Below are 124264 nucleotides of genomic sequence, written 5' to 3' on the forward strand. Positions count from 1 at the left end.
TGACCTAGACTAAAAGAAAATACTGATAAATGTTGATCATTGTGTGCTATTCACACATCCCCTCCATCCTACCTTGATTCCTAAAAATGTGTACTTTTGTTCTTTCTAGATGACGTGGACTCCACCTTGTCCTTTCAGTTTCTGCAGGAGCAGGGTCAAAGCATCCAGGTGCTGCAGTCCTCCCTTTGGCTGTATGTGCAGCCAATCAACAGCCCTCTCCCAGCAGGCCGTGTTTCTGCCCAGCTCTTCCTGTCAGGCACAGGCAGCAGCAACCGCACCCTACTGCTCCAGCGCAGCATTGATGTAGCACGAGGTGGCTGGCAGACATTCCCCATCACCAGCACGTTGCAGGCCTTCATGGACGGTGGGCAGCAGCATCTTCGCCTGGAAGCCTACTGTGAGAAAGAAGGCCAAAACCTGTGCAGCCATAGTGGTGCTGACTCCTCCCAGCAGCCCTACCTTGTGGCTCAGGTGCGTCTCCGAGAAGATGACCCCAAGCATACCCTAAGCAAGCGCTCACTGCGCTGTGGCGATGACGTAACTGTCTGCTGCAAAAAGGATTTCTACATTAAATTCCAGGACATCGAATGGCAGGACTGGATCATCGCACCTGAGGGCTACCACATGAACTACTGCATGGGACAGTGCCTGCAGCATCTCGCAGGCTCGCCGGGCATCGCCTCTTCTTTTCATGCCACAGTTTTCAGTCAGCTTAGGGCTAACGGCATTCACACAGCTGTCCCATCTTGTTGTGTGCCTATCCAAAGGAGGCCACTTTCCATGGTCTATTTCAACTCCCAGCACAGCATTGTAAAGACTGACGTCCCTGACATGATCGTGGAGTCCTGTGGATGCACGTAAACAGCAACGTGACGTTAGAATAAAGTTCACGTTACAGACAAATGCTTTTACTATGTAGGTTTCTAAGACACTGCTCTAATTTACAATACAGATTTATACACCCAGATACATTTTACATGAAGTTCTTCAGTTTATTGCAAATCATATAACCGCTATCAGTATAAGCACTACTAAAGCTAACACAATAATGTTCTGTTAGTTATCTGATTAAAAGGAACAGATTAAAGTGCTGAATTGAAAAAAAGAACAGCCAACACCACTGTTGCAATTATATGAGGCTCTTAGTCTTTTCACTGTACTGTTTGATTAGTTTTCGGCTCAGACCAATGCCCTGACCTCTGCCTGGTTTCCCAATGAGATTGGTAAATATTTAGTTATTGCTACATGTACAAATAAAGGTAGAAAAGATGGTAAATGGACATGTCTAACACGTCTGCCTGCCTGCCTGCTGCTGGATTTTAAAGTTCAGAGGCAGAAATACAGCAGATTACATCTGCATCTACAAGCAGATTACGAGTTTGCATCTACAAGCAAAGCCAAGCACAATGCATGTTTTATTAAAGTTCTCAAAGCTTTTTGTGTACTGTTGTAGTTATGTTGAGTGTGAATGTGTGTGTGTGTGTGTGTGTGTGTGTGTGTGTGTGTGGCTGTATATATGAGAGTCTTTTAGTTCAAGAATTTTAAGTTAAGTATTTGCCTTGGACTAGTTACTACTGTTTCTATGTTTTATTTTCGTGTCGGCACATTTTTAATTTATGCAAAACCTTCAATACAATCCAAAATGGAAAAGAGAACATAAAAAAAACTGGCAGCAAGTTTGGTTTTTCGATTGGTTTTCAAAGCACTTCCTCTGCTAAAACATATTGGCATGGAAAATGATTGTGCAAATTTTAAGGTAATGACATCAAAGTTTGCTTGATTTTCCATGTTTACAGTTCTGTGATTACACCATCAGGGTCACAAGAACAAAGTCTTTCTAATAACAGCATTTTCAAACATTCATGCAATCATTCATTTTACTAAACATGTTCTCCTGTTCGGGTAAGCATTTTATAATGCTTCTGGTTTTATAACTACATGCCTGGGCTGCATAAGATTTCTATAAAGAGATTTTTTGCTGGCAGTTATATAATTGTAATTTTTTTTTAATTAAGTCTGACTTGTGTTGTTGAGTGTTGTTTTGTCTTTCTATGACTGAGTGATGTTAATAAAATATGCAGTAACTTATGTTCAAATGCCCATACTGTAAGTTTTAATTTAATTTGTCTAATTTTGTAAAAAAAAAAAAGAAAAAAAGCTATTTTCTTAAACTGCTCTATTTTTAAATACTGTATGGAATACATTTTATTAAATGTTATTTTTTATTTAAAAAATAATAAATATTTTACCTGTTAAACAGTGTTTTATGTTTTTTTTTAATCCTCAATGCTTTGTGAATTAATTGCCAAAATATCATTTAACAATGTGGTGCATCAGATAAATCATTAATATATTTTTGCATAATATAAAAAAAGCACAAAATTTCCAATATCAAAATATATTTCTACATTTTTAATAGCCAAATGCTTATTTGGTATCTACATTTGACCTGTTATTGATTTTGGGGACTTAAAATCAATAATGTCTGAAAGGCAAAGAGCGTGTTTGCTTGGGCAAACACATAAATTGGTTTTATATGGAGAGTCTTTATTTGTCAAGTAAACATCATTTTTTTCTATCACATCTTAAACCCATATTTAGGTAGTGTAAACCTAAATATATAGAAACAAAAACACCAGTTTGAAGTTTTAAATCAGAAATAAGCATCGTTATTAGGAGGTGTAGTGCCAGTATATTAAACATATATAAATTATACACACATTTTGTTGTATCCCTTAGCATTGACCCTAAGCTGTACATTTTATTTACCATAAACTTTCCGTTTTATTAGATCAAAAATGCAGATATAAATAGTGGCAGGTTATGTTTTGTAAAATGCATAAACGTTAACTTTGATTATTTGTGATTTGCTAATTTGCTTGGCAGAAATGGTAGTGTAAAGGTAGCTCAAAGGTTTTGGTATTTGGTAAGAGGGGGAAAGAGAACCAACTAAGCCAGGTCGACTGCTTGGACATTGGTTTATGTCAGCAGTTATTCAATAGTTCATTCTGAATTAATTTTTAATTTATTGATTCAGCTCTTTATTTCCTTTTTTTTTTTTTACTGATTTAAAAAATACTTGCTAATTATTCTGAATTGCAAACATGCAGTGTTCATCTACAACAGTAAGCATGAATTTGTTCCCTTTTGTCTTGAAAAAAAAAAAAAACATCAGAATGCATTAGAATAGTTTTTACATCTAGAATGAAGAATACTAGAATGAAAAATACTAGAATGAAAAATACTAGAATGAAGAATGGCTTTATTTTATTTACTTATTTCACTGCGTCAGAACGAACCTCTTAAGAAAGTTTGGGCGGAAATATCAATAATCCCACTCAGAAACAAGATCCTTTTCACTAAGGTTCCTTTAGGGAACGCAAAGTTCTATTCTTAAAATCTCTATTGCAGTTTAATTTACAGCAAAAATAACTCTAACAGGACATAAAGGAGAACGAGACTGAAATTGTTTGTTGCACAGTTAGGATGTTAACTATGCTCTAACAAAACACAATTGTATGTTTTGAGTCAATTCATATTTATCACAAAGGAACGTGACAGTATGACAGTAATTAAAGATCACTGTCTAACAATTACTGGTTATGGACAGTAAAAGATTTGGCTGTAGATTATAAACTCATGAAAATACATTAGGAGAGCAACTAAAAGACCTTCCATACAAATCTAAAAATAAGGTGGTCCATGTAGGTTCTAGACTTTTGTCAATTAATTATATAACTATCATTTACATCCTCACCAACACAGCCCTCCATATTATCTATGTATAGGTGTTTCAAACACAGACATTGCTAACAGGTGATTAAAATTAATTATATACTATATTATCAGCTTTGTATTTTTGGTAGCAGATCAAGCTATAGCCTTTTCTGTTTTTGCATGACAATGCATGACGGAAGGTATATAAAGACATGGCTTAACAAGTATGATGTGGAGGAACTTCAGTGGCCCACCCAGACCTCAACAGCACTAAACAGCAAATAAATGAATGAATTGGAAGATTAATAGTAAGACAGGCCTGTTATAAAGCATCAATGCCTGATCTAACCAATAATCTTTTGCCTATGTGAAAAGCCTTCCCAGAAAAGTGGAGGCTATTATAACCATATAGACAGATCAACTCCACATAAATGCTTATGACTGTGAAATAAAATGACAAGCATATTCATGGTCTGGTGTCCACATACTTTAGCCCATATAGTATACTTTGTAGATTTGAAAGAGAATGTCTGTCAGGTGTGGACATTTTTAAGAGGCCAAAGATTGGGATTTAAAATGTTCCCTTACTATTTGTTTCTGTCTATACAGTTTAAAACCAAAAGTGAGTGAAGGTTTCATAAAGTCCCATTTCTAGTGGACTTAATACGTGGACCTCCTAATATAAGCAATACTACTGTGTTTATTACTGTAATTATAAGTGTCCTCAATAGGTCTCAAATGTCAGAACACCCTTGTTTCACATGTTGTCAAACCTCAAAAAATATGCAGTAACAGACATTTTAACTTGTTGGTGTAGAGTTCTATGATGCCATTTAACTCTGTGGCATGGCCACTCACCATCTTGTCAGTCATTACCATTGACTATAGCAGGTACTTTTTCTGTAACCAAATAAATAGAGGTAGTTTAAGAAACAATGAGTTTTTATCAATATTGTCAAGGAACCACCAAAAAAATGCTGCCATAATTTAGAAGCTGATGGAACATGGTTGACACAGTCTACAGTCAAGACACTTTTATAATGCCATGGGCTTAGAGGCTGTATAGGAAAAGAAACCCTGCTTTAAAACTGACACAATAAAGCATGAATAAAATGTCAGAGTTTGAGCCTCAGTTGTGCTACTGACCTGGCTGGGTGCTCTTCAGAAACAGTTGTCCATGTATGAGGTTAACTTGGTCGTATGTGGTTTCTCCTCACTGTCTGCATAGGGCTGGTGCAAGCAGCACAGACATTGTAACAGGGAATTGGATATGACAGTGTCTGGGAAGAAATAGTATAAAATGATAAAAGAAAATGCAAAAAATATATAAAAGCAAGGACTTCCTATGAGACCCCTGCAAAAATGTCACATGTTTCTGTTAGGGGGTCTGCGGCGTCTGATGGACTTACCACCCGTCCTCAGCGTCGCAGATCTTACAGAACAAAGAGCAGCGTGGCTTCTAATAGAGAAGCCCGCTGATTAGTGCGAACGACCGGCACCTGCGCGCTCACTATATAAGTGGGCGTTGCCCGTTTACCGGCGTCGCACCGTTTGTTCAGTAACCTGGTTTTTGGCTGCCTTGCACCAGCCTTTTTCTTTGTTAGTCTAGGGTGGTTCCCCTGGCACCGTACGGTGGTAGGGTGGTTAGGTCGAAAGGCCGAGGTAACTAGACCTAGTGTTTTTAGACTGGTGCGATTGCGTGCAGCCCCTGCGCTGCTGTTCCTTTGCCAGCGTCTCCTCTGTTTCAGCCGGTTAGCTCCCGGCTAATGCTAGCGCCGCAAGCTTCGCGCAGCAGCGCTTTGAGCCCTTGCTACGCCCCGGCTGTCCTGTAGCGCCATTGGCTCCCGGCTAAGCGAGCCGCGCTCTCCCTGGAGCGATCCGGGTTCGAAACCGGGCTTCGTCAGTTTCCTTTCATTTTTTACCGGCCGCTTCCCAGTCTCCCGCTGGTGACAGTGCCGCCCGGGCTCTTGGTAAGCCCGGCTCTTTATTTTCACGTTCCCTTTAAGCCTCGGTGGTTTGGTCCCGAGCTCGCCCCTCATAGGCGCTCGAGACTTATCCTCATTTAAGCCTCGCCGTAGCGAGCTGCGTACGTGTAATCTCCGCGAGTGAGCGACCAGGGTTCGCGACTCGCGTTTTTCCCGTTTTCGGGTTTTTACTTTCTCTGTTTCTTTTTCAGTTCGCCAAGACGTCGTCGGCTTCGTTCGGGGTTCCCGAATTGTTTTCTGTTCATTGGCGTTTGTAGTTTGTTTATTTCTGTTTATTAATTTGTGAATAAAAATCACTTTTAAGTTATTCTCTGCATCTTGGGTCCTCCCTCTCAGCACACTCATAACAGTACGGTGCGACCACCATGGACCCAGCAGAGACGCCACCCATGGCCGATGTCCTTCGACATCAGGGGGTCGCTTTGGGGAGGCACGAGATGGCCCTCACTGAACTGACGCAGCGGGTTGCCGACATCGCCCAGCTGCTGTCGAACCTGGTGGCCAGCCCGGTGCTCCCCCCCCCCCCCCCCGTTTCTTTACCTCCTCCAGCTCCCCCTGTAGGAGTGGAAACCTCCATTCCGCCCCCCGAGCGTTTTTCAGGGGAGGCTTCCTCCTACAGTGCTCCCTCACGTTCGAGCTTCAGCCGTCCCGCTTCCCCTCCGAGCGCTCTAAGGTGGCATTCATAATATCTTTGCTAACCGGTAAGGCCTTAGAATGGGCGACCGCTCTCTGGGAGCAGAACGCCCCCGAGTGCGCTTCCGAGGCTGCCTTCAGGGAGGCCCTGAAGGATACCTTCTTTCACCCCACCGAGGGAAGGGAGGCGGGTCCGCGACTCCTCGAACTGTCCCAGGGGGGACGCTCAGTTGCCGAATATGTCATCGAGTTCCGCACTCTGGCGGCTGAGTGCGGATGGGACGAGGGAGCATTAGTCGCCATTTTCCACCGCGGGCTAGGAGAAACAATTAAAGACGAGCTGGCTACTCGAGATCTTTCCACGTCTCTCAAAGCCTTCTATCTCCTAGCAACCTCAGTTGACACCCGACTCCGACAACGCGTCCGGGAGCGAGGGTCCCACCAACCCTTTTTCCGACCTCAAGGTCCGCCCCGGGCCGTTTCGGGAGATCAGGGCCCGGAGCCCATGCAACTTGGGTCAACCCGGGGGGGCGTTCAACATCCTTCCGACCCCTCCACGAGAGCTCGCCCTCGGTTAAACGAGTAGGCCGCTCTCGTGGCAGGGAGTCGAGGGCGTGCCACTCCGCCATCCCTGGGCAAGGCCTATTTCTCAGCGCATCGCTACGTTGGGAGTCCGGGTCCACCAATCTCAAAGTCTGTGTCGATTCAGGCGCGGTGGAAAACTTTATTGACCACAACCTGGTACACAGGTGGGGAATTGAGCTTCGGCCATTGCGGGTCCCCATTTCGGTTCACGCCGTGGACGACCGGGCGGTGGCCGGGAGTCCAATCACGCATCAAACGTGTCCTCTCACGATGCGTTTGGGGAGTCATGAGGAACGGGTCACCTTTTTAGTGACCCAGGTTCCCCAGCTCTTAGTGGTACTGGGGCACTCATGGCTTAAGAAGCACAACCCCCAGATCGACTGGCAATCCGGGTCAATCTTTGCGTGGGGTACGCGGTGCCAAGATGCTTGCCTGTTGCCAGCAAGCTTGTCATCGGCCCCAACAGCGTCCTTAGAGGCGGCCCCTGATTTGACCCGGGTGCCCCCTGTGTACCATGACCTACAGGAGGTATTTAGTAAGTCCCGGGCGCGGGACTTACCCCCACACAGACCTTTTGATTGCGCCATCAATTTGCTTCCTGGCACTTCTCCTCCTAGGGGGCGCCTCTTCTCCCTGTCGGGACCGGAGAGGATCGCCATGGAGGAGTATGTCAGGGGGGCGCTCGATCAGGGGTTCATCCAACCCTCGACCTCTCCAGCTGGGGCGGGATTCTTCTTTGTGGGAAAGAAGGATGGGACCCTGCGCCCCGTATCGATTATCGAGGTCTTAACGCTATAACGGTTAAGGATCGTTATCCGCTGCCGCTGATGGCCACAGCTTTTGAAGCTCTTCAGCGGGCTTCCATTTTTACGAAGCTGGATCTACGCAGCGCGTATAACTTGATCCGTATCCGGCGAGGGGATGAGTGGAAGACTGCGTTCATTACGCCCACGGGGCACTATGAATATCTAGTGATGCCCTTTGGGCTAATGAATGCCCCCGCGGTCTTCCAACGCTTTATCAATGAGGCCTTACGGGAGGCCCTTGACCGATACGTCTATGTCTACCTAGACGATATCCTGATCTTTAGCCGATCCATCGAAGAACATGTCAGGCATGTCCGTCGGGTTCTCCAGCTTTTGTTCGACCACCATTTGTTCGTCAAGCTGGAGAAATCCGTATTTCACGCCCCATCAATCTCCTTTTTGGGGTTTATAATTTCTCACGGCGCCCTGCAGATGGACCCGGCTAAAATTAAAGCAGTGGAGGATTGGCCAACTCCCAGTTCCGTACGCCAAGTGCAAAGATTTCTGGGCTTTGCAAACTTTTTTAGGCGGTTCATTCGGAACTTTAGCACGGTCGCCGCTCCTTTGACGGCCCTGACGGGCAAGGGCCCGTTCAAGTGGACGGTGCAGGCCCAACAAGCCTTTAACAGGCTTAAATCTCTCTTAACGACTGCTCCGGTCTTGCAGTTACCTGACCCCGAGGAAGCCTTCATAGTTGAAGTGGACGCCTCGGACGTCGGAGTAGGGGCAGTATTGTCCCAGAGAGTGGGCCCAGAGAAGAAGCTCCACCGCTGCGCCTTCTTCTCCCACCGTTTGACTCCTGCCGAGCGTAATTACCCAGTAGGAGACAAGGAGCTTTTGGCCATCAAGTTGGCACTTGACGAATGGCGACACTGGCTGGAGGGGGCTAAACATCCCTTCCTTGTTTGGACAGACCACAAAAACCTGTCGTTTATCCAACAAGCGAAGCGGATGAACTCTCGTCAGGCCCGCTGGTCTCTTTTTTTCAGTCGGTTCCACTTCACCCTGTCCTACAGGCCAGGGTCGAAGAACACTAAGCCGGATGCCTTGTCCAGGCAGTGGGACCTGACTAGACCCGAAGCGGAGCCCGCTCCCATTATTCCCCCTAGCCAAATAGCAGCCCCTATAACTTGGGGCATATTTAAGACTGTTCGGGACGCCCAAGCAGCTGAGCCCGACCCAGGTGGGGGTCCGCCTGACCGACTGTTCGTACCATCGACAGTTCGTCGTCAGGTGTTTGAGTGGGCTCACGCGTCCTCGTTTGCGGCACATCCAGGAGTCTCTAAGACCCTGATTCTACTGCGCCGAAAATTCTGGTGGCCGGAGATGGAGGGGCAGGTCAAGGACCTAGTCCGAACCTGCGCAGTCTGTGCTACTAACAAGAGCACAAGAGAGCGTCCTCGCGGGCTCCTCCATCCATTGCCAGTCCCTTTGAGACCGTGGTCCCACCTGGCACTGGACTTTGTCACAGGGTTGCCAAAATCCAGGGGATTTACGGTGGTACTGGTAATCGTAGACCGGTTCACCAAATCTTGCCTCTTCGTTCCGTTGCCCAAGCTCCCGTCTGCCATGGACACAGCACATGCTGTTCTGCAACATGTGGTGAGAGCACATGGGGTCCCGTCCGACATTGTCTCGGATCGGGGTCCGCAGTTCATCAGCCAGTGTTGGCGAGCCTTTTGCCAACTCCTGGGCGCGACGGCCAGCTTATCCTCGGGGTATCACCCCGAGTCCAACGGGCAATCGGAGCGGGTTATCCAAGACCTAGGCAAGATGCTTCGGTGCCTAACAGCAGGGAATCCAGCTACTTGGGCGGATAAATTATTGTGGGCTGAATTCGCCCACAATACCCTGCACCATGCCGCATTGGGAATGTCACCATTTGAGGCACAGTACGGCTATCCCCCTCCACTGTTTCCTGATCAGGAACAAGAGGTCGCGGTGCCGTCTGTGCAGCAACACGTCCGTCGCTGCCGCGCCGCCTGGCGGAAGGCAAGACAGGCCCTTTTGGCCTCTCAGCGCTCCATGAAGCGCAATGCCGACCGCAGGCGACAGCCGGCTCTGACGTTCCGGCCAGGCCAACGTGTCCTCTTATCGACGAGGGATCTCCCCGTCAAAGGTACCACACACAAGTTGGCACCGAGGTACATTGGCCCGTTCAAGGTAGTCAGACGGATCAACCCGGTGACATATAGGTTGGAGTTGCCTCCCAGGATGAGGGCACACCCAACCTTTCATGTCTCCCAACTGCGCCCGTTCGCGAGCGGGGGAGCTTTACCCCCCCCCACAACCTCCCGCCCCTCGTATCATCCAGGGTGCCCCTGCATTTACGGTCCGCCGCCTCCTGGATAGCAGGAAAGTGCAGGGTAGCACCCAATACCTGGTGGATTGGGAAGGTTACGGCCCCGAGGAACGTTCGTGGGTACCGGCTCAACAGATCCTGGACCCCAAACTGATCCGCGAGTTCCGTAGGAACCGGTCTGCGGGTCTTGGGACCTCGGGTGCTGTCCCTAGAGGGGGGGGTCCTGTTAGGGGGTCTGCGGCGTCTGATGGACTTACCACCCGTCCATTGCCCGTTTACCGGCGTCGCACCGTTTGTTCAGTAACCTGGTTTTTGGCTGCCTTGCACCAGCCTTTTTCTTTGTTAGTCTAGGGTGGTTCCCCTGGCACCGTACGGTGGTAGGGTGGTTAGGTCGAAAGGCCGAGGTAACTAGACCTAGTGTTTTTAGACTGGTGCGATTGCGTGCAGCCCCTGCGCTGCTGTTCCTTTGCCAGCGTCTCCTCTGTTTCAGCCGGTTAGCTCCCGGCTAATGCTAGCGCCGCAAGCTTCGCGCAGCAGCGCTTTGAGCCCTTGCTACGCCCCGGCTGTCCTGTAGCGCCATTGGCTCCCGGCTAAGCGAGCCGCGCTCTCCCCGGAGCGATCCGGGTTCGAAACCGGGCTTCGTCAGTTTCCTTTCATTTTTTACCGGCCGCTTCCCAGTCTCCCGCTGGTGACAGTGCCGCCCGGGCTCTTGGTAAGCCCGGCTCTTTATTTTCACGTTCCCTTTAAGCCTCGGTGGTTTGGTCCCGAGCTCGCCCCTCATAGGCGCTCGAGACTTATCCTCATTTAAGCCTCGCCGTAGCGAGCTGCGTACGTGTAATCTCCGCGAGTGAGCGACCAGGGTTCGCGACTCGCGTTTTTCCCGTTTTCGGGTTTTTACTTTCTCTGTTTCTTTTTCAGTTCGCCAAGACGTCGTCGGCTTCGTTCGGGGTTCCCGAATTGTTTTCTGTTCATTGGCGTTTGTAGTTTGTTTATTTCTGTTTATTAATTTGTGAATAAAAATCACTTTTAAGTTATTCTCTGCATCTTGGGTCCTCCCTCTCAGCACACTCATAACAGTTTCAGCAGCTTCTAATTAATGGCAGACCAGTTTCTGGTGGTTCTTTGATTGTATTCAGACAACTTTTTTTTCATAAAGTGATGCTTTTGATGGTCTTACTGAAAACATTGAACTTTTAATGGGCAAACTTAAACTAACCCTATTAAGATGGACACTATAGACTAATTGAAATTAGCCCAAGGTCAGGCCTTTAATAACCTTACACACAGTCAATTGGGCAGTCAAACAGGAGTTGGGATGACTACTAAAAACATTGATCTTTTTTAATAGATGCACTAAAACTAACCCTATTTAGATGGTCATTAGACTAATTGAAATTACAAGGCCAGGCCTTAAATAACCTTACACACAATGAAAATAATAATCTAAGATGCTGCATGTGTATTAAAACACACACATACACACAAAATAAACTTGTCTCAAATAAGATCTGCTTTTCAATAATTGTCATCACAGAAAAAAAAATTGTTGAAGAAAACACTGAAATCTCAAGACTGCTATGACATACCTATGTACAAGTGCATTGGTGTGGACATGGATGAATAAAAGTTCATTTGAAAGTGAGTGAATGTGTACTGAACCAGGAACTGTCTGCTTAATGTAATTAATGGAAAGACATTTGTGTTAGGAAGCCTAGTGATTTACTGATACACTGACACACTAACCCACAGACCCACTGAACAACCGTAATCACACACACATGGACAACCTTCAATCCTGTTAATCCTCACACTGTTATAAGAGTAAGATGCTCTGCCCTGAAATGTTTTGTTCATCTAAGCCTGAATTAAAAAAGTAGTTTAGAATGAATGAAAGAATCTTATATTGTGCTATTACCATCACAAAGATGTTGCATGAAAAAATTTTTATGAAAACTGTGCAATTTACCTAACAATTGTAAACAGTTATAGTTATGATAACGTGATCTAGGATCTTCTGAAGACAGTTACAAAGAGTCCAGCTAATACAACCACAAAATGATCTGACCTGCTATTAATACCTCAATAGTTATATTTATATAGATTCTGAACTCCTTGGTTCGAAACTTGGCATTGCCACCGGTCGGCTGGGTGCCATCTAGCGAGCATAATTGAACGTGCCTGCAGCAGACACGGTTCTGCTAGGGCGGGATGACCGGACTATGTGAGAGGGGTCTTCAAACGCTGTGTAAGGACCCTGATTAGTAGATAGAGAGGCGCCTGTGCAGAGTGCATAGTTGGAAAAGGTTTCCACTTAGGGCTGCGCGCGGGTCGGAGGAGGCGTAAGCAGCAATATACCAACCTCGACTACAATCAGGGATCCTCCAGCAGCGGACAGACAGATCAAGACAGATCGACTACACTCAATTGGGAGAAAATGCATAAATAAAATGGGAAAAAAGTTATATTTGCAAAATTACAATAAAACAGTATTTTCAAACAGTATTTTTTTTGATAATTAAGAACTTGTTATAATTATTATTAAAAATCTACTGTACACTCAGCGACAAACAGCTCTATACTTACACAACAGAACTTTAGCAATTAGGGAATTTGCAGATATGCACATTATCTATGTAAAGGCACTGCTCCCATACCAGCTTCAATGATGTTTAAATGCCAGCTAGATTAAAATGAGTGAGGTTGGCAAAAGATAAGAGCTTCAGAAGCCTGTGGCCTATGTATAAAATTATCCAGTCTTCTAAAGCATAATAGAAAACTATGTTAATGTGTGCAGGCCACATCTTGAAATGTAGTGAATAAAGAGGAGGACAGAGAATGTTGGACTGGAGCTCAGAGTGGCTCCCTTTTTGGGGTGGGCAGCAAACCCCCTTCTAATTTATTAATTTATTTAACCAAACCAAAATGTGTGAAGCGGTGGAAGAAGTGGGGAGAGGGATGATAGGTAAATATATGGGCAGTCAATTAGAGGTTAGAAGTTTCAGTTGGGTCCTTTTCTCCCAAACTTATTCAAAGTTATTCATAACATTTCTGTTATACAGGTCCTTCTCAAAAAATTAGCATATTGTGATAAAGTTCATTATTTTCCATAATGTAATGATAGAAATTAAACTTTCATATATTTTAGATTCATTGCACACCAACTGAAATATTTCAGGTCTTTTATTGTTTTAATACTGATGATTTTGGCATACAGCTCATGAAAACCCAAAATTCCTATCTCAAAAAATTAGCATATCATGAAAAGGTTCTCTAAACGAGCTATTAACCTAATCATCTGAATCAACTAATTAACTCTAAACACCTGCAAAAGATTCCTGAGGCTTTTAAAAACTCCCAGCCTGGTTCATTACTCAAAACTGCAATCATGGGTAAGACTGCCGACCTGACTGCTGTCCAGAAGGCCATCATTGACACCCTCAAGCAAGAGGGTAAGACACAGAAAGAAATTTCTGAACGAATAGGCTGTTCCCAGAGTGCTGTATCAAGGCACCTCAGTGGGAAGTCTGTGGGAAGGAAAAAGTGTGGCAGAAAACGCTGCACAACGAGAAGAGGTGACCGGACCCTGAGGAAGATTGTGGAGAAGGGCCGATTCCAGACCTTGGGGGACCTGCGGAAGCAGTGGACTGAGTCTGGAGTAGAAACATCCAGAGCCACCGCGCACAGGCGTGTGCAGGAAATGGGCTACAGGTGCCGCATTCCCCAGGTCAAGCCACTTTTGAACCAGAAACAGCGGCAGAAGCGCCTGACCTGGGCTACAGAGAAGCAGCACTGGACTGTTGCTCAGTGGTCCAAAGTACTGTTTTCGGAAATCAAGGTGCCAGAGTCTGGAGGAAGACTGGGGAGAAGGAAATGCCAAAATGCCTGAAGTCCAGTGTCAAGTACCCACAGTCAGTGATGGTCTGGGGTGCCATGTCAGCTGCTGGTGTTGGTCCACTGTGTTTTATCAAGGGCAGGGTCAATGCAGCTAGCTATCAGGAGATTTTGGAGCACTTCATGCTTCCATCTGCTGAAAAGCTTTATGGAGATGAAGATTTCATTTTTCAGCACGACCTGGCACCTGCTCACAGTGCCAAAACCACTGGTGAATGGTTTACTGACCATGGTATTACTGTGCTCAATTGGCCTGCCAACTCTCCTGACCTGAACCCCATAGAGAATCTGTGGGATATTGTGAAGAGAAAGTTGAGAGACACAAGACCCAACACTCTGGATGAGCTTAAGGCCGCTATCGAAGCATCCTGGGCCTCCATAACACCTCAGCAGTGCCACAGGCTGATTGCCTCCATGCCACGCCGCATTGAAGCAGTCATTTCTGCAAAAGGATTCCCGACCAAGTATTGAGTGCATAACTGAACATAATTATTTGAAGGTTGACTTTTTTTGTATTAAAAACACTTTTCTTTTATTGGTCGGATGAAATATGCTAATTTTTTGAGATTTCATGAGGTTTTCATGAGCTGTATGCCAAAATCATCAGTATTAAAACAATAAAAGACCTGAAATATTTCAGTTGGTGTGCAATGAATCTAAAATATATGAAAGTTTAATTTTTATCATTACATTATGGAAAATAATGAACTTTATCACAATATGCTAATTTTTTGAGAAGGACCTGTATTGGCAAAGACTGGGTGTCATAATAGCAAAGCTGCCATTTTTGTGCCAAGGTTATTAATGATTGAAATAAATAGACTTTAATTAAAGTATTGTTTACAACTCTCACCTATTTACTGCCTGCTAAAAATCTAACACAAATCTAACACAACAACACCTCTACCAATCCTCAACAGGTCACACTAGTAGACTACCCACAATGCACTTGAAAATCCTCTTCAAACAACACAGAAAGCCTTGTGTTGATCTCATTACTCAAGACCCAGTTACCTGATTTATCCAAACTGTTATATCAGGCTTGCTCTCAGTGACAGTTGTTTTGGAAGCCCAACAACTTTCCTTCATCTGCTCTCAATGCGGTGACTGCTACTGCCTGTCTAGCATACTGTGGAGCAAATATATAGAAGTATTCAACCTTTTTTTTTCATTTCATTAGATTGGCTGGGTGATCATTTTTAGGTTGTTATGGTTTTGCTTGTCCATTTTTAGTTTTTAAACATGATGATTATAGCTAGTCATTGAGAAATGTACACTAAATTACTGCTCTGCTAGAAGATAAAACAAGAGGAAAAAATAACATAAAGACCTTAGTAACTGGGCAAAGAGCTAAATTACTGTTATATCCAGTGAACAGTTCTATCTGCTCTCCTTGCCTTGGACCTATGGGGAAACCTGACCATTATCTTGTTGGACAACCCATTCAAATCATTATGGAGTTGGCCTTGCCATTGCAGCTAAAGCAGTGACTACTGTTTTCACTGTATTTTAGAAATATTTTAGTGTCCATAGGAATTTGTAGATATTTAAGCAAAGAAACATTTGTAGGAGCTAATATTAAAGCTATTATTACAAAATACATTAAACTCTGAAAGGCCTTTTAAACTTTTGTTTGTATTTAAGCTGACATAAAATGTCTCTGGGTTCCAGAGAACATATACGAGCTGGTAAAGCAATAAAAGTCAGATCCTGTGAGATCTGTGATGCTAATGTGATGCCCTGGACTGTAAAAGCACGACCAGGTTTAGTTGTTTATCCGTCTAAAACCATTGGGTTATATCATAAAAACATTCTGGAGTAGTGGCTCCACATGAAGCTGAACACCAATGAGATAAAAATGACAAGCAAAGACATAACTCTGGAGTAACAAGATCAACTCAACACTGCAAGTAAAGTAACCTGGCAAATGTTAGTGCTATTATACTTTGACTTACCAGTTGAAATGCAATGGCACTATATTGTACGGTGGCCGAGAAGTGCAAAACAAATTTACATTTCAGAAAACAAAATTACAAAAAAACTAAAACAAATTTACAACAAAAGCAAAAACAAATTTACAAGTGCTCGGGTACCCAGTGTTTGTAAATTTGTTTTGGCATATGTAAAAGTGTTTCAGCACTTGTAAATTTATTTTCGGCATATGTAATTTTGTTTTCTAAAATGTATATTTGTTTTGCACTTCCCGGCCGCACATTTCTGACGGAAAAGGCAGGGACAATAAACCGGAAGTGCGTGTTGCTTACCTGCTGTCAATCAAACTGTTTCTCAGCGATAAAGTGAACGGAGTTTGTGATGGTGACGATAAACAAGGTTTTGTCTAGTTTGTGGAAATCATTTTATCCAGTTGACCCGCTATTGTTTTTCTTGTGGAAAGTTTTGTGCAGATGTTTAGACGTGGCGTGTGCATCTCTATTTACCGTCCGCTCTTCTAAACATCTAAGGAATTCCCACAAGAACAACAAAAGCGAAATAATGAAAATAATTAACACAAAATGGACAAAACATTGTTTATTAGGGACGGAACATTTGATACCGAGGCTTTAAAGCTTGTTTCACTTTTGTAACACTGGACTCAGTGTATCGGAGCTTATATTAAAGCAGCATGTGCGGGACTGATGAAGCTTTGTGCTGAGTTTTATCTCACTCACTATATAAGAGACAATCAAACCAGGGTTACCCACCGTCCTGTAACATACACAATCCTTCTTTATCTGGAGACCAAACGCCGCGTTCAGTATTGAACTGATACAGGACGCTTTGTTCCATATTTTTATCAATGGGAGACTGAGGGAATTATATTAAGTAGTGTTCACTTTTATTCTTAGTAACGGTGTGTGTGCGCTGGTTATAGCAGCAGGGGGGGACCTTACACAGTCATGAGAACAAAGGTTTTATTTATGGTGTTTAAAATTTATTATTTTCATTCTTTATAATAAGTCAGAACCATATTTTAGGCAAAACAACGCACTCCTCCCACTGTGCTACACATACAGCGGTTTATTAAACAGGTTATGTCACGTTACTAAGAATAAAAGTGAACACTACTTAATATAATGAATTAAGCAGCAGTTTCCTTCTGTTTTATACACATCACACTGTCTCCCATTGATAAAAATACGGAACAAAGCGTCCTGTATCAGTTCAATACAGAACGCGGCGTTTAGTCTCCAGATAAAGCAGGATTCTGTATGTTACAGGACGGTGGGTAACCCTGGTTTGATTGTCTCTTATATAGTGAGTGAGATAAAACACAGCACAAAGCTTCATCAGTCCCGCACATGCTGAGTCCAGTGTTACAAAAGTGAAACAAGCTTCAACAAGCCTCGGTATCAAATGTTCCGTCCCTAATAAACAATGTTTTGTCCATTTTGTGTTAATTATTTTCATTATTTCGCTTTTGTTGTTCTTGTGGGAATTCCTTAGATGTTTAGAAGAGCGGACGGTAAATAGAGATGCACACGCCACGTCTAAACATCTGCACAAAACTTTCCACAAGAAAAACAATAGCGGGTCAACTGGATAAAATGATTTCCACAAACTAGACAAAACCTTGTTTATCGTCACCATCACAAACTCCGTTCACTTTATCGCTGAGAAACAGTTTGATTGACAGCAGGTAAGCAACACGCACTTCCGGTTTATTGTCCCTGCCTTTTCCGTCAGAAATGTGCGGCCGGGAAGTGCAAAACAAATATACATTTTAGAAAACAAAATTACATATGCCGAAAATAAATTTACAAGTGCTGAAACACTTTTACATATGCCAAAACAAATTTACAAACACTGGGTACCCAAGCACTTGTAAATTTGTTTTTGCTTTTGTTGTAAATTTGTTTTAGTTTTTTTGTAATTTTGTTTTCTGAAATGTAAATTTGTTTTGCACTTCTCGGCCACCGTAATATTGTCCGTTGTAATCACGATCTAAGATGCCAGTTACAGTTGTGCCATTCTGGAAGAAAGAACATATAAAATGGGTCAGTGCATTAAAAGCAGAAACAATGCAAAACTATTCAAGAAATAGTATTTGTGAGTGTAACCATAATTGACCAATAGGTGGAGCCAAAACACTTACTGCACATCAAAAACGATTTGGCACGTTGACCCATAATAACACTGATAAGAATTATGTAGAAATCAAATTTTAATAAATAAAAAAAACTCAATTGCAAGCCTGTATCACAATTGAAATGGACGGACAAAGGCTCTATCACAACTGAAAGGGTTGGATAAAACTATACGTCTGAATTGAATTCTGTGTCTCACAGTGCTAGCAAGTGTATAAAATAATTTATAAAAAAATAAATAAAATGCTTTCAGCTAGGTGGTCCTTTCCTGTTCCAGCAGGGCTTTGTCAAGTACACAAACAGAAAACTTTAAGGACATTGATGAGTTTGGTGTGTAACAACTCCAGTGGCTTGATTAGAGCCCTGACTTTTAAACACTTTTGGGATGAACTGGGATGTTAACTGAAAACTAGGCCTCACCATCCAACATTAGTGCCTGACCTCAGAAATACTCATTCCACAGATACACTCTAAAATCATGTGAAAAGCCTTATCAGAAGCATGAAACCTGTTGTAGACATATTGACGCCCATGGTTTTGAAAAGGAATGTTCAACAAACTCAGAGTGCATCTCTTAGTAAATCAGTGAAAGAAAGTAAATCAGTGTATATTTGAACTTACTGACTGAGGTCAAAGTTACTTATAGTTCAGAAGATGAACAGACGCTAACAGGCAGGTACTGGTGATTGAACTAGTGAGTACAGTGTAAGCTTGTCTCAGTAACACAGTTCCAGGAATTAATGTCACTGGCGTTAATCACTGTAAACCCTTGGCTTAAGCTTTCAACCACTCATATAATTTCCTGAGAAGGCCTAATTCTCTAAGGTTCAAGTTGATGGAAACTTACAGGTTGGCATTTGGACAGTGCTTTAGCTGCCGTGGGAAGAGCAAAATAGGTATTAACAGAAGGGGAAGTGTCAGGGTCCTCTAGGGCCAAGGACATATATTATTAGCCATCAGTTCTAATTTGATTTACAAATCTAAGCAAATAAATCTTTCATACCTGCATATTTAATTTGTGTTGGAATGTAAAGGGTAAAATTAAAAAAGCCATTTAAAATGGTCAAGCAATAAGAAATTAATGAGGGACCAGTTTTAAAGGACAATACAATTGACTGATTATGTTTGATATAAAATGAGGGATGTTAAAATGAGGGACGTTAAGTTATACTTTCATATCAGTTTCACAAATAAAAAAAAACTCTTGGCACAGCAGCGTCATTGGCATTTATAAAGTTCTATCTATTTAGGGTCTGGGGGGAGGAGCCTATCCCAGCTTTTCAATGGGCGCAAGGCATACAGTAACACCCTGGACCAGTCCATCGCAAGGCAGACACACATACATACACACACACACACATACACACACCCATTCACCTATAGGGCAATTCAGTGTCGTCAGTTAACCTGACTGCAAGTTTTTGGACTGTAGGAGGAAACCGGAGCTCCTGGAGGAAACCCACGCAGACACAGGAAGAGCATGCAAACTCCACACAGAAAGGACCCGGACGCGCCGCCTGGGGATCGAACCCAGGACCTTCTTGCTGTGAGGCGACAGTACTAGCCACTGAGCCACAGTGCCGCCCATTTATAAAGTTTTACAACTTCATTCTTAAAAAATAATTACTTTATTCTTAAAATATTACATCTTGATTCTCGAAGTATTAGTGGCCAAAAATGCCATCGTAGGACACATTTCACTAGGCTGTTTTTTTTTTCAGGATGGAAGGGGTGTCAGAGGGCCAGGGTTGAAGAATTTCGCTACTACAGCAGAGTGAAAGTATTAAACTACATTTGATTTATACAGTGAATATATCCACTTAAACAATCTTTTTTGACACTATAGTTAAAAAAAGCACATAAAAAATGATAAGGTTTTATTATAAGACATTGCCCCACACGAGTAGCAATCCTGGTAAAAATTAGCAGAAGTAAATCTACTAAACCATAGCAAACCTTGCATGTGGAAAGCTTATGTAACCACAAATTGCTCTGGTCCCAGGTACACCACAAAAGATTTCACAACATGCGCTCAGAATAAACATAAGCTCCAAAAACATCAAAAAATTCAAACACACCAACTTACACAAATTAAAACAATGGTCGAATAAACAAAAATAATACCTGTTTTCAATAATTCACTTGTCTTTTAAGGCGAAAAGGGATTCCTGGAACAACCAACAGGTTGGCAACAAAGTACTAATGTAATTAGTATGGGGTGTCTACATACTTGACCCTGATCAGGATTAGAATTTGATTTGTTATTAGGATTTCTTTAACACATAAGCCCAAACATATAAACATAAAATACATTAAGTTTGTAAAAGACACTGTGTGTTAAGAGAATTAAAATTTTTGAATTTTAAGAGGGTATATATACTGGATTTGTGTGATTTCTCTTTAAAATTAAAATTAACATTAAAATTCATGTGACTTTTCTTGTTGAAAAAAAATGTCTACCTGTTCTTTGTTTTTTAAAATAAGGTTATTTTCATTTTTATTTAGGTCCAGTCCTACAGTAGAAAGGATTATTTATCAAATTATTTATCAAATTATTTATCAAATTAATACAGCATGTCTTCAGTGTTCAGTGCATCAAAGAGTTTATGATGCGTTTCCTGAGCTCAGACTGTGTGGCACTGCCCTCTGCTGGCAAGAAAATATATTAACAACAGCAAACGAAAAAAAAAAACTTAAAATAACTTTCATTAATACATCAAAAGCTGTCAGCATCCTTGGCATAAGTGGATAAAAAGGTCATAAAATGAAAAGTATCATTGTCTTTAATAATCCCAATCTTGCACTTAAATGGTTTAAAAACGTTACCTGAATAAATGTAAATACAACTTTTACAACCAACACACAACACTTTCACAAGCACAATAATGTGATTAGATGTGATTAAAGCGAGTCAGTCCACCAAGTGGCATGTTTTGAAGGTTTAAGGGAACCAAAGTACCTGGAGAAAACTCACAGAAGCACGAGGAGAATATACCAAAGACCACATAGAGAATAAATAAAGAGGAAATGCCTTCTCGGGGATACATCAATCTATCGTCAATCTATCTAAACAGAGATGGGTATATAGACCACCACAGATCATTAAATGCTTCCTCACTCAAGGTGTGGCCTCTTCACCTTCTGATTGTTTTTGTGATATGGGAGACCAGAGTACCCAGAGAAAACGTATACTGTCAGTATGAACATGTCCAGTAACCATAGTCTAGAAACTAACTTCTAGCATCTAACCTCACAGAAAAAAAATTTAGAGGTCTTTTTAAAATGTTTCTTATTCCTTGAACAGATTTAAGGATAACAACAGTTCCTTTAGGATGATAAGAGTTTTACATGGCTCAGAACATGAATAGACACCAATAGACAGAACTGACAGATTCATTAACTATTGAGTGCAGTGGTAAATTTGTATCTGTAATTCTGCACACAAATTAACAATGCTTATATCATTAAAAAAATGCATGTATTGTAAGGTATGTTAAAAATAAATGTGAATTTTTCTACCTGTAACAGCAGATGCAGTGTGTATTTGTAGGTTCCGATATGCAGAATGACTTCCACCTTACCAGGCTGCTGAGTGGAACACAGAAGCTGGGAGAGAAGCAGTCTTTTATATTAGCCACTGTGTGTGGTATATCAGTAGCAGCTCTGAATCTTGAGCCAATGAGAAGAAAACATGTGCATGAGACCATCTGCAATGGAAAAACAAATCCGGTAAAAGATGGTGTGGATTTTGCAGAGCACAGAAGTTCTGTCCAGAGACTTGAGGCTCAGGCAACAGATGCACTCGTGCTTTATCTGAAAAACACATGCACAGAAATACACACCTTCACATGCACTCTCGCTGGCTGTAATACCTGGCTCTGGGCTTGAACCAGAACATGTACAGACAGAATACACCTTGTACAGGGTGCCATTCTATCACAGGGCATCACATACTCACTCACTCATCCAAATCTAAGAGCAGTTTGCATACCCAGCCACAATAATGGAATGTTTTGGGGATAAGGGTGCGTAGTATAATCCTGCTCGGACATACGGAGGAAAAACCTAATGGACATGTTGTACAAACCGTGCTTCCTGAAGCTAGAAGACACCTGCCAACACTACCTGCTGTGTAACCATGGCACACCTAAATAAATAAAAAAAAACATTTATTTATTTCTTATTAATTCATGTCAATAAACAGTTACACAATCATTTACTCGCTTACACCTAGCAGCAATTTAAAGTAGTCAGCCTATACTATATAGCCAAGAGTATGTGAACAGTAATAGGTGTTATTTAGAAACACCCTTTACAGCTTCACTCTTCTGGAAAGACTTTCCACAACATTTTGGAGTTTGTCTGCAGGAATTTTTTAGTCAAAGAACATTTATAAGGTCGAGCACTGATGTTGAACCAGAGGGCCTGGCTCACAGCTGACATTTCAGTGTATCTCTAAGGTGATCACTGGGATGAGATCTGGGTTGTTTTATTAAACCATGTCTTTAGGAATCTCACTTCACAGAGGCACAGGAAAATGCCAGAATAATTGATGTTATACACCTGTTTGCAATTGATATGGTTGAAATACCTGAAACTCAAAATTTGGATAGGTGTTATGTGCTACCAGTCTGGCCAGGTACCCAATATGCACAGCAGTTAATGTCAGAGAGAGTGAAGCTCATCCACTACTAGGTGGTTCAAAACAAGTGGTCTGTTATCACACAGGTGCCTGGGATGGGGAAGGGGGGGGGGGGGGGGGGGGGCAACTCAGTGGTGTAAGTGGCAAATAATTTGCAGTAGGGGATGGGAAATGAGTGGAAAATAAAGAAACATTGACATTGGTGGTGAACTAATACTTTTGGTGTTGCAGTGTAGGGATTAGTTCTAAGAACTGTGAGGTACCTGCCAGTGCTACCTGCATGGGTCAGCCTTTCACACTGCAAAAAATTATCATTGATAAATGTAAACATGTATAAATATTAAAACTCATATCTGGAGAATATTCTTGGAGTTTTGATAGACAGATGAAGAAGCCTTCGCCTTGTTACTGTTGTCATATGAATGGATTGGCCACGTTTGCCTTTGCTCTGGCTTACTGCAGCCACTGTACTAATCTGCAAAGCTCTCACTGAGCCTGGACAGACATCTGTGAATGGACACCTGTAATTTTTAGACTGTTTGTGAATCAGGCTGCACCTTGCTCATTCTTATTTACAGAACTAAGCACAGGTGGCCAGTGTCTTATCTCAGCCTGAATAAGTACAGCAAAACTTTGTCATAGAGTTAACTAGGAAACAGGTGGATTTCACTTGAAAGCCTATTTAAAGGTTTCTTTTAGGTATGTGGCATCTGTCTTTAGGGTGGTTAAAAGAAATCATTGCACAATGGTTCAGTAAAGCAGCACTGATATGCTCATATATAGCATGTGTTCATGTATTCACAGCTACAGATAGGTTATAAAAGTTGAACCATCTGTCTTCTGTTAAGTTGATGAACAACTTTAAGCTGCCAGAACAGCGTCAGCGTACATTGGCATCAGTTCTACAGTGCTCTGTCATTGTACTGGATAAATAAAAGTTCTTTTTATTAGTATTTTGATGATGACGTTTAACATATAGATTTAAAATTACCTGGTGGTCAACAGGGATGAAATTTGGTGACTGCATGTGATTTATTTAGTTCTCCCCACATGACCAAATTTGGTCTGTGGTTTGTGACCCTGCCATTATGGTAAAGACAGTTTTCATCAAAATAGAACATTTATTAACCAATTGATCAGTCAGAATAACTTTGATTTGTTTTACTTTGACCCTTCACTACAAGAATTGGACCAAATCTATGCCAGCAACGTTCCCCCTCACTGGAAAGAGCCATTTCACTGTCAAGTATTTAAGGGTGTGTTGTTCGTATGGTGTAATATATGAAACAGATAAACCATTACCTAGTGAAGGAGACTTTGTGACACAGATTGGCATTTGTGTCCCAATAATTAACCCTATTTTGTAGTATTTTCCTTGTAAATGTAATCAAAATTTGAAATCACCTAGGCCTGCATTTTCCATATGTCATAAAGCATAGAAATGATATATTACCTGCCTATCTGTATCATACAGTACACCTCTCTGAAAGCATTTGCACTTGTTGTTTCTCCGTTTATTTAACAATGCAACTGTGTGTGTAAGGAGTAGCATGATACAGTACCTTAAGTTAAATTTTCTCTAAAGGTCATAATCCACAAATGTTTGTTTGTTTGTTTATTAGGATTTTAATGTCATGTTTTACACTTTTGGTTACATTCATGACAAGAACGGTATTTACTCATTACAAAAGGTTCATCAGTTCACACAAGGTTATAACGAACACAGTCATGGACAATGTAGTATCTCCAATTTACCTCACTTGCATGTCTTTGGACTGTGGGAGAAAACAGGAGCACCCGGAGTAAACCCATGCAGACAAGGGGAGAACATGCAAACTCCACACAGAAAGGACCTGGAGCGCCCCACCTGGGGATCGAACCCAGGACCTCCTTGCTGTGAGGCGACAGTGCTACCCACTTAGCCACCGTGCTACCCATTCCACAAATGTCATGAGGGCATCTTGTTTAATTTAGAGAACTTGTAAAGACAGGTTAACAGTCTTAATACTAGTTATTAAGGTAGTCAGATGGGTCTGCAGTTGGCATATGGCTGTAGCATCTGCCTTTCCTCTGATTCACTTCGCTGAACACCTACCATACACACAAACACCTATCACACACACACATACACACACACACTACTTTCGACTAAAGGATTTAGGTGTTATCAGTAACCTCATGTCCTACCTGCAGTTTGACGTTCTGCTGTGATAAACTTCTAAAAAGAGATGTTATATTTAATGCTTGTAGATCTGGTGCAATTTCAGAACAGGTATGACAACATCTTTTGAATCATAGAGCTTTTAAATCTCTGTCTGAGCCTCTTTGACAGGGCAGCAAAGTATGAACTGTGTAGAAATCTGACAACCTTTGGGTTATTGTAAGCAGAAACGCCCAAGGTGGATACTTTTTAAATAATACACTTCCTACACACATACGTATTTCATTGCTTCATAAGAGAAGTACCTGTTAACAATAAAAAAAAGACAATATATTAATACAAATTATCTTAATATGAGATAATCAAGTAATGTTGAGAGCAGAATATACAGGCTGTTTAATAATGTGCTTGGTTATTGCTGTAGTGTAAAGATGCAAGTGAACAAACTGTCAACAAAACATCACAATCAAGCCATTAAATAAAAGCATACTTTTTTTTGGTATTATATACAAAACTAGCTGTATCAGGCTGCACATGGACCATGAAGAACACTACTTAGCGGGCAAGCTGGAGAGCTGTGTCTCAATCCACACACAAAATCCTATACAGTGTGCACAAAATAGTAGCCTGCCATTGGTCGAAATCTACTACTACTATTATTATTATTGTTGTTGCCTTTGTTTAAATGTGTGTCTAGGCTCTCTCTCTCTCTCACACACACACACACACACACTTGCGCGCACACGCACACTTGCGCGCACACGCACACACTCCTCTTCTCGCCACACACATCGACTCCGCGCACGCAGCCCACACTGCTCAAGTTCAACTAAAACATACCACTAGTTTAACTTCAACTGGAATATAAAGAAAAAGCCCAGCCTGGTTATATTACAAAATCAGTATTACCACAAAGTTTACTTTAGTCTTGGCTAAATTATGTCCATGAGAGAAAATGCTTTAATCTTAAACAGTTTAGGTACTTTATACAGTTAGGTGGCTGTTTAAAAAGGAATGTAGGTTCGTGTTGCTTGCTAACGCTAACCATTTTGCTGATACCAATATATACCAATTTATGTCATATTTATGTAAACATTTACACAATATTGAATAAATATCAATGGTTATACGAAAATCTGAAAATGTTATACAGTTTGTACAGATAAATTAAATTTCTCAATGAAATCGTTCTTACATGCAGGTGTTTAACCCACCGTTATCTTTCAATGTTTCAAAACAAAATGCTACAATGTCTTTTTTTTATTAAGACATTTCATACATGTTGTAATTAACAAATATTTTATAGCATTCAAAAATAACTGACATAAGAAAATTTAACAGAACAGTGTTGCAGAGAAAATATTAAGCTGCTTGTCAAACAAAAGTTATTTAACTTTATATTTATTTTGACTAACATTTACCTCAGTTTAGCCCTATTTGCTATGCTAGCTATTTAGCTAACTCTAATCTTCTGCTAACAAGTGTTCTTGTCTATAATACCCTTATAAGCATTGTCTAATAAATATAACAGTAAATAATTATTTAATTATTAAAATCTTCTTCTTTTCCTTGGCCTTTGTCCCGTTCGGTTGCGGGGTCAGCTCTTCGGCGGATCATGATCCGCGCATCGATTTGGCACAATTTTTACGCCGGATACCCTTCCTGACACAACCCTCCCTATTTTATCCGGGCTTGGGACCGGCACTACAATGCACTGGTTTGTGCATCTAGCGGCTAGGTGTCTATAGGACAATTCAGTGTTTCCAATTAGCCTGGTGGCATGTTTTTGGACTGTGGGAGGAAACCGGAGCACCCGGAGGAAACCCACGCGGACATGGGAAGAACATGCAAACTCCGCAGAGAAAGGACCCGGACCGCCCCACCTGGGGATCGAACCCAGGACCTTCTTGTTGTGAGGCGACAGTGCTACCCACTAAGTCACCGTGCCGCCCATTTAATTATTAAAATAATGATTAATAAATTATTAATAAATAATAAATTAATGCGAAAAATATTTAGTTTTTCTAATAATTGTTAGGCCTAAAGATATAATACACTCTGATTTTCCCATGTTTGTTGACATTATTTTTGTAGTGAATCCTCCTTATTTTATCCAGGCTTGGGATCGACACTGAACGCACCAACGGCTAGGCTGTTTGGCCACCATCATCCGACCAACATAAACATTCACGTCTGTGTAGACGCCCAACCGGCCGATAGCATCACTAAGATTCAAGCTGGATCACAGTAGTAGTGGGCTTTCCAAAATTACCAAAAATGCATAAATGATCTCTGTATTCATATCATACAAAGTAATATGTCAACTTCTAAAAATAAATGTGGCAGAATTAACAGGTCTAAGATTCATTAGAGAAACGGCCATCTATATGGATGCTAAATTTCACATGCCCTTTACCAAACAGTTTTCCTGCTTGAAACTGACACACTAGTGTAACTGGTCCAGTTCACGTTGCCTTTTTCACATAAATAATTTCAAATGAATGACAATTATATTAAGCTCTGTCATTATACAGAACTTTCTATTAGTACAATTAGTCAAACATGTTTGTTTGCCCTTTAAGTAAGATAATGACCTTTGACTGCTTTTAATAAAATGCTTTATAATCCCAGAGCTTTTAAAAGAAACACAGTATTTTTCACTTAAATCTTTTATAAAATGACTGCCAGAGAAAATTCCTTTAATGTGTGTATCACTATGTGCATCATTCAGGGGAAACTCAGCTCTCAAAGATCAGTGTAGCAGGATAACACAAAGGTGGTTGGTTTATTACTGAAAAGGCCAGTCCAGGGAATGCAAATGAGATGGATGTCTTTTCCAGTGACATATTGACGTCACTGGTTCAGAAATCTCCTGCTCACTTTTTCATAAACGGTTGGAATAATTTATATTATAATATACGTAGATTGGAAAACAACATGGCTTACAAATAAGGTAAGGGAAGTAACTCTAAGGATTCTGCAGAGATTTTAACCACTCAATAAAACTATTGCAAAATTTAGAAAAGATATAAATACTGAATGTTAATTTTGTCACAAATATGAAGAATTCCTTATTTACTTATTTTGGAACTGCACATTTTGTTCAGTCTTTTGGATTAACTTAATTTTATTAATAGGAAAACTAACACTTTTAAGGCATCATTTATATCTTTGACATTAATACATTGAAACTTACTGTGAAAATGTGAAGGCAAAAATTACCTTAACACTGCCTAGAACTTCTCTAACCCTTAATGTTTATAAAAATCATTCAGTTATATTATTTATAAATTCTTGTTTTTTTTATTTTTAGTTATATTTTATTTCTATTACCTTTTTTTTTACCTCAAGCAAGTTTTAGTTAATTTTTAGTATTTTGTTAAATCACATTTTCATTGTATATTTCATAATTCGGCTGTGAGTTGATGTAATTTTATGTAATATATATGTGTTCAATGAAGTTGTTAAAAAGGTTTTTCCATAAACAGTTCTGAAGAAATATAATGCATATTTTAAAAGTTCAAGAATAACAGCATTTTTCTTTTTAATTTTCCTTAAATGTGTGCCTTACAGTATTTTGAGAGCTCATGTTGCATGTTTTGGCTATTGTGTTTGTTTTCTTTTATTGTAAATGATGTATCCACTTATTGGTACTATTACTAAAGGCCTAGTGGTAGGCCTAATAAAGTAACATGAAGGCTATAAATGGACAGGAGGATTGTTCCGTTAGAATGATGCATGAAGTAGGGTGGTGGAGTAGTAAGTTACAGCCTCAGCAGTCGGGTTTCCTCGCCGTCTCTCTTTTTTCCTTAAAGAAAAACAGAAAGTGCACTTCCTGTATCGGGGTGGTCCTGAGTGCGTGTGTGCGTGTGCGCTGCAGAAGGGGAACAGGGGGGAGGACAGAGCGCTCTGAGATCAGCTCATACGCTCGGGCTGCCTCCAAAACTTTGGGCTCGCATGAGCCGGATCCCCAAAATGGAGCTCAGCTGTTCCGCAAAGTCCAAACTTTTTAAACTTTAGTGGAAACTTGTTGGAAGTGTGTTCTCCATGTGAATGAGGTGGAGACCTGCGCACCACAGTGAAGTCAAAACTTGGTTTTTGCGCGCTGAGACTCGCGTCTCCATCTGCATGTGTGTGTGTCCAGCAGGAGAAAGAGGGGCTTTATTGGAAATTCTCGAACCCCCGGTGGGACGCGCTCGGCTTTCAGCTTCTGCTCTGCATTCTCCTTTTTCTAGGGAGTTTTTGCTGGGATCAGTTTAAGGCCACACAAACAGATGAGGACAGCTCGAGCGTCTGAAAGGTAGGCTTCTGTCCCACGTTTACCTTGCTTGCTTGTGTTTTGGTATTGCACAATCTGCTCAGATGCACAGTTGTCACTATTTGCAGTTACTTGTTCTGACTTTAAAGGAGCTAATATGTGAAAAGGCTTGACCGATGTTTGAGTGGTGGGCTCAAGTATGTGCACTGGAGTGCTAATCGAGTGCAATGTTTGCGCATTGATTAGCAAACCAAACAGGTCTCTATATAACGTACACTGCTGAGAAGAATCACTTGTTGAGCATAAGAACATAAGCATACATACAAACACAGTAGAGTGTCCTTCAATAGGCCAAGGCAAGCAAAGATTGGCCTTTTACGCACTATTACACTGATTTGGTTGGTCATTTAACAGTAGTTAATAGCTAAGCACATGTATTTGAGATTTGCCTGTTTATTGTTTTTCAAAGGTCATTCTTCTATGTTTTTACATCAATGCACTATATTGCATTAACACAGTAGCACAAACATATTATATTCATTATGGAAGTGATGTACACAAAATAAAGTGAATGTACAGCCATATGTGCAAGTTTGGATATTTACTTTCAAAATTTTATTTTAAAACGTTTTTCCATCCTCTTTAAAAATCAAAACTGGTTATATAATCTTCTGCAAATGTTGGTGCATAATTTATATTTATTAACTACATTTTACATATAATAAAATTTGACCAGGTGTACCCAGATACACATAAGACTGTACCTACAAATAGTGGCGTAGGAATCAAAGGGGACAGAGACAAGGTTTACCCCTTTAATAAAATACATTCATCCTGTCTAAACTGATATCTTTACAATACTAAAATACATTAAATTATGACTTTGAATTGGAATTACATTTAGACAATTTACATTACTGACCAATAAGATAAACATATTATGCATTTCCAGTCTGTGTTTGGGATTTAGCTTGCTTTTCTAAAGAACAGACACGTACCTGAACATTTATATCTCTGTAATTCAATTTTTCAGTCAGAATGAATTAGTCATGTTTTTCAGCCAGTAATAAAAATGGTCTGATGGTGGTCTTCTGGGGTCAACTCAGGCGTTCAGATGTTCTCTGCACACTAATGCTATACAAATTCAAGCAAACTTAAAGGCTGGCGAATGCATATTCGTCAAACCATCTCTCTAGTTAAACAAGTCTTTAAATAAAAAGTTAAAATAAGAATAAGCTTTTTGTGGCAGACTTTACTGCAGAAAATCCTAAGAAACCTTCTTGTGTCTGGAGGTCACGGAATTCCTGTGTGGGTCGAGGGCCGCACCTCAGCAGCTGTTTCTCGTAACCTGAAATACTTTAGGGGCCAATATCTTTTCCAAATGTGTGTCACCCCAGCCAGGTCCAGGCAACACCTAAACAATTTGGTCATAATGAAGTATTACAAGGAAAGAGAAATTCAGAATACACAGTTTCCTGCAGATGAAGAATGCATAGTGTTCAAATGGTACTTCTTTGGTTTTTGTAGAGGCTAGGGTAGCTAACAACTTATAATTGTAAATGACTACCAGCAAGCATCATACTGTAGGCCAAAATGACATTGTGTGAAATGTAAGATAATATGGAATAGATGTGTTTTTTTTGACAGTGCAGTTATCTATAAATAAAAAAAAAAATAGTAAGAAGCAAAACATTGTAGTAACAATTTATTGACTTATTTTCTTAGATTTGAATATGTTTATTATTTAATAAAAATGTACTGCATAACAATGAATTTTGTCCAAACCAAATCACAAGTTGAAGTATTACACCATCCTGAGATACAATTATCATTAGCATCTAATGGTAGAAGTATTTCCTTTTTGGACTTTAAAGATGAAGTAAAGTTGTATGTTTGTTTACTATATTAATCATGACTTATTGTTTGGACATGAGTGTTATGTGAGTTGATATAAAAACATAAAGTCAATTTGAACTTTTAGATGTAAACATGACACACAGAGAGCGGTGGTGGAGAGGGATTTTGTAAGAGGGGGAGATCCGGAGTGCTGAATGTAAAAGCTTATGTAAGCTTTACTAATCTTCATAATTGCAGTGTAAAGAGCTCGGTCAAGCTTTTACTGTGGTTAGATCCCCTAAACATCTTAAACTCAACAACTTAACCCATTCAGGTCATAGATGACTTGTATTGTGTATTGCATAACCTGGGAATTTTCTACAAGCGCACAGAGATGATGCAGATGTGTGTTGCTTTAGTGGCAGGAGCCTTGATCTGGAAGTATTAGTTATACTTTATGTTTATATTATATAACTTCCTGTGTGAAATAAATATAAACTGTAGTGAGAGATACCATGTTTTACTGAATGGAATTTTATTTTCATCAACTGCTTTTCAATTGGTCAGGGTTGCAATGATCCACCAGAAAACACTAGGTGCTAGGCAGGAATGCCCAGAACAGGGTACCAATTCAACACAGGGCTTTGGCCATCCCCAGTCCTTACGCATAGCCAGTTATGTCTGTATAGATGGCCGGCCGGGCGAAAACACCCTTGGCCTACACCAAAGGTTTTTGACTGCACCTGTGACACATAAAGGTACAGTCAACAACTGTAAAATTTGGCACTATTAATAATATAAATTAATGCATGACTGATGTCTGTTGGCAACCACTGGCCCATATTTATACATTTATTTATTACATAACTTTCTTGCTGTCAAATTGGGTGCTTCTTGCACACTCTTAAAAACTGAAGCCCCCTGCCTGAATGGTTCCCTCACTGATACATCTCTTGTACCTGTAGTGTGATTTAACATAGGAAAGTAAAAATGCTAAGATACTTTTAGATAATTTCGTTTTCTGAGAGAGCATCATGTTCATATGTGTGGGCAAGCTTACACCCTCATTTAGGTTTCTGAGCATACTTGTTTACATCAGTTGTTCTAACAGCAAAAAACTCAGTTAATTGTTTTAAAATGTCAACTCAGTCTTTTCTTAAAATGTTGCCTACCTTAGGAATTGTTAGTTCTGCAATTTTTTTTCCAAAGTAAAGCCCAAAATATTTTTCTCCATAAGCTTTTGTCCATTGATTTCTGTTATCATTCCAGTAAATAATACTGTACTTTTATTGTTGCACATAGCTGAAATGAAACATTTTCTTTCAACGTCTTTAATGTTGTTAATTTATATTTCTATGTATAGATCTGTCAAACAGTCACAAACACATTCACACATTCCTTAGGCAGTGTCCTGCTTCAGGTTGACATGGTAGCTGAACTTGCCCCACGAGAGGTGAGAATGACACAGTGGGGTTTCTTCCTCTCCCCTTTTATTTATTATCTGTGTTTGATGGACCAGTGTTAGGGCCAAAAGGCTCTCGTTAGCATGCACCCACCCACCTGTACACACATGCTGTTGAACTTCCTTTAGAATTAGCCTATCAGACCTAAGTTCTTATCAGAGATGTGTCAAGAAGCTGGTGTATGTGTGTCACCTTTTGCTAACATGGAGGTGGAGAACTGTTATTACAAGCTTATTATGCTTAATAGAGCTCTTTAGTGTGTGTAAAACTAGGTGTGAGTTCATTATGTCAGTCAAATCACAAGTTGCCTTGAGTGATTAAATAACAGGAAATCTGATTTTCTTATAAATATGGACAGATAGATAGTTTGTGCACAATATAGACATACAGTTGATGTTTAATCTGTCTAATACATGCAGTTTATTTAAGTAGACCCTGCGTGAATGTTGATCACTACTTTTACAATTAGGTGGCAAGTGGTTAAGCTATATATGAAGTATAATTAATTAAAAAAGATGATTTGTGGTGTAATAAAGACACAAAATAGACCTACTGATACATTTTGATGATCAACACTAGCATGCTACCCAAAGCCTGTAATCTCTGTGGTGCTCAAATCCAGAGCCATATTAAGTATCAGAAAATATAAATGTACAGACAGATACACCAGCAAACTGACCATAAGGCAGCTTGTACCACTGTGAATATACCCAACAGTTTAATATCTTATCTTATGTTTTATATTTTAGTCATTAAATTTAAATTGTACCGCTGTACTTAATGTTAAAGTTTGATATGTAATAGATAATACATTTAATAGAACAAAGCATCCTACAATTCAGTTATTGTTATGGAAATTATTTATTCAAATTAGTGCACTTATATCTAGATGTGCGTTGTGCTATTATACAATCATTACAGAAAATTACCATGTGGTTAGGTTACACATGATATAAATAACCTGGTTACTGGACTAAAGCTTTTTAAACATTAAACATTTTTAAATCTATGAATGACCTCACTCAATTTTAAGATATCATAGCATGCTGATTAGGTCTGTATAATGAGATTACTGGCAAAACCTCAGAGATCATATTTTTAGTGTGTACATAAATGCACTCAAGTCAATGTTTTTTAAACTGAGGTACACATACCTTCAAGTGTAATCCCAGGAGTGATATGGGTACTGAAATTAAACATAAAATTTAAATTTCATTACCTCATTGAAAGTTTCACCACTTTTCACTGACAAGTTTCCTTTAGACACTTTACTTTTTCCAAACTTCCCAAATTTTAATGTGTGAGTGAATGGGTGAGTGTCTGTTGCCTTACTATAGATTCCCCCCATGTTGTGGGTGTATTTTTGGCCAGTGATTCTGTGGCACTGAACCTACGGCAGTCTTGATCAGAATAATGTGGTCATCAATGATGAATGAATGAATAGTAAATATAGAAGTATATAAGCAATATTTGCACACTAGAAGGGGAATGTCTTAGGGTATGGGAACTTAAAATCGCCAGGAATCAAGTGAGTCACTGAATAACACTGTTTTGCGATTGCACATTTGAGTATTAATAGCAGGAAATAGTAAGTGTATGTGGGTGGGATGCCCCTTACTGACTCTCAGTAATATGTGTGTATATATGTGTGTGTGTGTGTGTGTGTGTGTATGTGAGACGTAGTGGGCAGGCAGGCAGGCAGCAACAAGTGGCATGTTTTTTTCCACACAGGATTCCTTTTTCAGGCTGCGCAGCAAGATGCACTCGTCACGTGAGCCTTTCCTCTGCTTCAGTCCTCCACTCCTCCCCCAGTGTGGAGACCACCCTCAAAGGGAGCGAAGCCCCCAATCAGCCCCTTTCACACCCCGTGAACCTGAAACAATCAGAGTTTAATAGCAGCTGTCCATCCAAGCGCCAAAGAGAGAGAGAGACAGAAAGAGACGGAGCAAAAGACTCATACTAAATGTCCTCTCGCGCTTTTTTCTCTCTGTCTCATTATCCCCTACAAGACTTTTGTCTTTTATTCTGTGATGTGTTCTTTCTTCAAGAATAAGAAAAACAAGAGAAAGGACACGGCTGATCTTGGGCTTCTGTTATATTCTTTGCCTACATCAGTTTTTTTTATTTAATTTGTGGCTCTTTGTACATTTTTTTCTTCCTTTCTTCACTTCTGCACCTGTTTAAGTTATGTGTACCCTTTCATTGTTCTTGCTTAATGACTTTTGCAGGACTCTTTCTAGAGCTAAATTGAATTCACTATTGTAAAGCCACAGGTGTAGCAAGTATAAAATTTCAACATTAAATAGAGAGTGTTCTCAGAAACTTTCATGTGCATCTTAATGTTGATCTGATCATTGATTGTTAGGTCAGTGATTCAGGGCTACTCAGTGGAACTTAATGAATGGGGGAGGAGTTTAACAGCATTGCTAAGTAGTTGGTTTGACACAAAAGGGCAAAGGCATTAGATGTTTAGCCCCAGGATCATCACTTTAGACTTATCAGAACAATAAGAGCTACAGAAGGGGGCTGATTCTATAGTAGCAACCTGCACTAGTAGTTAGTCTTGTCTGGAGAGGTTATAGGGATATTTGTAAAATATCCCTTTAATATAATGAAAAACCGAAAGTTCCATTTTTGCTATTTTATAAAAAAAAAAATTCAAGCTGTTGTCTCATTATCTAACATGTTTCCAGTCAACTCTAGCCTGTACTAGTTTTTTCCCTACTCTGATCATTCTCTTTAAGTAGGGGTGCCTCCAAGGCAGCCCATGTGGTAGAAATTATTAATAATACTGTAGTTAATGAGATCCAGGTGCTAAAGCTAAAATGACCAGCATGTAGCATGATTTTTTTTTCGTAATTTATTTCCAACCTTTGCGGAGTCTGGTACACAGTTTAAATACAGCAATAAATTAAATTCAAAGTATTTAAAACTTGAATATTTAGAGGGTGCAGGGGAAGTTGAGTAGCCACTTCAATTATAGTGCACTCTAAATTAGGCTCGTGTTGCATGTTAAAACAGTTGGCTAATTGAGTTAAAGCATAGAATTGAGTGTTAACCAGAGTAGATTTTTTGGCTGGAGTGTACGCAAACAGCCACTGAAAGCACACAAGTGGGCTATAGACACACCATCACTATCAGTCTGGATCACTCTTTTTCTGTATTAGTTTCTGTACATAAGTCATGATGTCTTTTTCATCATCAACATCTAAACCAGTTTTGTAACTTACATATTTTGTCATTTTTTCCCTTGACCTGTGCTTTATTTTGCTGAAACAGAAGTATCTATTTAAAGCTAAAACAGTAGATAACATAAAAAAATTAAGCTTTCTAGAATCACTATCTGACAGGAGCCCTAGGAGCAGCACAACGTCCATTTATATATTACTGTATTCATAAGCATACATTTCATGCATGTCAGAGTTTAACAGTTTAGTTATATTGTTATATAATTTGGAGGTTGTTTTGCTGGTTACTGCATAACCTTCAAAAGAAAGACTGCTTACCTTTATGGATAGCATTATGTGATGGACACAGGTTTTTTCTGTGCAGATAGGTGTGGGTTGTATTTTTCACACATTACAAACCAATTGTAATTTCTATTTAATCAAACTATTTATTATTATTTACAAGCAAATCAATTTTTAAATAATAATATATTAACAAACCATATATTACTATTAACATAATAAGTCAAAATACTTTTTCCTCTTTTGGCTGCTCCCATATATAGGGGTCGCCAAAAAGGATTTGGTCCGCATACCAGACTTGGCACAGTTTTTATTCGGATGCCCTTACTGAGACAACTCTCCTTATTCTATCTGGGCTTGGGACTGGCACTGAGAGTGCCCTGACAAGTGTAGGCTGTTTTGGCCACCCCCCAGTTACTAGCTAGTCATGTGTATGCAGATGCCTGACCAGCTCAGCATCAGCATCACTGTGATTCAAATTATGGATCCCCACATCTTAGCAGTAGTGAACTAGCGTACTTTACCTCTGCACCACCCAAGCATCAATATAAAACTCTAAAAAACTGAAAATAAATAAATACAAAAAACAGAAGCAAAACATGCATTGTTAAAAATCGGCAAAAAATTTTGTGTATTTTCTTATTGTATTCTTCTTACTGCAAATGAGTCAATGAATGGAAGCTTTAGTTACTAACCAGCGCCAGACACTCAAATCCAGAGACCAACATCAAACAGTGCACAACACATATGCCAGAAATTACTGATACACACAAGGGCTCTCTTTTCCTCTTTGCATGTTCTGGGCTGTGTTCGTGTTTAATACTGTGTGTGTGGTGACTCAGTGATGTCCACCTCACTGGGAACCGAGGGGGAGTGGTGTTTATTATTTGCACTGGTTGTCACAGAGACTGTGGATTCTTGTGCTGTCATCAGTATAATTATACAGCTCCGATGTTTCTTTTTTCTTCACTTGGATTTTTAGCATTGGACAAATTGGATATAACAAAGGCACAACTTGACGGGGCGATATTTTCAAAACAATCCAGGGATTTCAAATATTTTCTACCAGGACTGTTATCCGCTAGATATGGACCAGTACTGAGAACGATATTTTCTCCTTAGTGTAGACATCTCTACTTCCTACTCAATGTGTTCCTTCTGTACACCAACCAAATGGCAGACACCAACCCAGAGGTGTGAGCACTGTTACATGCTTCCAACGAGACAACCACTCAACCACATATTTTTGAGGAGGACCCTTTCCGTTCAGCTTTCGGTTCCTGGCCATAAACAGCTGTAGCACAGACCTACCAGTTCCAGGCTGTAGGAGGAGTGCTGATTCCTCTATTCCATCAAAAATCCCTCCAAAGGAGGCAATCTTGTTGAAGAACTGTTCATTTTTTTAAAGTTGGTGGAATTTTCATCCTGTGAGGAGGCTTTATGTTTTCACTAACCTACTTGGTAAAGAGGAAGAAGATTGCCCTGCAGACACACAAGCCTCTAATATGTTTAGCCATTAATTTTAATTTGCTGTTCTGACTTGTCTTGTTGCTTATATTTGCCACCACCTCAGATGGCTTTACAGCCAATATTTTATACACAAGTACAAACAGACACAATGTTCAACCTGTAAATTCAATTGCCTACTTTGTTACTTCTTAGCTAAAATACTAGTTTGTGCAGCAAAGTTTTGTTTCATTATCAATTTTTTTCAGGATGGGTGGGAAAGATACAGAACAAGACAAGGAAGAGGTGAAGAGAGTGAGTGTGAGAGAAAGAGAACGAGAAGGAGAGAGAGCTGTATATTAAATCCACTGAGTCAGGCTCTCAGATTTATGCCCATGGGCTGCTGCTGCTTCTTGGGTGGGCTGGAGAAACAGTCTGAGCGAATCACAGACAGTGAGGGAGAGAGCTAGAGCTCTGCAGGCTTTCCTGTTAAACACATTTTAGTCGAAATCTTTTTCTGATTCTTTCTTTCTTCCCTTCTTTCATTTGTTCTCCTCAACTCTTTAATCATTTTATACAGCGTCATGCAACAGTTTAGAAACACCTGGTCAAAGCCCATATTTTATAAATGCCACATTTTAAAACAATGAGTGTCCAAACTTGAACAATTATTATAGCATACAATGATATTTCTTTGATTAGATTTTTTGTTTGGACATACCTAGTTGGACGTACCACATCTCTTTTGCCCAGATTGTTCGTTTCAATACCATACTGATATAGATTTACTTACCTTTTTTGTCAGGGGACAAAGTGTACCAAACATGGATGTGTGACCACACTAAAGACATTTTATTTAATTTCATTGTAGTTTGGCTACTCTAAATTGTTGGAATAATGCACAGACACTGTCCACGATGTGCTACTGGTGTGCTTTTCCAGGGTGTAACCTTGTGCCTTGCAATTCCAGAAGAACTCCAGACCCAGACTATGATTTTAGGCTAAAACATTTCATGTCAACCCTTGTTATGTTTCAATTGGATTCCTATGCTCTGTATATGCTTATTACACAGTGTATAGACATAATTGTAATCTTAAGCTTAGTGCACTGTATAGTATAACTATCACATACACAATACAGTATACAGTGAGAGTACATGTGTTTAACCACTTCTTTTTAGTTATTCAATATATTCCAGTCCTTTGACTTTGTCCGTATTAATAACATAATAACATATTAAGGTTTATAAGGTTTGGGATGTTAATATAAACCTTAATATCTTATAATGCTTTACCCTTTTCATATGTGTCCATGTGTTTGCATCTGAGATAGGGGAAAACAGTGCTAAAATCAAATCATGCATCATGAAAATGTTCATTTTTTTCCTCACTGTGCACCTTTTTTTGTAGTACTACCAATTTCTAGCCAGGCTTTAGGCTTTAGATCAGATAAGGCTGACTCTGTTATGAGCCCTTTCGTGCCAGCCTGTTTGTTTTACATGAGAAAGAAAAAAAAATCAGATCCCGCATCTCTCCTTTTCCTAGATTCTCCTACAAGATGGAGAATGTGTGGTCCTGGTAGCACTGTGAATGTAGGGGCAACTGTCAGCAGTGTGATTAACAGATCTGAGGTCTAAAAATTGTAGAGACCTCTTTTGATGCTAATATAAACACACAATGTACAACACGTAGATTAGCACAAAAATCTCACACCTTAAAACCTTGCTAAATGTCTTAGTGGAAAAATTAATGAAAGTACATTTACTTAGTGGCTTAAAAATATTTCTGTTCCATATAACAGTGGCAGTGGTAGCTCAATTGTAAGGGTACTGGATAATCAGAAAGTTGCTGGTTAACACCCCGCTAGGTTAGCCTTGTTGCTTAACCCTTGATTGCTTGGATTGTATTCAGTTACATTCAGTCATATTCAAACTTATATGCTATAACTATATAACGTTAGTTAAATAGATGGGGCATTAATTTGGAGTGGATTGCTGCTGTAACTTGACTGTCCATTAGATTTTGTAACATGACACTGATGCTGGACTAGCAGTCTGTGTTCCATGTCCTAGGCTGGGGTCAATGCCAGTGATTTGTGCAGGCTAACCATTCAATTCATTTGGCAAACCATTCCTTTTTGGACCTCGAATTGTGCACAGGGGCAATATAATGCTAAAACAGAAAACAGATTTACAAAAACTGTTTCCAGAACGTTTGAAGCAATTTGGAATTAAAATATAGCCGGTTATTGAACAATAGTTAGAGGCACAACCAGATGGGTTTGTCTAAATTCATCCTGTGTCTGGCTAAAGTTAAAGCAGTGTAAGATGTATTTGACTCTCATACATGCATTCAGAACTACAGAAAACAATACTTATATTTATTAATTATTAATTTTAAGTGTTTCTGTCTTTCTTACTTGCTATGCTGTCTTTACTGTCTGCACTTAGCCGTTTGTCTGCTTGCACTGTCTAGAGGTGTTATTGTAATAGCCATGCTATGAAACATCAAAGCTATTATTTAATTCACATGCGTAAATGAAAGACTAGGTCATGTCATGTAGGCAACTACTATTTGTAAATCTGAGCTGCATGTAATGTTTTCCATTGAATTACAATATTTCCTTAATTCTACAATAATTGTCATTAATTACTCAATGGCTGCTCTCCGTGTCCGATGTTCACACTCCAGTGATTCCAGCTCATGTTGGCATGAAAAGTGCTCACAATAACTGTATACTATATAACAAATGTATACATTACCAGAAGTAGCACCTTTGTTATAAGTTGGCAATTACAACTGCTGTTTGGGTTTGTACCTTAGTATGTTAAGTATGTACTTACTGAAACAAGCTCTTTTTGAAAATACTAAATTTGGATCAGTTTAAATGTGAAGACAAATAGTAAAGAAGAATCAATTTTCTGATTTTAGGGATTTAGTTTAGTGGATGTGTGTATAATGCACACACTCTCAAGCCAACAACAGTAATTTAAAGAAAGTCACCCTTTAGCACGCCTGTTTTTCTCTAGCTGTGTTAGTTTATCTTATCTTGTTTATAATGCAAATGTTTAGAGCTATTTGTAATGAAGTCTGATATATAAATAATCACCGTACATTTACTTTACTACCAAAACATAACTGTTACTTGATTGGACGTTGGCTGTTGTCAGTTGTGTACTTTAATGTAGTTGTTGGCGTCAAATGCATTACACTGCAATAAAGATATGGCCTCTGTTGCTGATGTCTCAATTAACCTAAAAAACTCAGTTCGTCATCTATGCTTAACATTCTAGGCTACAACAGTGACATTTAAGCATGGATTAATTACTCATAAGCAGGTATTTTAGAATGACTGAATAAGTTTAGGCTTGGTGAATTAATTGCTAATTAAAGATAATAACTTATGATTTGACTTCTGATTTACTATATTTAGTAGAGACTATATTTGTATCAAAAATATATTTTATAAGGAATGATTTGAAGTGGATCAATTTTAACTTACACATACAGCAAGTTTCTAAACACACACACACACACACACACACATTTTAAAACCGTAAGTGTGCTGTGGTGCTTGGCACGGTCGCAAATGTTTTCTCACCCGAGGGAGTGTGTGTCACCACGTCACACAGCTACTGGTCAGAGAGCAAGGCTTCCTTTTTAGTGCAACAGTGATAAATATCACCAGTCAATTGACATGCAGATGTGGAGAAAATGAAAGTGTAGGATCTGTCTGGCCACATTGTCTAGAAGAAAGAATAAACTCAGGAAATCAGGAGCTAGGTAAAAAAAAACACCATTACCTAAACCATATTAATTGCAATTCATTATAAGCATGTAGAAAATTCTGTACAGGTTTAGAAATTATTTTAAATCAGTTTGCAGTGATACTTTTAAAATAATTGGTGGGGTGGGGTTGTCTTACATCAGCACAAGACGAAGCAGCTTGCAGGGCAGAAAAAATAAGTTGCCACTAGATCTTATCATTAGAAAGACAGACTTCGATTCAGGCTTTGATTAAAAGTTTATAATAGTTCAGTGACCGAATGCATTAATAAAACCTACAGTATCCCATTGTTCAAGTGTTCTATCAAAGCAGCCTTGATTCTGATATCTTATGTATAATCTTTGTAAGATTTCAGCAATTACTCATAAGCTCTGAAGTTGTATTCCAAACCACACAGCGCACTAAATAGTACGTTAGACTTGTACATAACTAACCATTTCTATGGAGAGTTTACTGCAGTATTATGTAGTTATAGAGACAGCCTTAGTCCTTAGACCAAACTAAAAACTCTATTGCCTGTTAACATTGCTTGTTAGCATTGCCCATAACCCAATTGTACAGTTTAAAAATATAAAATATAAAAATATAATTAGCATTTTTTGGTCTTTAAAATAGTTGACTTAAATAATTATTTGAAATTAAAAGACGTGATGCTACCACCATGAAAATTAAGTTTATTTAAGATCTTTCCATACAAAGAAATGCTAATGAAAGATTACACATTTGCACATGTTACACATGTTAATTAATTACAAACATTTATTAGATATGTTTAATTTGAAATGTAATGTGAAATGCAAATTAATAAAACATAATAAGCACTACTAGATCTAGAAATTAGTTTAATTATCTACCTGTTAAAAATAGTCATGCATCTGTACAATCTTACTACTCGAAAACTAGCATTTAGCTCACTGCCAACCTGGACAACTGGATCACACTTAGATTATTGACTTGTGGAGACAGTTACTGATAGATAATGCATAATGTGGTAATCTGATAATTGGATTACTTCCAGTATTTGATTTACTAGATTACTGTTAGTAAATTCACTTTGGTAGGGCCTGTAACTGAGACTGGCCAAGTTGATCTGCCACTGAAGTATTCTGTTGCTTAGTGTTCCTGTAGAAACTTTAAGGTTTAGGCTGAGTGAGGTTTACATTCTGCCTAAACTACCTAACCAAACAGTGGCGCAGCCATCTATCACACTAGCCCGTCCAGGTGTCTACACAGACATAATTGGCTATGTCTAGTAGCCGAAGCCTTGTGATGAATTGGTGCCCTGTCCAGGGTATTTCTGTCTCTTGAGATTAGTGTTTCCTGGTCGAACAGAACCTACAGCGACCCTGACCAGGATAAAGTGGTTGATGGAAATGAAATGAAATTAAAAAACCTTAGTAATTATACTTAGAAAGCTGGCTGATTGTGTAACCATTTAGGAAAGGGGTCATGACTTTTTAATCACCAGTGTTTCTTTTTTTACTGGCATCCTCTATCCTGGCAAAAATCTGGAAACAATCTGATGTTTAAATATAGAAATCCACTGTTTCAAGCAAAGCGCTGTATTTTTGTCTCTCTGTGTATTTAAAACAAGGATTAGAGGAAATAAATCTTGATTGGGAAAGTGATGATTAGTTAAGTCAGCAGTGTCTCCATTCTCCTTCTTGTCAATGACAAATGCTGCATGGTCGGCACACTGCTTCAGCTGTTGTTGTTTCAGGTTCTGAGCTACTTCCCTTGAAGCAATTCGCCATGTTACACACATCCCCCTTTTCTTTCCCATCCTTTAGCCCCTTTCTCAACCTCATTTCCAATTGCCCCATTTACCCCCATTCGAAAACTTTGTCAGCAAAGTTCACGGGAGCCAGGTCCACCTGCCATCAGGGGGTTGGAGGGGTGGAGTGTGGGAGGTAGTGAGAGAAAGCTGGAGAGTGAGAAAGTGAGTGAGAGCTTAGTGAGGAGCTGTAGAACATCTTCAGTAGGCCTCACAGCAGAGGAATGAAAGGACGGAAGACAGAGAAAACATGCATCTACACTCGTTCTTTGATCTTGCGCTCTCTGTATGAGTGGTTTTGTATGGAGGTTTGAAGGCCCATGCTGAGACTGGCCCACTGATAGAGAACTGAAAGGAACATCACTACAGGCAAGTCCCGTGAATGTGAACTTCATCAATGTTCTATTCAGTATGTGATAGACGTGGAATGAAATGCATAGAAATATAGCTCTTAGCTATTAAGCTAGTATCAAATTAATTGTTAGATGTCGCTAGCTGGCTCAGGATTAAATAATTTTTTGAGTTCGGTCACCAGCCAAAGAATGGATCTGAAGTGTTAAATGTTATTTATGGAATCCACTGTAAAGATGAAAGTTTGTATACAGCCGTCATGGGGAAATCTGACCTGGGTGTGTAAGATAGCACTGTATACCATGAGTATAAATCCATTGTTCTGCTGAAAATCTTTCCCGGGCTGACAGAGAGGGAGGACAGTTTGTCCACACCTGGTTAAACAGTGAGTTGAGGGGTTTTGTGGCTCATCCCACAGCTCCACACTCTTACACACATACTTACAGAGGCTGCATTTATTCACTCACCTTTGCTCAGGTGGTGTAAACAACCACATGCAGTAATCCCAAAAGGCACTGAGGCACGCTCAAGAACTGTGAGGTCTGTATATCCTGGACAGATAGAGTATCAGTACTGGGGTGGATGCTGGCCTAAAAAAACTGGATCAGATTAAATTTTTCATCTGTCATGTTGCCATAGTTGAATCGTCGTCAGTGTGTTTACCAACACAACAAAGCTTATTCTGTTGAACACAGAATAGAATATCTTTACTGTGCTAAATTAAATTTAATTAAAACTTTAGGTATAGTAACATATATTATGATAAAAGTCTGCATACAGTACACTTTTGATACACTTGTGCAAACTGTAAACATTATGTGCAGCTGCGTCATATTCACAGGTGCATAGTGTGCAAGAGTAATTGTATTCTCAGTTTATTGGTATACAGTGGTATAGAGTAATCCAGCACCTTATTAGGTCCACCTATCTGGTGCATTTCTTCTTTTTATATTTCATTTGCATCAACTGATTTATTCTGGTCAGGTTTGCAGCAGGTCTGGTTCTACTGGGAAGGGAATACCCTGAACAGGGTGCCAAACCATGGCATTGTTTTAGACACCCCCTCCCCATTTCAACCCCTTTTTTCAGCCGTTGGCAATCATGTCTGTGTAGACACCTGGTCGGCTGATAGCACCGCTATCAGATTCAAACCCAGATGGGTTAGTGTAATAGACCACTGAGCCAACCGAGCACTATCTGGCACATACAGGGGTTGGACAAAATAACTGAAACACCTGTCATTTTAGTGTGGGAGGTTTCATGGCTAAATTGGACCAGTCTGGTGGCCAATCTTCATTAATTGCACATTGCACCAGTAAGAGCAGAGTGTGAAGGTTCAATTAGCAGGGTAAGAGCACAGTTTTGCTCAAAATATTGCAATGCACACAACATTATGGGTGACATACCAGAGTTCAAAAGAGGACAAATTGTTGGTGCACGTCTTGCTGGCGCATCTGTGACCAAGACAGCAAGTCTTTGTGATGTATCAAGAGCCACGGTATCCAGGGTAATGTCAGCATACCACCAAGAAGGACAAACCACATCCAACAGGATTAACTGTGGACGCAAGAGGAAGCTGTCTGAAAGGGATGTTCGGGTGCTAACCCGGATTGTATCCAAAAAACATAAAACCACGGCTGCCCAAATCACGGCAGAATTAAATGTGCACCTCAACTCTCCTGTTTCCACCAGAACTGTCCGTCGGGAGCTCCACAGGGTCAATATACACGGCCGGGCTGCTATAGCCAAACCTTTGGTCACTCGTGCCAATGCCAAACGTCGGTTTCAATGGTGCAAGGAGCGCAAATCTTGGGCTGTGGACAATGTGAAACATGTATTGTTCTCTGATGAGTCCACCTTTACTGTTTTCCCCACATCCGGGAGAGTTACGGTGTGGAGAAGCCCCAAAGAAGCGTACCACCCAGACTGTTGCATGCCCAGAGTGAAGCATGGGGGTGGATCAGTGATGGTTTGGGCTGCCATATCATGGCATTCCCTTGGCCCAATACTTGTGCTAGATGGGCGCGTCACTGCCAAGGACTACCGAACCATTCTGGAGGACCATGTGCATCCAATGGCGGTGCCGTGTATCAGGATGACAATGCACCAATACACACAGCAAGACTGGTGAAAGATTGGTTTGATGAACATGAAAGTGAAGTTGAACATCTCCCATGGCCTGCACAGTCACCAGATCTAAATATTATTGAGCCACTTTGGGGTGTTTTGGAGAAGCGAGTCAGGAAACGTTTTCCTCCACCAGCATCACGTAGTGACCTGGCCACTATCCTGCAAGAAGAATGGCTTAAAATCCCTCTGACCACTGTGCAGGACTTGTATATGTCATGTCCAAGACGAATTGACGCTGTATTGGCCGCAAAAGGAGGCCCTACACCATACTAATAAATTATTGTGGTCTAAAACCAGGTGTTTCAGTTATTTTGTCCAACCCCTGTACTTTTATTTGTTATTGTAAATACTACACCAACTATACTAATGAACTTTGTGGGTATACAGTTACTGACTGTAACTAATCTGTTGCAGTTTACATGTTGTCACCCCCCTGCGTCCCATTTTAATCAAAAATACAGACATAGGACCTCCACCGACCAGATGTCATATGGGTGATGGACCATTATCAGCACTGCAATGACACTAACATGACAATAACATGGTAGTGTGTGTTGATCTGGTACAAGTATATCAGGTACAGCAGTGTTAAGTTTGTAAATACTGTTTGAACTACTGAGTCTACTGATACTTTGTAATTGTACATCCATTCTGAATAAATTATTAAACTTAAGGATTAGTTTATCTGGAGGTGAATGCCACAAACTTTTAGATCCACTTAAAAACACCTGGCACAAAGCAGGAATACCCTGGAGAGTGTGCCAATCTATCGCAGGGCTTCAACCACCCCAAAATCTTTAGCTAGCATAATAGACCGCTGTACCACCCAAGCACATGATTAATAGTACAAATGTCAAAAAAAGAAAAGAAAGAGCTCCAGCTTGATCCCTTTGCCAGCAGGACATACAGGGCATTCCCGCGTCCATTTTTGCGATGAGCAGGTGTGAGGAACGATTGTGGTTTTACTGGCTCCCCACTGAGACACCTGTATAGTGACACTTAGTCCTGGAGACTGCAGAGTGGACTGTTATAAAGATTTTTTCATACACTAAGATGTTGAACACAAGCGTGGAAAAGTTTGTATGTTACACTTGGCTATAACTTTTAAATCTTACAGTATCACAGCAAAGCAACATACAGAGTAGAGAAAGGCACTGATAAATTTGACAAGCTGACATGCTGAAATCTTGAGATTGCGAGTTTAAATCTCAGTCCTGCTATTGGCCAGCTGGACACCTATGCATGGACATGACTGGCTAATGTCTGTCACAGAGACGATTGGCTAATGTCTCTAGATGGGAGGGCTGGAGGGATTCCTTATTACTGCTGCACTTACGGCCTCCACTGGCTTGTCAGCGGCACCTGCTCAGAGACAAGGGAATATGGAGAGCAGTACATGACTCTCTATATGCAATACTAATTTCTGTGTGAGGGGTTGGCAGCAGTGGAGGAGGGATATAACCTGGGTAATCGGATACATTTAGATTGAAAATAAATGACTAATAAAAATGTCAGCATGGTTGAAGTGTTAATTGACCCCACTGTCTAGTAGACTGAGTGGAATTTAGGACACAACACCTAATATGGGGCGTACCTCACCTCACCTGAATGCTGCATCAGCTGTTTCTCATTGCTTGCATGGCAACTAATCATTGGGTCACTTTTAACACATTGGTGCCTGAATGACTGATTAACGGCTGGGAAATCACACTAAATCGCTCACACTACACAAGCACTCATGATGATCACTAAATCAATTGGAGAATGAGGTTAGTGTAGCTTGACTAAGCTATAAGGGAAACTCCTGACCAAAGTTAAAAAATGTGGATATACGCACCAACACATTCCTGCAAGACTTTATGTTTGTGTCTAGGTTTGAGTTTTTGTTGTGGTGGATTGTAAGGCAGAAGAATTTCCTCAGGTGTTATGTCTGGTTTGGTAGATTATGCTACAAGCCATGGGTCATTTACCCACGTTGCTAAAATGATGGTTAGCTGCAGTTATTTACTGTTATTTGCTCATTTTGGGGGCCTGGCTTTCCTCAGTATGAGCAGTGAGTGTTTGTGGAGGTACTGAGGTGTGTGGCCAACCGCACACATACACACACACAGGGTGGAGTCTGGACAGAGTATTTTCCTTAAGCTTAATGCAGCTCAGCCCAAACCCAGGAGAAGCCTTGGGGCATAGATCCAAAGTCTGGATTCCACATACACAGACAGACAAATACTAAACGTGATCGCTCTCCGCGGCTATTAGACGCTGGTCAAGAAGACAGTTGTTTTAACCCCAGGGCTGAAGTAGGGAGGAGGAGGGGGAGATGGAGGGATAATTCACTGTCTCATCCCTCCATAAACAGAAAGAAGAGATAAAGAAAGAAAGATTGAGGCAGAGTGAAGGCGTTTAACAGTCTGAAGTGTGGTGGCTGGTTAGAAAGTGGGGGTCTGTACGTGGAAGCAGCGGATGCTGAAGAGCTCACACTAGAACTGCTGCCCCTCTGGCTTTGTACACACAAGGGCCTTTACATAACCCACATAAGCAATTACATTGTCTAGCAACCAGCCAGCCAGTCAGCTCCTAGGACTGTGTGCATGTGTGTGCATGGGGTAAGACAGGCTTAGACAGGCCCCCAGTCTGCCTGTTAAAATGCTAATGTCCCCTTTGGCTTTAGGATTTGATTCATTTAGGAGTTTCTGATCTCATGAGGAATCCTTTCTACTCTTTCTACATGGGGAATCCTTTCTCTCTCACTGTCTTTCGGACTCTAATCAAATCTAAAAAAGGCGGCAAATTTTCACATAAAATCCATTGTAGCTTAGATATTTATACACCTGTGGTGCCCATTTCACACCTAAATATGAGAAAGTTACTGGAATACCTTTGTATTGGTAATTAAACACATTAGAGATTGTTATTGCTATATAAACAAGTGTTTATTTTTTGCATTACTCTAATTTGCCATCATTTTGTTTGCATGTATTTTATCTTAACCTCTTATGTTTAAATCATTTGTTTTAAAAAGTGTCAATGCACCTTTCTCAGTAATGTACTCAGTAAACTACTAATCATACACATCGTTCTGGTAATTACTGGGAATTAACCAGGCTTCATCCCAGTTAATTGCTTTGTCGATTCACTCAGGATTAAGATGTGTTTACATCTAATTGTCTCAGTAAATTACCAGTAAATTCTCAGGTAAAATTTCAGGTCTGAAAGAGGCTTTAAATGTGATAGTCAAGCTGATGTTAGGTGTAGATTTAGGGTTGCTTAGATTACACATTAGGACTTTCCTAACCTTGGTGTGGTGAACCTTCATGGGGTTACCTGAGATGCAGATGGTTGGTAGCAGTTTGTAGAGACAGTTAATGTTAAGCTATAGGCAGATAAATGTCAGTTACAAAAAGTTTTTTTTTGCATTATATAATCTAAGATGCCTTCATTAATTTGGTTTTATTTGATCATGTATTTTGAATTATGCTACACTTTAATGTAATTCAACAACAAAAAAAAACTAGGTTGTTGTAGGGTGAATTGTGGTGTGTGACTAAAAAAAAGTCCTTAAAATAGGGTAATTGGTTAAAAAGTGTAAGAACCACTCCATTAATAAACTCAAGTTTTGTATTCCTTTTATCAATTATTTTGGTTTAAAATAGTTTAGATTTTATTTTATTTTATTTATTTTAATTTTAAAGATACCTTTGTTACCAATCAATACTCATCTGTACTGACATATTTTAGCAAAAGTCCAGTCAGCACATTCTAGATAATGTCACTACTTAAGCAACACAACGTTTAAACAATCACATCTTGGATGAAAATTCTTATTAGGAAATAATAAAAACAGCACTTAAACTTTCCATATGTAACAAAAAAAGCTAATCCTGATTAGCTGCCATGATAGCTATACAGTATGCTAATGTAAAAAACATGGCCCTGGATATTTGGCTCCATGATTTATTAATGTAATTTGAGACTGACATTAAAATCAGCCGTTTTTTTTCTGATACCAATAAAAGTATCAGTTAGGCTCCTGACAGCTTTCTTTTTTCCTGCACAAGATAGATTTTATTTTTGGCTAAAGCTTAGCTTCAAACAAAGGCATTTAAATTTCCTGGGAAATTCATTCAGTCTTAAACAGTTTTCTTACTAAGCAAAAACTCATGTAATGTTTTTATCAGGACATGCAGAAGGTTGTAATATTTCTTCCAGGTGCTATGTGCAGTTCTGCCAGAAAATCATAATTCAAAGCAAGTTTTCAAGTAAAAATAATCATTCTGACCCACATGAAATATCATTTATAATATTTTGTTAGTAACATTTAACACATTTTGGATTCTAGGACTAAAATAAGCAATCACATTAGTTACAGCCCTTCGACAGAAACAGAGACCCTGTGGCCGTAATTAAAACGCTCTCACTCTCTCACCTTCTCATGGTAATGACCTATTTAGCAGTGACCATACACACATACACACACTTCTCCCAGGGTGAAGAGGAAGCATTTATGGCACTAGTCTGCATTGTCCTCCAATACACAAAGAGAAGGTGTTGCAGCCTTGCCATTGTCATGGGTTTGTGACCAGGCATGGTGCAAAAGAGACACAGAGAGATAGATAGGGAAGGACGGGGAAGAAGGATTGGGCTTTGAAATTATGTGTGAAAGGAGAGGCTTGGTATTAGGGATCAGACCCAGGAAGGGGTCTGCTGCTTCCAGGGATCAAACCCCCACGGAGCCCCATCATCTGTCCGCGTTAAGGTGAATGCAGACCTTAGTCTCGGCCAAAGAGCTACTAATGAGCAGCTGTTCTGAACCAGCCCCCTGCTACACTCGACAATACCTTCACACACCTTCCAACCCCTGTCAAATGACCTTACTTTACCTAATCTACACACTGTGCTACAGTCCTAAGCTAATTACTAACCACATTAATCAAACTTTGACTCAACTTTTTACTTATTTTAATCCTTAAATAGATCACCATTTTATTTTTGCAGCATTTAGTAGATGCATTTGTATCATATATTATTGGCAAAGTTAATTAGTCGTGTTATAGCATCAATCATTATTCATACAATTCAGTGTTAGTAACAGCTTCACCCTGATCAGCCAGGGCACCAAACAATTATTAATTTACTTATTTATACTCAACAAATGGCAGTTTGGAGAAGCCAGTTCTCTTAAACCCATGTTGAAACAGCTACATTATGCAGAACTGTTCCTGAGGTTTGAATCCTGGTCACTGGGACCCTGGTGCTAGGTGCCTTGTACTACCCCTACACTGCCTGCATATTTCATATGTATATATACATACATATATTTCACATAGTGTGTATTAGCCATTAATCAATAATTTAATCATGTTTTTTATCAAAACAACAGTAAACAGCTTTGTTTCTGCATGTAAGGACTGCCTTTATAACATTATACAGTAGATATGTAATAAGGTCTGTTTCTTGTATGTTCACTTGGTTCACACATAATAAAAAAATTGATTTACTTAAACCTACTTAAAATCTAATACTAAAAAAATCCTAAACTAAGTAGTCTACTATTTTGTGTAAGTGTATTTAAAAGTGTTTAGGTACTACTTGTTTCTCATGCTAGATGTCTTTTTGAATGTGCTTGTACAAGTTTACAAGTGGGATTCACATATTGTAAGTGTGTACATGCACATATTTGCACAGGGTTATCCAGCTTGCACGAGGTGAACAGAAGTGGAACAACTGTCAACAGTGGAAGTCTATAAAAAAGGCTCATTCACAAGTCGAGAACAAACAGTCGTGGTTTACTTAGGATTTCCCAACAAACACTCGAGGAGAGGGGACACACGGCAGAGGATAGGAGACAGAGAGACACAAAGAGAGTAAAATGATGTAAGATCTCTTGGTTAACCTCTCACAGTAGTTTATAAGAGGCTGCTTTTGCCTCTGCTGGGGCCGCTGTGCTATGGTGCCATGTGATATCACTTAAACTAATTGTAAACTAAATGTCTTGTGCATGTATCAGGTTGATTGTGCAAGTGAGCATTGCCTTTGAGGAAAGTAAATAAAAGCAGATAGGGAATACAGATACAGATAGGGAATCTTACAGGGGCGTAACTAAAGGTATAGTTTAAAGAATTAAAACCTAAATAAGACTCAAAATCCAGAATTATCTTTACGGTACCTAATGTGCTGCTGTCTATTTCTGTGTACTTTCACAAGTGTACTTGATAATTTTGATTCACAAGTGTACTTGTGAAAGTAGGGGGAGTTGTTGGACATTAGGCTGTGTGAGCAGTAGCTGTAAACAATAGCAACAGCAACAACAGGATGATTTTTGGTTTGCCCCTTGAAAATTTTGATAGACCTATTAACGGTATCTCGCTTCACACTTGGCCCTGGTCAAGAAATGTAACACGGGTATTTATGTACATTAAAAACTTTTAATTGTAATATGGAAAAATTAAAAAATGCCTTTTATTGGGTTAAAAGGTTAAAGGCAGGTTTTTGTTTTTATAATCTAGCATGTAGTTGTTTTGGTGATTATAATTTGGCTATTATAATAGGCATTCTATCTCAGTAGGTAGTAGCTTTGTAGTGTAGTAGGTAGTAACTTAGGTAGGTCTTTGAGCTACAGTCGGAAGGTTGTGTGTTTGAAAGTTTGAGAGTTATGACAGCAAATTTGACGGTAAACACAATTACAAGTACAACAGATTGCTGAATGCTATTGATGATTGTTAGATTGTATCTGACTTTGTTAGGCTGTAATCAGAAAATAAAGAGTAGAGATTTTATTATTGGACAGGGATTTACAAGGTGGTTTGAAATGATGAAATAACAGTCAGAGAGAAAAACATCTTGTACAGTTAGGTAATAAAGGAGACTAAAGGGTTAAGTCAGTGAAGAAAGGTAGAAAGCACTAAGCAATTGTAAGAAAAGTAGGTGATTAAAATTCATCCCACAGATGGAACAAAAGAAAGAATGCAAGAGGAGGAAAGAATTTAGAAAAAGGATTGTACGGATTCCCCTAACTCATAGCCTTTGAGTCACAGCACAATCACGCCATGTCAGCGGAGCAGAGGAGGGAGACGAGGGCCCAGAATAGAGGGATAGAAAGAGAGGGAGAACATTTATTATTCTGGGGGCTTTCTCCGACGAGTAGCCCAGGCAGGCTGAACAGGAGGTCAACAATTGACTCAATTACAAGACAAACTTCCCAAGAGCTCACAGCAGACCTGCTTTCGCAGCCACAAGAGCTTTTCCTTTCTCTCTCCTCTCTCCTTTGCTCTCCGTCTTTCCTTTCTTTCTCCCCCTGCTCCTCATCGTAAATGTTTGAATGTTTGCCCCACCTCAGGTAGGAGAATGGGTGTAGTAGCCCCTTCAGCCACTCAAGGATTCTTCAACCCTTTTTCTGTATGAAATGTGGTGGTTAGCTGGAGAACGGAGGAACAAGAGAGAAAATAAGTGCAGGTTAGAAGGGTAGAAGGCGTTTCTTTGTGTCACTTTGTTTCTACTTTGCAATGAAATGAGAAGTAGCTGGTGACCTAAAGAGAAGGATCTAGTTCAAAAAGCTAAATCAGATCCACTTGTATGTTACCACGTGGCCCTAAAGCTCAAGCGGGTTAACAGCAGACAAAATCAGAACTAGTAGCAGATCTTACATGTCAGAAATATGTCTTTTATAGACATGAATGCATTTATAACAAGACTTGTTTTCAGTGAAAAGGATTTTATGTGAACGTTTTATGAATGTTTTTATTACACAGCATATAATCAGCAAGTGAAACATTGATTCTTTAAAAACATTACATGACACCATATGCTTAAGCTGACATGGATTCTACAAGCTTGTGCAAAATCTGATAATCCATGTTATCCGAGCATGATTTCACAATATCTCAAAGGGCATTGTGTGATTTTACTGAATACGTGGCTTTCTCTGTCTTTAAGAGCCCCCATTAATGCGTGATGGGGTTTAAGTCAGGTGAGTGTGGAGGAAAATCCATGACAGTCAGCTTTTTGATCTTCTTTGATCCTTAAGTAGTTGTTTAAAATTTTAATAAAAAACATTATTTTTAATTCAAGAATATTACAAACTAGCATTTTCACTAGTGATCTTATAGTGATCTTATACTTCCGTGACTTATACTTCTGGCTCCACAAGTCTGTCAGTTGGAAAACAGAACTATCTGAAGGTTATTAAATGCGGTTAATTTTTTTCTTGATGGTTGACGTTGCCTTCGTTTTTACTGATGCTGCATCCCAAATCACATGCTAGAGTACTATGTAGTATTTTAACATAGTTACATACAATAATACATACAATTTAGTACACATCTGCTGAATACCCTGTTGACTGAGCTAATACGTAGATGACTTTATCAGTTTGTCAAAATTCATTTATGGCCTTGCTTGAATTACAGGTATAAGTGTATGCTGTTAACATAAACACCTAACTGCTGGAAGTATCGATAGCAACATAGTTCTTTTACTAGTGTAACTGACACTGTTAGCATACTTACCAGCAGCAAACTATTAGTGAAGCAAAGTATCTTGTAATTGTAAAAAAAGACTAATATTTTTTGATCAATCACATGTCACTCATAGATTTGTTGTAATCATTGTCCTTTAATGAAGCAGCCTGCGAGTCATTTTACTGTTAAACGTTAGTTGTGAATAGTTTATGACTCCAAATTGCACATAAGTGCTTACTTCCTATGTGCTTTCTTAGATTTGATCAAAGGCTGATATGAGCTACATTTTAAACCACAAACTACCACCCTAAATAGTATGTACTAATTAGTACACCACCAAAGATGTGGTTACTATTTTGATGTGCTATTAAGTATGTTATTAGTTGTTTGGGACAAGCAGAAAAACAAAGCAGATCTGGTTAATAGTGGCTGATTAAAATCCAGACGGCTTTATCAGATTTCCAGAAATCGTGTGGAACTATATGTGTATGTAAACGCACTCAGTGTTGTTGTTTTTGAACGTTTGTTTTCTTAAATGTAACTTAAGTGGTATATTGTACAGATTACCACGCTAATTCAACAGAGACACAAATCATTACTTATATAAGCTGTACCAACCTAATGTTGTCACATATGTTATGAAGAACTTGGATTTGGTTTAGTAACTGGAGATTATCCAGATAAAGAGCAGTCAAACATCCAACAAGTCCTTACTCCTTCATTTAAAAATAGTACAATAACATCACATACTAAAATAATGTTAAGTACAACACTTTAACCCAAAGTTACTACATAGGTAATTTAGCCCACCCACTAAGTTTTGACAAGACAAGATGCCAACCATGTTGAAAAAAAGTAGTTGGAATGTTAGAGTAAAATCTGACACGGGTGAGTAATAGGACTGATTAAACATGATTTGAATTGCCAAATGTCTTAAACGCTGTTTTATGCTAGCATTATAAATCATGTGGAAAGTTGATTATGATGATGATGATGATGTGGAAAATAAAAGAAAGCATACCAGTGTGTTTTTTTTCCCATATTAATACTGCAGTGTGGATTTATGGAGCCTTAAAGCAGCAATTAAGAAACCAAGCAAATGTTGAACCACAGCTCTACTCTATAAGATCAATGTGGTTACTTAAATATAGAGCTTTCAAACCAGACCTTATTTCTTTTGTCTTTATCTGTGATGTTAGGGCGGGACTGCATGCCACACACAGTCAAACTTATAGTGCTTTCATACTCGAAATCCATAAAATTATCTGCATACCTTTACCTGTAATCTTTAAGCTCTGCATTATTCACAGTTGCAGCCTCAATACAGCATTTTACTCACATTCATGTGTATTTAAATGTTCTTTTACTCCAAATGTAAGTTATAAACATTTGTGTCCGTGTGGACATGATTGGCTAGTGTCCAGCTATTGGGAGGGGCAGTTGTCAGTGCACTTTCAGTGCTGGTTTTTAGAGATCAGAGAGTTGCGTCGGAAAGTGGAAAGTCTGGTATGCTGCCCAGATTTGTTATGGCAACCCTTGTATAGGGGGCAGCCAAAAGAAGAAAAACTATATTAACACTACTAGAAATTATTACATAAAAATGCAACATATTTCATAGTAATTTAGCTGGCAGAGATATGTATATACAGTGACAGTGTTTGCTATCCTGCAAGCAACCAACATAAGAAGGTTGATAAGATATGGCAGGTAGGCTAAAAAACTTCCAATATGTAACACCTAAGTGAATAGTATTTAACATTAAGGCTCTGATTTAAGACAGCCATGTAGGTGATTTCCTGTAAATGAAGTCATTGATACTAAAAGGATCCTGTAAATCTTGTCAGCAGATTGCCAAATCAACGACTTTGGGATATAAGGTTTTTTTTTTTTTTTTGTATGTTTAGGATGTAACTGATAGTTAAAAAGAACAACCTCTGAGGCATGATGTACCCAGCATTTAGCAAAACTATAAGAAAAGTGTGAGATGTATGATATTGACTAATATGAACTTTGTTCACTGGGAGAATTGAGGTTGCATCATAATAATTAGATTAATATGAAATTATTTTGATATACCCTTAGGAGGAGATACAAAACATTTTGCTTTACAAACACTGACAAGCCTCATTTATAAAGACTCTTATAAAGTTGTTATGAAGTGTTTTACACTGTTGCTTGTTGAGAGCCATTAAGCTAACAGATGAATTCTCTGAATGTGCTTATGAATGTGTGTGTAACGTGATCAGTGTGAATCTGTTGGCATGTTGTGTGCAAGTGAGTGTAGCTGGCTTAGCGTAGCAGCCGTGGAGGCCACACACGAGCACTGCATCAGTCTACTCGCTTAGCTTCAGCTACAGAGAGAAATGACTCATAACATCTTCATACTAATGTGAAGAGTTAAGTTGGTAGCTCTGAAAAAGTATTAATGCAGTAGACATGCTGTTACTGGTCTCGTTGTTTGGGAGAAAAATGTGGTGTTAAAAAGTCTTGTGTCTAAAGTGAAACAAAAAACTGGTCTGGAGGAAGGAAACTGCTGTAGAATGAGCAGGTTGTATGTGTAGTCCCTCTGGCAATTGCATTTATCTTTCACATCACAAAAAGGAAAAGCCTAAAACTGCTGATGACAGAAAGATGGTCTGCACCAAAGCACTCAAAAACTTCCTTTAGCAGGTAAAGCTTCTATAAATGAAAATAGTTAAAGGAAAGGAAGTGATGAAAGACTCTGACAGAGGGCACAGCAAGACAAAGTCTGTTTAATTAGATAAAGTAATGGTAATATATTGAAATGTTATGCAATGTTCAACATGTTGGTTACAAACAAAAAGGTAAACTGTGGTATATAGTGGAAAGCAATGCATGTAGTTCTAAGGCCACTTGTCATTTGCATTGGGCAGACCTTAAAATATGGCGACCGGAAGATTAACGGAAATGGTTTGTCATTAGGGTTCTTACATTACAGCAGTGGTTCTCAAACTTTTTCTGTCACGCCCCCCATTGGAAGATGAAAAATGTTCATGCCCCCCCAACAAAATGCTGACAAAAATAGGTCAAGTTTAACTTTGTTGAAATAGCTTCAAAGATCATGAATGTTCCTTTCACCTTTATTCCAGTCATTTCTGTTGTACTTTATCAAACCACTTTTTGACATATCACTAAACTGCTCCTTCAATCAGTCTGCTATTTCAAATATAAAAAAATTAAATAAATTTTGCAAACACTTTGCAAAAAAGATAAAGTTGAATCTGTGCCAAAAACGTGATTTGTGAGAGTTCAGGTCTCATCACTGTATTAGTGGCTGTTTTTCTTTTCATCCCTGTCAAAAACCTCTGTATCCACATCCGTATTTACCTTCAGTAAATCTAGACCAGGAGTGCCCACACTTTCATGGCTTGAGATCTACTGTTTCAGTCTACAGGTCATCACCATCTACTTTTTAAGGTTGGCCTCATCATTTTTAAAAAAAGCTTTGAAGCTTTTTAAATGCGCTTCAGTTCCTGTATTGATATTTAGCTTTACAGGGCAAGTGACTGAAAATTCACACTGACCTTATTCTGATTATTTGCTCTGAATGGTACCAGTCAGATTTATCTGGACAGGAGCTGCTGATGCTCAAGCAGTTTTTCAGGTGTTCATTAGTAAGGGTGGACTGATATTTACACTTCATCATTTTCATGTGGGAAAAGGTCAATTCACACAAGTAGGTTGATCCGAAAAAGCTGTCAAATATTTGGCAGTCAAATATGTGGAAGTTTCAAAATTGATGCTATCTAATTCTTTTAAATTTAGAAATTTAGTTTTTACAGGATCCAGTGAAATTTTCTATATTTGTAATTTAAGTGGCTTATTTCACCTAACTGCAGCGTTTCATATGAATGTCAGATAAACTGCAAATTAAACAAACAGTGGCCACATTTCATGTCAGTCTACGTTGACCTGTTTGAATGAGGCGCGATGTACCAGCGTGCACAGTGCGATCGACTGGTAGATTGCGATCGACATATTGGGCACCCCTGATCTAGACTTTGTCAGAATGAATACTTCTAACCTGAAAGCACGGTTTGTTCATTGTACACCGTGAAAAGATTCCAATGTTAAAACACTGGTTCCGCGCTTCATTTCTCCGCCTGTTAGACGCACCTCCCAATGTCATGCCTCTGTGCCCCCCAGGGGGGGCGCGCCCCACACTTTGAGAAACACTGCATTACAGTAAGCAATTAAGGGTTAAGGGCCTTGCTCAAGGGCCCAACAGCAGCAACCTGGCAGTGGTGGGGCTTGAACCAGCGACCATATGCTTTCTAGTCCAGTACTTTGACCACTATGCTACAGCTTGCCCAAAATTATTTCAAGATATAAACAAGACAACATGGCAAAAATATGTCATGGTGATAAGTGTTTAATTTATGTGATCATCCTAATTACAAACAATCTAAACTGATACAGCCATTTGTAATTGTAACAGTCATTTAATATATGTTATTGCAGTGTTATATTTTTGTAGGTGTAGAAATTATAAGCTTTCTTAGACAACTAATAACATACACACACATACATAAGCAACCAAATAGCCAGTCATGCTTAAGTTCAGTTCTAGATATTACAAAATAAACAAATCAAGAAGTGAGATTTGGAGATAGATTGTTTATTCGTCAGAGATGCAATTAGGTTTAAAAAATGTCAGTGATAAAATGCAGGTCGAGATAATGAACAGTTTCTATGGAACAATTAAAGAAACACTAGACTTAAAATGGAGGATTTCAGTAAGAAAGACTGTTGTTGTTCTGATAATTCCAAAGATTAAGACCAAACACACATTACCTACTGTACGTCAGCCTGCCTGTTACACTGAAACATGATCCCAGTCTGCGTCAGGGTTAGTGTGTGTGGTCTGTGTGGATGAGGACACTCAGCATGTACTGTTGCCATAAAACCCATCTGAAAATGTAAATCGTGGTTTTTCCGGTGTTACCTCCTCCAAAATAGTCATGCACTTGCTTTCTTCTTTTTGTTCCTCAAACTGTGTCTTATTCTTGTTCTCTAAACTGTTGTTCTCTGATCAACACATACCCTTCAGCTTTCTTGTAGTATTTATAGCGCATGTAATCGTACACAAAATATTTCACACATACACAGATACACACATACTGTTGGGCTACAGATTATTATTACAATTATTTCATATACCCAATCTTTGTGGGCAAATCCAGAGGTTATTACTGGGTTTCAATACTATTCTTGACTGTGTATGTGTTTCTGGGCTTGGCGGCTACAGCTGGATCCCAGCTGTGCATCTCAGCCTTTTGGTGGAGCTGTTTTCCACTCCTCCTCCTCCTCCTCATCTCTCCATTCCTCTCACCCTCCTTACTTCCTCTCTCCTACATGTTCAAAGAGATATGTGTGGGCTCATTTTGGTCACATAAAAAAACCTTGTACAGTAGGTTGAAAGATCTTAAAAGTAGATGGGGTATTTCTGCAACATTGCATAGAATTTTTTTATTCAGTTATGAAATAGTTGTAAATAAATATTTAAATACAGATTATATATTTTAGTGCAAGAGTCTGCATGACCTCTCAACAAAAATAATGTCAATTATAAATGTTAATTTGGTGTGATTTGTTGAACTGATGCTCTGTTTTTTTGTGGTTATGAGGTGAACTTCAACAACATTGAAAAGATTTGTTTACTTATTGAACCATAGTGGTTGCCAGTAGGCATGGGAGTCTGCTATGTTTTTGTCTGAGGAGAGCAGGGCTCTTAGTGATGACTACATTGTGACCGACGAGACGTCATGACAATGTAATGACAATTTCATTATATTCTATGGATAGTCCCATAGTATTTGTAAAAGTAAGAACACAAATTTTTTGGTCAACACTCATTTAAAGATTACATCTTCTTATCTGAATGTCAAATATATTCACTTTTAATTTACATGTCCCCTCATTGTCTTTATATCTCCATCTCGACTTTTACCGTCCTCTTATTAACATTTGGGTTTGATATTCACCGATCAGCCATAACAGAACATAACTCCAGAACTCACTGTCCATTTTATCAGCTCCACTTACCATATAGAAGCACTTTAAAGTTCTACAATTACTGACTGTAGTCCATCTGTTTCTCTACACACCTTTTTAGTCTGCTTTCACCCTGTTCTTCAATGGTCAGGACCCCCACAGGACCACCACAGAGCAGGTATTAGTTAGGTGGTGGATCATTTTCAGCACTGTAGTGACAATGACATGGTGGTGTTGGGTTAGTGTGTGTTGTGCTGGTATGAGTGGCTCAGACACAGCAGTGCAGATGTGTTACAAATCAGGTAGGTTTACAGCATGGTGCAATTAAACTCTCTGCAGTTACCTTACAATAGGGGGATATTCGATTATGGATGCAGAGCATAAACCACTCAATACAAATCTACACTTTACTGGTGCCCAAACCAAATATACCAAGTATCCATCCATCCATCCATCTATCTATCTCAACAATAGGGCAAGTGTACACTTGGAGTATACCAAGTGAACAGTACCTTACTGAATGCTTGATACTTATATGGGCATCTACAGGCTAGGCTTTTACATAAGTCTGTTCCAGTATACTAAAAAACAGAGCATCGTAAAATTAGGTAAATCATATGCTATGACTAATTACAGTGTATCACAAAAGTGAGTACACCCCTTACATTTCTGCAGATATTTAAGTATATCTTTTCATGGGACAACACTGACAAAATGACACTTTGACACAATGAAAAGTAGTCTGTGTGCAGCTTATATAATAGTGTAAATTTATTCTTCCCTCAAAATAACTCAATATACAGCCATTAATGTCTAAACCACCGGCAACAAAAGTGAGTACACCCCTAAGTGAAAGTTCCTGAAGTGTCAATATTTTGTGTGGCCACCATTATTTCCCAGAACTGCCTTAACTCTCCTGGGCATGGAGTTTACCAGAGCTTCACAGGTTGCCACTGGAATGCTTTTCCACTCCTCCATGACGACATCACGGAGCTGGCGGATATTCGAGACTTTGCGCTCCTCCACCTTCCTCTTGAGGATGCCCCAAAGATGTTCTATTGGGTTTAGGTCTGGAGACATGCTTGGCCAGTCCATCACCTTTACCCTCAGCCTCTTCAATAAAGCAGTGGTCGTCTTAGAGGTGTGTTTGGGGTCATTATCATGCTGGAACACTGCCCTGCGACCCAGTTTCCGGAGGGAGGGGATCATGCTCTGCTTCAGTATTTCACAGTACATATTGGAGTTCATGTGTCCCTCAATGAAATGTAACTCCCCAACACCTGCTGCACTCATGCAGCCCCAGACCATGGCATTCCCACCACCATGCTTGACTGTAGGCATGACACACTTATCTTTGTACTCCTCACCTGATTGCCGACAAACATGCTTGAGACCATCTGAACCAAACAAATTAATCTTGGTCTCATCAGACCATAGGACATGGTTCCAGTAATCCATGTCCTTTGTTGACATGTCTTCAGCAAACTGTTTGCGGGCTTTCTTGTGTAGAGACTTCAGAAGAGGCTTCCTTCTGGGGTGACAGCCATGCAGACCAATTTGATGTAGTGTGCGGCGTATGGTCTGAGCACTGACAGGCTGACCCCCCACCTTTTCAATCTCTGCAGCAATGCTGACAGCACTCCTGCGCCTATCTTTCAAAGACAGCAGTTGGATGTGACGCTGAGCACGTGCACTCAGCTTCTTTGAACGACCAACGTGAGGTCTGTTCTGAGTGGACCCTGCTCTTTTAAAACGCTGGATGATCTTGGCCACTGTGCTGCAGCTCAGTTTCAGGGTGTTGGCAATTTTCTTGTAGCCTTGGCCATCTTCACGTAGCGCAACAATTCGTCTTTTAAGATCCTCAGAGAGTTCTTTGCCATGAGGTGCCATGTTGGAACTTTCAGTGACCAGTATGAGAGAGTGTGAGAGCTGTACTACTAAATTGAACACACCTGCTCCCTATGCACACCTGAGACCTAGTAACACTAACGAGTCACATGACATTTTGGAGGGAAAATGACAAGCAGTGCTCAATTTGGACATTTAGGGGTGTAGTCTCTTAGGGGTGTACTCACTTTTGTTGCCGGTGGTTTAGACATTAATGGCTGTATGTTGAGTTATTTTGAGGGAAGAATAAATTTACACTGTTATATAAGCTGCACACAGACTACTTTTCATTGTGTCAAAGTGTCATTTTGTCAGTGTTGTCCCATGAAAAGATATACTTAAATATCTGCAGAAATGTGAGGGGTGTACTCACTTTTGTGATACACTGTATATGTTCACAGTCCAAAGGAATATTTTAGTACATATTTTAATCTCCTGCTATATGTCATACACTGCTTTAGGTTTTATTTGTTGTCCTTTAAAAAATTTATGTATAATTCAGCACTTGCATGTAGTGGGTAGGCAGGTACCATCAGAAAGAGAGAATGAAAGCTGTTAAAGAGAGGTGTGCTATGAGGGAAAGGGTGGAAAGAGAGGGAGGTAGACAGGAAACCACAGGTATGCACTGCACAGGGTGGGCAACTAAAAAGGAAAAAAGAGAGAGGGATGAAGGGTGTCTTGACTGAAAGAAAATCAAATATTCCCTGGCAACTGATGCTTGCCATCAAGTATTCCAGATAAACGTAAAGCATTTTTAATCTTTAAGTTTTTTTTCTTTATGATATTCACAACATTTCCCTTACTCTAACACACCGACAACACCTCTGAGTAGTCAGTCATCAGTCATAGTATGTGTACTAAAAAGATGAAGAAGATCCCCCTGCTGAAAGCAACCCAGTATTGAGGCTTGCTTCTGTTCCTAATAAACAAGTGTTTGTTTCACTAATTCACCCGAGTTTCCAAAATCCTTTGAAAGCTGAAAACTGAATTAGGTGAAATTTTGTGGTTAACATCAAAGGAACAGAGTACAATAGAGTTTTCATCTGTGTCAAGTTCACGTTGAGGTAATCGCTGCCACAGAAGAATTTGAATTGGGTGGAGGAAAGTGTCTGGGTTTGAGCTGAAGGAATGACTAAGGGAAGAGGATGAGTAGAGGTCATAAATACATAGGCAGAATCTTTAAACAAAGTTTATTGTGTAAAGTAAACATCGTGGTTGAAAAATTGGGGAGAGAAAAAAGGATTAAAGTTCAGTTCTTGCTATGGTTTGCTAAAACCCAAACTGGTCCTTTTCCCCTCTTTCTGTCTTACTCTCCCTCAGGAACAGCAAGCTACATTAGAGCTGCCATTATCCCTTCCAGCTCATAACAGCCAGAACACCCACCTCGACACAACTCCATAAGTATGGGAGGGAGGGAAAGAACGAGGGAGAAAGGGAGGGATTAGTGGGGGTTGGGATGAGAGAGTTTCCAAGACGAGCAACAAGTTAACAGGGGAGGAGGGGGTTCAGACAAGTATGTACGGCCTTACGACTTCTTTTAGAGTTTCTTCTGCCAGGGTGATGTGCAGTATATCTTCTGGGTCAGTTCCTACCTGTTAACATTATAGTCTTAGAGTGGGCATGATAAGTTGGGACAAAGGTTTAAGAAAACAAATAGGGATTATATAGGGATGAAAGACAACTAAGAACAAAGTTTAGGAGAGGTCTGACTTATTTATATAAATCTCGATATTCTGTTTAACGGGTAATGGAAAAAATAACTCTGGTCAGGAGACTATACTTATGGATGTCCAGTTATATATAAATTGTATATATGTATATAATCAGACTTAACATAAGCCATATTTTAATTGATAATGCAGCCGTGACCAAAATAGAATCTAATAAAATCTAATATTTGTATGAAAACATTTAGAATTAATTGAGTTGCTTTCTGGTCAAATTAATTTGCAATCCTGTTTAGCTCTATACAGGGTTAAGAGAAGTAAGCAAGTATAAGGGGAATATTGGAGGGGCACCTTTGTGAGCATTTGTTGTATAGCTATCTCTCTGTTGTTCAGAAGTATAGAAATATAGAAAAACTCTCCATAGCCATGTTTCCTCTAAGGTTCCAAAACCTTTTGAGAAATGAAAGGCTTCAAGGAGGGAACTCAACATTTTTGATGACTTCCTGTAGAGTTTTCATTTTACTACAAGAGATGTGATCATATATGCCTAAATCCAAACTGACACACAATTAAATATAAAATAAAATTACTAATACTTAAGGTATTTAGTTAGTGGTGGTCCAATCGTTCAATCTGCCTATCATTAAGCATCATCTATAATACATAGCCAGATCCGATCTTATATTTGGTTTATGTTTATCAAGTTTTAAAAGCCATATTTAAAACTAAACATCCAGAGCTTTTAAGTTTAAGCAACAACAACGGCATCCTCATCTGTTGTTGGGACTCCCAAAACTGCTGCTCTCTGAGAGTGAGAAATAACACTCCTATGTTTTCTGTTAATAAAAAGATACCAGGCAATCTCTGCCCAATGACACGGTATAACCAGCAGATAAAAAGAGGTATTGGCTGGCCTTATGTGTCTTTGAGGAAGCATTTGCTGGCCCTTAACCTTTCATTGTTGTAGCAGTTACAAGAGAGGGGATATTCTAACTGGAATGACAGTAACTGGAAATTGAGAAATGCAGGAGCTTCTCGATGAAATGACAGTTCATGATAGTTTTTTTACTGTAAGTTTATTGGAATGTTTTCTTTTTATTCATTCATTTCTAAAAAAACTCTTATACAGCACTAAGCCTTTACAGTAGGACAGGATATTGCTGCTTCTGCAAAAGCACACTTTGCGAACACAGACCAACTGGTAAGATTCCCTTAACATCTTAGCCAGAATACACATTTAAAAACCAACACCCACGCTTTAATTTTTTCCACTCTGCAGTCTAGCATCTTTCCCAGTGACAGACATATGCTTAATACCAAGTTTGTGATAATCGTTGTTTAGAATATAACCTGTTGAGATATGGATTGTACATCTGCACCCACGTTGTCACATATGTGGTGCTTTAACAGTTTAAGCGTGTAATCATCTGTTTTTTCCCTCACTATTGCTGGCACACACCTGCCAAACAGCACGCCTTCAGTCACAGACACATTAACACATGTTTCATCACATAAACACACACATATACACACTCACACTTTCTCTCAGTGATGTAAAGCCACTGCTTTTTGTGCTTATAAAGTAATCTCGGCTCTACCCCCTAGTAATTTGACAGGTGTGTGTGTGTATGTGTGTGTTTAAGTGTGTACTGCTACCATGCTTTGGATGTCCCAGTGGTATTTATCTTTTTTTCACACCAACAGATGCAATACGAGCTTTGATCTCCTATAAAAGATGATCTCTTATATTCCACTTATTAGCACTTTATTTTTCATATACTCTTTTATTTTATATAAATGCTTGTTTTAATTCATATTCAACCAAAGTTTAATATTAAGACTGAAGACAAATGTTACTTTGCTCAGATATTTCTAATAAAAAACGATTAAGTATTTGGGTGGCAAAGTGACAAGAAGGTCCTGGGTTTGATTCCCAGGTGGGGCAGTCTGGGTCCTTCTGTGTGGAGTTTGTATGTTCTCCCTGTGTCTGTGTGGGATTCCTCCAGGTGCTCCGGTTTTCTCATACAAGTCCAAAGATATGCAGTCATGTTCATTGGACCTTCAAAAATTGCCCTTAGTGTGAATGTGCGTTTACCTTGTGATGACTGTTGACCTGTCCGCATATTTAAGTTAATAAATACAATTATGCATGAGTACAACAACAACATTTTATTTAACAAGCGCCTTTCAGGACACCCAAGGTCACTTTACAATAAGACCATATAATAAAAACAAAATAATGTATAATAAAATTATAATAAAATACAACATCGACAATAAAAGAAAATATAGATAAAATAGAAAATGTAGATAAAATAAGGTAGATAAAAGTGAGAATAAAACTCAGCTATAGGCCAGCTGGAAAAAATGGGTTTTTAGGTGAGCCTTGAATACAGTGAATGATGTACAGGCACGCAACTCAAGTGGCAGACTATTCCACAACTTTGACCCAGCTACACTAAAAGCCCTGTCACCAACCGTGCACAGTTTACTGCTAGGAACTCTAAGCAAATGCTGCTCGGCCGAGCGCAAAGTGCGTACAGGAGAGTGGGTCTGGAGCAGACTACTTAAATACGATGGTGCAAAACCATACAAAGATTTAAACACCAAGATAATTACCTTGTACTGGATACGGTACTGAACAGGGAGCCAATGAAGATGTTCCAGAATAGGAGTAATATGCTCCCAGGATCTGGTGTTAGTTAAGACCCTCGCAGCTGAGTTTTGCACATACTGAAGCCTGTTCAACAGCCGAGCCGGGAGTCCATACAACACAGCATTACAATAGTCAATTCTAGATGTAACAAAAGCATGCATGACAGCCTCAGCAGCAGGAAGGGAGAGGAAGGGTCGAATCTTAGAGATATTCCTTAAGTGAAAGAAGGCTGTCTTGCAGATGTTTTTAATGTGCGGTTCAAAAGACAGGGTAGAGTCCAGAATGACTCCCAGATTTTTGATCTGGGTAGATGATGAAACATTAAAATCAGGAATAGAGACAGTACTGTTACTCATCTTCTTAACGATGGCTGGAGAAGCAATTAATATAGCCTCTGTCTTATTACTGTTGAGACTCAGGAAGTTCACCTTCAACCATGTGCTCACCTCAGCTAAACACTTCACCAGGACAGGCGTCGGTAGGCTGACAGAAGGTTTAGTGCATATATATATTTGCACATCATCAGCGTAGCAATGAAATTGTAGCCCATGTCGCCGAATGATGTCACCAAGAGGAAGCAAATACAATGTGAAAAGTAATGGGCCAAGGACCGAACCCTGAGGGACACCATGTGACAAAATGCTCGAGTCAGATCTAAAGCCTCCAATTGCAACAAACTGTTTCCTATCTGTAAGGTAGGACTGGAGCCAAGCAAGAACAGTACCAGTTGTGCCAATCAGGTTACAAAGCCGAGTAATCAGTATCTTGTGGCTGACTGTATCAAATGCAGCTGTAAGGTCCAATAATATAAGTAAATTTACCAGCCCCTGATCGGCTGCTGTAAGAAGATCATTGACCACCCTTACCAGTGCAGTTTCAGTACTATGATTTTTCCTGAAACCGGACTGAAACACCTCAAACAGATCATTTGATTCAATGTGTTCAGTTAACTGTGCAGCTACAGTCCGTTCTAGCAGTTTCGCCAGGAAAGGAAGATTGGAAATTGGCCTGTAGTTGGCCAGGTTGTCAGGGTCTAAGCCTTTTTTCTTCAGAACTGGAGTAACAGCAGCCAGCTTCAAGGAAGCCGGAACTAGACCTGAAGTCAGAGACGCATTAATACAGTGAGTAATAATTGGACAAACAGAGGTAAGGCAAGCTTTCACCCACGATGTTGGCAACGGATCTAGTTGGCATGAAGTGGCTCTAGAAGTCCTAATTAAATTTGAAATGTAACCTTCCTGCACAGTATTAAAAGTGGACAAACAACTGCCATTAAAAGGGGTGCAAATAATATCAGCTGATGCAGGGCTAGATAAAAATTGAGAGTGAATTGCAGCTATCTTCTGGTTAAAGAACTCCATGAACCGAGAACATAGTTCAGTTGATGGGACGAAGGGAGAGCTTTTTACTGGTTGCAGTAACTTATTAACAGTAGAAAATAGAGCTTTTGGATTACCATGAGCACCCTGAATAATGTTTGAATAATAAAAAGTTTTAGCCTTATTTAATTCCTCCTTGTAATTCACTACAAAATCTTTGTAGGCAAGGGCATGCACAGTCAAGCCAGTTCTCTTCCAAAGACGCTCAATTTGACGTCCAGCAGCCTTTAATTTGCGCAACTCTGGTGTATACCAAGGAGCAGAATGTTCAAATGTAACAGTGCGAGTTCTTAGAGGAGCCAGATGATCAACAATAGAAGAAAAAGTATTATCATAGTAAAGCATTAGAGTAACCGGATCCGATGAGTCTGGTATAACAGTGTGACTGACCAAGTCCATAATGGCAGAAGAACTGATATTTTTTATGTTTCTGAACGTGATCTGTCGTGACTCGTGATGCCCCTGCTTAAGACAAGGTAGTGTAAAATCAAAAAAGACAGCCTTATGGTCAGATATAGTTAAATCAATACCGTGCACATTTGTAGGAGAAATGCCAGTAGAGCAAACAATGTCCAGAATGTGTCCCTTGTTATGTGTAGAAAAGTCCACATTCTGGATAAAATCAAAACACTGGAGCACATTTAAAAATTCTTTGGCAAACGAGCATTTATCAGAGTCAACATGGATGTTAAAGTCACCAAGAAGCAAAAAGTCAGAGTAAAGAGGACAGAATAAAGTGAGTAACTCAGAGAGCTCTGAAATAAAAACAGGAGATATCTTTGGAGGACGATAAATAAGTACAATCAGTAGAGGTCTAGCAGCAGTGATAAGTACTGCTAGGCACTCGAACGAGGTAGTATGGGAGACTGGAATGGTTTTAACTTTAAACTTTGATTTATACACAATGGCCAGACCTCCACCACGCCCAGTTGCACGAGGCTTATCTACAAAAAGATAGTTTGCTGGCATAGCTTGGTTCAATGCAAAATAATCATTAGGTTGTTGCCAAGTTTCCGTCAGACACAATAAATCAATGTTATGTTCAAGGATAATATCCGCAATAAATGTAGCCTTGTTGTTCAAAGAACGAACATTGAACAGGGCACTTTTAACATTCATAGCGGTACTCGGCAGTGGCAAGTTTTCAACTGGTATGTAGCGTAGATTCCGAGAGCAATTCAGATTGCCTGAACATAACGTCACCTTGGAAACCGCACCGTAACGCTCCGTCCAGATTACTGGAATGATATTGGTGCGTTGTTTGTAAACAAAAGTCCGACCCAAACTCCGGTGAAGGTATTTAGGTCTTCGTAGGATACCAAGATGACGATGAATTAATAATTGGTCCGGAGTTTTGTAGTGTGCTTTTTGAAGCGCATAAAGTTGACTGAGTGAGTACCTTATCGTCATGATGAGCCCACGATGGAAGTTGCACCCAACACAGACCAACAGCCGGAGGAGCAAACACAGAACAAGCCACACAGCCCAGGAGAACAGAAAATCGGCAGAAAGTCCAGCAGCGACAGCTATTCCCATACTTGTCCAGAAAGTACGGAAAATGTGCACTCAGCGAAGCGTCCTTAAAGGAGTAGCCTTTAGCATTTGTAGCATGAGGACGTTACACCACCGCTGAAATATTCAGATCAGTTTCAGACCCGATCAAAGACAATATGTGGACTTTGTGCAGTTTGTAAGCAACACTATGTCCATCACATAATCATGGCAACATGGAAACGTAGTACCGTAGGAACACAAGTAAACAATTTAAAAATTTTAGAATTTTAACAGGGGGAGAAGCGGCAGCCACACGCGCCAGCGTATCTCTCACAGCAGACCCACTGCCGCTTTTGTCAGGGTAAAGTGGTTATGTAAAGTTTTAAGAGTTTGAAAGAGATTAAATGTATATCATTGGTTTATTTGTCTTAACTTTAATTAATGAAATATTTGTGTTCTCACAGGGTGTTGCAGGAGTAACGGGAGTGCTGGCCCCAATGCCAGTGGTCATGCAAACACACCACGGGCTGTATCATTACAACACTACAGATCAACCAAGCAAAGGGTAAGGCAACACACATTGTCGTACAGTGTTGTACAGTACAAACTTTTAGCACCAGTGTAAACATGACTGAAGTTGTTCTCCGCCTGTCTAGTTCACTCTGTCCTGATGTTTGTTGCTAGCTCCACCCCTGCTTCCCCCTCTCCTCCCTCCTCCTGCAGAATGCCACCCAGGTTGAGGCAGCATCAGGCCTACTCTGGCTCTGGTTCTCTGAGGTAACCTGAGTGGTGTTTGGTCAGTCATGCGGAGAGTAGCAGCCCTCTGACCAGCCAGCAATAAGCAGAGAAAGAGGGGACCAACGGAAAAGAGAGGAGGAATGTTTAGCAGGGGGAACGGGTCTATACCAGTGTGACAGAGTAGTAAAGACGAACTAAAAAGATGTGAAAAAAGAAAGAAGTGAAAAAAGAAAGAGTGCATGAAAGGATGAGGGCTGCAGTAAATAACAGCAAATAAAGGGAGGCAGAAACGGGGGAAGGGGACTTGGTGGATTAGCACAAGAAGATTAGGCTGCTGTGGAATACACATAATGTTCTAAGAGAATTACAGAGACTCATTACAGCAGAAGATGTGATGCGAAAGATGGCATGAAGAAAAGACTGAAGGCATGAAGCGATATATGTGGGTGATCATGTGTACAGATGAATGAATGAGAAACAGACAGGATTAAAGAAATTTGGAAATTCCCGTTAAGCTTTTTAGTTATGAGTAAAGGTTCAAGGTGCCACCTAGTGGCCAAGACTATGTATTACAACAATTTTAAATTTCGACTATTCCAAAACACGAAGTTTTATTGCAAAAGCTATATAGATTTAAAAGATAATACATAAAAAATATAGACATGTACAAAAGAGAAAAAATATTAACTTTTTTATTAAATAAAAAAAATATACATTACAATTCAAAAGACAAATCGCTGATTATTTATATATTTTTATCTGTGCTTCTGATGCACAAATGGCATGTCTGGAGTAAAGAAACGATCATTTAAATTATTCAGTTTATAAGAGTTGAACTCTCTTCTAGAACCTTGTCATTATGTTTTAATATCTATGAATATGCAATTAGCTAGGCTAGTTAACATCTATCAAACCGATAGCACACATTTTCCACAGATAGACATAAATGTCTTAATTACCGAAAAATAAATCTTACATTTTTGTAATAGGAAAAACAGGTTGAATTTCAATGTTCAATAGCAAATTAATTAAAGCTATGTTCTATAATGTAGTCATTTTACGCAGGTGTGTAATTCATGTAGGTAATGTTAGTTAGCTGACAGGTCAGCAGAAAACAGGTGGACTACTTAAGTGCTTATCAAATTGCTTCTGCATTTCTACTGATCTGGTCATCCAGTAATTATTTAAATATTGGATGTAAATGGTTTAAAGTGATAGAGCTTAAATTAAGAAAAGTTTAGTTTATTGTAGTGTGTATTTCTGATTCTAAATGTCATTGTGTCATACAGTCTGGCTCCGTCAGTAAAATCCTCGTTTACTAAGGCGACATCTGCGACTGTGGCGCCCCCTTGTGGCCAGTATCAAAACAGCAGACCAATGTATAACTCATCCTACAACCCTGGAGCCTGCATGGATCCCTACATGCGACCTCCTCAAGCTCCCCCTCCCCACAGCATGCTGGGACACCGCAGCGTACCTCCACCTGAGGGTAAGTGGCACACGAGTAAGTTACTTAGAGGTGTAAATAATGTATTTAATGCAAGAATGTGTAATGTGGATTTAATTTATCTTAATGTATCTAAAATAAATGCATCCAAATCATCTAATCAGTTAGAAATAACTATAAACATAATGCTTGACTGTTTTGGCTTGTTTTCCTCTATTGTTCTATAATGAAACTACTTAAAATTAAAATTCCTAAATAATTTTTAGTGTTGGATATCTTAAAAATTTGACCAACAGTTCAGCCACACTCAACAGCAAACTATTGTTATATTATAATATTATATTATTATTATATAATCTGAACACATTTTTAAATATTTATGTAGTTGAAAATAGCATTACATGATGCTATTAACTGTGATTTTTTTTTTAATAAAAAACAAGATTTTATCACATTGGATTATAAACACTGCAGTAATATATAAGATCACTTCTTGATCTGTCCAATTTTACCTGATGATCCAGTTTACTTTACTGCACACTACAGTCAAAGCTAAAACATTCTGAAGTTCTAAGTCACTATGTATCAGCAAATTGTTTCTTGTAAATGCTGCATAAAGAAACACCAAAAACTAACACTGTAAATAGTAACGGTAATTTGTTTTACATCATGTTTTTTTCTGGTGTTTCTAGGAGGCGGTGGTATTCCCTACTGTGGCCAAACTAACATGATGCCAGCTCATCATAACTACCACAACCAGTCAGGACCAGAGCACATGAGTGCAGGAGATGGTAAGACAGCACTCAGATTGCCAGTTTATTTACAAACCATAGTATCAAAATGTATATGATTTTAATATTAAGACATCTGATATTTTATCAGTAATACACTTTATGTCACATTTATGCTCAGTCAGAGAACATAATGTAATTTAATAACATTTCTGTTACTTTAAAATACACAGACATCTAGAATTTTCACTGGCCTGTATGGTAATAACTTTACTTAACTTGTTTTCTAGTCATTTTGTTTGTATCCATCAGGTTCTCGTTTCTCCACCCCTCTTTCCATACTAAAATTGAGTAAAAAGCGGGCACTGTCCATTTCACCTCTGTCTGATGCAAGTGTGGATCTGCAGACTGTAATTCGCACCTCACCCAACTCACTGGTGGCATTTGTCAACTCACGCTGTGGGCAAAATGCCGCCAGCTCATATGGACACTTATCTGTGGGGGCTTTAAGGTAAGTGGCTTTGTCGTATGTTTGAAGAAATGTTTAGTGATTACACTAGTGATTACAAGGTAAACTACACCACTATAAAAAGTATTTTACAATGCTATCCAATTAACAAGAAAGTCTAAAATTTTTAGATTTTAAGCTGAGTAAAAAGAGTCAGAGAGGAAATGATTTCCCTAGAAAGACTGGGTGCAGGGCAGTATAAAGAAATTTTAATTTTGTGTTTGATTTGCCTCCTTGTTTAACTGTTATTTTTCCTAACCAGTCAGTGAAAAGGAGCTCCCTCACAGCTTTTTTGTAAAGAGCGAATTGTCATTCTTATGTACAACTCATTTCAGATAAATACAGTAAACATTACTGTTGTAAAACACTTTAACCATGGCTCTTTACTGTGCCACTGGTACTAAAACTACATTAAAATGTTCAAATACTGCAACATAAAGATCTAATTAAGTAATACGTCCTTTGTTTTCCTCTTTTGTGTTGCTGCAGTCCTTCAATGGGTTACTCAAGCTCCACAAACTACCAGTCCAGGCCTCAGGGGAACATGTATGGAACACCACTTGGTCACTCGCCCGCTCCATGCCATGGCGCCCCAACTCGTCTGCCTCCGCACAACCCTCGTCTTAACCCTATTCTAAAACAGGGACATGTAAGGCACTATATATTTTATATGTACTTTCTTGGTTTTTTTTTTAATTACCTGGAATTTGACCTTTTATGATGTGCCTTTCTAGCTGAAGACAGAACCCATCTTAGGTAGCCTGATGGATGGAATTAACGTGAAGAGTTTAGAAGAGCATTCGGATGATGTGGCCAGTCCATCCTCCACTGGAACTCAGGTACCACATGATATTTAAATGTTACCGCTTTTTAAAGGTTTTATAATAAAAGTGCTTTTTCTCACAGCCTTTTACATCTTATATTGGATATGTGGATATTTGCAGGCAAATTCTAATAACGTTAATCTGCCTCAAGTAGCTCTTAGTCCTTTTTTATACTGAGCACATCATTTAAACATTTAAAAATTAATGTAATAATCTGGTCATAGATTGGAGTTGTGTGATGTAAATATGCCCTAAAAGCATTTCTAAAAACACAGGAGTCAATCAATCTGTAAGGAACAAACTGGATTTTTTATTACTGTCACTACTGTCATTAGATGATCAACTGCAAAAATAACAGTAAACGCACAACATGAAATGTCATAGAGGTAATAATAAAAAATAGAACCTGTGGGTTACAACAAAAGACTTGTTAAAGTCTTTTACAGGACAGTGTAATCCCTTTACCAAGCTTTATAGAAGCTGAATGATGCAACAGCAATCTTACGATTACTGTTTATGCAAAATGGTCAAATAAAGACATTAAAATCACAGTCTTTGCATTAGCTTTGTCTCTTAATGTTAATATGAAGACCAGACCACATCAAAAGAGTGAAATGTTTAATGGTTTAGGTTTAATGGTTTGCAACTGCACATACAATGCCATTTTAGGTCTGGTCTAAATAGCAGTTTGCTTATATATAATAAATAAAATAAGCATTATAATATAGTAAATAAATATAATATAATAAATATAATATGTGTGTTTTGTAGGATCCTCTTCTTGGTCTTCTTGAAGGCAGAGATGATCTAGATAAAGAGGAGAAACCAGAACCCGAGGCCATCTATGAGACCAACTGCCACTGGGAGAGCTGCAGCAGGGAGTTTGACACCCAGGAACAACTTGTGCATGTAATAGAAATTTTGTGGATGACCTCTGAATAGATTTCATTATTTGATTTGTCTTTGTTAACCTGATTTATTCAATCTGATTCCATCTGCAGCACATCAATAATGAGCATATTCATGGTGAGAAGAAAGAGTTTGTGTGCCATTGGACGGACTGTTCTCGTGAACAGCGCCCTTTTAAAGCTCAGTACATGTTGGTGGTACACATGCGGAGACACACTGGGGAGAAACCTCACAAGTGCACCGTAAGTGTCTTTGACTTATTTTTATTCCTTATAGTCTTTAAGGTTTGGCATCCCGAGGGCATAACAATGTTTTTGACCATGTGTTTGGTTGTTTTTATCAGTTTGAGGGTTGTAACAAAGCATACTCTCGTCTGGAGAACCTGAAGACACACCTACGCTCGCACACTGGTGAGAAACCGTATGTATGTGAGCATGAGGGATGTAACAAGGCTTTCTCTAATGCCTCAGACCGTGCAAAACATCAGAACAGAACACACTCGAATGAGGTATAAACCAAACACTTGAACACACAAATTAATATATACACACCAACTTAGACTTGCTTAAATGTACATTCTTTTTATCCTTAGAAACCCTATGTGTGCAAGATCCCTGGATGTACAAAGCGGTACACAGACCCGAGCTCTCTGCGCAAGCATGTGAAGACAGTTCATGGACCTGAAGCTCACATCACAAAGAAACATCGTGGAGACACAGGACCTCGACCACCAGGTTCGGCTCTGACCTCTTTAGGTCAAGGTTCAGAGCTGCTGGTCGAGAAAGAGGAAAGGACCAGGGAGGATTGCAAACTACTTGCTCCGGAGAACACACTGGTGTGTGACCTTCTTTCCTTCTTCTGTCAGTTCTACATGTCACTAATTACATTTATTAATTATTTATAAACTAAAATGCATTCTGTTTTGACTTGACTTTGTGTCTCTTTTACAAAGAAGTCACAACCAAGTCCTGGTGGTCAGTCGTCCTGCAGTAGTGAACGCTCTCCGCTAGGTAGCACAAACAACAACGACAGCGGCGTGGAGATGAACCTGAATGCAGCAGGTAGCCTGGAGGACTTGACAGCATTGGAGGATAAAGGAGGCACCAATATGGCTGAACCTAATGGGGGAGTGGGTTCCGTAGGCATGGGCATGTCTGCTCAAGCTCTGAAAAGGCTGGAGGACATAAAGATTGATAAACTTAAACAGATCCACAAGCAGACCCAACCAAGCCGGGGTGCCGGAAATAAACTACCAGCACTTTCAGGTAAATGTCATCTAGTAAACCATGGCCTTTTATTTTATTATAAGTGTATGCTTGTAATAATTATGCTTAATGGGATTAAACAACGGTTACATTAAATCTGTTATTAAATAATGATTTCTGATATTATACTTATATATACAGCTAATATTTCCTTTCTCTCTTTAGCATCAGGTGAGAAGATGGTCATGTGTGGTCCGTCCCCTTTGCTCTCTAACCGACGTGTGATGGAGCTGTCTACACCAGAACTGTGTGGAGCAGGCATGGCCGGAGTTTGCAGAATGATTATGCCTTGTCCACCCAATGACCGCCGTGGAAGTGGTACCAGTAGTCTAAGCTCTGCCTACACTGTGAGTCGCCGGTCCTCCTTGGTTTCCCCTTACCTGTCCAGTCGACGGTCCAGTGAAGTATCCCAAGTGGGCATTGGGGGTCATTGCCAGTCTGTCATGGGAAATGAAATGGGTGGGGACCCATTATCACCAGAGAGCAGCCACAGAACTGGATCATATCAGAATGCAAGTGGTTTGCCAGGTCTATCAAGTCTTACCCCTGCAGAGCAATACAGTCTGAAAGCTAAATATGCAGCAGCAACAGGTGGCCCACCACCTACACCTCTACCTAACATGGAACAGCCTGGTACCCCAGGTAGACGTGGTGGTTTTTTAAATGAATATGGGGCACAGCCCCTGCCACCATTCCTACATCAAGCGGGCGCTAGGAGACATAGTGCCAACACAGAGTACGGAACTGGAATTATTTACCCCCACCAAGCACCTGGCAACAACGTAAGACGTGCCAGTGATCCAGTACGTTCTGCAGGTGACCCACAAGCTCTGCCTAAGGTCCAACGCTTTAATAGTTTAAGTAACATGGCACTAATGGGTCGCCGCAATGCCATGCAGCACTGCGGGTCTGATGCTAACCTTTCCAGGCACATGTACTCACCACGACCTCCAAGCATCACCGAGAATGTAATGATGGAGGCCATGGCTATGGAGCCTCAGGGAAACACCACAGATGGCAGGGTGCAGGGCAGTATGATACAAGGCGACGACAGGGCTTACATGAACTACCAGCATACTCAAACAAGCAATCAGCTTTCCCCGGGACATGAAGGCATGGGGTGCATGGATCCATCCTACCAGTCTCATATGCAGGGAAAGTACCACAGCCAGCATGGGAATACAGGTGTTGGTAAAACTATGGGTCAAAATGACGTGTCAAACACCCTTCTCCAACAGGCTGAATACAGTATGAGCACCTGTCAGCTCAGTCCCTCTGGACCACACTACCCTAGCCTGGGGCAGCCTCGTGAGGGACCCGGTCCCTGGGGACAAAATAACCAGCTCCACAATTCTCACAATGTGAGTATAGAAGGAAATATGCAGTACCAGGACACAAGAATGCAGGCACAGCAGTATTCTCAAGGTTTATACGATCCCAATGTTAACCATAACCATCAAAGGGTGACTATTAAACCAGAACAGTTTCATCCAGCAATGGGAGGTTCCAGTGCCTGCCAAAATTCCAAGCCTCTTCAACAGCAGCGCCAGCATAACACTATGGAAGTATGTCAGCAGGGATACACACCACAAACAAAAGAGCATGCTTTATTAAATAAATCATCCCACCCTAGCTGTGACTATGTTCATGGTCAGATGAAGACCCAGACTGATCATAGTCAACAGCAAAACCAGGCTGGATCATTCTCCCATAGTGGAAGCTTAAGTCTTGGCTGTGCAGGTTCTGTGTTGGCTGAGGATCAGAGGTCACGGACACCAATGCTGCAGGTAAAGGAGATGATGGTGCGGAACTATGTGCAGTCACAACAGGCACTTCTTTGGGAGCAACAAGAGCAACAAGCAGCAAACAACAGTCTTCCGAGGAAGACAGACATGGACATGGGAGATCAGACACCAATGATGCAGCATAGCCCTCAAGATCCACAACTTAATCAAAGCATCTACCAGAACAGCTACCAAGGCTACACAAATCAAAATGTCATGAGTCCCTCAGCACATGGTCGAGTATCCACTTCAGTGCCTGTAAGAGAACAGATGGTTGGCATGCAAGGGTCCTGCTACAACCATGATATGGTGCCACACCCTCCCCAGGGTCAAAAGTCACTGAGTCGGCAAAACAGCCTTTCCCAGCAGGCAAATGGGGCATACCTAGGAAGCCCACCTAACCTAAGCCCTAATAATTCTAATGCTAGCCCTAGAAGAGGAGTGCAGTTACCACCTGTTCCCCAACAGACAGAAAGTTTCTACTACTCAGGTCAGATTCACATGCACCACAACATGGATAAGACTCTGGTACCCCAAGATGTACCCTGCCAGACACAGCAGCACCTTACAGGGATAGACTCTTCTACAAAAGCAGCATATCCTCAGTCTGAACCTATGTCCAATACACTGGACAATCTGGACTTGGAGAATGCTCAGATTGACTTTGCTTCTATCATTGAGGATGCAGATCCTTCGTCGTATAGTCCAGTAAACCCACTTCTGGGAAACCAATCATCATCCCAGGCCTCCTCCCGCCTGACCACTCCCCAAAACTCCATCACACTTCCCTCTAGCCTATCCAACATGGCTATTGGGGATATGACATCCATGCTTACATCCCTCGCTGGAGAGAACAAATATCTGAACACACTGTCTTAAAGAGGACTTCAAATATTACATATGTTTTCAAAACATAGACCTATAACCAACACTCAGTGAAATGTTGCTGTGCCTTGCATTTCATTTGTTGGGACTGTTAATAAAAAAAAACTTTGTTTAAATGTAAATATATGATACTTTTAAATTAGAATTGAGTTTAAACTGAGACAGTGATAGAAAGAAACTATCACATTCTTTATGAAATTATAAGGGAGTATGAAAAGATGTAAAGAAAGAGAGTGTTTCCTTTATTAAGGACTTTTAAAAGCTTCTTACAAGTATAATAAATGGTACAACACAACAGGACTAAAGTGCCTTGCCTATTGTGGCTGATGTACATGTACAATAGAGTTGACAGACAGGTGGATTGAGAAGGTACCGAACTCATAATGACCAACAGTGATTATGCCTATTTGCAGTGCAGTATTTAAAGCCTTAACAGTAATTATTCTTGGTGTTGAAATTGAATGTGGTGAAACACGAGAATGGATCTAGCGAAAACCATTCAACCTTCACTCTTTATGATTTCTGTACACATTTGTTTTCAGAAAGATAGACTTAGTCTAATGGCACAGATTTTTTTGGTTTACTTAAATATTTCTCCTATGTCAAGGTCTGGGTACACTCAGCTGATTTTAGTCTGACTACACAATTAAGGATTATATTTGAATATCATTTACATTTAAATATCACAGCTAAAAGGTTTTAATACCAGGCTCACGTTTGATGAGCACCCATTGCCGTCTCTCTGAAGTGTTATTTTATTGTGTCAAGTTTATCATTATGAGGTAAATTAGTCAGCTAACAGACCTTTGCAGCTTTGTAGTATTTCCAGGCCCAAACTGCAACACATCATACAAACTAGCCTATTAATATTGCACTGACAACAGCACTGAGCTGAAGAACAGTTATGAATTGAACAGAATTTTTTGTAATGATACTTGTAGTACAATATATGTATGGTACTGCGTTTAGGCAGTATTTATTTGACAAGCTATAGAACAGAATGTTCTTTGTTTTAGCACAACGATGAGCTGCCTTACCAACGTGTTACAAACTCTTTTAGTTCAAGTATTAAAATTCAACACATCCAACTGCTTCACTACAGCTGTCAATGACATACCAAAGATGATTAGCACTGGGAAGAGTGTGTGTGCACCCTTAAATGTCACCATTAAGGCAGTTATATGTCAATGCCTACTTAGTGCTGCATTGGAGAATGTATTTTTTTACATTCTTTTTAAAAACGTTTTTGTGGATTTTGCGTTTTAAGTGTGTGTTCTTCTAGCATCTGTCACAATTATTTTTTTGCTGGCGAAAGATCATTAATGTAGCAATGCAATGGCATGATATTAGCAGTTATTACAACTATTTACCGGAAATCAAATGATATATTTTTTGCATACCATTTTCTACATTTTTATACAAAGGTACTATATTCTACCTGTTTATTAATAAACACGGCCTGTGATGGAAGCAAATTCTGTGTTGTCACGTTTTATGTTTGCATCCTAATAAGTATTGAAATTATGTAGAATGACTGTAGAATAGTTAAGCTTCAAATCTAAAAGGAATTGACTATAATAAGAACATTAAGAAATTCATACAAACTCATAAATATCCATAGTAAGTCAAGAAGTGTTTTTGTTGTCATATATTTTGCTTGTAATTACAATTACTATTAGTAATTAATTCATATTAGTAACATTTACCACAATGTAATTTTTTTATTGTAAAATGCTTTTTATACCCGTTGGTTAAAAAACTAACATTTCAGCATTTTAAAGGTACTAAAAAGAACTGGGTTTTTTATTTGACGTGCTTCTAAAGAACACTAGATGGAGCCAATACTAAAACTGGACCGAAGAAATTTGCCAACACTTCAACTGTCACAGATTTTCTTCTGTATTGTTTTGATGGCTGAACACTAGGGGTCGTCCTAATACTGTTTCTGAATGACTAAGTACAAATAGTGCTCCCAGTATCAATTTGGCCTGCACTGACTCTGGTTTTCATCTGTTAATCAAAATACCATTGTAAATCATTCTATACCTCCTTTAATAACCCACTGTCCATAAATAAATTATGGACCAAAAAGTAATTAATTGTTTGTTACTCAGTCATTTCTTAAACATAGTCTAAATTATGTGGTGGGTTTATTTTATTTAATAAATTGTGTTTATTAAAAGTTCATTTTTACTGGTATTTAATATAAAATTTATTTCTTGCAATGTGTTTTAATATACATACTTACTTACTTTGACTTACTTACAGAAATGTAACCATAATTTTGCATAAAACTATGCCATGCAGATCACTACATATAATAATTGAATGATTGTTAAGGAACAGGGTTGTGGGTTGATCAAGCTCAAAGCTGCAGCCTCGGAATGTAAGCTAGAATGCATGGTGCTAGGCTTTGTAATACAAATGGCAGAGCTGAAATGAGAAGAGAGGTTTTCACATGCGAAAAAGTGAGGTTAGGATAATGACTTTCTTTTCTTGTTTAGCCATTCAAGTGAAAGCTTATTTTTCCCTCTCTTTGTCACAACTGTTGGCATATAATTAACTGTCGTTTAATATGCTGTTGGGGAGTCTCCTCCCTGTGCTCTTTCTCTGAACCCCTGCCAGAGCCAAACTCACAAACAGAAACATTTAAAATCTCTGTAGGATTTACCCCTGGGCTTTCCTCTGTATGTGTTTGTCCATTTGGTGCCCATATTTTTCATGTCAGCATTATTTGGACTCATCAAGAACATCAAACACATAGTATGTCAAACATCTGTTATGTAAAGCAGTGCTGTTTCTGGAGCATTCAACTAGTGTGCAGTGATGTGTGTATGGAGGTCTATAAAGTTTTTAGGACTAAACTGGATAATTAAAGAATATAAACTCCTCTCTCCTCTCACCTCCTCCATCTCTCCTCTCATCCCTGATCCACAGCAGGGTGCTGCTTTATTATCCCCTTTCCACCTCCTTTTCTTTCCTGGACAAAAGGGCTGTGACCTCTCATCCTTTTCTCTTTCTTTCTTTTCTCCACCTGGAATCCTCCTTTTAATACCCCTGAAAGGACAAATGTCCATTAGCAACTCCAGAGGGTCAGCTGGAGGATTAGGCTGATTTTCTGTCAGTTATGTATGTTCTTGTGAAAGAGAAGGACTTTTATTGTAAACATGCACTCTCACTGTATTTTGATGAGACAGTTTTAACTTTTTTGTGGGCAGTGAAAGCTCAGTGGTTAAGGTACTGAATCTGGAGGTTGCTGGTTCAAGCCCCAACATTGCTAAGTTACCAGACGTTGTTGAACTAAAGCATGTTTTTTAACTGAAGCATGCTAGTTTACCTGTTTTACTAGGGTACAAACAGTGGGTAGTGGGTCAAATTCCTTCATACACGGACGATTACTCAATGGTCAGATTAACCAAGGGATTTAGTACTAAAAATAGACAGATTCTACAAAAAAAAAACTGTGTGTGTGGGCTGTTTTTTTCCTCCCAGACCCCTAAGAACTTTGTGACAATGCATAATGAGCGCAATGAACTACCAGAACATTTACAGTGATAATCTATCTGTCCCTGCCCAGAAGCTCAAACTGGGTAGTGGTTGGAGCAGGGCCGGCGCTAGGGGGGGGCTGAGGGGGGCATTGCCCCCCCAAATTGTGTCTTTGCCCCCCCAAGCACAATGCAAGCAACGGCTATTTTTAAAATTATCTCTGAACCAATCACAAAAATGCATTTTGTTTTACAGTGTGAAGATATTTCCTTGCTTATTCCTGATTGGCTCTTTGAGTCATATAAAAATCGGCAGACTGCCCCAAACAGTTCAGTTCGGCAGTATATGTTCTGTTAGTGTGAGCGAGAGGCAGGTATACTGGTAAACACTTTTTTTTTACAGAATTAGTATTCTTTTGTTTTCTTTATATTTTAATTTCCCAATAATATAAATATTCTCACTCATTCCTATTTCCACGTTTGAATATTCTCAGTCTGTGTGTAGGTACATTTGTCAGCTTTGACTTAAATTTGTATTAAAGCCTTTCAAGAAATAGAGTTGTTCTATTAGTAATGGCAATTTAATTAAGGGGGCGTATTAAAATGAAATACAATTAGATAATCTTTTTTCTCCATTTACATAATCAACATGTATTTTTTAATCATTGGGTTTTAAGTTTAAGTTCGAAAACATGCATTTTTATTTCTTTACCTCATACATCACTTTAAGCCAGTATCAATAGCTTGGCTGTCATCATTCATGCACAAATCAAGCCTTGAATATATTTCTGGCTTCAAAAACATGACTATCAACATGCCCCCTCATTAGGTTTTACTGCCCCCCCAAGCAAAGCAGTCCAGAACCGGGGCTGTGTTGGAGCCATGGCAGTAATATGAATCTGAAAATCTGTGTTTTCATGTTGACAACATGAGTTTGCATGTAATGGGGTGACAATAATTGTGACATGGGGTTTTATTCAAAACAATTAAATTGACTTTAATTAAAGGTTTGATTTTCCTCATATTTCTTGTTTGGAATTTAGATAAAAACAATAACATGTTCTTTACCATGGGTGCAAATAATTTAGAAGCTAATTGTAAGACCTACATTAAAAAAAACAGTGTACTTTACAGATCTACTCTATCCATAAACATTTGAGTAATTACTTTCCTATGAATTATGATGTAAGTAAGCATATAATGTAAATCTTTGTTTTCAATTAAATGTCACTTTTTCCCTAGAAAATTCCAGTGATTCTGCGGTAACAATTAGTATGGTGGGTTTGCGGTCTTTTACGAGTATTTTCCACACAAAGGGCAACCCTGGTCGTTCCTCTAAAAGCATCCGTTAAGCTATTTTCAGAGCGTCTTGAATCGGCTGAGCTGAGCCACATCAAAGTGACTCGGAGGATCGAGAGCAGCGCTGGAACTCAACATTTCAGATGGCGCCGCAAACCATTAAAGCTCCAGCTCAGATCATTCTGACTGTCTAAATACTCTGCACCACTTACACTGCTTTTTCTTTTTCTTCTCTTTTCTTTTACTTCTCTGTAGCCCTCATGCTGTTAAACTGATTCTGCTAGGACTAGGACTTGACATTGCTAAGGCAGTGCACCAGTACTAACTACTGATAATATTAGAGACGTTGTAATAATAATAATAATAATAATAATAATAATAATAGTAATAGTAATAATAATAATAATAATAACAATAATACAGTAATGATGATAACAATAAGAATCATAATAACAACTATAAGAATACAAATAACACTACAGTAATGATAATAATACTAATACAGTAATAATAATAATAATAATAACTATAACAATAATACAGTAATGATGATAACAATAAGAGTCATAATAACAACAATAATAATAAAAATAACAATACAGTAATGATAATAATACTAATACAGTAATAATAATAATAAAACCAGTAATACCAGTAAAAATAAATAAATAAGACATTTCAACAAGACAACAATACGAACCATCTGTTAAATGTACAACATTCAGGAAAATAGTATGTAGATTTCTTTCTGATTAGGATTTTTTTTGCATTTACAGACTTTACTTACATCTGATTTATTTATTTATTTATTTATTTATTTATTTATTTATTTATTTTAATGTCACTCCTTGCCACTCATATTTTTTTCTATGTAATACATGAATTGAAAAATACACCGTGGTCATGGAGCCAATTAACTTCAAGCAACACATACTTGCTCACATTATTCTGTTACAGGTTTAATCAACAAATCAGTGTAATGTGAAACAATCGAGGCTTCATAATAATAATAATAATAATAATAATAATAATAACAATAATAATAATAATGGGCGTCTTCTTCCGTCATAGTAAAGGCGGACTTACCTACATTTGTGCCAATAATAGTTTAGCTTACTAATATAACAGCCAATCAGCAGCATAGAAAATTCGCTCTTTGGGAGGTGGAAAACTGCAATTAGGAAAATGAAATGATGTTGCTGGGTAGAATTGACATTTTGCTGTAAAACGTTAGGGTTGTTGTTAGTGAAGCTGTAAGAAAACATGACCTCTGAATACAAAAGTACATCGGCAAAATTAAATAACATTTTACACAAGATGTATAATTTCCCTGCCTTGTTTAAAACAAAACTGGTAATGAATGTTGTCTTAAGGTTCTCACTGTACTGGATAAAAAAATTCTAAACAAAAATGACAAAAAAATTTTTTAAATCCATTATTCAGACTTCTCGACAGAGCAGACAGGCCATGCCACTGCCAACGATAATGAACATTTTGTTCTCAAATGTATTTTACTGTGGGGTTATAAAACCTGTGGAAATCATGATCTCTGTTTTGGATTTGAATAAATGATTATGATATATTGCTGGATTACTAAAAAGGCTTTGTCAAGTAAAAATCAGCAGACACTGGGCAATAAACCTGGAAACAAAAACGTCAGTGGTGGGAGAAAGTCAGTGGGTATATCTCATCTGAGAAGATCCAAAGGTTGCTCAAAAATATTGAAAAGAGTTAACAACGAATGGACATGCAAATTATTAAAACATGTGTTTCGTTTTATTATTTTATTTTATTTATTATTTTACTATTATTATTTTACACTATTTAAACATTTTGTTACCTGTGAAAATTACATGCCCTACTGTTGTAAATTTGTATTGTTGTGATGGTATGCAAATTTATTTATTTTTATTGTTGGTATGGTATTGTGGTGGGAAAACCCTTAATAAAATACATCAAAGACTGTATAGTAAGTAAAAAAGTTTTAATCTTGTCTGCAGAGAAGGATCAGATCGACCGAGTCTCACACAGAGGCTCTGTGGATGCAATAACAATGATAATAACAAACATCCTTATATGTCTTGCTGGTGACCTTGTAGGACAGTGGAAGATTCCACAGTTAACATATGAACTGGTCTAAATCAGCTATAACTGGGTTTTGGACGTCATACAAAGCAACTGACGCACTTCTTATGATGTGCACATCCAGTAACATTCTATTCTAGCAGTATTCTTGGAATATGACTGGCAAAAATGCCCTAAGCATATCTACATTTTCTGTAGCAGTAGTAATTGATGTATTAATACTTCTTGTGTAAATTAACACTTTTCTGTCACAGTATGCAAACCTGATTGGAGTAGGAGCTCTCAGTAAACGAAGTAACTGTATTATTTGGACTGCCTGGGTAAGGGTTGATGAGTGTGTTCAGTTCTACATTATCATTCTGCAGTGGCACTGATTCCCCGCTGCGCACCACAGGGGCGGTCATGTGTGTGAATGTCAAGGTAGGGGTCCTGAAACGGTGTGTTAGTGGCTTTTTTCGGATGTTTTTTTCAGTTGCTAAACAGATTACGGTCCAATCATTCACACAATGGGATGACAATGTAATACTTCCTACAGCGATCGTATAGAAAGGTGCAGGTGGGATAAGTTAAACATCAACTCAAAGTTGCAGAATCCGCACATGTTAAAGTCCAGTAGGCTTACATTTATCAAAGAGAAAATGTAAAAAATTTAATGCACTTAAAACGTAGCCTAAAATACGTCAACCTTTTCGCACACTTCGTATTATTTACCAGATCAAAGCAATCATTTCAGACAGATTATAGGTTTAAGACAGCAAATATTACTGTGGCTGCATTTTCACATGAGCTGAACACACAACGCAAATAGAGCCAAAAGGAAAATGGAAAACACAACTATAATGAAGTAATATAAAGTAAATAATACAGTACATTTTTCTGTATGCATATTTAATCATTCATTTTTTTTCTAACAGCTGCATTCCAGCCCTCTGCAATTTGTTCTGGACCACTTGCAAACCGTGATTCAACCCAAAAAAATACACACCGACAAATGTACCCATTCACTTAACCCCTGTGGGTAAAATCAAGCAGTAATTTACATTCAGTATGTTTTTGGAAGAGGAATTCCACGTAGACACGGGAAGAACATGCGAAAGTCCCTATACAGTGCAGAATCAACAATAGAGGCCATACAAGAAGCAAGTACAGTTAAAATCTAAAAGATTCAAACATTTAAAACAGTTTAATTATTAATTTATATTATAAATTGTATAATAAAATGTTCTATTTAGAATGTATTTATAGAATATGTATATATATATATATATATATATATATATATATATATATATGTGTGTGTGTGTGTGTGTGTGTGTGTGTGTGTGTGTGTGTGTGTGTTTGTGTGTTATGTATACAGTAACTTCATAGATCTTGTTCATACCACTGCTATTTACCCACTGTAAATAATGTATATCATATATACCGTATATCCTGCACTTTCTGCTTATTGCACTACTGGTTAGATGTTAAACTGCATTTCGTTTCCTTGTACTTGTACATGTGTAATGACAATAAAGTTGAATCTAATCTAATCTAATATAATATAATATGGAAAATATCGTTTTTATATTTTACATGTTCTGTAGATTACTGCTGCATGCAACAGTACCTAATACATATCAAATTATTTGTTATAGCCAAGAAAAACATCGATTGAGTAAATAAAAACATTGATTAAATTACAATTAGGGAGTCACAGTTTATGATCAATGTAGAAATATATACTGTAGACGTTTTCATGTTTCTCTCTCATGGCTGTTTTGCTAAATTGTATTAAACAGACAATCATACATCATCATTGACACATTACACATACTTCTAATATCAATTAAACTTATTCTTCTTTTTATCCAAAAGTGAGAATGAATTTTAAATTTTATTACCTAAAACTGTGGCCAATTATGCCTGAACATGGTAAAACTAAGAACTGCCATTTAACTTAAATCAACTCAAGCAAAGGCCCTTCATAAACAAATATCCATCTTAAATAAACATCTTTCTGGCACGCAGCTTCAATAAAACTTATTTTGGGGGTTCTAGGGACAGGGTTCACGCTAGCGCGAATCTGTAAGCCACCCAGGCCATGCCAGGTCCGGACCAACCTCTTATGACATCATTGGCGTTGGTGCGCGCAACTAGGCTCACGCCGGCACAACGTCAGGGATTGTGAGAGCGCGCGGACTGTCGGAGCCACGCGCTGTCATTCATCCCCCCGCTCCACAGCTGCTACAGAGACACTGTTACTGCTGCACATACCGCTCCAGCCATTCATTCTTACTCACATACTGCGGAGCTATGGCCGAGGAGAGTCGCGGGAAACGCAGGAAACAAGCAAACCCCCGACGGAACCGAGGTATGGTCGCACCCAGAGATGCTTCTGGTTATTAATACTAAGAGGAAAAGGCATGCATGTGTTAACTACTGCAAAAGTTCAGTTTGTTGCAGATATACATTCTCAGTTCTGATGCGCAAAGCATAGAAGCATTAAGTGCACGTAAACTTTGCTATGGGATGCACATTTAGCACATGCATTTAGCACTTTATGAACAAATGTAATAGCACGAGCTGGACAGTCTGCGCACTTTACGCTGATGTAGTGATGCGCAGCGCGTGAGCTCACTTAATCTGCACTACAGTGAGCATCACTAAACTTTGTCATGGATTACAGTTCTTATGGGCATTTGTATTTCTGTGGCCTAATTATGTGACTCCAGTTATTAATTTTGGCTTTCGATTCTTATGAGTAACTATTCACTTAGCAGAATTTGTTTGTTTTAAAATATCCATACGTTTTAGAACTTCAGTATTTTTGCAGACATATCATTTTAAATCCAAAACTGTCAACACAAAAATAGTTTATGTTAATTTACATTCATTAACTGTCTACTTAAACGTTACATAAATTATACAACAAACATTCTAAATTAAACTAAACTAAAATGCACAGTTGATGTTGTTTTAATGCATTTTATTAATGTGGAAATTATGTGTAGCCTACATTTAAAGCAGGTAACTTAAAACAACATTTTAATTCAACATTGCTAAATCAAATTAAACCTAATATACTGATTAGTGTTCATAAGGATGCTTTACAAACCCTTACGTTAAATTCTATTAAACATTACGTTTTCACAACTTTAACTTTGTTTCTAAATGTCATTATTTTATGTAAATAATGAATGTATTTGTACCTGCAAAATAATTTTACTAAAACAAAAAATGTCATAAGTAAGTATTAATAAGCTTTTTATACTAGGCTTGTACATTCATTAAGAATTAAACTTAAAAATAGTTCACTTTTATCACTTCTTGTTTACTTAGTCTATTTTTTTTATTTATTTTCATGCACGACATACATTTTAAAATACACCAATGCTCTTTTTAACATTAAGACATTTATTAAGAACTACGAAATAATTAATGATTCCTTTTCACCCTTTGTGCACCAAATACTTTATAGTTGGGTAAGGTGTTTAGAGCAAACAATAGCTGCCTATGGTATAGTTTTTTTAAACATGTCAGACTAGTATAGCTACTGTATAGGTCAGATTATTACTGCCTTTGTAAAATCATTTTATCTAAATTATCCAAAATTTAGTAACAATAGATTTGATGTATGGTGTACTTGTTTAAGCGTATGACATAGATGATCAATTATTTGTCTTTAGCTGTTGTAAAAGAACCTGTATGTCCCCATATTTAAGTTGGCGGGTGAATGTCTTTGTTTCAAGGTGTAAAGAACACGGATCTGAGTGAATATTTTAGCCTATGCGTTTATGTGTGTGTGTGTGTGTGTGTGTAATTGTGATGTGAAAGCTCCTATAAGCATCAACCATAAGGTGTCAACTTTGTCAACCTCACCCCACCATACAAGTCCTTTAAAGGCTAAAGGGGCCAGTGGTGCCAAACACCATGACATCTCTCTCTCACACACTCACACATACAGACCCGCACACACACACACTTATATGTAAGGTCTGCAGAAGTGGGTAGTAAGAGGTGACTTTTGCACTTCACACATTAGCACTTCCTCTATTAGGTGATAATGTCCTACGTGATGCACTTGCTGTAGCTGAACTGTTAGCCGCACACCCATGACGGTAACTTACTTCTTGTGTCAACTGGTTTTTATGCTTCAGATGCTCAGTTCATAGAAACCCAAACCCACTGCAAAGGTGACAACCAGTTTGTATCTGCACCTAACTTTGCATTTTGCATCTTGGTAACAAGCTCAGAGAGAGTCTTTAAATGCATGCAGAAATGAAAAACACATTTCCCTGTACCCAGATATGATGGTAGTAGAGCTTCATTCATGTATATTCAGTAGCTGCTTTATCCTGTTTATAGTCAAGGATGAAAAACATTGAGAGCTGAAACACTGAGACCAAGGTGGAAACGGTCCGTGGACGGTGTGCTAATTGTTCTAAGGTTAAACTTTGTTTCCTCTCTCTGAAATATGCATAGATATTAGCACCCTTGGATATTTAGGGGGGAAATGTATTTATTTTTGCAATCTTTATAAACTATTTATTATAAGGTTATAGGTATTAGTTATTATGAGGTATTTCCTATATGCCTCATTATTAAAATGCTCAACATAAAGTTGCTGAAAGTGTTCTACATTTCTTTTGCAATCAATTTGTTGTGTGTTAAGCCTTTGAAATATATATATATATTTTTAAATAAACCAAATTAGCATTTAAAGTGGAGTATTAATGTCTACTAGCAATAAAGCTGTAATATCATGGATATTACATGCATGGTTTTCCCTAAAATGTTGATCCATGATGTCACAAACTTTTTGTCCAGATTCTGATCAAACTGATTCAACTTTGTGGATTTTTGTACCTGGATTATTTGGCATGCATCAAGAGATTGCCCTTGTATTTTACACACATACACACCTTTTCACCAGGCATCGAGATAAACATTATATACTCAATCAGAAAATGTATTATTGAGATTGGCTAATCTGGGTTGCAGTGTTTTGATGTTAGTCAGTTTTGTTTCTCTAAGAAGTCAGTTTGTCATTAAAAAACAGATATTTTCATTTATGATGTGACTAATTAAATGCACTGGAATTGTGCTATTGTGTTTTATGTGATTATTTAGCCTAAAAATGGACAATAAAATAGCTATTAGCCAGTTTGCTGTAAAGAAATGTATTTAATGATCTGTGCACGTCTAGTTTATACACTCCTTTGATTTAGCATGTGCTCTCGTTATGTCTTTTCTACATCCGTCCACACCTCTTTTTTCTGCTTTGCTGTAAGCATGTGTAGGACAGATGATCGCACTCTGTGGTGAGAGAAAACACATATTGAAACAGATTAGAGAGCTGGGCAGATCATTCCCTGGCATGCTGCTTGTTCATGAATTGTTTTATGAGAAGAGTGATAACATAATTCTTCACAATTTGCATGAAAATTAAAGACATGCAACATTAATGCAGACAAATGTTGCAATTCATTAGGAAATTACAAAGTTCATTTTTGCAGAATCCTGAATTAGCTTATCAGTAAAGTGACCAACCAAAAATGTTTAGACTGTGAATAAAATTACACAAAAAAGCATTTTTAATTATTTGTTTTGCTTGATTCTTTGAGCCTTGAACATTAAACAAACTGGCCTAATTTGATTACAACACAAAATCAACAATCTCATGTGTGTGTGTGTGTGTGTGTGTGTGTGTGTGTGTGTTTGTGTGTGTGTGACGAAACAGACTTCAAAAGTAAACACACAAAATGAAAAGTGACATACGTGACCGTAGCGTTATCCCTACATGAAGTCTGGTTTATGCTTCCATCCAAACAGGATTTTGCAGTCATTAGATGTATGAAACACTACTGTACCAATATCTATCTATCTATCTATCTATCTATCTATCTATCTATCTATCTATCTATCTATCTATCTATCTATCTATCTATCTATCTATCTATCTATCTATCTATCTATCTATCTATCATTGAGAAAAGGCTCTCCAAGGTTTGGGGATTGTATTTTGTAATTTTGTATTACCATTGAACATTATATATAGCATAGAAACTGAAATATACAGCAACTCCAGCTAAGAAAAACCACATGGTGGAGACTAATATTGAAACATTAACGTAGCTATAAACCTATGCCATTTTGGCTTTTGAAGACTAACTTTATTCAACTCCAATTTTAGCATTTCTTGCCCAACACTACTAAAACCGTGATTCTAGCCTTCAGCATTTCCGTAGTCTTAGTTATGTTGCAGCACCATTTTGTGGTACCAGCAGATAGTATATTCAACCACCCAGACTTCTACATTATTTGATTAACAGATAAACATCTTCTACTTTTCTGATAAACTATGAATGTCACATGCTTTCCAGAGTTTATTTAAGGTGACTTTTCGAAGCATGGTTGTTTATAAAAGAGAAGACATAAAAACAATGACAGCCTTTTCTAAATTAACTTCAGCACTGTATAATGTACTGTAGATTTTTGTAAAAATGACTGAAGTAGCATTACTGTCCACAGACAAACATGCACTTGAGTTCTGTGCTGAGACAAGTCACAAAATACTTTGTTTATATCTACACATCTTTCATCATTACAATTTAGACCATAATCCTTAGCAAAACATAGATAGACATAAATAACCTAACTTTTTAATCAGCTGGGGCAGCACAGTGGCACAATGGGTAGCATGTCACTTCACAGCAAGAAGGGTCTGGGTTTGATAACTGGTCCTTTTTTTGTGTGAAGTTTGCATGATCTCCCTGTGTCCATGAGGGTTTCCTCCACAAGTCCAAAGATTTGCAATTAGGCCAATGGGAGCCACAAAAATTAAAAAAAATTCCCTATGTGTGAATGTGTGTGTTTAGATAAACAGGGCGACCTGTCTGGGGTGTTTTCTGCCTTTCGCCCAATGAATCAGACCTTCTGTGATTCTGACCAGTAAAAAGCAATGGTAAAACAGATAATGAATCAATATATTTTATTGATCTAGTTAGACTGTAGACTGTTGGAGCTTAACTTAAAAAAGTGTGTAGATAAATACATAATTATGATGTCTTTGAAAGTGTCTTTAAAATGACATGTATTACCATTGAACATGTATATATGTTATATATAACATAGCAACTGGAATATACAGCAACTCGAGCTAAGAAAAAGCACACAGTGGAGACTAATATGAAACATTAACATTGCTATTATCTCTTGACATTTTGGCCTTTGACTAGTTTTTTAAGGACAGGCTTGAGCACTATTTCTTGATATTAGTTCATTTCCTTTCCTCTTGCCCATTTTCAATTGCCTACCCTTCGCTTTTGCTTTCAACCTCTCAATTACCTCCCTTTCCATTGTGCCTATTAATTTTAAGTCTATTCATTTTTCGAGATTCTCCTTCATATATTTCCAAAACTTTCTCTTTGTAGACAGCTGGGGTCCAGCTGTGTGTTTACTGTATTATTCATGTATGTGTGTATGGCTCTCTGGTACAGCCTTGTCATAGTGGATAGTGCACGAAAGGGGATAACAAAATCTATGTGGGAGTCGCTTGTCATTTTAGATGACAAAATGAAACTGGGCAAAGAATCAGAGAGATTCAGAGAGAAAGAGACAGAGAGAGAGGGAGAGGAGTCCAGGCTCCAAGGTTTATTAGCAATTCTCTCAATAAGACACGGCCAAGGCGTCAGACCCAGCGGGAGACAGGGATTTAGGAAACAGAAATATATAATAGGTATTTCAGCAAGTCGATATGATAATACAAGTTAATGTAAATGTACGACTGCATATATTATGTTTTTATGAGGACACGTACTTCTCATAGTATATAAAGCAAAATTCAATGCATTAAGTCATTGTGTGTTTATGGGAGTCTGTTACAAAAGAGAGTAGAATATATACACACGCGCATGCACACACACAGAGGTTTGTGAATCAAAATTATTGCTCATATAAGTCAGTAACTGTGTTTGAGCTTCAGTTGATGTTCCACTTCCCTCGTTGGCAATTGATTTGGTAGGATGGTGAAATGGCTATTTAAGTATGATAGTTATTTTGTTCTTTAAACACAGCTTTAAAATATATGTTTGTATGGCTTCTCTTACTATGAATGAAAAATTGAAAACGCAAAAATAATTTTGTATGGTTTCCTTAAAATGGTTCAAAATATACATGATGTACAAGATAATTGAGAAGAAATTAAAACATTTGCCTGTGACTGCATTACAAAGATCTTAGTTGTATGATGCTTGTCCTGGATTAGAATCTTTTGACAAACATATGGCCCCTGGGTGGTAGTGAATGTGTTAAAACAGTTGCTTTATGCAATGTTAAAAGAGAAGGTGTGATTGCATGTGACTGCAATCACTTTTCATCTCATGTTTGGGAACTTAAAGTACCCCAGCTGTGCGAGCGATGAATCAACACAGAGCCAACTGAGATATTTGTTGAGCTGAACCTTTTGTTTACTTGTTAGTCTTGCTGTGCACATAGACACCCCTCAAACATGAAACATGGGGGAGTGTTTTAATGTGATCTGTTGTGAGGAACTGGTGCTGCCGCTTAGCTAAGTAAAGTCTGTTTATCTGTTTGCTGCTTGTGGTAGTGAGCACCAATGCTTAATTTACATTGCTACTTACACACACTTGCAAATACAAATACACCGACAACAGATGTGACACATATGCACACACACACACACATTCTACAGTCACGATCAGCCCCAAAGAAAATAAGGATTAAGTAGACTAAACTTTTCTGCTGAGCTAGATTTGTCTTTAAATGTAATTTTTAGCAATTGAACAATACAGCAAATGAACAAAGAGAATGAATGATGTAGTATTGTACGTAGAACAGCATGATGTTTTTTATTCTGCCATGTCAAAATGGTTCATCCCCTACTTTTACCTTACTGCTAATCTGTATGACTTAAAGTTGAACTTCAACATGAATAAACTATTGGGAACTCAATAGCCGTCCTTAAATTTCTTCTGAAGTGATGTGATATATAAACAATGTTTAGAGATTCAAGTGTTCAGCGTGTGTTGCAACCAAAGGAGTTGTCACAAAATTCTAGAGACACCACTAGAAGTATTGTCTAGATATTCCAAACTTTAGTAGTCTTATCAGGACAATGAAGGAAACCTGTGGTACTGCAAAAGACTTAAAGGATGACCTGATAAAGGCTGAAACACATGTGTCAGTGGCAATAAGGAGATCACTTAATAACCTTAATGGCTGGTTTCCAAGATGCATGCTTTTCTTGACCAAGGGTCAAGTGGAATACGCCAGAAGGAATTTGGACAGTCCTGCAGAGTTCTGGGACACAGTTCTATGGAGTGACGAATCAACTCAAACTCGACTCCAGTCTCCAGATTTAAATCCTGTAGAAAAGTGATAATGGATTCAAAGAAAGTTGCAGCATGAAAGCCATCGATGTTTTACTAGTTGTAGCCTAGTGGTTAAAAAGCTGGACTAGTAATCAAAAGCTCACTGGTTCAAGCCCCACCACTGCCAGGTTGCCACTGTTGGGCCCTTAAGCAAGGCCCTTAACCCTCAATTGCCTAGACAATATACTGTCACAGTACTGTAAGTTGCTTTGGATAAAAGCCTAATGTAAATGCCGAAAATGTAAATGTTTTAAAACAGTGTACATTTTGTTACATGTCTTTGTAGTTTTGTCAGCTAAATAAGGGCATTAGTATTTTTGGACACATGGACACATATACTGTATATGCACATGTGCCTTATTTCTGTATTTCCTAGAGGCTGTTGCATCGTTGTGGCCCACCCAGTGTTTCCAAGTGGCACTGGACCAGGATGAAGCTGCTAATTAAAATCAATTTTAAAAATACTGTAGATTCACGTCAACATGGGTTCTGGGGACCTGGGTTTCATGGTAACTGTCTATAAGAAATTTTCTCTAGGTACTCATGTAACATGTAACCAATGGACTAGCTGTTGCAAATATTGTCTCTGGAGGTGATTAAGTAATTAACCCTATAATGCCAAGCATATCATATTTGATACATGAGTTTTAGAGACCTCTACATCATCAGTAGGTGTATTGTTTTCCTGAAAAACCTGATGTATATAATTATATACATGTCTTCTGCCCACTGGTGGATTATTCATGTACTGCATGCACCAGAGGAGTCATCCAAAATGGTTATCATCAATCAGTAACCCACCTGCTGTTTTGCATGGATGTTTTTACCAATTTTGTCAAATATAGGGTTAAGAAAACACTCACATCTTTACTGATCCTGCATTATGAATATTTACTGGATTTATGCAACTTATTAGTTCTTGATATTTCAAAATTTATTTTGTTGTAAAATTGGGTTAAATATGTGTGTATCAAATTATATACAGCAGGTTTCTCTGCTATAGATTGACACCTTGAAGTGTCTTCTTGCCCAGTGCCCAGTGTTTCTGAATGGCACTGAACCCACCATGACCAGTATTGAGCTGTTAGTAAAAATAAAAAAATTACAAGTTTAATATGGGCAATGGGTGGTGCAGCTGGTAGAATTTTTAGAACATGGGTTCTGAAGACTTAGTTTCATACTTGCTTTAAGTCAAGTGAAGTAGGTTTAAAAATAAATAAATAAATAAATAAATAAATAAATAAATAAATAAATAAATAAATAAATAAATAAATAAATAAATAAATAAATAAATTTGGTGTCAAATATTGATACTAAACACACATTGAATTAACACAATAAAGTAAAAAAAGATCAGGGGCTAAAACATTTTAATGCACTGTTTCTGTCATTTAGCACCTCTAAGCTTGCATGTATTCTGGGGTTAAGTGTGATGTGATAGCGGGAAATTGTAGTGAAGATTGCTTTTGGGTTGTACACTGTAGTAATACAAATACTGTACATCTTTACAACAAAGTTTCATAAACTCATGGATTTCTAGCATTACTTTGTAGAACATTTGGCAGTTCTCTTATCTCTCATAAAGAATGCTTATACTTTGATTATGGTACGACCTTCATCAGGACAGGTTGTAGAAAAATGTGATAAGGCAAAATACAGCTGTAATACACATGTATAATATAAATGCATTGCTTTTATTCAAAATCATCAATAAGCAAAAGGCTGATGAAAAGCAGGATAGGAACTACACTCGTATAGGAACTGTATTTTCCAAACTGCCTTTTTTACTAATAAATCATAATCCTCCTAGTTTCAGCGAGTTCTTCATGTGATACAAACACAATGATGCCACTGGTCCAGTTTTCGCTGTTCTTTTTTCGCAAATAGTTTTAATAATTGTGATGTCATTTGGTCCAAGTTTTGCTATTAAACAACTTTATATAAATATTAAAAATAGCAGATGTGGATTTTTTTTCAGGTAACATTTATAGACGTTTGTAGTATAGAGAAAAATGCAGAAAGAAAGAGTGAGAGAGAGAACGACCTGGCCGTGGAGACGGGGCGACACACCCGGTCCTGGCTGCCCCGGGAGGAGAGGTTGTGTCAGCACTGCACTCTCAGTACAGTAGAGACGGAGCTGCACTTCCTCACCCGGTGTACCAAGTACCACCACATCCGCTCCCCAACTTTACCTCCCTCCCAGACCCCGACAAACTGCCCCACCTACTGGGGGAGCACAGAGAGAGCTGCACACTAGCAGCACTCTATACACACACCTGCCACCAGGTGAGGGACAGTGGGTGACCATGTCTCATACACACATACACACACACACACGCACACACAAACTGATCGTTTTTCTACCTCATTAATGTAAATATTATAATTTTTATTGTTATTATTTTTGCACTGTTTTTATTCATATTTTATTCTATTTTATAATATTTTTTGCACATGTAACTGTTCTGTATATTTTTGTTTTTTCTCATTTTTATTTTTTATATTTCCCTGTAACTTGCTTTGGCAATACGAATGTCCTTATTTGTCATGCCAATAAAGCTTCTTTTGAGTTTGAGTTTGAGTTGAGAGAAACTGAATAAGCAGTACTGGACTTTTTGACTATATCTGTTTGTAAAATATTTTAGCAGTTAATACAGTAAGTAAAGGTGTGAAACTGACCATAATGCATCAAATGTACTACAGCAGGATATATACATTACTCTCTCTCTCGCTCTCTCTCTCTCACGCACACACACACACACACACACACACACACACACACACACACACACAGAAAAATAATAGAAACAGACAAAGAGATGAAGCAGAAGTAGTTTGCAAGAGGAAAAACAAGGGAGGGGGTCCCTCAAAACCCATACTGTCGCCATAACCCCCTGTTTCAGAGTCCCACTGACGCCACACAATGCTCCTTTCTCCCCAAAACCACATCACACACACATACACACACACACACACACACATACACACACTTCAAACACACTACAGTCCGCCAGCCTTCTGCTTCAACTTACAGAACTTAAATCCCAGCCATACTCCAGCTTTCTTTCTCTTGTTCTCTTCCTTTTGCTCGAAGACACACAAGCTCACAAACACAAATCCTGTTTAATTTCCTTTTTGACTTTTTAAACTTCCCATTTTCCAACTTTGTCAGTTTATTTTATTTTTTTTTTTATTTTCACTGATCATGAAACTTTTCTAACACTCTTTTTATAGTGATCATTCACCACACACACACACACACGTTTCATCCCTAATGAGGGTTGTTTTGCAGCATTTGCAGTTTTTTACAGTTTAAACCAAAACCTTCTGTCAAATTGAAATTTGTTTGGATGGTTAGATGTAATTCAAGTAGCACCAAAACAGGTCTGTCTTAAATTAGATACTGCTGGTACACAAGTGACATTGTCCACAGTAAAGCAAGCTTTATCTTACCATGGGCTATAAGACTGTCATGCAAGAAAGAAGCTCCTACATGGCATTTTTGGTTAGAAGAGCAGCTATAATCTTTCATCAATTTTTTTTTACAAAAAAACATCAATTTGTGTACTTTTTAATAGTTAATAGTTACATTATTACTATGTAATTACTTGTAGAGGTAAATTTACTAAGGTACTTCTAAGGTACTTTTCAGTACTCATTTATGTTTTTAAATGTTAATCTAAGGCATTTGTTGGAATTACCTTCCACATTCTTACATTTTTTTATCTGTAGCTAAATTTTAAATGCTGTTCCCTAAAGAGGCTGCGCACTTTTGGGTCAGAACAATTAGATTTCTAGCACTGCACAAAAAAAGAAATGTATTTAAAATATGTGTTTACATTCATTCAAAATATAACATATTAAATTATTACAAACGGCAGTGAATAATTGGACTTATGGATTATAATAGTAGTATAATAGAGTATTGGTTTGTTGCTATTTTCTTTAATTTCATTTCTTGCTATTTTTGTGTTCTGCAAGACTTTTAATAACTGTCCTATTAAAATTTTTTGTTTTTCTGACTGGTACTAAAACATACTTAACACATTCTTAAGAAGGAAATGATCATAGCATAACTCCAATCTTGTATTGCAGAAGCCTGTGTAACTAATTTGCTCATGCATTTCCGATTCACGTCACAAGGTGGTGCTGATTAACACCAATTTATATCGAACCACCAAGCACCAGAAACCTCAAAAGTAGCTTCCATTTATGTAGTATGAACTAAATTATCATTTAATCATTCACAAAATTCTTACCACTCCTTATCTAACAAATTAGACCCAGGTAAGGAACCAATTTGCACTGGTAATTTAAGGCAAAAAATGCTACTTGAACCCATAACAGAAACAGTCCTACTGCTATCTATACCAAAGGACTAACAAACATCCACATTTTATAGCGGTTAAGCTTAAAGAGATGTGTTATTTTGCACTTCTTATTAAAACTTCAAACCTTTTAGTGCATGTTCCCTGAGCTTTGAAAATGTTTTAATAATACGGAACCACAATTGTGTGGTTTGTGCAAATGCACAAAATAACGAACCACATCAGATAGCTTAGAAGAGGTTGCAAGCGTTTTCTTATGTTGGGAGGGGAATACAAATTTGGGAGAAAAGGAAAGGATGGTATTTATATTGTGGTACGAGTGAGAGTAAAAGAAGGCATCAAAAGGAAAGAAAGTGAACTCTTTAACAGGAGAGTAAGGAAAAGAGTTAGTTTGCTGAGTGTGCTGTTTCCAAACTGCATACATAAAAACATGCACTTATACAGATACAATGAGCATTCTGTATCATGTTGTAGCCAAAACACATGAGCAAATGTCATTTACTTACCTGATAATTAATAGAGGTGCATAAAAAGTGCTACTTTATGCTTAATCCAATTTATATACCTTAAAATAATTCTTACATATTTCTTTGTTTCCTTATGCTCAAATACAGTTTAACTTCTATTAAGCATCAAGTGACTAACCACTAACCATTACATTATCCTAAAAAAAATCCTAACACCATATTTAAATGTTTATTTCCACAACAATTGCAAGAACCAGGCCATGAGAAAAAAACTTCTACCATGATGCTTCCACCACCATGCTTTACAGCTCACATGAGATTTGCAGTTTAAAACTTACCAGTTAAATAAACTTCATAGTTTTTAAAATGCATACATAAAGAAACACACACACACACACACACACACACACCACTGAGATTACCTGTATTTAAAGCTAGCTTTGATGTGAACAGGGTTAATAGGATGCAGTGGGTACTGACATCATCCTTTGCAGTATGTCAGCAAGACGTCTGTGCGTAATCACTCACAAAGAATCATACAAATGCACATGCACACACACACACATACACACACACACACACACAAACAGATCTTTCATCTGTAAATTAAGTGTATATATCTTGAAGTGCTTGTACTAATTGTGTCATTTTCTCAGTATTGTACACTTTTTTCTGTTATCCTTTATACAACTGAAATACGAGGAAAAACCAGTTTAATTCTCAGAACAGCTTCAGTGCATCTTGGCATAGATTCTACAAGTTTTTGGAACTGTAATGGAGCAAAGGAACACCAACTCAATTGGCTTTTTAACCAGATTGTAATTATAGGATTATAATCTCAAAAGAAACCACTTTTATTGGAGTGAAAACTGTTACAGTTACATTGATTTATCTTCATTGGAGAAGCTTTTGAATGTAATAAAAGTGATAGTGTGTGTGGGGGGGTAAGTTAAAGGCTGTGCCACTATGCTATTGGAGTACAAATATGGGACTTTCCCCACGCATCTTTCTCCTTTGCTGCTTGACTTTGCTATAGAATGATCTGAGTCAAGGGTCTCACCCCCTCATACTCACACCATCACAATCACCATCTCAAACACACTGCGCTCTCCATTTAAAACACTTTCTTTCCCTTTTCTGACTTTCTCGGAAGTCTTTTCTCTTTCCTGTACTTTGTTGTTTAAATAATCTGTGTTGTCGCTAAGGGGCGAACCCTGTTGTGCACCAGTGCATGGTACTTAACACTTTCTTCTAAATCCAGGTACATTTGTTTAACCTCTTGCGACCGGCACAGGAAGGCCATGTTATGATCAGACCTTTAATTCTATTATTCAGTTTTACTTAAGAAACCTGACTTTTCAGTTTGGAGTCGCCAGAATCTCTCGTGAATATTGTTGAGATTTGTAAATCATTATCTCCTTGTATGCTTGATTGAGTCAAACTGGTTACATCACTTTTTTCCATTTACAACGGAGTTTCCAAGTAGTTCTGGGAAAGAGGGCATGGGAGTTTTGATTGATCTAAAATTCAGCTTACTTCAGTTGGGTTGTTGGGGGGAATGTCTGAATGTGTTGCAATGTATTTAACGGCTTCTTTGTCACTGTGATAAGCCAGCCACCGGCTAAAAAGTAAAACTACCATTTGTCTTTTACCAGTAGAAATAACACAAGCACAAATTCTTCTAGAACACGCAGCAGATTGTTCACGGTAGGTAGGCGACCATAAAATGTAGGTTTTACAAATGGGCTTTATTTACAAAGCACAATCTCAGAGAAACGGCTTACAAAACATACACACGAAAAATCCCCCTATATTAATAAAAAGCAACAAGTGTTTTATAGTTCTATTACAGTCAGTTTAAATGTCAGTTTGAGATATTTACTTATCAAAAAAGCCTAGAGATGAATGATACAAGCTTCTTCTTTATAATAGTCGATATATTAACAAAAAAAACAAAAAAAATTCACTCATGTTTACCTGCAATGGTGAGCTTGTTTATTTAATAGTTGTAACATTTGTATATACACTGTGAAAGACAAAATTTGATGTTCTGCTTCATAGCAGCTTGAGATAAATGATAAATTCTTTACAAATCAATACTGAGTAAATGTTTACAAGATTATATTATATTAATGTTAGTCAGTCTTCTACTACTACTACTACTACTAATTTATTTTTAAATATTTATTATTATTATAGTATTACTGTTGTTGTTGCCATTGTTAATAGTAGTAGTATTTTAGTTTTATTTGTGTATTTATACATACAGATTCTATTTTTAAAAAGTTTCTTGAATTAAAATCTAAATGCATATGATTTATTTTTTAACCAAAATTATTTTTGATTTCAGATTTAGTGGTATTTTAACTATGTTTTAGTGTAGTGTCTACACATATCCATACAAATAAATGTAAAAAAGGTGTTCATACCAATACAAAAAGGTATTGTACAGAAAGGTAAATGAGTATGCGTAGGTGGGATGAGTATGTGTGTATATGTGAGTAACTGTGTGTATATGTATGACTAACATATACTAGGCCGGTGGTAGCTCAGTGGTTAAGGTACTGGACTAGGTATTGTAAGGTTGCCAGTTTAATCCGTGGTGGAACAAACTTCCATTGTCTGTCCGAACATCTAAGTCTCTCGCTATCTTCAAAAGACGATTAAAAACCCACCTCTTTACTAAGCACCTAAGTTTACATGTACTTACTAATATTCTTATTAATTTCTTGCACAAAAAACAGGGTTCTAACAGTGTTTCAACTGATTTATTCTATTGGAATGTTGTCTACTTAAACTAGAGTAAGGTAATGTCTACTATTGAAGCACTTCTGTAAGTCGCTCTGGATAAGTCACTCTTGGGCCCTGGACCCTTAACCCTCAATTGCTTAGATGGTATTTGGTCTTAACTGTAATGTCTTCTAAATGCCTAAATGTAAATAAGGTTTATAAACACAAATTTGGCTGTATGTAAACATCCTTTACATGGTTGTTACCATTAACCTACTTATAATCTTTTTACTGTGGCAATAATTTAACTTTAACCGGTTAAAAACAATCGACAACTCTTCTAACTGTAATCACTTAGAAAAATCAAGAAAACCACAGCAAAATTCTTAACTACAAGATCACTGCTGTAAAAGTGTGTGGTCAAGAACATCTACGAAGTATTAAAAAACAGCCACAGCCAGAAGTGAAAAACTTAAAGTAGAATGTTTTTTAATCAGGAAAACAAGCGACACACAAACTCACATAAACTCACCTTAACCCACTTTTAAGCCTGCAAAGTGTCACACATGCAGTACACAATGTCACCCCCACACAGAATGACACACTTCGAAAGTGTTCATGTAGTCAGTGTGGCAATTTGATTTGAGCTGAGAAGGCATGTTTAGTTCTACTTATCATCTTCACACATGACTGTCCTCTCAGGCATGGCTTAAACACACAACAAACAGGCGGATGACAAACCTTGTGGTATTTCTGAACCATTCAGGTCATCTTTTATGTTGTATATTGTATACTTTTTGATCTCTGGTATGTTTTACTGTACTTTTTGCAGTGTTAACAACAGGTGTTTAAATAATGACGAAGTGAGATGTTGAATGTATACAGGCATGTCTGTGTATTTGAGAGTGAGTGCATGTGCATCTGAGTGATACCATCGAGAGCTGTAGGAGGTGTTGTAGCTATGATGTGGCGTATGAGTGACTCATTGTAAGAGTGTCAAAATAGCGGCGTCAGATAACAGAGCAACTGTAATGTTTAACGTCTTAAAAGCCTGAATATTTCTCTTTTACTTATTCAATTTGTTCTGCAATTTAATGAAAGATCTGGAATAAAAACTTTCACAATGGGTTCAGATATGAACAAACGTCTTCTCACCTACAGAAGGTAAAACCAAACATTTTGATCTCTTGTCTGATTCTGTGTGCTGGCAGTGTGATGGGAGATAAATGGCACTGAAGTATATTGGGTTATACTGAAGTATAGTAGGTTAATCTCACACTACCTTTCAGTTACAAGACAATGTAAAAAGTTTTTGATTCATTTTGATTCATTTGTTGTTTTTATAGACGTTTTAAACCACATTCTGAGCAAAATGTGTTAGTCTTTGCTTTACATATTGGTGATTGCTTATGGATGACTTTGTGTGCAAAAATGAAAGTTGAGAAACACCTAAACACCTACATATGACCTATACAGCTGAATTAGCACAATAATATGATGTTGTTTCTTACATGTATACTATGACACTTGTGTTACTGCTCCAAAACATGTTGAACATACATAAATGGATCGAGCATAGGCAAAGTACGCAGCTGCCTATGGCCTAATAATAGCAAAAAACCTGATTACTGTCCTAGCCCAATCTAAGATACTAATCATAAAACATAATTTACACCAATTACATTAAATTTAAATTTAAATGTTGACTTTTGTTCTTCTCCTTGTAAGAGGATAGTGTAACACTTGTGATTCCATTTCATAAAAATAAATGTTAGCTGGAAAACAGGAGCATTAACTGTGTTTTAACATGTAAGCTGTGTAATTAGCTGTGTATCAGATTCAAGCATGCACTTGCATATGGTCAGGCAGGACTAGTTGGGGAGCCCAAAACAGTATATAAAATGGAACATAAAATTAGTGCCAGTCAGTCTAGTCATTTTAACTTGTTTATGTGATTACATTTATCATTATGTCCAAATAAAATAAAATAATTTAAATGTCAATTGGTGTAATCGTCTTATACCCAGATAAAATATTCATTTAAGTAAAATCGAATTTTAAATCAAACCGTCACAAATTTTTTTAAATTGTGAGTCAAGGTTAGGTTGAATCAGTTTATCATGTGTATAAAATAAATTGCATTTTAAAAGTGAATAAGAATGACATCAGTATGTGAAATATATGTTGCAGATCTAAAACGCATATCATACATACAAATATATATTTTGTAATTACTTTTGAAAACTCTATTTATTACAATTACTCAATAGAAACAACTCTTAAATAGTTGTAAGTGTTAAACAATTAAATAATTCTTATCTAACAACTGCATATACTAGTTCATTCTAAATTCTTTATCATAAACTCTGCCGAAGAAGACTAATACTGATTTGTCAAAATATTAAAAAGAACACAAAAGACAATAATAATTATTATTTTTTGCATAAATCAGGTGACTTATACGGGTATAGGACTGTTATTAGAGAACTGATGTTATATCCTGCAGTTACAGGCACAAAAATAATAGGTTCGGGCCTGTATGTTTTTTATAAATCATCTTACTTTACACTCACTCTTGAGTCCTATGTAATCTCCATAACACAGACACGCATATACAGAGATAATTAAAATACTGAAGTAAAATAAGTCACCCATGCACATAACAGACATATGTATGTAATTTAGTGCCTATAGATGCACGTCTGTGCTGAGCTCAGAAGAAAATTACATCTAATGTCAAAGTGTAAAAAAAGACATGCAGAGATGAGTCAGGATAACAATTGTTGTGTTTTTATAAGTACAGAATAATCTAACAACAGCAAGAAATCATAATTCAGCAAACATACTGACAGCAGAGTCTACACAAGTCAGTCAATGATCTGATTTTTGCACTAGTCAAGTAGCAGCATCACTTCTTTGCATATCCAGTTACTTAGAATTAGACAATTCTCTTGGTACATTACATGTAACCCCATATCATTTTTGGCACTCGCTTCTTATTCTTTACTGGTATCAGAATTAACCATATTACAGCTATTCATCCTTTTTGTCATTTAATCAGTCAAGTTTAGAGGTAGAGGTCTCAAACTGCATACAGTACTACATGAAATATTATGTACTATTAAAACACCATAAATGGTCATGTTCCTTTTTATGTAGTTCTTAGTAATACAAGAAGTAAATTGGCTGATTATTAGACAAACAAAATAAGTCACTACCGATCAGTCTATATATCTGTTATTAGCCTCCCCAAGCCGCATGTGTCTGTTTAAACTGTTTTAAGAACAAATCATATTTATTAATGATGCAAAAACTAACCTTTTCTTGGCCTAACTGGTAAGAAATGGTTAAATAAAAGTGGTGACTGATGTAAAACTGCTAAGTCATGTCAAGTATGAACAGCTCACAGTGTTACATACAAAATCTCACTGCAGGTCATCCACAAGTTTACTAAAGGTTTATAAGAACAGAACAAAATATACATGCATCAACTTAAGTTATTAATTTGATGGTGTAGAAGTTCACTAATCTTCTTTAACTTTGTAACACAGACTCCTATTTTCTTTTTGAAATTATGATTAAATTAGCAGGTGGTTTATTTGTGCCCATATAGCTTGACTGCACGCATTAAACAGCCACAAGTAGTCTTGGAAGAACGTAGAAGAATGTAGAAAGCACATCCCAGACTTTTATGGCAGGAATACCACAACTCATGTCTTAGGTACAAATTTCATGGACCAATGGTCTCTTTGTCCTGGTTGGGGATAAAAACAAAGCGAACATTTGTTTAGTTGATTAGCGGCAATCCATAAACTATCAAAAACACTTCTGCCATGAATAAAAAAGAAGAACATTAGACTTTGCATTGCAAATGGAATTTGGTGGAGGATCAGTGATGATCTCTGGGTGCTTTAGCGAGCAGATTGGTTTTTGTAAATGACACATGAAACAAGGCGTACAAGGTTATCCTGAAAGAAAATTTGCTTTCTTCTGCTCTGACAATGTTCCTAAACAGCCAGGTCAGTCAAGATGTGGATAGAGGACCACCAGATCAAGAAACTTTTTCTTCTATTAATAGAAAAATCAAGATTGCTTTATAGATTGAAATCCTTGATTAAAGCATAAAGCATTTAGCCTTCTTTAGCCTAAAAACCAAAAAACACTATCAGTAGTCAGTGATTACACTATCAGTAGTCATTATTATTTTTATTCCTATTATTATTACTATTATTATTAGTGGTAGTAGTGGTAGTAAAAACAGAATTATAAACTGGGATTATGCTGAGGTACAGATGTGTCTATTTAAATGATCTCTCATACAAGTTTTTTTCTGGTTGACCTGAGTGATATTAATGTTCTACTATTCTGCACAGTCATAACAATAAAGGTCATAATGTGCTTGGGGTCTGGTCCAAACCTCAGGTTTATCTGGGTGAGAGCGGACATCATGCTGCTGCTCTGTACAGTCATAACAGTAAAGGTCATATTGCACATTGTATATGTGGGTTCATGCATGTGTATTTTGCACCCCAACTGTTGGCAGAAGCAATTATTTGGTTTGTCCTGAACACTATTAGAAAAGTACATTACACATTGGAATGCAACAGTGAGATTTCATGCACACACACACACACACAAAAAAACACAAACACGTAAACACACACTGTCAGCACTGCATTGTTTTTCCATCACAGTCGAACTGAAACTGTCACTTCCTGTCTCATGCCAGCAGGTTCACACTGAACCTATTAGAACTCTAATGTGGACACACACACACACTTAAATTAACAATATTATTCTGTGCTCACCAAAGATTCCAGTTGTCAGATAAATTACATGTAATTACATTACATTTCAAGCATTTATTTAGTTTGAGAATAATAGATTAATAAATATTAGCCCCACCTAAGGGGAGAAGGTGCGTGTGTTAGAATCGTGTGCAAGCAAAATGATTACTACTTATTTTGTGACGCATAAGTAAAATTCAGACGCCTTTGTAATTGCATTACATTTGGTGCTCTGGTAATATTTACTAATATTCCTCCAATAATAATAAGGTATCCTAATTTGCTTTTTCGTTATTACTTGAATTGACACACAAAAGTCATTTCTATACCAATCACATAAAAGAGATGCTTTTCGTAAACATGCTGCTCATTTTTAGAAAATCACTGTCAGTACCAGCTGATACAGTATGTCTCTCCCACAAAAACTTTCATGTGTTTAGCTTTCATTAAATGCTTTAGCTTTAGCTTTCATTTCCTACAGATGTTTAAATAAATTAGTCCAAAAGAATTTTACTGCTAGTAAATAAATCAGCATTCTGATTAAGATGCTGTAACAAATGAATTTGTTTAAAATGGAGGGTGTGTAAATAATGGCGTGTATTTTATTTTGATGTGTTAAAATTATTCTACAATATGACACGATTATCTAGGAAATTACAATTCTTTACTCACATAGTAATACGACTTTAATTTTTCTAGTAGAGGAGAAGAAATGTCAGAGCTCTGCTGTCTTTTTTTATATACGACATGTTTTATATAATCAAATACAATTATAGATATATATTTTGTAAATCATTTTTGTAAGCCTGTGTTTGTGTGTAAATGCATGTATGTTTTTAGTCTAAGGAACCAGCAGAATATCTGTTTAATAGAATCTTATTTTAAGGCAATTAAAGTAAGTTGGACCCATTGTCATGTTCGTGGAACCAGTCTGAGATTAATTGTGCCTTGTAACCCAAAGCATTATTGTGCAAGTAATAAAATGCATATAAAAATTACATATTTAGCAATAATACTCCAATAGACAGACAGCAACAATACTCCTATAGACAGACATCAACACCTTTAGACAGACAGCAACAATACTCCTATAGAGTAAACCAAACACTACTTTAATAGATAGATAGATAGATAGATAGATAGATAGATAGATAGATAGATAGATAGATAGATAGATAGATAGATAGATAGATAGATAGCAACAACACTTCTGTAGATAGAAAGTAACAATACTCTTATAGATAGATTAGCAACACTGCTCTTATAGACTGACAGCAACAATACGCCTATAGACAGATTGCAATGCTCCTACTGTAGATGGATAGTAACAATACTTTTATAGATAGATAGCAAATTTAGACATTTTTACCTGCAAACTGTCGCTCACTGGATGTTTTTTGTTTTTGTATAAACTTTTGAGACTGTTTTGTGTAAATATTTCAGCCCTAATCAGCAATTTTTGGCAGCACTAGACTTTTACATGCATTTTTAAAGTTGTTGTCCAAGGTTTTTCTTTTACATATTTTAATTTTATCTGATTAATATTTTATCACTGAAGACATTAAAGTGTGTCATCCTACATGCCATATTTTTGTACACAGTCACCCAAATGATAAAGTAAATTAGTTTAGTTAAAATTTGTTATAAATTACTGACTTCACTTACTGGCTATTTAATAATAAAGGTTTAATAATAATTAAGGTGTAATAAAGGTTATTATAATTTTATTCTGAAATAATAATAACAATAATACATGTATAATAAAGTTTTTTTTTAAGATGCTTAATTAAGATATTTTATGAAGTAGAAACCAAATATGACATGTACAATATGACAAGATGATATGTACTTTATTGTACAGCACAGTGTTTTTCATGTCAGATTATTTTACACGTTTATTAATCACTGAACAAACCACAACATGCTCAGTTCATTTAAATACAGTATGTTAGTCTGCACTGGTTAATTACACATATATGCTATACAATCCACATTTTATCATTTCTGTAAATTAATCCAAATATCTCTCTGTCTCTCTATCGTCATTTACACAGAGTGTTCTCTGGGCTCAGAGGGAGAAGATGAGGGGTGCGTTTGGGGAACGGATACGCAGGATGAAAAAAACGGACAAGACAAGATGAGTCTGACACCCAGCGAGGGCACAGAGGCTGGCAGCCCTGTACGTTCTACCCATGCTCACAGTCTGAGCCCCTCACTGGAGCACTGGGATGAAGCTGAGAACTCTGCCCTCCCAAGTACACACAGAGAGAGTGAGAACAGCACATCCAGTAAGTAGCAATGACTAAATGACCGGATGAGTTTAGAGTAAACCTGTAAACCTTCTTTTACCCATCAGCTACAAAGTTACCAGACAGTGTTCTGTAATTAGGAAGTTAGATCAAAGACAGTTAAAAATTACAAATAGGACGTCGATCTAAAAACATTAGTAACCTTTCATTATACCCAAATGACTACCTACTATGCTATGATTAATTAAACATGATTATAATCTCTGTAGACTCCAAACCATTTGCTGTGTTCAGCAATTTCCAATGCCTCTGAGATATTAAAAATGATAAATAACCAAACTGTGGACGGAAATTGAAACCTTTTGCTAACATCAGATAACACTAAAGTCGCACAGTATGAAAGGTCTTTATAAAATGTTGACTGATTACCCATGACAAAGGGCTTTTACATCTAATTCGGTGACCTTCCCATTTTAAAGACAAACAAATGGAGGGCTTTCCTTTTGTTTTTATAGGCATTTAAAGGCTTACACAGCATGCCTAAAACAGCATTCACTAAACTCGTTTTCTCTCTGATGAAGAAAGGTTTAAAGCAGTGAGGTACTCTGTTTTTTTTCTGGCCACATTACAGAAAGTTGGAAATATGTTGCCAACATCTGCAAACATTTGAAAAATCCTCCACAAAGTCACAGCACTGGGTTGGCATCTGTCCTTTCTTTCTTTCTGTATTATAATTTGAAGTTTTTTGGCATTCTGAAAGTTATTGATCTCATGGGAGAGTCTGAGAAACATTTTCTTCATTTCAGATTCCATCATCCCAATTACAAAGCCTTTTAAATTCGCCGTACAATACTTTTTTCCCCTTTTTCTTTAACAATGGGAGTTCTTTTTATGTGGTGTTTGATTTGGTGGCTTTCCATCTCAATCCTATACGTGTAAGCTTGTATTTCAGTTAAACTACAGTTAAAGTCAAAAGTTTACATACATTTATATATCATGTTTTTTAATTATTTAAATTGCTGTTAATGTGTGACTGAATAACTGGAACACAGTGTTTGTCCAAAATGTTTGAGTTTGTCAATGAATTTAAGTTGTTTTATACGTTTATTGTATGTTGGATCAAAATATTTGTAAAACAGAAATATTAATTTGGTGGTTTAGACGGCTTCATAATATCACCAGCCATGATTTACATTCTGTGCCTGTTTGATTGCTAGAATAGTGATCTTCTGCCAAGATTTAGAAGAAATGATAATTATGTAATTGGCCAGAAGGACATTTGTTCATACTGACTACAGATCTGCCATTATTTACAAGCTGCTGGAACATCAGTGAGACTCTCCACAGTCAATCCAGCTTGACATTACTATACGGCTTAATGGCTGCTATGCAAAAAAGACACAGCAAAAAACTTTAAGCCACAAAGTGATGCATTGTATTTACACATTACACATTGATGCACTGCATTTACAGTGATGCACTGCATTTATACATTACACGTTTACAATTTTAATCTGATTAGTCATCATCTTAAAAATGACTGGCAGCATTATCTTTCAGAGCAGAATCCAGCTCAGTTTTACTTAATGTCATTTTTACACACTGTAGAATTTTAAACTTAAAAAAGCAGACTGGATTCAATCTTTTGATATTTATTTGGATGTATTTTACATACATTTTTGGATACAAAATACAAACCTCAATTAAAATCTGAACATTTGGTGCCTGCAACACATGTTTTAGCCTCCCTGCAGTGCAAATCTAAGATGGGAATCATACAGAGACTGTGAACTATTAAGTAAAAGTTGACACAGATTTTTACTTGAAAAACTGCAAATCAATATCCTCAGTTAAAAAGTGTAATTAATAAGAAATGTGGTGTAAAAAAAAGTGACACAGAGTCCATGTAAGGATTGTGGGCACAACATCCTAAAGCAATTATTGCATTAGAGAGAAAATCAGACAGTGAACTAATCAGCACATCCTTGCTCTGCTTTCTCAGCACAGAAAGACGAATGTGTGGTGGAGGACTGGCCTCGATATGACTTCCTCATGCAACTGAGGAAAGTGTCCCAACACTCTCATCCAAAATTCAATGGCTCTGTTCCTTCCTACCACACAGGTAGCATGCAGGATGATGCATCATCTACCCTGTCACCAGGTGCCCGGGAATCACCCGAGAGGAAAGGTATAACATTTTGACCTTTGATCTGTATAAAGCACTAAATTATGTGTTGGTCATTTTTATATAATTATTCTGTTTGGTCATTTCATTTATTTTAAATGATGTTATTTTAAATACAATTTGTATTATTTTATTATTTTATTTTTATTATTTTTATTTAAAAGTTTCTGGTGTTTTTTTGTTTTTTTAATGTTTCAATAAAAAACATTGGTATTCACATTCAGTATCCAACTCTCTTCTTCTGGTTAACAGATGTAGAGCCTGGGAGCCCTGATGCCACACAGAATGCAATGCACATGTGTCCGTTTTGCCAGCAGTCATATCAGCATTCCACCTACCTTAGAGAACACATAAAGGTGTGCCAGGAGAGGGAGGGAGGGCACAGTGTGTGTCCACTCTGTGGTTATAGCACTTCCTACAGGGCACAGATGGAGCGGCACATGGCACTGCACGCCCAGGTGAAGGAGAAGGTAAGAGAGATATTATAAGACATGGCTTTATTATGACCCTGCTGTTTAACATGCAATCTGAGGCTCAGTTTTAACTCATGGCAGGAAAAAGTGCAGCCCACACGTCTATACCACAAGACATATTTCTGTGCTGCAATTCTGATCAAGATTATTCTGACATTTAAATTTAGCTGTGGCAACATCGCAAGTGCTGATAATGTTTAATACATGTTGGGATGAAATGCAGAAAAGGAATGTATTTTAAGCTTTGTGATATAAAACCTAAGTCAATTAACTTTTATTCGTGGTCTACAGCCTTTCTGTAAACACTTTGTTGGCAAATGTGATCTGTTTACTACATCACTCATTTTGTGAAAGCACCTCTGTCTGGTGTGCTCATTTAGTGTTGTGCCAAATACACTATATGGATAAAAGTATTAGGACATTCCCTCTAATAATTAAATTAATGTGTTCTAGCAGCAACAATTGTTAATCGATTATATAAAGGAAATTATATGCTTGCAACTTTACAGCAGCATTTTTAGAGAAGGGGCCTCTATGCACAAAGAAGTTTGGTTTAAAGAAACCATAGAGTCCTGCACAGACACTGACCTCAATTGATATCAATTGAGGCTTTCCTGATCAACATGAGTGCCCAGCCATATAAATGCTCTTTTCTTTCTTTCTTTCTTTCTTTCTTTCTTTCTTTCTTTCTTTCTTTCTTTCTTTCTTTCTTTCTTTCTTTCTTTCTTTCTTTCTTTCTTTCTTTCTTTCTTTCTTTCTTTCTTTCTTTCTTTCTTTCTTTTTTATTTATACAGGAAAATTTAAAGCAACATCAAAATATACCACATTTAAACTGGCCTGGCTCAGTTAAAAACTGGTTTACAGCAGGTTCCGGTTCTGCAGCACACAACAAACATAAACACCAAAGCATACAAAATGACAAAAACATTTAAACATAGAAAAACAGTAAAAACACACTTTTTGACTGAATGGACACACATTCCCACAGACATACTTCAAATTCTTGTAAGAAGCCTTCTCAGAAAAGTGAGTGTTGTTATAGCTGAAAAGATCGCATAGAGATTGCTTTTTTAATACCATTTGTTTTTTAAAATGGCATGTCCAACAAGCTTATTGCCATGTGTCCAAATACATTTGACTATATGGATTACTATATGGATTGTTTAAATTTCAAAACACTAATTAAAAGAACCTGTTACAACAGACAGTAAAACATAACTTGACCTCCTGTTCCTCGTGTTCCAGAATCAAGTGTCTGACCCAAATCTGGAGAACAGGAAGTTTAAATGTGCGCAGTGTGGAAAAGCCTTTAAATACAAGCATCATCTTAAGGAGCATCTGCGTATACACAGTGGTAAGACAAATGTTCTAGTTTATTAAGTCTATGCATAATGGGCCATTTGACATTAAAATCTAGAGCAGTTGTAGCCTAGCGGTTACGGTACTGGCCTAGTAATCGAAAAGTTGCTGGTTCAAGTCCCATCACTGCCAGGTTGCCACTGTTTGGCCTTTGAGCAAGGCCCTTAACCCTCAATTGCTTTGATAATATAGTGTCACAGTACAGAAAGTTGCTTTGGATAGTGTCAGCTAAATGCCGGAAATGTAAATGTAAAACCTACATAATTACCAGGGCTATTAATTTACTTTTACTGCTAGAGTAATTTACTTGGTTATAACCATTTATATATTTGGTATGAAAGCCCCAATACACAGAATGTGAAATTTAACAAATCGCACATAGAATGAAGACTGTTTGGTTTAGACATTTATGCATTATGGTACTGTATGGTACTTATTCATTTAAATAAATAAAAAACCTTAGCACAAATAGGCAGCATCTGCTTTGTTTCTTTTTCCACTTTATAATCTTTTTGGTTGACTTCCTGTGCACTTTACTGTGCTGGTTTAAATCAGTTGCCTTTATAGGTTCCAGTGTGTATTATCTAGTTATGCAACTGCTGCATTTTAACTATATGATTTAACAATTTGCTTGTAAATCCTAACTTTTAACGTAACTTAAACTTTAGTATTAAACCTAACACCGCACATAAAGTAAATCTGTAATAAATAATGCTGTTTTTGTCATTGTAGGTGAAAAGCCTTATGAGTGCTCCAACTGTAAGAAACGTTTCAGCCACTCAGGATCCTACAGCTCACACCTCAGCAGCAAAAAGTGCCTTAGTGGTGGTGGATCAGGGAATGGATCCTACTTTAATGGTCACTCTCAAACTTCTTACCACTTCCCCTCCCCAACGTCACCCCCTGTGGTCGGAAGCAGAAGCATTAGCAAAGGAAAAAGCTCTCCCTTTACCCCACTGAGTTATTGCTCACCAGAGCAGCCAGCCAATCGAAGACAAGAATCTTTTACTTCTGCCCTGTGTGCTTCAGATATAGGGAGAGTATGGGATCCTGCTGCCATCATGAGAATGGGTGTATTTCAAGGGACTTCACTTTTGCCCTTTCTGCAGTCCGGTAGCAAGTTTGAACAACTCCTGCAGGAAATGCTGCAAAAGGACGTAGGGAAAGAGGAGAAGCGAGAAAACGGGACTGAGATGGATGAAAATGATGATACCAAAAGAGAAGTGAAAAGTGATATGTCCGTCGCAGCCGTCTCATGTCAGTGGTGCTTTCAGCTGTTTCCAAATGAAGTGGTTCTAAAGCAGCATGAGAGATACCTGTGCAAGTGCAGAGAGGAACAGGATGTTGCACAGCTGCAGAGCAACAAAGAAGGATCACCACTTAACTTCTCCCAAGTCTCACAGATTCCTCATGATACACAAAAAACACCTACCACACCTAACGGATTGCCCAGAGATCTTTTATCCCCTCAGCAGCCGTCCTGGCATTCAGTCCCACAGCAGCTTCTTGTGCCACTGCAGTCGCCCATGCACCTTCACCATGAATCTTTACATGCCAGCTGGTTAAACAAACAGACAGGCAGTCCTGCAAACTCCAGCCTCATGAGTCCAACCTCACCCCCAATGCAGGAACGCAGACATCCAGGCTTCAGCTCCTCACCCTGCCATGAGCTGTCATTTACATCACCAAGTCAGCTCAGCCAACAAAGACCTTCGGCTAGATTGGAGGGTTCTCAAAGTGAACCCCTGGACCTTTCCATTCCCAAAACACGTTTTGGCTCAGACCTGGCCAAAGAGAACAAAGAACAATCATGTAATGGCAACTTGCCGAGTAGGAATCGCAAAGATGTGGAGCATGTGGACAGAAGATTAACACCACCGTCTCGGCACCAAGTCGGCAGAGCCTATACATCTTTATTTGGAAGTGCTGTTTTTAACAACTACCCTTTTTTCAATCCAATTATTCCAAGTGCTCTTGCTGGGATGGGACATAACGGTCTCACATCACTTCCTTTAACACCCCCGGCACCCAGCCCTGGGTTTCTTTCTCCTATGACATACATGATGGAGGCAGAATCAGAGGCCATGCTGAAAAGACTTCAGGAGAGAACTGTCATGGTAAGGAGACACATTTAATCAGTAACTAAAACATCTAGGCATTATTTGGCTATTCTTGTGTTTCTAACTCTTTTCCATGCCCTAAGTATAAATTTTTCTTCTGTTTTTGCTCACTGACCCTGTAACTATCTTTAGCCATGTCCATTAAATCATAACACCTCATCCACTGTCACATAAGCATCTGTAGGTTGTTTTTGAATCATTTCTTGCTTCCTATTTGTGCTCTCAACAAACACCTTACTCAGAGGGGAATTCCAGCCTCCACACACATAAAGGGCTAAGAGAATGCAGACTTGTAAACATGCATAACTCTACACTCAACTTGGCTCAGATCAAAGCTAAAATATACATATATTCTGCACTACACGACGTTTATAACAATTTGTCAGATCACTCCATATGCACGGCTGGCACAGATCATTTTCATAAAGACTAATCAAAACTTTTTCATAGGGTGATGCAAGAAATCGTAGAAGTCTGGACTGCATCTCTCTAATAGATGAAGGAATAGATGAGGACAACGGCCCGGGGAGAAAAAGACTAAGAAAGACTGAGGAAGGACTGTATGCCTGTGACATCTGCGACAAAAGCTTTCAGAAGAGCAGCTCTCTACTGCGCCACAAATATGAACACACAGGTACACACAACAGAATTAAATCTTAATTTAAGCTCATTTATAAATATAAAATATTTTAATTTAGTAAAATAAGCCAATTTCTAACATTTGTTACATTTTTATATGTCATTATTAGTAAAAGCCTCTACATAGCCAATATTGGAGGGTCTGATATTAGTCAGGATGTTCACAATTTATTAATGCATAACAGCCATCAGGAATAACAGTGTTGCAAAGGTCAATACTATGCTAATAATAAACAAACGATATATTGTGTGGCTTTGAGGTGTACTAGCAGTAAAGTATGCAATCCTACTGCCTCTGAGAGCCATGGATCCAGGGTTTGAATCTCAGCATTGCTACTGACCGGTCCCGGGCCCAGATAAAAATAGGAGGGATGAATCAGGAAGGAATTTGACATAAAAACTGTATACAGACCAGATTCACTGTGGTAACCCCTAAATAGAAAGAAAATAATAAATTAGTAAATATTGTGTGGCTTTAAATACTACATTTCCATGCCATGTTTCCTCTGGCAGACTTAATACATATTTATAGGTGGTATTACAACAATAAAGTCTATTGTAAATAAGCATTAATGAATTTGCTGCCCAGCAAAACCAGTTTTAGTAGACAGTATAATGACTAATAAAGTGAGATTAAAAAGTACTGAAAATGCATGTTTCATTTTGTAATATCAACAACTAAACACTGACAGTTTTCTCTTTCTGTTTTTCCTCAGGAAAGCGGCCTCACGAGTGCCAGATCTGTAAAAAAGCATTTAAACACAAGCACCACCTGATTGAGCACAGCCGCCTCCACTCTGGAGAAAAACCCTATCAGTGCGATAAATGCGGCAAGCGTTTCTCCCACTCGGGCTCTTACTCACAGCACATGAACCATCGCTACGCCTTCTGTGGTCGAGAACACGACCCAGACGGTCCAGGAGAAGAGCATGTCATGGATATGGCTTTCTACACGAGCTCACATAGGGAACTTAATTCTGAATCAGGAGATGCTGCATTTACACTTGAGGAAACAGCCACCTTTCTCAGTGATTCCAGCCAGGATGGGGCTCCAATAGGTTTTAAAGTGGAAGATGAAGAAGAGGAGAGTTCACTGAGTAACCATGCGGAAAGAGGGGAGAAAAGAATGGAAGTAGAGGAGAAGATGTGCGGCCTGAAAAAAACAAGAGAAGAAAAGAGGAAAGAGGAAGCTGAAGGAAATAATTATAAACATGAGATTAAAACAGAGCACAATGGTGAGGAACAGAGAAACAGACTTAACATACAACTTGAGACAGTATAAAATGCTGGACATTAAAATGAACTTTTAAGCTTTAAGTCAAAGATGTGAACACAAATGCAATAAAAGTACTGTACAGTGATGTAAAATTAAATGCCTTGTTTCATAAGTGCTCAGAGTACTGCCTATATATATTACAAAACAGACCACGATGATGCTGTGAACAAAAACAAGCATGCCTGCAATCACAATCAGTAGTCACATACACGCACAAGTGCTAAGTGAACCAAGCCGGACTGTAGATTTGTTGACTGTCCCCGTAGCACTGTCGATCCAAGCCATCAAATAGGTACGGGCCTAAAGGTTATTCTAAATTACAGACCCAGTCTATGACACATTTGATGACATAGAAATCCACATTTTGTTTAAATTAGTAGCAGGTTTTTTTTACATAATCGCAACCACACATCAGAAAACCCAAAGAACTGCTGATACTGAAAACCTTTATTTTTTTTAAATCAGATCTGTGTGTAGATTGTGTATGTATGTGTTAATGCAAAGTCAAACCTTATACCTAGATTAAACTTTATATCTCTTAAATTGTGTGTATATTCTCTCATGGTTTTGACAAATCATACATGGTTGTATGAGAATTACATTTGATGGATGAGAAATACAAGTATAAACATGATAAGGTTGAAGGTGATAATTAAGCCCAAGGCCCAGGAGCAATGTGACACCCAGAAAAAAAACAATATGTAAATATCAGCAAAATTATAAGCAAATGGTTGTCAAAGTAAACTCTATACTTTGCATTGAAACACAATTTACACACAGATTTGTGAACACAAGTGATTTGATATATAAGCACCCAGATTGTAATTTTCTATAAAGTTTAATTTTACAATTATTTTATATAAAACGAGCAAAAAAGATGAATGGATATCTATACAGTATGGCACATTTATTAATTTCAAAGGTAAACTTCATAAAAACATTTAAAACAATAGGTCAAGTATTTGCTATCTAATATTAGATAATGTTTGGTTAAGAGAATGATGCATAGCACACTGTGCAAAACCTTGGTGCTCAACTATGAAAGTGTTCAGTCAATAGCACAGCCAAAATTGTGCTTTCAATCAGGTTTGGTTCCAGTTTTGTCACCTTTTCTAACTGTTTACAGAAAGGCAGTGTTTATTTGTTAATAGGAAAATGTTACTAATTGTATACCACTTAAAGCTATTTAAATATGCTGTCTAATCTGAATAATTGTAGCTTTTTTATACAGAATAATTAAAGTTTTTGTACCATATTATTGGCTTACCCGTTTGTTTGTACTCCTGCTTGTTGTCTAATAAAGTCGTACATATTACATTTCCTGTTTACTCATACATAGAAACAACAGTCAATATAGCGTATCTAGTATTTCTAGCAAGGCCAGTGAGTTTAGTTATGACATTTACTAGCTACAATTTACGGAAATAGCAACAGCGCATCTCTCATCAGCGTCCCCAATGAGTAAAGAGGGTCCCAATTTACATTATGAGTCAACTTCGGGCCGTCCCGAAACTGCCGAGCTACTCAGACTGATAGAGAAGGGGAGGCTGATTCATCCCTGTTGTGGCTGTCCTGGCTTTATTATATGATTATATACCGGGCAAGCATATATAGAAAATGTGGAGTGTCCTGATAAGTAAAATAAATATATACTGTGTATACAGTGGATTCAGAAAGTATTCAGACCCCTTGACTTTCTATGCACATCATTGGCTGTGAATTAAATTTTTAATAGATGCAATTGCTTTTAAATTGAGTAAAAAAAAAAAAAAATACAGTATTTAGCCCTTGGCTGTGGCACTCCAAATTACGCAGCTGTTTTGCTTAAATTATGCTTAAGATGTGTCCAGAACTCCACCTGTAGCAATTTTTAATAGATTAGACAAAGTTTGGAAAGACACTGTCTCATCATTTTAGTGAGTTGCTATGCAACACACGTTTTCTTTCTTTGAATAGAGTATTCTCTTGTCTTTCCCCTGTTGATGATTGACTAAGAGAATTTGACCTCTGTGTCACCTTATATTTGTACCTTAGGTGAAGTTGTAGATTATTGCTTGAAAGTTTCTTGACACTTAACTTAAACTTACTTAAACTTAAACAATTTAAACAGTAATATAAATGGGAAAAAATCTAAAGATTTCTTGGTGTGCCAATAATTAAAGCGTGTGGTTTTGTTTAAAATAATAATAATAATAATAATAATTATTATTATTATTATTATTATAAATTATTGTTCTTGATTAGGATTTTTTTAAATCTTTAAAAAAAAAAAAAAATCTGAATAAATTTACCTTAATTAAAGGTTGGGTTTTCTCATTTTTCAATGTGAGATTAAGTTAGTTTACCAAAAGGTTTATTTTTAATAACTTTTTTACTCATCTGTACCAGGGGTGCCAGTAATTATGGACTGGACCGTATTAATCAAACAAAAGACTTATAAAGAAATACAGAGTAGTTTTCCAATGCATAACTTGTAATTAGCACAAGTAAGGGAATGCACATGCTCTATGCAGTGGGTCAGCATCAGATTCCATGATCAATTTCCACCATAAAATGTATCAGGAATGTTCAGAGCTGCAGTGTGGAACATTTCACTTCAGGATATTATAGGTTGTGTTTATAATTTAAAAATATATGAGGGTTCTTCAAAAAGTTTCCACACTTTTTTTACTCTATTTATTAAAAATTTCAAAAACAAATGACATCACTTTTCTACAGTGATAGCTCAGTGGTTAAGGTACTGGACTAGTAAACAGAAGGTTGCCGGTTCAAGCCCCGCCACCACCAAGTTGCCACTGTTGGGTCCCTGAGCAAGGCCCTTAACCCTCAATTGCTCATTGTGTTCCGCTCACTGTGTAAGTCGCTTTGGATAAAAGCGTCTGCTAAATGCTGAAAATGTAAATGTAAATGTACATAGTCACCTTCTGATGCATTTTTCCCAACTTTGTACCTTTTTAATGTCATCAGCAAAAATTATTTTGGTTGAGCATGTAGCCACTGATACATCGATGCTTTCACATAATCGGCACATCAATATCTTCTTCCCCTTAAAGCTTCTTTGAGCGTCCAAAAAGGTGGAAATCAGATGGCGCTAAATCCAGACTCTCTCTAAGTCTCTCAGACACGACCAATTATTACTCTCGCCGTTTCCAACCAAAATATAAAAGTGCGGAAACCTTTTGAAGATCCCTCGTAATTATTCGCAGAGGCGGTACAATAATTGATCAATTCAACCTCCTCTTGTAAAATTTGAAAGCATGTCACCACAGTGACTGTAAGGAGAAAATATACAGTATATTTTATTACACTCATATTTTGTCTGTTTCTGGATATCTGTCTGTTCTCACAGATTGGCAGATCAGTTTCTCATTAGGACAGCATTCTATGTTTCCTGTGTGGGGCAGTGCACCAGAAAAAAATATACACCGATCAGCCATAACATTAAAACCACCTCCTTGTTTCTACACTCACTGTCCATTTTATTAGCTCCACTTACCATATAGAAGCACTTTGTAGTTCTACAATTACTGACTGTAGTCCATCTGTTTCTCTGCATGCTTTGTTAGCCCCCTTTCATGCTGTTCTTCAATGGTCAGGACTCTCCCAGAACCTACAGAGTAGGTATTATTTGGGTGTTGGATCATTATCAGCACTGCAGTGACACTGACGTGGTGGTGTGTGTTGTGCAGGTATGAGTGGATAGGACACAGCTGTGCTGATGTAGTTTTTAAACACCTCACTGTCACTGCTGGACTGAGAATAGTCCACCAACCAACAACGTCCAGCCAACAGCTCCTTGTGGACAGCGTCTTGTGACCACTGATAAAGGTCTAGAAGATGACCAACTCAAACCGCAGCAATAGATGAGCAATCGTCTCTGACTTTACATCTACAAGGTGAACCAACTAGGTAGGAGTGTCCAATAGTGGACAGTGAGTGGACACGGTATTTAAAAACTCCAGCAGCGCTGCTGTGTCTGATCCACTTATACCAGCACAACACACACTAACACACCACCACCATGTCATTGTCACTGCAGTGCTGAGAATGATCCACCACCTAAATAATACCTGCTCTGTGGTGGTCCTGTGGGGGTCCTGACCAATGAAGAACAGCATGAAACAGGGCTAAAAAAGTATGTAAAGAAACAGATGGACTACAGTCAGTAATTGTAGAACTACAAAGTGCTCCTATGTGGTAAGTGGAGCTGATAACATGAACAGTGAGTTTAGAAAGGAGGCGGTTTTAATGTTATGGCTGATCGGTGTATAACTAACACTACAAAACTGACCGTAAAACCCTAACAACAGCTGGAGAAAATCATGAATGTAGATGCCAGGCTGGGTGATAGCACCACTGAGAATACTTTAAACCTCCAACCCAAAATCTGCTTCCTACCAAAAGCCAGAGAGCCTTGGGCTCTGTTAGAGTAAAGCAATGCTCTGGTTTTCTTCACAATGTGCTATAAACTTTTAAATATCATTCAACCCAGTACTCTCTTTTATAGTAAAAATTACAAGCCACTTTGTCCTGATCAGGGTCACAATACAAGAACAAACCATCAACATTCAATCAATAGCCAGGCAACTAATCCAGCAGTAGGAAAAAGTTGCACTGTAATGGAGTGGTGTCTTCTTTAGAAGGATGTATTTCCGACATCCATTCATTGTTTCCTGCTGGTGCTGGACTTGCAGAGACCTTGATTAAAACCCTCAAGCATGCCGCTCAGGTGGTGCAGTGGTAAAAACACACGCTGTTCACCAGAGCCGAGATCTCGAATACATCGTATCGCTGAGCAGCCACATGAACAACGATTGGCCTGTCATTCAGATAGGGGCGGAATTAAGCCGGATGGGGACTCTCTCTCAGACTAGTGCGATTACGACCTCTGCTGGCTGGTTGGTTGAGCCTGCACGGAGATGGGAAAGGAGTGCGGTAGAGGGTGTGCCTCGCCGTACACAGCGCTGTACTGCACTGCACTCGTCAAGTGTACGTGATAAGATGTTCGATTGCTTTGCACATGTCGGAGGGGGCGTGGAGCAGCCTCGTCCTCCCCAATCAGGAGCAGGGACCAGCATTAGTGAGAGGATGATTGACAGGCACAAACTGGATGTGCTTCAATGGGAGGAAAAAGGGAAATAAAAAAAAAACCCTCAAGCATTAACCCTTGGTTGCTTAGATTATTTTCTTAATTGTAAGTTGCTTTGAATAATAACATTTAAACACCCATAATGTAACTTTCAACACAAGTTACACCTTTTAAATGGCACGTTTTAAAATCGATAAGTTACTGGGCTATAAAAATATAAAAAAATAACACTGACATGAAAGGAAAGTAATTTTAATGAACTAAGAAGTATAAAAATAAGAACCCAAAAAGAAGGAACTGAAACAATTTCACAAATTTTCTGTTATAAAACCACAAATTGGTGCAGCATGTGAATCACAATAAGCTAGAATAGGCATAAACCTGTTTATTGCAGTTCCTCTGAGTCATAAGCAGTGAGTTCTGCCCTGCACAGCTAAAAAAAATCCTGCTTTCTTAAAAAAAACACACCAATAATACAATTGATCAGTTCATTACCAAGCCGTTGATACAAATCAGTAACACCTAGTGTAAAAACTGGTTATGAGGGATTTTTCTTAAATGTTATACTAGGACATAACATTACGACCACCTGCCCAATATTGTGTTGGTCCCCCTTTTGCTGCCAAAACAGCCCTGACCTGTCGAGGCATGGACTCCACTAGACCCCTGAAGGTGTGCTGTGGTATCTGGCACCAGGATGTTATAGCAGCAGATCCTTAAACTCCTGTAAGTTGTGAGGTGGGGCCTCTATGGATCTGACTTGATTGTCCAGCACATCCCACAGACGCTTGATTGGATTGAGATCTGGGGAATTCGGAGGCCAAGTCAACTGCCTCCACCTACTTGCCTTCTTCCCATAGTGCATCCTGGTGCCGTGTGTTCCCCAGGAAAGCGACGCACACGCACCCGGCCATCTACGTGATGTGAAAGGAAACATGATTTATCAGACCAGGCAACTTTCTTCCACTGACATCATCTGTTGGATCGGACCACACGGGCCAGCCTTCGCTCCCCAAGTGCATCAATGAGCCTTGGCCGCCCATGACCCTGTTGCCAGTTTACCACTGTTTCTTCCTTGGACCACTTTTGATAGATACTGACCACTGAAGACTGGGAACACTCCACAAGAGCTGCAGTTTTGGAGATGCTTTGACACAGTCATCTAGCCGTCACAATTTGGCCCTTGTCAAACTCGCTCAAATCCTTACGCTCTCTTATTTTTCCTGCTTCTAACACATCAACTCTGAGAATAAAATGTTCACTTGCTGCATAATATATACCACCCACTAAGAGGTGCCGTGATGAAGAGATAATCAGTGTTATTCACTTCACCTGTCAGTGGTCATAATGTTATGCCTGGTCACTGTACATTACGTATATTACTACAGTATGAAAAGGACACTCATTTCCTACATATATTTCAAACTGACAAAATTAGCATATAGGACATCAATAAGTAAAATCCACATGCTTTGTGTGTTCTTTTTTCACTTCTTGTTCTCATTATAATGGCATTAACCATGGGTAGTGTGACAGGACACAAGGATCAAACCCGGTTCTCCAGGACATGTCTCACTTCCATAAAGATTTAACATTCCCTTGTTGTATCCACCTCTTGAAAACATATGTATATAATCATATAACTATCGTTATTAAATATGTGACAAGGTAAAACAGGTATTGCTGCATTTCGCTTTTGCTTTTTTTAAAAGCAAAGTTAGCACGATCGTATGATTATAAGGATACATGTCTACATCCTTCAACTGAACATCTTCCCTTATTATTATTATTATTATACCTTCCCTGATTATTGAAAACAAAGCTTGCCTTTATTTCAACACTTTAATTTGGTCTTCGCCAGTTGGACAGTAACAGAAAACTCAATATGTATGAGCTAAGTGACCACATGATAAGATAAATAGTTTCATTCTTTTTCTAAAACAATTGTCAGAAAAATATTACAAACTACTATAAAGACTCTGTAACTCTTTGTCAGAGGCTTTTAAAAACATCAATCATTGAAGGACATCAATATACAAAGCTGTCATCCATAGCCAGACTCACAAAATAATCTGTCAACAATTTTTCTGACTGGGTTTTGATTATATATAATGCTATTTCAGCTAGTCAAATCATGATGTAGTTTTTGACACATTTTTGTATTTTTTAGTCAAAGCTATGTTTGATGACAAAAACTAGCCTTTTTATGTTAAAAAATCCCCACTGTAATTAAGATTTCACAGAGAAAACTGTAAGTATAGTGATTAGTTGTGTAATTGGAATGAGACATGATATGAATATTAAGTTTAAAACTTAATAAAATACAATATTAGTTTTATGCAGTATGAACACTTT

The 124264-nt window shown here is 38.2% G+C and overlaps 3 protein-coding genes across 4 annotated transcripts in view; all 3 read left to right on the forward strand.

Moving 5' to 3' along the window:
• The window catches only part of LOC134316916 (inhibin beta B chain), a 7310-nt gene extending 5053 nt beyond the window's left edge, over positions 1-2257 (forward strand). For both annotated transcript variants that reach the window (XM_062997462.1, XM_062997461.1), the window contains one exon: positions 110-2257. In XM_062997462.1, the coding sequence (XP_062853532.1) occupies positions 110-861 (752 nt within the window). In that variant the 3' untranslated portion in view covers positions 862-2257. The remainder of the gene's footprint in view (positions 1-109) is intronic.
• Positions 2258-29025: 26768 nt separating this feature from the next.
• gli1 (GLI family zinc finger 1) lies at positions 29026-79390 on the forward strand. Its single transcript, XM_062997463.1, has 13 exons — positions 29026-29107; positions 69338-69438; positions 70901-71100; positions 71751-71849; positions 72102-72300; positions 72787-72946; positions 73032-73136; positions 73893-74030; positions 74123-74272; positions 74374-74538; positions 74623-74865; positions 74983-75295; positions 75461-79390. The coding sequence occupies exons 2-13, from the start codon at positions 69371-69373 to the stop codon at positions 77956-77958; spliced, it is 4338 nt and encodes a 1445-aa protein (XP_062853533.1). The 5' UTR covers positions 29026-29107; positions 69338-69370; the 3' UTR covers positions 77959-79390.
• A 7714-nt stretch (positions 79391-87104) lies between these two features.
• On the forward strand, positions 87105-116843 carry LOC134316295 (zinc finger E-box-binding homeobox 2-like). Its single transcript, XM_062996632.1, has 9 exons — positions 87105-87186; positions 108574-108814; positions 109362-109363; positions 110771-110963; positions 111204-111423; positions 112672-112780; positions 113518-114902; positions 115356-115539; positions 116261-116843. Exons 1-9 carry the CDS (start codon positions 87129-87131, stop codon positions 116824-116826), a joined length of 2958 nt encoding a protein of 985 aa, XP_062852702.1. The 5' UTR covers positions 87105-87128; the 3' UTR covers positions 116827-116843.
• The last annotated feature ends 7421 nt before the right edge of the window (positions 116844-124264 follow it).

The sequence above is a fragment of the Trichomycterus rosablanca genome, chromosome 6 (genome assembly GCF_030014385.1).
Source record: "Trichomycterus rosablanca isolate fTriRos1 chromosome 6, fTriRos1.hap1, whole genome shotgun sequence".
NCBI lineage: Eukaryota > Metazoa > Chordata > Actinopteri > Siluriformes > Trichomycteridae > Trichomycterus > Trichomycterus rosablanca.

Excerpts from the sequence above, each read along its gene's own strand:
- gli1 (XM_062997463.1), top strand. The coding sequence starts at position 69,371 with ATGCCAGTGGTCATGCAAACACACCACGGGCTGTATCATTACAACACT. Across the intron at positions 69,439-70,900 it reads ACAGATCAACCAAGCAAAGG|TCTGGCTCCGTCAGTAAAAT; the intron begins GTAAGGCAACAC and ends TGTGTCATACAG. Across the intron at positions 72,301-72,786 it reads TTATCTGTGGGGGCTTTAAG|TCCTTCAATGGGTTACTCAA; the intron begins GTAAGTGGCTTT and ends GTGTTGCTGCAG.
- LOC134316295 (XM_062996632.1), top strand. The coding sequence starts at position 87,129 with ATGGCCGAGGAGAGTCGCGGGAAACGCAGGAAACAAGCAAACCCCCGA. Across the intron at positions 87,187-108,573 it reads AAACCCCCGACGGAACCGAG|AGTGTTCTCTGGGCTCAGAG; the intron begins GTATGGTCGCAC and ends TCATTTACACAG. Across the intron at positions 115,540-116,260 it reads CCACAAATATGAACACACAG|GAAAGCGGCCTCACGAGTGC; the intron begins GTACACACAACA and ends GTTTTTCCTCAG.